Here is a 144,179-nt window from a genome sequence, read left to right as displayed (position 1 = left end):
AATAGAAAACCAGTTGTAGAAGCAATGAATTTTTTTTCTTAACAGAAAATGTATTGTGTTTGTAACAAACCCTGACTCCTCAGCTGAAGGAGACCTAATGCAGGATCAACTGCATGGGGCAGAATGGTTAGGCTCATCACAGATGTATTTTCATTTATAACTATGTCATACAAAGAGCATTGCTGTGGTCCCTTTCATTGATAATTATGTCATATAAAGGCAGGCAAGAACACCCACAGAGCTAGCTGTGCAATGTGCTGAAGCAATATGCTGAAGCAGTTGTTCACTATACTTTGGGGCTTTCTTGCAAGGGTCTTCTTTGTTTATATGTCAAGACTAACAAATAAATAAAGTGTGTGCGGCATTACTCAGGATATACTGATAAATCTATAAAACACCTCAAAGAATGGTGAGGGGGTAATTATCTAAGAAATAAATTGTCAATTTATTTAGCATTTAAAATTCACTTCACACATTTTCCTGAATTTGTTTAGGATTTTGGATCTCAAGTAATGAGGTTAACTGACCAGACAATTCTGAGTTTGTGGCATTGAGGTAAATACCAAGTCTGTCTTTTGATACTGCCTTCACTATGATATGTGGCTCATAATTTTTGAGCCATGATTTGAAATGTTTAAAAGATGCAAGATGTGCGGTTCTTCCTTTTTTGCCCAAACTTATAACCTTGACCTAGACACAACACTTCCTCAATGTCAACAGCTAAGGAAGGATGCTATAACATTGTGAACCCTGAAAGGATGAATAAATATGTGGAAAATGGCCAGAACATATATAAAAATAGGATTCTGACCCACAACCAGGAACAACTTGCCCTAGAAAATCATCTTTAATCTATAACAACCAGCCCAGGAAGCCAGAGAACTGTTAAGTCAGACATGCAGGAAGTCAGACAGCTATCTCTAGTGACAATGCAGGAAGTCAAACAATAACTTTTGTGAAAGTAGCTAAAATTACCAGGATTGGATTAATAAATCACAGCTTCTCTAATTTTTAACTCCACTTTCAACTGAAGACCAATTAGAGAAAGCCAAATGTGCACTACTAATCAATCACATAGGAAAGCCCACTTCTGATTAGCCCACCTAATTCTTCCCCCATGCCACCACCTCCAATGGGAACCACCTGAAGCCTTCCCTTGTTTCCACCATAAAGCTTTCCCACTCCTGGGCCTGCCTTTGAATCTCTGCCTAAACCCAAGTTATAATGGTTAATTACCTTGCTGTAACAAACTCTGAATAAGTAGACTTTGCTTGATTTCTCTTGATTGATCTCTATTTATTTGCACACCCCATAGATTCTCATAGTAGATATTTCCTAGAGTTCTCTTTGTGATTTCCTGATTTTAGAGAACAATGGCCATATCTTTGGAATACATCCACTTGGGAAATATGGGCAAAATTGTATGTTTAGGATTCAGATAGTGACTCAGCATTCAGTCAGGAAAAGAAAAATCAGTCTATATATTTTTAAATGGTGATGTTAAGAAAAGGCATCACTTGTACAGGAAGTTGAATGGAGGAGTGTTAAAAAGCAAAATAGAGGAAATTGTTACTTCAAGCTCAGGGAGCCACCACCACCCCTGGGCTGAATCCAATGAGCCCAAACAGGCTGCCACTTTGATGGAACCATGCCACAGCTAGACAGAAAAAGGGGAGCTGAGCTCTCACAACAATACCAGAACCCAAACCCCACTGGCAACTCCTGTAGGAAGGTTCAAATTTTCCTTCTGAAGGTTCAGTATTTGAGTATGCTGAAATAAATTGGCTAAACATATTAGGAGGAAAACATGGCAAAACATATGAATGAGCATAACAAGCACAGGGGGCATGCGAAATACGAGAACACAAAGAAAGAGCCAGGTGATTGAAGTTTAACCTCCTTCTAGAGTAGAGAAAAATGGAGTGGATAGGCAGTTTAGAGGTATAGGAAATGAGTTTAGGGAAAATGAAAGGGAACAAAAGTTAGCTTATAAATGATTCCCTTTGAATTTGAGTCCAATTGATATATAGTATCTTGTGATAAAGTCGGTTTACACATAAAGGTAGGCTAACATTTCAATCTTTCCTGTGATAGGTAATGAAATCTCAGTTTGGTGGGGCATGGAAGGCAATTATGTTCTCATAGGCAGGTCAGTCTTAAGGCAGATAAAGGAGTATCAGAGTAGAGCCTCTTGTAGTATCTGCTGATCTCCAAAGTTCTTAAATTTAAAACAGTCAGCATACCAGAGTGCCGTATTTTTGGATGTCATTTTCTGAGCTTCAGCATACCTCCAGGTAGTTATTGTTGTGAAGGTCAGAGGCTATTTGAAGCACTCAAGTAAAACTTTTCCTCCTTTCACTTTGCAATATCCTGCCAATGCCTTTCATTGGAAGTGTACACCCAGAAGCCAGCTGGCAAAAAATTGTCTGGCAAATGTAGTTCGCAGGCTTCCAACCCCAGTTGGGAGAGAGGGCAAGTGCAGAGCTGAGGAAACAATAGACACTGTCTGTTACAGATAATACATATGTTTCAGCCTAAACTGGACTATAACTCCAAACCAGAAGAATGTACTAATTTATTAAATGTGCTCTTTAAATACAATAAAGGAGTTAAGCCCATAATATATTCATTTCTATTTTCATAGGAAGAAATGTGCAACAGAGAGCTAAGTTCTACATCTTTGCCTCTGGGGTTACAGTCTTTGGGATGGGCCTGTGAACAGGAACAGCAGACTGAGACAGTACTAATGAAGGAGCTTATTTAAAGTTCTGAGCCCTTGTTATAGATGAAGTGACAAGTGAGTGCTCTACTCAACCTATCATATGAAGGTCTAACCTCCTGCACAGGTTTTGACTCACTTTAAGTCTAGAAAGATATAGTCTCTATAGCTCTCTATAGTACCCATTCACAATGGGTCTACAGGAAGATGCATTCTTCCAAAGCCAATCACATCCAGAATTCTTAGAAATACATTCTAAGAACATAGTGCAGATAAATAATAAACAAACCTTTAAAACTTTTTTCACTTATTTATCTCATTCAACCATCATTTATTGAATATTGACCAATAAATAAAGGTGCCACTTCAAGAACAAGGAATATAATTGAGGGTGGTAAAAGGAGACAAAATTCCCTAACCTCATCTATATATACACACATCTACAAGTCAGAGGAAGACAATAATGTAATTAAAAGGCAGAAAGAACTATGAAAATAGAAGCAACAGGAATGGTGTTGAGGGAAGATGAAGATGAATTATAGAGGCGGGCACTACTATTTCCAGTAGGAAGATGGGAAGAGCCTAATGAAGAAGTAATATTTGAGCAAGGATTTGAAGAAGGTGAATCTGGAAGTCATGTGAACACTAAAAGCCTATCAATCACAGGAAACTGCAAGTCCAAAGACTCTGAGGCAAAATATGTTTGGTATGTTTAGTACAAAGCCCAGTATGGTTGGAAGAAAGAAGTAGAAATGAAATCAGAAAGAGAATGAAAGTCACTTCATACAGGGTCCATAGGCCATTTGTAGAAAGACGACTCTTCTTCAGAATGAGATAGAAAGATGTTGGAGGATTTAGCGTCAAGAGTTACATGCTCTGCCGTGGGTCTTATAGGATCACTAGAGAGGCTGTGTAAATGGGTACAGGGGATATGTGGGCATGCAGATGGTGAGGGTAGATGCAAGGAGACCAGTTAGGGAGCATCGCAATAATCCAGGTATGAGAGGTTCCATAGCGGCCACAGTAGCATTGTCAATAAGCAGTTTGTTCATATAAATAGAAAAAGGAAATTAATCAAGCTAGCCAAAACTAAATCTACAACACTCCACTAGAAAATCCACTCTAAATATATGTTCTTGATGATGTTATATAGCAGTATCATCTGTAGCCCTGTATATTATACCAAAATTCACTTTGTATTCTCTGTATCCTACATGCTTCATTTTGGCTGAAAGTATGCTGCTCTCGGATCATAAATAATAAGACAACTGACTGAACGCATTTCCCATGAAGAACCAGCCTTTTATCTGCTTATGCTTTGGTTTCCAAATGAAGACTGTTTGAACAGAAAAATATTTTGTGAATACTTGTCCCACTGTATTTTTAACACCCAGAGATAAAATAATACATAATGACAACTAATACAAAATTAGCAATGCTTAAAAATGCCATATATTATAAGCACAACAGCATCTCCATTCAACTGAGAAGTAACTGCAGGTATAAGCACAAAACCAAGTATTTATAATTCACTGACCACAGGTAGGGTCCATGTCATTATCATGGAAATTACCTTTGTAGAGCCAGTCTTGTTGGAATCCAACTAGCAGTGATATAAATATGGAAATAAGATGTCATCCTGACAGGAAAAACAAGAAATGAATTCAGAATAGAAGGAAGTAATAAATTGACTAACAAAAGCTTGGCAAGTGGTTTAACTCAATGAAGACTGTAGATTCAAGTTTCCCTGGAAAATCAAGGAATGAAACATTTTACACCAAGGATGGTGGTATGAGTGAGATAGCCACACTCTTTGTTAAATTTTGGGTTGTGTGGTGCAATGACTATAAAAGAAATTTCACCTCATGTCATCAGTTATAGACCTAACACTAAGCAAAATCTCAAGTCAATTACCAACTGCCTGTACTAAGGAGGTAATTTATATTTTAATTCCTTAATAGGCAACACCCAGATGTTTCTATACAGGGCAAGTTCTTTAGAGAAAACTAAGTAAATCATACCATTTACTAATCATATTTTTATGTTAGTTTGAAATCATATGTGTGGGATATTTTAGGTATTGGAAATAGTAATAGAATTTGACATCTTAGGATTTTCTGATGGTTTTATGGTATTGTGGAAAATGCATAATTAAATGATAAATTTAGACTTGTGTTATTAACTTAAAGTCTTCTAAGTTTACAACACAGAGCATTGGTTCCCAAAGCTTAGCATGCATCCTAATTACCTGGAAAGCTTGCTGGGGTCCAGTTCCTTTCTTATCAATGGATCCTGGGTGGAGCTTGATAATTTGCATTTCTACTAAGTTCCCAGGTGAAGAGCCCAGCTGCTGGTGGTTGAAGGCACCACACTTTGAGAACCACTGATTGAAAGGAACTTAAGATTCAGTTCATAAAGTAAATTTATCAGACTTAAGAATTTGAGAAAGTTTGTTTAACCATACACACTTCTTTAAAAGGAAGCCAATCATATTAAATTTACAAATGTAGCTTAAATATTTAAAGGAAGTTAATGAACCAAGTTTGTAAATGGTACATTTTAATCAAGGGTTTTACAAAAACTTTGCCAGTGCTACACATAAAAAAAAGACTGACAAGTCTAAGGGAAAACTCAGGTTTTAAGTGAATAACTTTATGTTTAATATTTAAAACCAAAGTCACTTGCAAATAATCTTCCATGCCCAAAACTCATACTGGAGAACATCAAAAATCTGACGTTGACAGTAGTTGGTCCGTTTCCCAGGGCTTCTAAGACCCTGGAGTGGGAACCATTGGCACAAAGGAGTTGCTGAATGTTCACCCTTTCCTTAAACCATTTGATGTTGCTTCAAATGGTCTTACTCCTCTGCTCAGAGAGTCAGGGACTGCTTTGAAGACAGTGGACCAAAACAAAGAGCCCACATCTTGATCGACTTGGAGTCTGTCTGCACAGGCATGAATCTCCTGCAAATGCTCTGGGAGCTTTTCTCTCAAGCTCCCCTGCTAACTGTCATTGTCTTCACGCACAGTCAGAGGACACCACACAAAAAAGAATGGCATGTCAAGATCAATCTTCCTCCAGAGACACTCCTTGAAATAATGTTGAATAGCTGCACATTTGAAACCTTTACTTCTGAGACCAATTATCTCCCTGCTACAATGTATTCAGCCTTCACCAGCTCAGCTTCTGGACCCAGCTGTTTTCTGGAAGGCCAGATGTATTTTGAATCACAGATGTGATCATTTAAATTAACTAAAGGTTTTATGCTTTTAAAAAGATACACTTATTAGCCTTCAGGGAATACATTCTTTGGTTTATTTTCAATGTTAGAACTTTTGCCCCTCCTTTCTCTTTTAGATCTAAAAGTAACTAATATATCATAAATAAAAACACTATGGAAGCACCTAAAATTACCCTCTCATTTAAGGACAGAAAGTCAGGTAATGTCTTAGATGTCCATGGGATGCTATACTCCAGTGAGAACAGGCTCCTACTGAACTCTGAATGTCAACCAACTGCTTGAGGCCAGATCCTGCCTCTGGAATTCTTAGATTTTAGACATATTAAATTATTTGGGTTACCAAAGCAATCATTTATTTTTTGGGAAATTTAATTTTGGGAATCTAATCTAAAGTAAAATATTATAGAAAGCTATCACAGAAAAAAAAAATCTATGTTCAATTTCCTTAAACTTCAAAATGCTGTAACATGTGCAAGTTAAAGAAATGTTGCACTTTAAAAGTTGTGTTGTTACAGTAGACAGGGACTACAACAGGGAGAAAATTAGTCTTTTCTTTACCCATCACAAGGATCTTGGCTAATGCCTTACAACAAAAGATAGAGTAGCAAGAGAAAAGCATAGTAATTTTCTAGGATACCTTTTTACATAACATGAGGCCTTCAGAAAAGAAGAACCAAAGACCAAGGGAAAACTGAGTATTTTAATGCTTATGTTTGATGGAGACTACTAGGCAGTCATGTAGACCTATGGTTGGGCAAAAGGAGACCTAGCCGAAGGCCAGAGCTCACCAAGGCCTGTTTTTCAGACTATTCTATGCACCTGTGTGTCTTCATTCTTTTCTTCCAGTATAGGGCAAGATCCCTATGATAGGAGGATCTGTGAGGAGAGGCCAGGAGAAGGTCAGAGAGACCTTTCTGCTTTTGCTATTTTCTCAATTTCCTTCAGTTTAAAGTGTTCAGGATAGTATTTTGGGATATCATGTTTTGAGCCCTGACAGCCAGAAATAGCATTTTGTAAAGAAATAGTTCAAATCTTGGCTTTGCCTTGCCTTGGATTATTTTCTCATTAAAAAAAAGAAGAAGAAGGAAAAATACCTACTTAATTTAAATGTGTCTGGCACATAGAAGTTACACACTAAATGTTAGTAAAGATTTACTTTTAGGTGGGCACAGGGACTCAAGCCAGCAATCCTAGCTACTTGGGAGGTGAAGATGGGGAGCATTGCAGTTCCAGGCCAGCAGCCCAGGCAGAAAAGCTTGTGAGCCACCCCGCCCCCATCTTAATAGAAAAAACTGGACATAGTAATGCACACCTGTCATGCAGTTCACAACAGGAAGAGTAACGTAGGAGGATCCTGGCCCAGGCAAGCCTGGACAAAAAAAAAAGTAAAACCGTATCTTCAAAATAATCAGAGAAATGGGGGCTGGAATCATGGCACAAGTGATACAGTGCCTGCCTGGCAAATGCAAACCACTGAGTTCAAACCCTACAACAAGCCAAAAAGGAAAAAAAAATCCTTCCACTTTTATTTGGGGAATATTCTTATTTACTCAGTAGAGTCAAAAGGAACAAATTTAACAAATAGATATTTTAAAATTGTGAATGAAAGAACATTGAACTCTATAAAGAACTACCAATTACTTTAGTTGTGGTATACAATACTTATACCTTTTACATACAACACACATCATACTAATATTTTTTACACTATATCTAAATCATTGTCTCTCTTTAAGATATTCTTTGCTTATTTTCAACAAGACTTTGAAGTAGATTGTATGGTTATTATTTGTCTTTATTATACAGGCAAGAAAGAGACTAGGAACCATGCAGCCAGCTTTCTTATTTGAGAAGCTGTTATAGACTCCTGGCAACCTCATATATTGTAATTGTTGGTCACATAGTTCATCCCTATAAATACCCTTGGTGCACACAGCTTCTCTGGTGTGTATCTGTATCTATAAAATGAGAACAGACACATCTGCCCTCCCTAACTTACAGGCTAATAGGAGAATTAAATAACAGAGTGCTGATGAAAAATTTAAAATATGTAAGTTTAAGGTGTTTGCTGTTAATTCTTTCTAAATTATATGAAAATCACCAATACCCATGGTGAATAACCACGTGCTTCAAATTGTGTCACTTAGTAGATGTCCTAAATTTGAGTTCCATCTCATTTCTCTCCTGTCAGTAAGAAAATGTTCATAGTTATGTAAAACTTCAGGGTTTGGGGGAACATAATATGTCATTTATTTCTCACCTCTTTACTACACCTCTGGTAACATGCTAGATAAGCCATGCTTGAGCTCTGCACTTGAAAGAGGAACTTCTTGCCTCAGCAGCTCGTGACTCCTTTGGTCTGTGCAGTGTCGTTCACTTACCACAGTTCTAACTATTTGAACAAGTTCTAACAGAAGAGAGAATGAAAAGTGGGACTTTTTTTATTCTAAAAGAATTGTAATCAAATACTGGTTAGAAATTTATTTTTTCAATGTTTTTTCCTTCTCAACTTCCTTCTGCTGTGCTTAGATTCCTCATCTGAATGTCTAATTAGAATGCCTCTTCTTTCCTGAGTTTTCGTTGAGCATACTACTCAGCAGGAAAGAACTTTCATTTTTAAATTTTCATGACATCAACATAATCCTCTATCATAAAGCAGAAATAGCGGCAGGGGTGAGGAGACAACAAGCTTTTTGAGGTTAGGTGTGCACTATGGGTAGCAATTTGCACATACCTTGCCTAGAACTTCAGAACTGGCTCTGTAACGAATGAAGTGATGATGAGGGTGAGTTCTGGAAGCACACTCACTCTGTCTGGATACATGGGCAGAAAAAGCTTAAGCCTTATAAGAACAACAACAATCTCACTCGGCTCAGCAGGCAAATTCCCCCCACAGATATCAATTTAGATATAGCAATATGTGGAAATCTAAATATGGAAAATATATATTTCTACCCATCTTTTTTCAGTTCAGTCACTCTAAGCACTGAGCCTGCCTTTTGTTGGCTATGGAGAACAGGAGAACAAAGGTGACAAATGCTGGGACTCCTTAACAGTCAACTATTCCTAGTGTTGTTGCATCTGCAGCCAGTAATGGCTGTGAGGTGGTTCTAAAAACTTATCTTTTTCACCCATATTTGTGCCATAAGCCTACAAATATTAAGGATATCCCCAGATATGTCAAGCTTTGTATTCATAATAGTAATAAAAAGTGTTCTTATGAAGAAAAACTATGTGGTTTAAAAATGATGTAATTCAACTCAAAATATCCTTTTGCAATTGCCATGGTGTTGGGACTCATCAGCTTCTAGCCCTCATTTATTTAAGCCTCAGGTTGCTCATGGTAGGTGGCGTCCAGAATAGAGAAAGTTCCATCTCTTTTCTTTGACCCAGAGAATAAAGGAGGGCTCTGATATTTGGAAAAGCAGCAGGTCTCTCTCAGATTGAGAGGACTTGTGTGAATATTTCCCAAGGAAATCTTGGTTGCTAATAGATACAGCTATAATCACAGGTAAGCCTGCTTTAATCAGAAGTCATCTAGGCATCATTACTCAGCTATCCCCAAATTCCCCAAGCACTACCTCCCCAAATTCTTTCCTAAGACTTTCCAGAGGCACTTATCTACCCAGGTATTTAGAGTTTCCTGCAGACATATGAACTGAGTTCTGTGGTGAGTAAAAATTCTGAGTTATAGAACTATTTCCTTTTTCTCAGCAGTCAGTTGAAACCTGTCATAGTGCAAAAATAAATGTTGATATTGTGCACTGAATAAAGATGAGAAGACTGTTTGCAATGTGGGATGCTTGATTGTTCTGGTTACTTCCCGTCCATCCTACTCTTCAAGAAGGGAGTGTGTGAAGGAGGGAAGAATGGACCTAAGGATCAACCTTAGGTCCTAACACTGTTTTACTTATTCATTATGCAATTTTACTTAGATGTCATTAGGTAAATATTATTGTCATAAAACTTGTATTTTTATTCTTTTTAAGTTAGTTTTGTAATTTCAAGAAACACTAAAAAACTATTAAAAATGTGGGTTGAAGGGCTAGCACGTTATCTTTAATTAAAAAAAAAAACTGTCTACACAATGTCAAGTAACCGAATGTGAAGATAATTGGTGATTGGTGACCGCAGAGGATAAAACTTCAAAGTTATGTCCTTTATTCTATGGACATCAAGAAACTCGACTTAAATGCAATTAAATTTTTAGGAAATACCACTTTTAATATGATTTTTTCTTATCTCTTCATAATCTAACTCCTAAAGTTAAAAACCTCCCCCCATGCTCTCAGAAAAGACTTGATAAACATGTCTATTTTGGGAAGAAGTAAGCTCACAGAAGTAAAACAGGTAGCAAACAAAAATGGCAGATGGAAGTGATAATTATGCCTCATATCAAAACCAAAGCCGTGGGATGAAGGCAGAGATCATGCTAGAGTTTGGATCTTGAATGTCCTCCAAACGTTCAGGTGTTAAAGGTTTGTCCTCAAAGGTGACACTATTGGGAAGTGTGGAATCTCTAAAAGGTATGCCCTAGTAGGGATTTAAGAGATCTCATCCCTTACAATTTTGTTTTGCTTCTTGGCCATGAAGTCAGTGGTTTCACTCCAACATGCACTGCCTACCATTGCCACCTAGTACCTCAACCAGACACCTAAAAGTAACAGGTTGGTCCATTCATTAACTGGAACCTCCAAATTAATGAAATGAAAACAACCTTTTTCTCTTTATAAGTTATCTCAGGTGTTTTGTTAAAATGATAACACAGACCATCATACATGCTAACATGCCAGATACCAGAGACTAAAGATGGAAAGTCAAGAAAACATCCCAAGGGTGAGAGAAGAAGGCTGGGCATATTTCTAGATTGATGACAAAACTCCTCACTCAAAGGTTTAATGAACTGTTCTGTGGGCACTGGGGAGGTCCAAGAGTTTCCTGACTTCAGCAATGTTTTCACACAGTCCCTGCTTTAATTTTCTTCATTTGTCCAGATCACTGTCACGGATGTGGATAGCTCAATTCAATGACCTTGCCAAAGCCAGGGTAGGACACCAAGGAAAGACAGATATGGAGAGCATGATGAGACAAAGGGGGATGATGAAAGATAAAATCACCCTCTATTCACTTGAGAATAATGATGCTAAATGCCCAAACCAGAAGAATCATCTATTCTTTCCTTCTAACTGCTGGTGGTATCTATTCAGTCCCTAAACCTCAATGCCCCTCACTTACTCAGCTTCTGCTATGAAGTAGGAATAGAACACACAAATAATACTGATAAGGGGTCAGCTGTCATTCACTCTCCATAGCCTTGATCTGGATTACCTACAATGTCATTTGTACACCGAAATATTTTGACAATCACAATTTTGCTCTTCACCATCATGCCCTGCTTTTGACCAGTGTCTGGGTCTTAAGTGATCTCTTCATCTGCCTAAACCTCAACTTCCTCATGTAGTAAGGGAAGAAAATGACCTTAGGTGGTCCACTGCATAAATGCTCCCCATTCTCTTTTTGGGAATTGGTCACAGAGACTATCCATGATTTGGTTTGCTATTGTTGTATTGTTGCTGGGTTTGTTTGTTTATTCATTTGTTTGTTTTCATATTTGGTTATCATTTTATAGAATAATTTGCATATACATTTATGAATTTTACATTTGCATTTCCAATAAATTATAGCAGAATTGCCAGGAGACATTATAATGCTTAGAGAAACCAAGAATCAACCAAAACCCAAACTTCAGGCTGTAGATGTCTTCCCCAGTTAATGTTCATAGCAAAGGTATTCAAATTTTTATATTGTAGACATAACCAGATGAACAATTCTGTTAATATTCTGAAGCTCATTGACAATGCAATTATGGCAGGACAGTATATGCCAGCATAACACCATAGATCTTATCCTTATTAACACCATTAATGTCTCAAGAAAGAGTTTATAAATGTATAACTAATAGTGAACTTATCTTTTTTCAGTTATTTTCAGAAAATGAACACCTATATTGTGGCCAGCAGTTGATATGATCTGAATGACCTAATTTTAATTTTTCTGTCTGGAATCACTGTACTTCATTCTATTCTAAAGATAATAAAGTCTGTAACATCATTAGCTATTCTCTCTTTAAATATTGTTTTTGTTCATTTTGAGATTTATTTAAAGACTTTTTCCTTTTACCTTAAGTATCTCTTGCTCTTCTTGCATTTGTTCCATCCCATTGTTCCCTGTGGGGCCTAAGACCATTACTGCAGACCACAGCTGCAGCCATTATCCACCCACCCAACATCACCTTAGGACAGTGTGGGATCAGGTCATAAACTTATACCTCTAGTTTTATTTAGGATTCTTCATTGTTTCAGTCATATTGAAACTTTTCTTTCTTTCAAGTTCAGCTGTTTAAAAATATATGGGAGAATTGTTTTTTAGCTGTTATTTGTAAAAGTGGGTAGCAAGAGGGAGAATATAATTTTCCAAGTCACTGGAACTGGAAAGTTCCAAGAAGAACTTCTGGAAATACCTGAAGGAGACCTAGGTGAGAATCATAGAGAGAATCATATATATAAAATTTATATATATAAGATCTTGAATATCTATACAGTCACAAAAATGCAGAATATCAAAGATAAGTAGAAAAAAAATTGGTGGCACTAGAGATTGAATTTAGGGCCTCCCACTTGCTATGCAAGCACTCTACTACTTGAGCTACGCACCCAGTCCTTTTGCCTTCAGTTTATTTTTCAGATAGAGTCTCACAGTTTTGCTCAGACTGGGGTTGAACAGCAATTCTCCTACCTCTGCCTCTTAGATAGCTGGGATTAGAGGCATGTGCCACCACACCCAGTTTAAGAAAAAATATTAAAAGCATTTCAATAGGTGGATCATGCAGCACATTAAACCACAGAAAATGGAAGTTATACGCAAATAGGAAAAAGTCATTACTTCTAGAAGAACAATTATACAGGCATCAGATTTATCAACAATAATAGAGGCAAGCTGAATATATCTTTAAAGAGATGAGAAGAGGAACTTAACACACAGAATTTTATATCCAGCTAAATAAACTTTAAGAATGAGACCAAAATAGAGTTGAACAAACACTTAGGACTTCTCAGGTAGAGATTTAGCTCAAAGAAATGTTAAGAGACATTCTTCAAGAAAAATTAACTAAGAAAGATTGATTCTAGAAGTAACATGATTAAGAAGATGGAAAACCTAAGAAAATCTAAACATGAGTAACAAGATCCCAGTATGACTTTCTCTGGGACCTCGTTAATACAACTAAAGGAAATTTAAAAACTGGGATTTTAAATTACTCACATTATAATGGGGCCCCTGGTACTGGAAAATAGCTTGCCCTCAAATGTGCAGCCACAAAACTCCCTACAACCACTCGTTTCTACCTTTATCAATAATCAGTTTTAAAACAGCACTGGAAAGAGGAGGAGAATCTTCCATAGCTTTGTGGCGAATACACTATATCATGAGTGGTTTTCTCCTTTCCATTTTAGAGTGGGGAAAATACTTTTCTCAGATACCTGAGCTCTGCATTCCTGGAGATAAAGTCCTATATTCTTAAGCTCCTTTTCTTTCCTGAGTCTATAGTTTTCATCACTTGGTAAACTCAGCATCTTTTTACAATATACTTGTTAAAAATTCTCAGCTTTAAAAATTTTTTGAAAGAAATTAGAACTAACAATATACATATGTTAATTTTTCCTTGAAAAATTGTATTTCCTTGCTGTGTATACGGAAAACACCAAGAAGAAATGACATTTTAGTAGTAATGGACCCAGATATTACTCAAGAGTCAAAATTCTATTATCTATTCAAAGAACCTGGGCTCCCTGAAAAAATATCGTATTTCCTTGAAAAGGAAATATACAAAATGAGTCTGAGATATCTTTTAGAATAGAAAATAAGGAGCCATCAAAACCTAATGGTACTGCAGGGCCACAGGGAGAAGGGGTCTGGTTCACTTGCCAAAAACTGGGAATGAGCAAAGGAAAAATGAATGTATTGATATAAATAAAATACAGCTTTGAAACCCCTGCACTTAGAGTAGTATTTAAAATCTATGACATTTTAATGATACTAAAATTTAAACTACATTGGTCATCATAGGTTGATAGAGCACCAATTAAAGAAATCAAAGATTTGCTTTCCATACAAACTGTAACTATACTAAAAATATTTGGTATATTACAATCGTTCATCTTTAAAATGCACAAAGTATTTTACACTTTGAAATCCATAGTGAAATAAATAATGTCAGCAACAATGGTCATCAATGTTAAAACTATAAGGTAAAAAGTTGATTGGTAATTTGATAATGGATGGATGAAATGAAATAACCTGAGTCCACTTATTCATCTCAGCATCACTGAAAATGGAGCACCCATATCTGATGTGCCATGTTGTAATACAATAAGAAAAATACAGCATCACTTATGAAGCATTCTAGATGTTTGTTGTTGTTGTTTTTTGTGGGAGTTGAATTCAAGGCCTTACACTTGCTAGACAAGCACTCTACCATTTCAGCCATTCCCCCAGTCCTTTGTTCTTTTTGTGTTATTTTCAGATAGTCTCGCACTTTTTACCTGGACCAGCCTCAGATCATGATCCTTCTACCTCTGCCTCCTGCATACCTGGAATTTCAAGCATGCACCACATGCCCAGCCAGCAAAAGAAGAATGATGGAGGAAGTGAATTCAACTATGATATATTGTAAGCACTTTCATAAACGTCACAATGTACCCCCAGTACAACAATAATATGGTAATTAAAAAATTTTAAAATAAACCAAAAAACAAATGTAAATAGAATGATTGTAGATTTTACTACCAATTTAGAGGAAATACAGAGAATAGAAAATTCACCTGTTGGAAGAAAACACTCACTAGAACCTAGAATGAAGTCTCTCTACGTGAAAAATGAACTAGTTTCTATACCAAATCAAAGGAATGCAATGGCAGTGATCAGTAATAGAGTAACTGAGCAAGGAAAACCAAATGCAAGAAGTGAATTTCGCTTGGATCTTAATTCAACTAACACTAAAACAATTGGAGATTTTTCCTATCTCTATCTATGGGCTAGGAATTCTTACCCATACCTCACAGAAATTATAACAGACTTCATCATATATACATGGGAGGACTTTTTTAAAATTTCTCTCTGGACATTTTTTAAATCTTCATTCTCATACATTTTAATCATTTGTGGCTATCCAACATCTCTGAATATCTTCCTTCATTTTATTAATTTCACACACTTAAAGTCCCTCCTTCCTGAAGAGAAAATTTCATATCTTCAGATCCCGAAATAGTGAAGATTCCAGCAGCTAGACAAACATGTCTTGAATTTGGAAATGAGAACTTGGATGGAGGCACTGTGAGAGGGAGGCATTCTAGCACCATGATGGCAGAGGCAATAGATAGAGCGGTGTCAGTGCTGGACCTGGGGGCACCAAGCCTTGGGGGCCACAATGCTGGTCTGCAATAGGTCAGGCCTTATACCTGGCTGGATGACTTCAGATTCGGGCTTTCTGAACCTCCTAGAAATTCTTTTCTGTCCAAAGTGGACGGGGTGGTGATATTAATTGCAACCCAGACCTGGAAATGGCAGCCACCTGGAACATCTTTGTTATCCCTTGGGCTCATGGGTGAAAGAGTCTAGATTTCTGTGCAATAAGTGGGTACATTATTTAACAAATCAAAGGAATGAACATGTATATAATTATGGGTGAGGTTTTCACAGGATAAGAACTTATGCAGATGTCTCAGTTCTAGTTCCCCAACTATCTGCAGGCCCAGGTCTCAGTCTCCTATCCTGATAAGGATATTATATTCCCAACCCCCAGCTCCTGCTCCAGGGTTTTGTTGGATTTGATTCTTTGCTACAAAGGTGAGCGAATTATGGACAACTGCTTATTTTTGTAAAGTTTTATTTTCAATATAGCCACACTCATTATTTATATATTGTCTATATGTATATATAATATGTCTTATGTATTGCCTATACACAAGTAATGAGTGTGGCTATGTTGAAATAAAACTTTGGGGCTATTGTCACAGAATTAAGTAATTACAAAATCCAAAGCCTGAAGTATTTACTATCTGTCCCTCCACAGAAAATGTTTCACAAATCCTTCTCCACTAGGTTGTCAGAATGGCATTTCTGGCACCTGGAGATTTTTTCTTCTTGTTTCAAGTTTAACAGAGAAGTAGAAACATGAAGAGACACAAAAAGAGAAACAAAAAGAAAGAAAGAAGATATTTTAATTTGCGTTTCATTTCTTTCAAGGTGGCAGCTCTCTGCCCACCACAGTGTTGAATGTTCCTTCTACAATATGCAAAAACCTGAAATGCAATATAGAGAATTGTTTTGTCATAGAAAAGAAGGAAGGACACAGGAAAAATGAGAGCTATAATGCCATTTATAATTTATTAATGTTTACATATAAATACCTTATTTTATTAGTACATAAAATTGTTTTATTTCCCCCTTCTCCTTATGTTGTGTCCCCACCCCCTGAACAGTAGGACTGTATTCCAAGACTCCCAGAGGATGCTGGAAACCATGACTATCCCTGCTTGTATGTTTACTATGTGCATGTATGATAAAGTTTAACATGTAAGTTAGGAACAATAAGAGGTAAACTGCAACAAGATTAACAGCACACAATAAAACAGAACAATTATAACAATAAAATATTATAACAATTATAAGGTAATAAAGATTATGTAAATGTAGGCCCTATCTTTCAAAAAGTCTTACTGTACTATACTCACCCTTCTTCTATGATAATTTGAGACAATATAATGCCTACATTATTAGATGAAGTGAGGTGAATGACATAAGAGCTATGGCATAGGTATTATGATATAACATTTGGATACTAAGTAAGGGTTGGTTGATCACAGCAGTGTGTTATCAAAATAGTTCATCTGACGAGCAAGACAGCTCCTAGGTGATTAAAAGGTGGATAGCTTATATAGTATAGATACTCTGGACAAAGGAATGATGCATCTCTCAGGCAAGACAGAGTTGGACAGAATGAGATTCCATTCCTCAGAATGGCAGTCAATTTAAAATTTATTAACTGTCAATTTATGGAATTTCCATTTAATGTTTTTTAGATCAAATTTGATTGAGGGTAACTGACTCCATTGAAAGCGATACCATGAATAAAGAGAGGGTACTATATATCTTCAAGCTATTTTGCCCATTCTTTGCAAAAATATTTCTCTCTGACTCATAAATATCCATTAATTAGGAATCAAAAAATAACTGTCCAGGCCTCCTTATGGAAAAATGTTCACTTATTTGTCAATGTACCAATCAACAAGGGAGCAACATGGCATAAAGTTTCTACAGAACAGAGAGAGGTGAGTGGGGAATCCAAGTCACAGCTCTTCTACTTAATCACATAACTTGGAAAAGTAATGTGAATTCTCCAGCCTTAGTTTTATACCTGTAAAGAGGGATTAATTATAGTAATTATTTCTTAACTTTGTTGCAAAAGTCAAATTGATCCATGTAATGCACTTAGCTTAGTTTGTTGCATTAACAATAACTCATTAAATACCAGGTATTGTTATTATAATGATCATAACTATTATCAGTAACTGTGATAATGGAAAACCAAATACTGTATGATGGATATAAATTTCATCCCACAATGCTGGGTGGTAATGATAATGATGATGATGATGGTAATTATTATGAACTAGGAAGAGAAGAAAGAGGAAAAAAGACAAGAGGGAAGAAGGAGAGGAAGAAATTACTCTGTTTCCTTATAAAACTTCATATGTTAAAAACCTTCCCACCAGGATAGCAGTGAGCTCTATCTTACTCTTTATTGCGATTTCTCTTCCCCACACCTCAAGATTGTTTGCACTTCTTGTGGTACATACACAGTCCAGAATATCTGTGGAAGAGCCATTTTCTCTTATTTCATACTCCATAAAGCCCAAGGTCCTTGAAGAAGAGTGGCCCCATTACTCCATACAATTTCCCCTCATCTTCCCAGGACACAAACATAGTGTTCACTTACCACCACCATGACTGCCATCCCTACCTTCACCACCACTACCAACCTCTTACTCTGTGCTTCTCAGGGAACCTGACACAGAAGCTAGATAAATGGGTGCTGGTTTCAGCTACTCCTGGGGACCAATAAACTTATTTCTTCTTCCCACTACATAAATATCTCCAATCTCCCTGAAACCCATTTCTCACCATCCCACCCCAAATGACCTTTTAGAAACCTTAACCAAGGCTTCATTCCAAAGGAGGTAGTGAGAAGAAAAAAATGCTAGAAGAGGCATTTATTTTTTTTTCTCATTATCCAGTTACATTAGAGATTAAGTGAACAAGTAATGAGACCATAATAAGTGAGGAAAACTGGGCTAGATAGGGGAGGAAAATGAGAATGGAGTATACAACATGGGACAAGAAACCAGTAAAGTAACTCTGGTAGAGATGAGAGACAGCTTTGGCAAGTCTACCCCACAAGAACACTTTATAACCAATGATATTTTTCCTCCCTGGGCAAATGTTGAATAAGAAATGAGGCACGAAAGTCCCCAATACAATTATCCCCCATCTCTAAGTTCTGTTTTCATTTTACTTCTTAAGCTCTAATCAGTTTATTTTCTCACATCTATTTATGGCATCCCTAGAAACTCATGCACTGCCTCTAGCTACAAAGAGATTTTAACCTAAAAGGCTGGAGTAAACAGACAATGCATCCGGTGTGGTAAATGATGCCATGGGTAAGATGTCTAGCACTATTCCAAGGGTGGGCACCAATCGGCAGCTTGCTTAGTATGGCTATGTTGCCCAAGCTCCTCACCAACTCTCCCCTCTTCTCTTGCTATAGTGTCACTCATCACCACCACACATCATATCCACACTTCCCACCTGTAAAGATTGTGCTCTAAAGTCTGGCATCACTGGGAAGCACATAATCTTGTGTTCAAACATAGATCCCCTGGTCCACTTAGTAGCACAGAAGTGGCAGTGCTAATTAGGAGTAATGCAAAGTACTGATACACTTTGGGTTCATCTATGCAACTTAAAGGTTAATAATAATGATGCTAGTTGTAAGTGACAGCAAGAATTTTGAGGCGAGCTATGCATGTGTATGCTGGCCTGTAATTTCTGTTTTCCACTTTTTGTCAACCTCCCTAAAGCACAGTTCAGCCTAAGCTGTTAGTATTTGAAAGAATCAAAAATGATGTCAAAGTAAGTAGGAAAAAATGAGAACATGGGTTCTGACGAACAGTTAGATTGGTTGATTGAAAAGTTAATTCAGTGATACAAGCTTTCATTCAATCTCTAGAATGTGTACTGAATATTTCTTTGACCTTTTATATTTCCCTTGGTGGTATATATTCAAGCCTCAGGCACCCAATCAAATCTCCCCACCTTTTACCTCTTATTCCTACTCCATAAAAGGGAAAGCAAATATCTTACTCAGTGTGAAGAAACTGCCTACATGCTAATGAGCTGCAACCACCCTCAAGTTTAGCTTGCTTCCTTTTTTCTCAGCTTGTAAAATTTGTTTCTATTTTCAAACTCAGCATCCTTGAATTGTTTGCATTAAGCCTTGCCTGAGCAGAAAACAGATCTTTGGGAGATCTGAGCAAAGAAAGGGAAAAGAGCAATGAATTGAGAAAGATGTTGGATTGTTGCTTAAAGACTGAGCTGATTATCTCATTACCCCAGTTTCCGGCCCATTGGCCTGTAGAATGAGCGCTCCTGAGTCATTCTGGGTTCTGGTGCACTGGCTGGGCTCCATGCTCCACCCCTTCAGCTGTTGAGTTCACTTCTAGCCCTGAGACAGTCTTTCATCTATTAAGATAGATTCTCAGGTAGGAAGCATTTTAAATTGTATAGAATGCTACACTGTTTGCATTTATTTATCAAATAACAACTGATTCATCAGTAAAGTCAGGAAAAGTTCTTTGGTCCTGGAAGACAAAACATCTTTTACCAATCAATCTTCATCTACTGTACTGTAACTATGGATTATTTACCCAGATCTCCTTTCCCTGGCAACCTGAATCTAAGGTGTCTATAGCTAACAAATGAGATAATGTATAAGGGGATTTTTAGTTATCATGGATCATTAGTGTTTAAGTGGTTAAACCTGTCATTTCTACACTAGCCATCTTTGCTGGGTCATGAAGATTTTGGAATCCATTCTTTGTTAGGAGGGAAATAATCTGTTTATATTTTCCAACTACACACACACACACACACACACACACACACACACACACACACAAATCTCAAATGGAAAATGATAATGAGAAAACTAAATCGGAAAGATTAACTGCTGTTTGATTAAGGCAAAAAAAAAAGACAGTAAAGGGAGTAATTTTTAATATAAGGAATTAAAACTTTATACAAAATTAGAGTATGTTCTTACTTTGATATCTTACTAATATACCTTCATCTGTTGCTATGAATTTCTCCTGTCAGTCAGTCTTAATAAGGAGGGTAAAAAGGTACATTAAAAACTGCCTTGGGGCTGAGACCACTGCCTGGATCACAAAAAGCCCCTACAAGAACATAGGCTCACTGTTTACTGCTAAGCAAGTGTGACCGTGCTGCCCTCTAATGGCTGTCACCTCACAGGTTTTAAGTTGTCAACCCCAAGATACTGCCCCACCCTTGTCAGGGCATCATCAGATGTGAAATTTGGAGGACAGACTCTAAAGCAAAATCACATAATCTTTTCCAAAAGAATCACCACCATTTAATCAGCACTAGAATTGTAACCTTTCTACATTTGTATTTAGCTTAAAAAATTCTGGGGCTCTCAGAAGCCAGTACAGCACAGTCTTTCATTAATAGATTATTAAGCAAGAAGGAGTCTGCTTTAGATTGTAATAGGATATATTCTCATTCAGAACAAAGAAGGCCTTTCTCTGGAAGCAAGCCAGACCTGGAATATGCAGCAGTGGCCTTTAAGGATCCTGATGATCTAGCACATTCATATGTACTTGTGTCTGTTCATCTGTGTGTCTAATATAGTATGTGTGCTAATACACACATGTGCATGTTTTTCTCTTTTAAAACTGTAGCATCATTAACCTGTGTATCTTCATATGCTTTGATTATTTTCCTTATGTCAGATTGCTCGATGACATTTACATAGTAAATGTCACTGTGTCACAAGTTAAAACCAAAATCTTAATCCAAGATTGACAGTGTGAGCTTCTGGATTTCCTACTTTCACACCTAAGTTTTAATTGACTCCAAAGTGCTAAAGGAAAAGTGGAGAGCACATTATGGCTGGATATGTTTGGCACACTTCTCAGCCCAGGGACCTGACCTTCGATTACCCCTGAAGTTTGACAAAGAAAAGAATCAGCTTATAATTACAGAGGAGTGAAAATAGGAAGGCTCCTTCCACATAGGTCAAGGAAGACCTGCATCTAAACTAGTTGATCAAGTCACATAAATATTAATAACATTGTTTAAAGTGGCATGTGATTCTACTGGCCACGCCTCAGTCAGAACTGCTTCTATAGCCCAGCTGCTAGTTGTGTCTCTGATGTCCATTTATAAATAATTGAAGTGTTTAGTGGGAAATCACCACCCTGTATATGAAAGAGATTATTGTGCAAGTGCCCATCAGATGGGGAATCCCAAATTACTGTTAGATTGAAGACAATAGGGCAGATGATGTTACGACTGTGTGTGTGTTCACCTTCTTGTGCTCCTTGCCTGTACATCAGCAGCCTTCTATAGGAGAAGAGTGCTGCCTCAATTGTTCCTTCATCTTCTCCATGTGAGTGATCTAGGTCAAAGCACTGGCTGTAAACCCAAAGCTCTTGAAGTTTCTTCTAGCTGAGATTAGAGTAAAGGAAGAAGAAAATTGAGAAAGGGAAAAATCAAAGTCTCAGAATGTGATAGCCTGGCTATTAGAGAACCACAGAACTGTGTTGAGAATGGTTAATGAAAAAAAATCAACTCACAACATAATAAGTATTCTGAGGAACACTACTCTAAGAGATCCAAAGAGTTTAAAGATGCATTAGATAGCAACAGAGAGAAAAAAGTATTATAACACCATCGTTTCAGAAATAATGACTTTTGGGGGTAGGGGAAAATCCACTTGGCAAATGTCTTTACCTTTGCTAAACAGCAAGTTTGTGTTTAATAATTTTATGCTAGGGTGTAAGGACTACCAGTGTGTATATAGTTACAAATACCACATCCAGATAGAGAGTTTTCAGCTTACAAATTCCAAAATATCCTTATTCTTATCTCCTCAGAACAGATTACATTAATTCTGAAGGAAAGTTCAAGTCTGATTTTATAACAAATAGCTCCTTACAAACATTTTTTTAAAGATCCCAATGATGAAACTAATTTGAGGAGGATGATATGAGAGCTTTAAAAAATAAGCATTATATTTCAGTCTCCTCAACTTTCCTAAAATACTCATTTTGCAAAGTAAGAAAATAATGCTTCAAAATCACATATTTTTACCAACAATTATTTATTGAGAATCTTTCTTGTTTAAAGTATTGTTACCAGACACTGTTGGGTGGGTGGTTCAAAGATTTATAAAGCTGGGTCTCTGCCCTCAAAGAACTTGTACCACACAGAAATGTTCCAGTGGAATAAATCCATGTTCCTACATTGATTTTTGGATCATACCTAATTCAAAAGATCTCTAGACAACTCTCCCCAACAGAGTCTACTCAATTCCTATTGAATCATAAATATGGGAAATGCAATAGAGTTCTTTATATATAAAATATTGCTATGAAGAAAGAAACCTCTAACGATAAAGGCTGAACTCACAACTGCAATAACTTTACACTGAGATTCTATTTGATCAACTTGGAAGAACTATCTGTAGTTTCTCAGAACAGCAAGAAATTCTGAGAAGGATGAGATAGAGTTCAATTGTTCTGTTTAACCTCCAGAGCCTGAGCTGTCAAAGGAGAAGCTTCTAACTGTACTGGGACCTAAGATAAGGGAAAATGAGAAGAAAAGCCAAAGCATATTTCTGGTATATTCAAAAGGCTTTATTACCTGGAACTACTAAAATAGGCTGATGCTGAGACAGCTGCTGTAATTGAAGAAAATGCCATTTGCTTCACCGGCTCACTACTTACTCTCAGCTGCACTCTGTTACTGAGCTAAATATTGGTTCTACCCAGTCACCCATCAGCATGCTCAGCCAGACTATTCAGCTGATGCATTTCTAGGTTTCTACATGTCCTGTGTCCCATAGACAACCATGGGAGCGGCATACGTGGTCTCATTTTCTTCAAATTCAGCTTCCCTTGTGAATATGAGTTGCATCTTTGGTGACATAATGTGGGAGGTGAGTGTGTTATAGCCTCACAGGCAGCTGTTCTGTACTTAGATAAATGTTTTATCCGTCAAGGGTATTGGCAGGAGAGAAGACTTGTTAAATGATGGGCTGAAAAGGCAAGACAATAGAGAAAGTACTTTTCTATCTGTTGCTTCCTTTATTTCCATAATTAATCTTGGAGCGTTGCCTCATAATCCTCTATTTAGTGTTTTCTATCCATTGTCTTTTTTTATTTCATCCCTTATTCTCCAAACTTTGCACCAATATCCAATATGGGTTTTATATCTACATCTGTAGCTGCTATAGAAGCCATAACCTATCATAGTTAAGAGAGTTTTAAAGTAATGTCTACCTGTTTGGTGCATAGAAGTCAAACAATCAGTCAAATCCCTCCTTCTCTTATCCACTGGCTCAAAGTGTGGCTTCTCTCAGAACATGGAGCCAGATTTGAGAATAGAAACCTTGGATATAGCCAGTATCATCTCTGCTCATGAACTCTGGTGTGTCAAGTGAGGAAAGTGCCCTATAGCACAAAGGTATGAAGCAAATTTGACAGCAAAATATTATCTTGCTGATTTAATTAATCTGCCAGTTCCTCTATTTCATCTTTATAGGCAGCTGCATGGTTGGTTGAAGAGAGAGTTCCCATATACAGAATGATCATTTTGACTTTTGGGAGCTCAACAATCAAATGTCATTGAACCACCCTCATGTGCTATTATGGTTTGGACCTGAACACCCTGAACGCAACCTATCTCATCTGAAATGTCTTCCAAAAGCTCTTAAGTTGAAGCTTTGATCCACAATATAGCAATACTCAGAGACTGGGCATTGGGAAGTGATTGAATCATGAGGGTTCTAACTTCATTAATGGATTAACCCACTGATGGGTTCATAGGGATTGCGAGGTGGAGGGCACTTTAGGCATAGTCAGAAGTTGGACACAGGGGCCATGCCCTTGAAGGGTATATTTTATCCCCAGCAATTTCCTCTCTCAATCACTATTTTCTGGCCACCAAGAAGTGAACTATTTTCCTTTAACACATACTTCTGCTATTATGTACTGTCTGGTCTCAGGTCCTAAAACAACCAGGCCAAATAACCATGAATTGAAACCTCTGACACCATAAGCCAAAATAAATCTTTTCTCACTTACCTGGATTTCCTCAGGTATTTTGTTACAGATGACTGAAACAGTAGCTTCATTTTAAAGTATTCACTGTGAAGCACTCAGGGGCCCAAGTGAACACCTCAAACAAAACTCAGAAATGGGTGATAGCCATATGCATCTGATTAGGTACCAGGGTCCCCTCATCTGACAGTCATTTCTATTACATATCTAACTCTCCACTATCCTATGAGATCTTTGAGGACAGGAAATCTGTCACCTCCACTTTTAGAGATCTGGGCCCTAGCATAGTACCTGGAACCATAGAAGCTTCCCTCTGAGTGTTTGCTGAATGGAAATGGCACTACACTTCCTATATGAGGAAAACCATAGTTATAATCATCAACATAAATTTAAAATACTCACTTCTTGACTCTTAACAGCTGAACAACAATTTAATATTTAAAGTATGATTGGTCTAACAAGGAAAGTGTTCATGTGTGAATATAGATACGCAAGTAAAATTAATGAAAGGACCAGTTTTACTTCTAGAAAGGGGCTTTTAACCCCCAAGTAAAAGATTAATCCCCACATGAAAATGATGAGATCTTTTTTTTTAATTTTTATTTTATTCATATGTGCATAAAATGTTTGGGTCATTTCTTCCCTTCTCGCCACGCCCTCCCTTACCCCAAACCCCCCAGTCCCTCCCTCTCCCCCGCCACCCCCTTGCTACCAGGCAGAAACTATTCTGCCCTTATCTCTAATTTTATGGAAGAGAAAGTATAAGCAATAATAGGAAGGAACAAGGGGTTTTGCTAGTTGAGATAAGGATAGCTATACAGGGAGTTGACTCGCATTGCTTTCCTGTGCATGTGTGTTACCTTCTAAATTAATTCTTCTTGAACTTACCTTTTCTCTAGTTCCTGGTCCCCTTCTCCTATTGGCCTCAGTTGCTTTAAAGTATCTGCTTTAGTTTCTCTGTGTTGAGAGCAACGAATGCTAGCTAATTTTTTAGGTGTCTTACCTATCCTCACCCCTCCCTTGTGTGCTCTCGCTTTATCATGTGCTCAAAGTCCAATCCCCTTGTTGTGTTTGCCCTTGATCAAATGTCCACAAATGAGGGAGAACATATTATTTTTGGTCTTTTGGGACAGGCTAACCTCACTCAGAATGATGTTCTCCAATTCCATCCATTTACCAGCGAATGATAACATTTCGTTCTTCTTCACAACTGCATAAAATTCCATTGTGTATAGATACCACATTTTCTTAATCCATTCGTCAGTGGTGGGGCATCTTGGCTGTTTCCATAACTTGGCTATTGTGAATAGTGCCACAATAAACATGGGTGTGCAGGTGCCTCTGGAGTAACCTGTGTCACAGTCTTTTGGGTATATCCCCAAGAGTGGTATAGCTGGATCAAATGGTAGATCGATGTCCAGCATTTTAAGTAGCCTCCAAATTTTTTTCCAGAGTGATTGTACTAGTCTACATTCCCACCAACAGTGTCAGAGGGTTCCTTTTTCCCTGCATCCTCGCCAACACCTGTTGTTGGTGGTGTTGCTAATGATGGCTATTCTAACAGGGGTGAGGTGAAATCTTAGTGTGGTTTTAATTTGCATTTCCTTTATTGCTAGAGATGGTGAGCATTTTTTCATGTGTTTTCTGGCCATTTAAATTTCTTCTTTTGAGAAAGTTCTGTTAAGTTCACTTGCCCATTTCTTTATTGGTTCATTAGTTTGGGGAGAATTTAGTTTTTTAAGTTCCCTATATATTCTGGTTATCAGTCCTTTGTCTGATGTATAGCTGGCAAATATTTTCTCCCACTCTGTGGGTGGTCTCTTCAGTTTAGAGACCATTTCTTTTGTTGAACAGAAGCTTTTTAGTTTTATGAAGTCCCATTTATCTATGCTATCTCTTAGTTGTGTGCTGCTGGGGTTCCACTGAGAAAGTTCTTGCCTATACCTATTAATTCCAGAGTATTTCCTACTCTTTCCTGTACCAACTTTAGAGTTTGGGGTCTGATATTAAGATCCTTAATCCATTTTGAGTTAATATTGGTATAGGGTGATATACATGGATCTAGTTTCAGGTTTTTGCAGACTGCTAACCAGTTTTCCCAGCAGTTTTTGTTGAAGAGGCTGTCTTTTCTCCATTGTATATTTTTAATGTCTTTGTCAAAGATAAGTTGGTTATAGTTGTGTGGCTTCATATCTGGGTCCTCTATTCTGTTCCACTGGTCTTCATGTCTGTTTATGTGCCAGTACCATGGTGTTTTTATTGTTATTGCTTTGTAATATAGTTTGAAGTTGGGTATCGTGATACCTCCAGCATTGTTCTTTTGACTGAATATTGCCTTGGCTATTCATGGCCTCTTGTGTTTCCATATAAATTTAATGGTAGATTCAATCTCTTTAATGAATGTCATTGGAATTTTGATAGGAATTTCATTAAACATGTAGATTACTTTTGGGAGTATAGATATTTTACTATGTTGATTCTACCAATCCATGAGCATGGGAGATCTCTCCACTTTCTATAGACCTCCTCAGTCTCTTTCTTCAGAAGTTTATAGTTTTCCTTGTAGAGGTCATCACATCCTTTGTTAAGTTTACACCTAGGTATTTGATTTTTTTTTTGAGGCTATTGTAAATGGAATTGTTTCCATATATTCTTTCTCAGTTTGTTCATTGTTAGTGTATAGAAATGCTAATGATTTTGCTATGTTGATTTTATATCCTGCTACCTTGCTACAGCTATTGATGGTGTCTAGGAGCTTTTGAGTAGAGTTTTTTGGGTCTTTAAGGTATAGGATCATATCGTCTGCAAATAGGGATATTTTGACAGTTTCTTTACCTATTTGTATTCCTTTTATTCCTTCTCCTTGCCTAATTGCTCTAGCTAGGAATTCTAGTACTATGTTGAATAGAAGTGGAGATAGTGGGCATCCTTGTCTTGTTCCTGATTTTAGAGGGAATGGTTTCAGTTTTTCTCCGTTAAGTATAATGCTGGCTGTTGGTTTGTCATATGTAGCTTTTATAATGTTGAGGTACTTTCCTTATATTCCTAGTTTTCTTAGAGCTCTTATCATGAAATGGTGTTGGATCAATATCAAAGGCTTTTTCTGCATCTATTGAGATGATCAAATGGTTTTTGTCTTTGCTTCTGTTAATGTGGTTTATTACATTTATTGATTTGTGTATGTTGAACCACCCCTACTTTCCTGGGATGATGCCTACTTGGTTGTGGTGAATGATCTTTTTGATGTGTTGTTGAATTTGGTTTGCCATTATTTTATTGAGGATTTTTGCATCGATGTTCATTAAGGAAATTGGCCTATAGTTCTCCTTTTTGGAGGTGTCTTTGTCTGGTTTTGGGATAAGTGTAATACTGGCTTCATAAAATGTGTTAGGCACTTTTCCTTCATTTCTATTTCATGGAACAGTTTAAGGAGGGTTGGTATCAGTTCTTCTTTAAAGGTCTGATAGAATTTAGCAGAGAATCCATCTGGTCCTGGACTTTTCTTTTTTGGGAGACTCTTGATTGCTGCTTCAATTTCATTTTGTGTTACACATCTATTCAGGTGATTAATGTCCTCTTGGTTCAGTTTTGGATGATCATATGTATCTAGAAATCTGTTCATTTCTTTAAGATTTTTTAATTTATTTGAAATATATAGGTTCTCAAAGTAGTCTCTGATGATTTCCTGGACTTCTGTGGTGTTTGTTGTCATCTCCCCTTTTGCATTCCTGATTCTACTAATTTGGGTTTTTTCTCTCTTCATTTTAGTCAGGTTTGCCAGGGGGTCTGTCAATCTTGTTTATTTTTTCAAAGAACCACCTTTTTGTTTCATTAATTCTTTGTATGGTTTTTTGGGTTTCTATTTCATTGATTTGAGCTGTTATTTTTATTATTTCTCTCCTATTTATTTTGGGATTTGCTTGTTCTTGTTTTTCTAGGAGTTTGAGATGTATCATTAGGTCATTGATTTGGGATCTTTCAGTCTTTTTAATATATGCACTCATGGCTATGAGGCAGTAGGGCTGCCTTTGCTGTGTCCCATAGGTTCCAGAAGGTTGTGTTTTCATTTCATTGATTACCAGGAACTTTTTAATTTCCTTTTATTTCATCACTGACCCCATTGTTCATTAAGCAATGAGTTATTCAGTTTCCAGCTGTTTGCATGTTTTTTTCTTTACTTTTGTAAAGACAAAAGTAGTTCAATTGTTGTTTCATCAAAGGTAGGGAGACAAAAAAAAGAGTCTGGAGACAGTTCTGTGAATGGCTATCTGAGGTTGAGGCTCACCTGCCTGCTGCTGTCAGCCTGCTGTTGCTGGAGGCTTTATTTATGCAGCTCTCAGGAGTAAGCTTAACACTCACCTAGCCCCTCATGCTTTATTTAGTTAGAGTTCTCCTGGGGCCAACTGCCACTGCTACAAGCTTTCCCCTTTCCAAGCACACTGGGGGAGGTGACAGTGCACCAGCTTTCTTGGGCCTGCGTGTTTGTTTACAGCTCACGTGGGAAGTAGGCCTTCCCCCCCTCTTCTGTGGAGTTTTCCTCCCACCGCTGCTTTTACAAGCTTTCCTGTTCCTGGTTTTTGGTCAGGTGCTGCGGCTCTTGCCTTCTCCAGCCAGCTTGTTTATTTACAGTTCCGTGAGGGATTCCCCCCCTTCAGTGCTCAGGGTGCCCCACCTCTTTGCTCTGTGTCTTTTTTGTTGTTATTGCTTATTACTCAGGTTTTTTTTTCTTTTTTTCCTGGGTGGGGTTCGGTCTGTCCAGGGAGTACCACGTACCGCTTAGCTCACCTTGTGGTCCATGTCTTCCCAAGCTGTCTGGGTGCTGGTGTCTGGTGGCAGCACGGGAGCCCTCCTGGTTTCTCCATTTAACATGAAGTGGAGATGCTATGCATAGGCTGTGGGGTGTGGAGGAATCAAAGTTTTGTCTCTTTTCGGTGGTTTTTCCTGTAAGGTGTACCTCCAGCGTCTCTCCAAGATTTTACTTTAGGAAGCACGCTTTCTGCTTCCTCCCTCTAGTCACTATCTTGGAATCCCTGATGAGATTTTAAGTGTAATGCTATTTGACATTTATGCCAGTGTTAGAAATTTTAAAAACACAGTAAATTCCAGGAAAAGACATTTTACCATTTTTTTCTTAATTCAAAAGGAAGCCTGGCATGGTGATACATGTGTGTAATACCAGCACTCAGGAGACTGAGGGAGGAATGGCAGCTCCAGCTAAGCCAGGACTACATTGTGAAACCCTGTTGAAAGAGAGAGAGAGAGGAAGGAAGGGAGGAAGGAGGGAAGGAAGGAATGAAAGAAGGAAGGAAGGGAAGAAGGGAGGGAGGGAGAAGAGGAGGGGGAAGGGAGGAAGGGAGGAAAAAAAACAGAAAGAAAGAAGAGGAAAGAAAGAAAGAAGAGAAAAGAAAGGAAGAAAAAAGAAAGAAAGAAAGAAAAAGAGAAAGGAAGATGTGACATTTTGGGGAAATATCACTTGGTGAAAAAAAAAGGAAATTTTAAGTTAATTCAATCAGTTTCACAGTGTGTAGCCACAACATACCTTAGTTTTGAAATCCATGTTATTTTTCGCATTACACAATGACAGTGAGCCATGCCTTTAGGAAGAAGTGAGATTTTTCTAGCTATATGTAAACTCAACTTTAGGACTCTATTAAATAGTGAAAATGTGAGGCCTTTAAAAATAGGTTGGATGCATGTGTTTGTTATGCATACAGAGAGCCAGGCATCACATGACCTTTCTAAAACCCTTCAGTGATAAAATTCATAGAAAAAAAGAATTCCTTAAAATTAAATAAGCTATTACCCTTGAAAATATTTGCAGACATCAACACACTAAAAACCTTTATCATAATTATTAACATATTACTTGTGTTTAAAATTTGTGGGAGATGCTCCTATTTTAGAACTTCAAGTTGGTCAGCTAATTCTAAATAGCAACTGTGCAAAAATGAACTAATTACTTAATTTTTTCTTTGCCTCCATTTCCTCATCTATAAATAAAAAGGAATAATATATTTTATTACAAGGTATTGGCATAATAACACTATGAGCATGCTAGGGGTCTTAAATGAGATTATCAACATAGCAGAAACACTAAATGCATCATTAGATATAAAAGTGCTGTTTACTTGCCTTCTGCCATTGAAATATAATGATATACTTAATTTCAAAACTTTTAAGAGCAAGAGACAATGCCTACACCTATTAAAGAAAATATAGAGAATCTCATGTAGCATGTAGCACCAATGAACAATAAGCCTATAAGAAATTTATGGTATCCCTTTGTGCCTTCTCCATATTTATGTCAACTTAGACCTACCACAAGCCAAGCATGGTGGTGCTGTTATGTGCAGGTGTCAAGGGTCCTTGCCTTCACAGGCCAGAGAACTGGCTCGTGAGGCAGTTGAGTGATTTGTGAGCCAAGGTCAGTACATGAAGTAGGATTTATAGAGAGAAAGGAAAGGCTACAGCTAGAGCAGTGCAGCAGAGCCCAGAAGCTGGTAGCTCGCTGCTCAGGTGAAGGCTGGGACTTTTATGGACATTTTAACTCTGGGTTTGGGTAAGGGTTAGGTGGGCTCTTTTCATTGGCTGAGGATTCACAGGCTTTCTTCTGTGAACTGGTTTGTTTTGCCCCTTATTAGAGGAGGGAAAACAACCTTGAGATCTGCTTCAAGCCCTATAGCAGATCTATCAGAACTTTTCAGGATGCAAGAATGCAGATTTACAACTCCTCAGGATGCAGGAATCATAGGGCTCTCTAAGGAGGGATGGGATACTCACTCATCTGCCTTAGGTCTCCAAGCTCAAGTGTATGCCTGTAATCCCAGCACTGGGGAGGCTGAGACAGGAGGATCAGGAGTTCAAGGCCAGCTTGAACTACATAGCAAGAAAAAAAAAGAAGAGAAAGAAAGAAAGAAAATCTACCAAACACTGGTAGCATTAAAGACTGTGTCAATCACAGAGATGCAAAAGCAGTAAAAACATGTAAGAAACAGACAGCTGAATGATCAGGTGAATGCAAAGGGAAGGAGATTTTATATATATATTTGCATATGTAATGTCTAAATGTGTTTCCTGGTAGCTAAGTAAACTCTACTAATTTATGCAGAATGACCATGAACCAAAACTTTTTTGTCGATTTATACAATTCAATAAACAAACAATTTGGTTCAAATTTTCTCCCTAAAGAGATGACGTAAACATCTCCATTCAATAATCCTAATAATGAAAAGCTAAAAGGTAATAGCAAATGTTTTGGCTTCAGCACTGCTACCAGAGTCAGAACTCAGCAACAAATTGCAGATTGTGGTTTAGAAAAGAACAGTGTTAGCCCACCAAATCAATGAGAAAGAATTGTATTGGCTTAGTTCAGTTAAACTCATTCAATTTACATTTGCATCAAATCAGATAAACGGTAATATTTGGGTATAGTATTGACCAATCTAATATTGATATTGCTAAGCATTATTGACAAGTAACTAGTTTGTATCTTGACCCATAACTAAAGAAGGAATATAAAATTTAATTCAGCAAGCATTTATGTAGTGCTTACTATGTGTACAAGGCACACACAGTGTGCTAGCCATTTAATGAAGTTTTCTGTTTTTGTTTTCCACTATTTCTTTACTGACAAAACTTTTAAAACACTTGTAGTTTGTAATAACTTCAAATCTATTAGGTTCTCATTTGAGATTTGGGGTTCAAACCTCATTCCATTTGGTCCACATTCAGAAGCAATGGAATTTTAAAACAGTTTCAATCATGCAACAGAAACAGATTCTGAAGTCCAGATGATTTAAGAGTGATAATTTTTTTTAGTTATATAAAGAGACATTTCCAGACTTCTAATTGGTCCAAATTTATCTGCTAACGAGTCACTATGATCCATTTTTGACCCCTCTCTGACATCAGCAACTAATGCTGTGATTCAGCATCATTGATCTTGATTCTAAACCATTAGAAGAACCAGTTTTGCCTTTCACTACAATTGCACCATTTTCATCCTAATCACTCCAGTGCCTATAGATACACACTGCATAACCAAGAAAGAGTTGCTGAAAGCTAGATGTGGCAAATGACAAGAATTGTCTAATAGTCTATTATTTGCTAGTTTCACATATTTAGAGTGAAAATAAAAGTAAAATTGGGCTCTAGTTTTAAAGCCCAATTTCCTATTTCTTTTCTTTTTGCCCAAAAGATCCTTTACAGATCTTTTACTGCAATGTAGTTTGTTTCCTTGTATTTGCACTAAAGATAAGAGAATCAAAGAGTTCCAGATCAGTCCCAATGGTGATGATAAATACATCAAAACTAAGCCTTGTTCTAAAGGGATAAAAACCCATGTAAGAAAGAAATTACATTAAGGAAATTATGTTTGAACATAATTTAATACATAATTTTAATACATGGGAATGAGACCCATGTATTAAAACAACTCTAATACACTAATATTTGCCATAATCTTGACCTAAATTTTCATGTCAGCACTGACCTCGTGAAAAAAGGAATCCCTAATTCAGTGGGCATTAAGATTGATCCAATCAGTACCTAAATTAAGAAATCTCCAATTATTTTTGTCATTTAATACAAGTACATGTCTTGTTTAGCTTTGTACTGAAATTGCAAATCTGAAAAATGACGGTTTTTTAGCACATAATCAATGTTAGTGTTCATGAAAGCCCATCCCTCCTTCTGAGCTTCCAGCCCTTACAGTAAAAAAAGAGTCAAAAGAAATGGACTCTAAATCTCTCTATCTCTTTAAATCTATTAAGAAATACAATGCTATATTAGATCATCCTTAGTATATTTTTATTTACTGTAGTGTTAAAGATAAAGGTAGTCATCATTTAAAAGCAATAAAGGGAGATTTTATTTAATATCTATTGTAATTGGAGAGAAAACCAGTATAATCTGAGCTCAACTCCATCAAAACAGAAGTGGGAAGCTTTTTAAATCCTGCAGTATGCTAATGAAAAGGCATTAAAAAGAATTTGGGGATGGCCCCAAGGCTAGGCATTCTGGGTTTGCTAACTTGTGCTTATCCTGAGGAGAAAGGTACCCAAGACCAGAGGTAGTGGTACAATTTTGGAGAAAGGTGTTCTCTCTTACCCTCCCCAAGGAATAGGGAGACAGGAGTGAAAATAATCTCCCTGGGTGTTTGCATTTCTAAGAGATGACTCCCAGGTCTTTGAGCAGATGATTTTGAATTGTAGAAAATTTTCATCTTAAAAGGCAAAGAAAGAATTGATAATTGTTAGCTTTTTCAGGTGATGATTTTAAAAGTGAGGTGGGGTGGAGTCATTTTAGCGGTATGGCCTAAAACCCTTGCAGAGTTTGGTCAGAGAGCCTTTGTCTGTAGGAGTTGACCAGGCTAAGATATCCTTAACCATCTGGTATCTAAGAAGACACTCAAACTCAGATAAGAGTACTTTCTATTATGCCATGGAATCAAAACCTTAGAAGAGACAGGAAAATTCTACTTAAGTAGCAGTTTGCTTCTATCATATATGTGGACTTTCAAAAAAAGGAAAAAGAAAAACATGTTGATCTAAAATGTTGTAGGCAATGGTTCCATCTACCTTATTACAACACTGTCATAAGTCATTTAAATACCTATAGCTGCATTTCTCTTAACTGCCTAACCGTTGGATATGCAAGTTGTTATAACACTATTTGCCTCTCAAGAAAAATGAGCCAAGTATGATACTCTGGAGAGTCATAGTAAAAAGTGACAAGCCCATTTGATTTGTATAGATAATTGTAATTCTTTAGAAACTTACCACCATTTCTAAAATAAGGAGTTTCAAACTGAAAGACCTTTGAGAGGGCATCCCTTTATAAAGGCTTATTTGGCTTTCATGAAAATTTAAAGTATGAGTTTTTGTAAATGCAAATAAAAATATTAAAGGTGCTCGATATATTCAAAGAGCAGATTGATATTTTTCATGCAATAATGTTAATGTGCTCTACCCTCTACAGCAGTACCATAATTAAAGCTGTTGGCATTTCCATTTTAAACCTAGTCATAAAACATCCCTCTGAGCAATAATGTGCCATTCCAGGACTCAAACCAGTAGTTTTCACTGTTTAGGAACAATATTTGAGAAAGTTTTAGCAGGGGGTCAAGTTCTAAAAAGGTAAAACATTTAGCAGAATATTTTTCTTTATTTCGCCCTAGATGCTGATTTGCTTTCTGAAAACTCATTTCAATCTAATGTGTGATGTTTATAAATAGTACAGATACAAAGCATGGAAACTGCATTCAAGCTTACTGTTGAGTTCAAGCCACAGATGAGATAGAAAATGTTATTTCTTATATACTTGCATATTTAGTTTTGTTGGGCCTTAAGTAATTTGGAAGGGCAATTAAGAAAAAGACAAAATTAAAATACAAAATTAGAATAAATATTCAACAAAGCTACAAAGTTCAAAAGGCTGAAAAATACTACAGTATAAAATCCAGAAAGTTAGGGTCTAGCATAGTGTGCTAACACTAATAACCCCAGATACTTGGGAGACATAAGTAGAGGATCATAGTCCTAGGCCAGCCCATGCAAAAAACAGGAGACCATATCTGAAAAATAACCTAAATTAAAGAAGGCTGAAGGTGTGGCTCAAGAGGTAGAACTTCTTGCCTAGCGAGCACAAAATCCTGTGTTCAAATGACAGTACTACCAAAAAGAATCCAGTAGAATAAATGATATGAAACTAGCTGCTTCAATGCTACACTTTTTTTCTCAATTTTTTCACTGTGTAGTTTGATCACCCATTAATATAACAAAGAATTTGTATTATTATTTATTATTGGGAGTATTTAGTCAGTCTTTGCTATCAGGTTGGCAACCTTTTTCAATAAAACGCTAAATAGGGAAAATTATAGGCTTTGAAAGCCATGGACTCTTTGTCACAACTCTTTACCTCTGTCATCACAGCATAAAAGTGGCAACAGACAATGCATGAGTGATGTGGCTATGCTCTAATAAATTTTATCTATGGACCTTGAATTTTGAATTTGACATAATTTTCACACCTCATGTAAGATTATTGTTTGTTTTTCCCCAATTATCAAAAACACGACGATCATTCTACGTTTATGGACCATACAAAAAACATGGACTATATAGTTTGCCAAACTTTATTGTACCTTGGTTGACAGACATTTGTTTTTTTTCTTATTGGCAGTTTTCAATAGTTACTTTCAACTTCACCAATTATTGTTAATATTGTTGATATATACTTCATAATAGTTATCAGATTTGAAAAGAAATCCTTTGCATTTGAGCATGTGAGGTTTTCTTTTCCTGCTGAGACTAATTTGTGTTTTTCAAATTGATGATACTTAAGTATTGAGTTTGTCATTAGTAACCACAGTGTAAACGTATAATGAATTTTATTATATTTTCTATGTTATTTGTATTCTGCCTTAAATAACTAAGAAATTTTAATATTATCCCAATGTGCTCAAATTGTTCACTCACACAGTTCAAGTTAAAAATTTATTTCAGTATTTCTATTAGAAATTTATCATACTTCCTCTCAATTATTGCTTTTCCTGTGCTCTGGATAATTTTTGGTTATAATTACATAATCAGTATTAGCATAATGTCTATTGATTTCATGACTCACTTTGTTCACATTTTGGATGTATGTGTTTTTTATTCTGAGAATTCTCTCAGTTATTTAATAAACTTTAAAGACAAAAGAACTAATTCATTATCGACCTCTAACTTGAGCCTACTTTCTCATTCGTTTGATTGAAACATTTCAGAATATCTTTTAAAATCACCTGACACCTTTGTGTCAAGATGCCAGATCAGTTGGCACAATGAACTGCAGGTGGGTCCCAGAAAGTCATACCACCCCAGGACAGAGAAGTGACTGAAAACAACACTAATATGCCCCACCAAACCCAACTAATATGCTCTCAATGAGGCCTTAGTCAGATTCCAAAAATGCCACACCTCCAGCACTTACTTTACTTTTTAATTGGCATACATTGATAGTATGAGGGGATTTCATTAGTATAATTCCATAGATGAGTACAATGTACTTTAAACAAGTTCATCCCCCCCATCCCCGATATTGCCTAACCCTCTTTCTCTCCCCTCTTTCTCAAACAGTGTTTGGTGGTTTCTTTATGCTGTGTAACAAACACACACACACACACACACACACACACACACACATATACACATATAATATATATAAATAAAATGTACTTCGATCTTCTTCAGTATCCTTTTCTTTCTTCCTCTCCCTTTCTACTAATCCACCCCCAGATAGTTCCTTTTGTATTCATGTCCTATTATTGTTATCATCATCATCTATATCATTGTAGGTCTAGATTTCATAAATGAGTGAAAACGTGCAATATTTGGTTTTTTGAGCTTGGTTCATCTCTCTCAACATTATGATCCCCAGTTAAAAAGTTGTTTGGGGTTTTTTCCAAGGCAGAAAGTAATCATTCAATTATTTTGTAAAAGAAAGATTATCTTCTGGGATTTTGGATATAATTCAAGTGATTAGGATATTTCATTTGACAAAGCATAGTAGAAAAATTTATATCAAAATGGCATCATAATTACAGATTTTAATCTAGTTATGTGATTGAACACACTAATTTATTCCAAAAATTATAATACATATGCAGCAACTAGATGAACTAAAAGGCTAAAGTTGTGGAGGAAAACAAAAAAACCAGAAGTCTCTTGTATAGTGAAAGAATATTGAAAACATCAATTTTGAGTTTACAAAAGCAAAATCTGTTCTGATATAAGATAATCACAGTCAACTGATCGCCTTCTCCACTGATGGTGGAGACATTGCTTTCGAGAGCTGCAAGTGAAGGCGAAATTACAGGATGAGCATTTCAGGTCTGGACCTCTTCATAGTTTAGAAAGCAGCTACTGAGTTCCTGAAGATTTCCATAAAATTCCCTTTGTGTAAATAGAGTCATTTGAAGGTTAATGAATCTGTAGCTCAGACCTCTCTCTTGTCTTTCTTTCTGTGTTTCTTTTAGCCTTGGGTCCCCATAATATTGTTTCTAGTCCTAAACCCACAAGCTTTTGAATTTCTATTGTTTTCCTAGAATAAACCTAATAGCTTTTTTCAGTATTGTAATTATCCATGTAAAGGATAATTAGCTCCAAGAAATTCCCATTTTTTTAAAAAACTTAGATACTATAGCAACAATACAGGTACACTGAAGTGTATTTTCTATCCTATTAAGCTAAATAGTATATTAAATTTTAAAATGCATGCCCACAGGTCTGCTTCGCTTTGAAAAATATTAAATACCAGATATTATATAAAATTTGAACAAAATTGATAATTTAGAATAATAGAAATATTACTTGTATTATCCAAAAAGTATTTTACTATAGTCTTCAAGTATTGTTTCTTTTAAATGATAAGTTTTGTTTCTTTTGAATTATAAACTATCCTATGGCATGGGAAAATATAGTTTACTTATAAACTTCAATAAATATACAATGTAATAATGAAACCATCTTTTTCTTCTTTGTCTTACCTTATTAGAGCATCCTTACCAAGGCATATTTTGTCCCATGTTGCAGTAATGTTAGTATTAGGAACATGACTTAATTGAGAGAAAAAATAATGAAATTTCATAATTATATCTCTTGTTACACTTATCATAATTATGTTGAGTTTATTTTATGTGTAATTCTATTGTCTAGAATAACAGACAATTTATAGACACTATAGAGCTCTAGGGAATATGTTTGGCGAAAGTGCTTAATTAGGCACTGGTGTGAATTTTGAAATCTTTATGGTTCATAGAGTACTCTCTTGCTGACACAAAACTTCAACAGTTTGATGAACATAAAATTTTATTTTCCCCAAAATTTAAGACAATATTATAGGATCACAATATGGTGAGAAACCAAAATTTTTAATTTTATTTTGTAATAACTGTTATCTTGTTTAAGAAGCCAAAATTATCTAATAACGAGGAAAAATAAAATTTACACTAAAAATGTACCACTCACAAAAAGTGATAGATTAAAAACAACTTTGAATCTAAGTCCTCACTGTAGTTGGGAATAAGCTCGGGGCGTAAACATCATGCTTCAGGAAGTCTAAAGCAATTCTCCGTTGTTCCACTGGTGTTGTCAACATTGGCACCTGTGCTGCAAGAAACTTTTCTGCCAGAGAATGTGCTAAAATTTAGATTCATTAGGTAGATCCTCAAAGTCATCAAATAAGATTTATGCAAACTGATTGTTCTTTTCAGTTTTCCATACTTATTCTTCCAAAAATGAAGATATTAATGGAAATCACTGACAGCATCATATTTCTCAAGTTTCTAACTTATAGGATGATAAATCCTAAAATATCATTAATTTACAATATTGACCCACTGATATATGTATGTTAGGACCCGGAATCCTATTCCCCCGAGAGACAGAGAGCCAGGCGTGAATGCAATCAACAAAGCAGAGTTTATTGGACTGGCTAGCCAGGGTCGAGCTCCCACACGGACACGCAGGACCGGTTAGGAAAGCAAGACCCTGAGCCTCTTAGGGGGAAATCTTATATAGACTGCAGTGGCGTGCATATTTTTGTTATCAACATTAGACAAGCAGGCAGAGCACATCCTGCACGTACTTCACATCTTGCTCGTACCTCACATCTTGCTCGTATCTCACATCTTGCATTCCTCACATTCTATATGCCCTAACTGAGCCCTGCCGCATTGCTTATCTTATCTACATGGGATGTTTGGTACTGGTTTCTCCAACAAGGGGGTTGGGGCCCGCTGAGACCTCATATTCCTTTCATTCCCCCCTTTCTTATGGCCTAAATTGAGGAATCATCCTCAAGAGGATGAAGAGCCTGATATTGTTGGTGGAGGACCAGAAGTTGGATAGTATTAATTCGACTTTTGACAAAAGTCATAAGTCGGTTTAGAATCCAGGGTCCTATGGTAACAAGCAGTAGGATGATTATTATTGGCCCTGCCAGTGCAGATAAAAGGGTAGCCAACCATGGGGACTGGTTAAACCAAGACTCGAACCAGCTTTCCCCTGCCTCTTTTTCTCGTTTTCTTTGTTCCAGGCTCTTTCGGAGTTTAGACATGGAGTCACGAACAACTCCGGTATGGTCAGCGTAAAAACAACATTCTTCCCCTAGAGCAACGCATAGTCCCCCTTTTTGGAGGAACAACAAGTCCAGACCTCGTCGGTTTTGAAGTACTACCTCAGACAGAGAAGTGAGGGATTTTTCTAGGTGGCTAATGGAGGTTTCTATTCTCTCTATATCTTCGTCTATGGCTGCGCGCAGCGAAGACATCCCTTTATGTTGAGTAGCCAGGGAGGCTATGCCGGTCCCTGCCCCAGCCACCCCTAGGCTAAGTAGGGTAGCAATGGTTAGTGTAGAAATAGGCTCTCTCTTCTTTCTCTCACCTGTTCCTATATTCCAGTATGAATATAGACTTTCCTCCGAATGATAGAGGATGCGGGGCAGCACAACCACTATAACACAGAATTCTTTAGAGCTGTTAAACACCTTAGTTGATAGGCATGGGGTGAGTCCAGACCGCGAGCATAGCCACCACCCATTGTCCTTGGGAATTACCCATTTAATAGCATTTCCCCAGGTAGAACTGGCGTTAATAACAGTACATAAGTCCCGTCTGTTCTTTGGCACTTTTCCTAAGCAGGTTCCTTGGCCGTTTACCTGCTGTATGGTCAGACCTCTCTTACGGTCTCCCCAGGAACATTGAGTAGGGTTTTCCTCAGATGAGGTATCGTGAGTGGTGTTTAGCCCTATTGCCTCATAGAATGGGGGCCTCACATCATAACATAACCAACAGGAGTTAGTCATGTTAGGGTTGGTGTGGTTTAACGTCAGGAAGGCAGCACCCACTAGCTCCCAGAGGGGGTCTTTAGATGCGGTCATGAGACTGGGCCTCACCAGGGGAGGGCTGGTTTCTGATGGTCTTGGAGTTGTAACATTAGCCCGAGCTATGGTAGAGGGAAGGTGGTGAGTTGTGGAAGGTTGGGGAGATGGCTTTACATTGGGCGGCCTAAGTACCTTATTGGGGCCTACTGCTGTGGACGGTGGCCCTATGGGCTCAATTTTTAATCTGACCACTATGGTCGAGCCAGCATGTCCACCATATTTATAAAATACAAGTCCCCATACCTTACCTTGTATCCACCCAGGGGTGTCCTTCTTGCCAGTTTCAGTGAAAGTGACCTTGATTCTATCTAGATCCGTGGGCTGGCATTTATGGGTGGGTATTGGAATTCTGTGCCCCCTTAATATCCCATTTACAAAGGCAAATTTGACTAGGTCTGATTTTGATATCCCCCATTTCCATTCACTATCATTGGATGTGACACATGCCCATGACCTACAGAAGGAGTATTGTATCCCCCCACATTCCTGGTTCTTTTTGTGGCCGGGGCAGGCATAAAACCCATAACGTCGGGCTGACTCCGGGGCAGTAGACTTGTAGGCAGGATTGATGTCTCTGAAGCAGAACTGAAGCTCCGGCCACCAAGTTCCTATGGGGGCAGTGCGAGTAGTCTCGTTGAGGGTGGTATGAGTCTCCCCATCGGTGAGTATCCAGGTTTGCTTATAGGGCTGGTGAGGGTTGGTTTCTGCGAGGCTCCCGCTCTGGGCATTGAGCAAGATCAGAGCGATCAGCCACCCCATCCGTGGCTGCTCCTGAAGGTTCTGCATGTTCCCGGGGCCACAAAAGCTTTAGCTTTAATGGGTTGTCTGGGTGCCGCCGTACAGTCCACTCCTTGACCCCTTCTTGTTTTTGATGATTGGCTCGACGCACGTGGGAGTGGTGGATCCAAGGTCCGATGCCATCAACCTTGAGGGCGGTAGGGGTAGTAAACAGTACAACATAAGGTCCTTTCCATCTAGGCTCTAGGGTTTTGGACTGATGCCTTTTAACCCATACCATGTCACCCGGGACTATGCCATGTTCCGGAGCCGGGTCCCTCTTAACAGCGTGGTATGCTTGAATTAAGGGCCAAATCCGTTGTTGCACTTTAGCTAAAGCCTGCAACATGGTCAGGTAATTTGGGGCCAGATCACCTAGTTCTGGGCTTAAGGTCCTCTGAATGATGGGGGGTGGAGCCCCATACAGGATCTCAAAGGGAGTTAGCCCATGGACATAGGGGGAGTTCCGGACTCGGAAGATGGCCAAGGGAAGGAGCGTCACCCAATCACCGCCAGTCTCCAGGGCCAATTTGGCTAAAGTCTCCTTTAGTGTCCTATTCATCCTTTCTACTTGCCCTGAGCTCTGGGGGTTATATTCACAATGTAGCTTCCAGTTGGCCCCCATAGTCTGGGCTAGTCCCTGCAGGACCTTACTAACAAAAGCCGGACCGTTATCTGACCCAATTGCCTCGGGCACCCCATATCTGGGTATGATTTCCTCTAGCAAAGCCTTTGCCACTACCTGACTCGTCTCCTTCTTTGTAGGAAAAGCCTCCACCCAGCCTGAAAAGGTATCTATGAATACCAGCAAATATTTGTACCCAAACTTTCCCGGTTTTACCTCAGTAAAATCCACTTCCCAACTTCTTCCCGGAGCCCTCCCCCGTTCCCGAGTACCTGTATGGTGCCCCTCCCTTCGTCCTGGTTTCATGATTGTGCAGCTGGCACAATCTTCCACAATTTGGCGGACTGCTATGGTCTGGTTCGGAAATCGGAGCTGCGCAGATGTCAACAAGTCTAGTAATTTTCTCCGCCCCAAATGGGTGGACTTATGTAAGTTAGCCAACAGGAATCGTCCGAGTTTTTCAGGCAGAATTAACTTGCCTTCCAAGTCGCTTTTCCATCCGTCTTCCCCTTCTCTAAAGGGGGAGTGGGCTCTCATCCAAGTGAAATCCTCTGTGGAGTATTCTGGTCGGGGGGGTAGCGGAGGGAGCTCTGGGACCGGCACGTCTATCGCCGCAACCGTGGAAGGTTGCCCTGTCTCCATGGGAGGACTCACCATTGCTACTCTCTTTGCTTCTTGATCTGCTCTGTTGTTACCGACAGCTTCCGGCGTCTTGGCAGACTGGTGGCCTGGGACATACATCACTGCCACTGCCTTCGGTTTTTCCACTGCCATTAATAGACGCTGGACTTCGGCTAGGTTCTTTAGATGTTTTCCTTCTGCTGTGCGGAATCCTCTTTCGCGATAGATGGCCCCGTGGACATGGATGGTACCGAAAGCATAGCGGCTATCGGTGTAGATATTGACTCGCTTTCCTTTTGCCCTCTCCAGGGCCTCTGCCAAGGCAATTAATTCCGCTTTTTGGGCTGATGTTCCGGGTGGGAGGGCGCTGCTCCATACCGTATTTCCTTCTTGGTCGACTACAGCTGCCCCTGCCCTTCGGGCTCCATCTTGGAAAAAACTGCTTCCATCCGTGTACCAGTTTAATTTGCAGCCGGACAGGGGGGTATCCTTTAGGTCAGCCCGTACCTGTGTAACTTCGGAGAGGAATTCTTTGCAGTTATGGACAGGTGTCTGCAGTTCCGGGTTAGGCAACAAGGTGGCAGGGTTCAGGATTACGGGATCTGTGAATGTGATCCGAGGGGAATCCAACAAGAGCCCCTGGTAATGGGTGAGCCTGGCATTCGTCATCCATTTCCCAGGGGGTTGTTTAAGGATTCCCTCCACCGGGTGAGGGGCCGTTACCCAGAGGGCCTGTCCAAAGGTTAGTTTATCGGCTTCTCTCACCAGCACGGCAATGGCCGCTATGATGCGGAGGCAGGGGGGCCATCCTGCCGCTACTGCGTCTAATTTCTTGGAAAAGTATGCCACTGGTCTCTTCCAGGGACCTAGCTGTTGGGTCAAGACTCCTTTGGCTACCCCCTTTTTCTCATCTACAAACAGAGTGAATGGTCTTGTAGGATCTGGCAAGGCTAAGGCAGGGGCCTGCAAAAGAGCGTCTTTTAGCTGATCAAAGGCCTGTTGTTCTCTCTCTCCCCAACTCCAATCTGGAGCTTCTTTGGTGGCCTCATATAGGGGTCTGGCTATTTCCGCAAATCCTGGAATCCAGAGTCTACAGAACCCCATGGAGCCCAGGAATTCTCTCACCCCCCTAGTGGATGTCGGGGATGGGATAGCCAGAATAGTCTGTTTCATGGCATCAGTCAGCCACCTTGCCCCATCTGCAATCCGATAACCCAAATATGTCACTGACCTTTTACAGATGTGAGTTTTCTTGGCACTTGCCCGATACCCCAGCTCACCTAATTCCGTTAGCAGGTGTTCAGTAGCCTTGATGCACTCCTCTTGGGTTTCTGCCGCTAACAGTAAGTCATCAACATACTGTAATAGAGTGACTCGTGGGTGGCTCCGACGAAAAGGTTCCAGGTCCTGGCTCAGGGCCTCATTAAACAGGGTGGGAGAGTTTTTAAATCCTTGCGGCAGTCTGGTCCAAGTGAGCTGTCCGGATTGGTCCCCATCTTCTTGCCATTCGAAAGCAAATAGAGGCTGACTAATTTTTGACAATGGAATGCTGAAGAAAGCATCTTTCAAATCAAGGGTTGTATACCATACTTGTGAGGGGGGTAGGTGGCTGAGCAAGGTATAGGGATTCGGAACGGTGGGATGAATGTCCTCCGTCCGCTCGTTTACCTTTCGTAGGTCTTGCACAGGCCTATAGTCCCCGCTTCCCGGCTTTCGGACGGGGAGCAGAGGAGTATTCCAGGCAGACTGACAAGGTCGCAGTACTCCTTCCTTTATTAGCCTGTGGATATGAGGGGCTATGCCTCTTCGGGCCTCCTCAGGCATAGGATACTGTTTCACCCGAATGGGGAGAGCAGAAGCCTTCAATTGTATAACTACGGGCGGGAGGTGTTTGGCGAGGCCGGTTCCCGCAGTCTCCGCCCAGGCCGTGGGAAATCTTTTTACCCAATGAGTCATGTCCCCTCCTTGTTCCTGTTGACTCTCAAACAGACGATGCTCGTCAGCCAATGATAGGGACAAGACATGAATCGGGCTCCCTTCTCGATCAGTCACAATTATTCCATCTGGTTCAAAATGGATATGGGCCCCTATTTTGGTGAGTAGGTCCCGTCCGAGCAGGGAAGCGGGGCTCTCAGGGACGACCAAGAAGGAGTGTGTGACCTGGTGTTTTCCTAAGTTCACCTTTCTTTTGGTAGTCCATGTACATAACTGCGTACCGGTGGCCCCCTGAACAACACTTGTTCGTGCCTTGTTCAAAGGTCCATGTGCCTTGTTTAAAACCGAATATTGGGCGCCGGTATCCACCATGAACCCCATCGGCTTCCCCTCCACATGCATTGTTACCCAGGACTCGGGGAGGGGGTCTGAGCCCCGTCTCCTTCAGTCCTCTTCTCCGGCTAGAAGGACTCTGGCCTGCTCTACTGCTCGTTCCCTTTCCCTGTTTTCCCCCGGTCTCCTTCCAAACCCTCTTCTTCCCTTTAACTTAGGACATTCTCTCTTCCAATGCCCCGTTTCCTTACAGTAAAAACAGTGTTCCTTATCCGGGGTCCTGGCGTGGCCCCCTCCTCTGGGTTGGTCCCGGACACCCGCTAGGAAAATACGAGCCATTTCTCTCTGTTGCTTTCGGTTTTCCTTAGCCTGGAACTCCCGGTCCTCCTTTCTCAATTTCTCCTGGGCTTCCCTGTCTTCCTTTCTCTGTCTTTCCTCCCTTTCTTCTGGAGTTTCCCTAGCGGTAAAGACCTTTTCTGCTACCTGTAGCATTTCCCTTATAGTCATCTCCCCTAAGTTTTCCTGTTTATTGAGTTTTCTCCTAATGTCTGGGGCTGCCTGATTAATGAATGAGAGTACCACAGCAGACCGGTGGAGGTCCGCCTCAGGGTCAATCGGGGTGTACTGACGGTATGCCTCATGGAGGCGCTCTAAGAAACCGGCTGGGCTTTCGTTTTCCCCTTGAATGACTGCTTTTACTTTTGCAAAATTGGTGGGCCTTCTAGCGGCCGCTCGGAGACCGGCCATAAGAGTCTGGCGGTAGATCCGAAGACGCTCCCTACCTTCTGCGGTCCCGAAATTCCAATCAGGGCGGCGTAGGGGAAAAGCCTCGTCTATGGCCGGTTGGAGAGTTGTGGGTCTCCCATTATCCCCCAAGACGTTCTTCCTCGCTTCGTTGAGGATGCGCTCTCGTTCCTCCGTCGTAAAAAGAGTATTGAGCAGCTGATGACAGTCATCCCAAGTGGGGCGGTGTGTATGCATGATGGACTCCAGGAGATCTATGAGACACTTGGGGTCTTCAGAAAAGGGCGGGTTCTGCGTCCTCCAGTTATATAGATCACTGGAGGAGAAGGGCCAGTACTGAAACTGTTGCCCTCCTCCCGGTCCCCCTTGGCCCACCATCCGGACTGGAAGTGTAGGGACAGTTTCCTCCCCCTGTGTTGATGAGGGGGGCCCGTCTTCCCCCTCCCTTTCCCGGATCCCTCGGGGGCGAAGTCTTCGACCCATTCCTCCTCCTGCTGCCAGTCCTGTTGAGGAGGATGAGGAAATTTCCTCCTCCGGGGCACTGGCTTGGCCAGGGGGAGTCACGTATGGAGGCGGCCGATCTTCCTCTGCCCCTGCGAGGGATGGGTAAAGGGGGGAACTCTCTGGTAAGACCGGAGATGGTGAAGGAGATGCCCTAATTTGAGGACCGGTCAAGGTGGGAAGAGGAAGTTTTTCCTCCTCCTTTATGACCAAGGCGGGCGTGACTGGGGTTTTAGCCCCGGGGGCCGAACTGGAGGGGTGGGTCAGAAAAACTGTTAACCAAGGGGGAGGGTTCCTCACCAGATCCTCCCAAACCAAAATGTAAGGAACTTGGTCTGGATGGCCTCGATTGTCTGGCTGAAAAATGACTGCTTTAACCTTAGTGATCAGGTCTAGGGAGAGGGAACCTTGAATGGGCCACCCGACTCCAAAGGTGGGCCACTCTGCAGAACAAAAGGTGTTGAACTTACCTTTCTTGATGACCAGACCCGCATTTAAGGCCCTTTCTTTAACTTCTGGAAAGTGAGAAAGGATCAGAGACTTTGGGGTTGTTTGTCCCTGTCCCATTGTGGAAGGAGACTCAAACACCAAGAGAGATAGAACAAAAAGGGTAAAGGCAACAATAATTCCACACACACACAACACTCTCCAGCACTCGCTCGGACCGGTCCTTCTCTCACACTGGTGCGCACCCCATTCAACCTCCTCACCGTCCAACTGGGATATCAGGCCGAAAGGCGTCCACTTGACAGGTGGTCGGTCGACTAGCTCAATTAGTTCTTCACCTGGCGCCAGGGTTCCTAAAATGCTCGAGCCCAAATGAGAGGAAAGCCTCTCCCAATAGGACCCTGTGGTCCTCCTTGCAAGATTCCCAGAATGAATCTCCCTGGGGATTGGCCGAATCCCCGCCGCGGCCCAAATGGAACACTCAAGTTCCTCCAAATGAGGGTCTGGGATCCCCTCCCAACGCCTAGGACTTGGGATCGCCCCTGCTTTCTCGCAGGCAGGTTCTGTCTCTCGAGAAAATGAAATCTCGGTGGGACCTCCAAATGTTAGGACCCGGAATCCTATTCCCCCGAGAGACAGAGAGCCAGGCGTGAATGCAATCAACAAAGCAGAGTTTATTGGACTGGCTAGCCAGGGTCGAGCTCCCACACGGACACGCAGGACCGGTTAGGAAAGCAAGACCCTGAGCCTCTTAGGGGGAAATCTTATATAGACTGCAGTGGCGTGCATATTTTTGTTATCAACATTAGACAAGCAGGCAGAGCACATCCTGCACGTACTTCACATCTTGCTCGTACCTCACATCTTGCTCGTATCTCACATCTTGCATTCCTCACATTCTATATGCCCTAACTGAGCCCTGCCGCATTGCTTATCTTATCTACATGGGATGTTTGGTACTGGTTTCTCCAACAAGGGGGTTGGGGCCCGCTGAGACCTCATATTCCTTTCAATGTAGACTCTGTGGTTCAACTCTGTAACAATTTAGGTATATCTTTACATTCTGCAATTCAGTGATTTCATGTTTTCAGGAAGTAAGGTTTATTCCCTAGTTTTAGCATGCAACAAGGGCAATGACACCTATGGTCATTGTAGGGAAATGTAAGCCCCAAAAGTGACCATGTGGAGAGGAGTATCTGGCCAAGAGATTCTTTATTGCCGGGTGGGAGAGGGAGAGAGCAGAGAGAGCCAAGAGAGGGAGGGAGAGAGGGGCAGGGGCTTAAATACCCCTCAGTGGGACTCAGCATGATCTGATTGGTTAGGATCTTATGGTTCATGCTGATTGGAGGTTGGGGCAGAAGGAGGATTCAAGCTAGACTTGAGGCAGGACTGTGACCCTGGGAGGCAGGACTGTGACCCAGGAAAACAGAAGCTTAAGGGTGCAGTAAGAGCTGAAACCTATCAGCGCTATTATTGCCAATATTCCTCCCTTTTTTGCTTGTTAAGGAAGGGGGCATTGTGTTTGCTCTGGCTTCTTCGAGCTGCAAGGGGTGGCGTAGGGGAAGGGAGGGTTAGTTGGCAAACAATGTTGGGGTGCTGAGCCTCATGATGGCATACACCCAGGCTCCGAAGGTGAAAATTTCCTCCTCCCTGAAGTTGATGAAGGTCCCTTGTAGCCACAGGCCATAAAGAGTCTCGAGCCAATCCTCTGACCTCCACATGGTGGGTATCAGCCAACTATCCTCGCGTTTTGGAGAGGTTGGTATCCCTGGAGGTACAACTGTGTCTCTAGGTTGCTCCCATTGATTGGTACTGGCAGGCTTTCAGGAAACGAAACCTCCATTCTCCAGTCACCGAATAAAGCATGAGCTCTCTCAGAGCTGGAATCGCCTCAAGGTCAGAATTGGCAAGGAGTGGCTTGCTTAACTCCACGACAGGGAAAGTTTTTGAGGAAGATAGGAGGAGATAGGTATGGTCTGTTTATGTGGGGAAGGAGGAGGTTTGGAGAGGAATTGGCTGATTTAGAAACTGGTTTACAGGCTGATAGAATCTACACAGGGGAACAGAAAGTACAGAGGGAGGATTTGAAGTCAGAAAGCTGGATTTAGACAGAGGTATGAAAAGGCTTGGACATAATGGAATCTCTCCCCATCGTCCTGATTGCTCACAGTAGTTATATGTCCCGTAAAAGGTTGGGATTTAAAGACCCAAAAAGGGGCCAGTGATTTTGGTTGTCTAAAGGATAAGTGGGCCAGATTTTAGTGCAAAAGCAGATCAAATTTTTGGTTTTATATCTAGGGTCAAACCCAAGGTGTCTAAATTATTAAGGAGGCATCTCAATGGGGAGTCAGACAGCAAAGAAGTTGTAGAGGCACCCATTATGAGGGACCCAGTCCCAGAATGGGAGAGGAGGATATTATGTACTGTGGAGCATCCTTACACAGCACAAATATCGGAGAAAACGCAAAGCGCATGTGACCCAGCCGTCGCTGAGTTCAGGTGGTTTGCAGGCCAGAGGCCGGCGGCTTGGATTACCTAGGCGTAGATTTTGTAGGGTCCCGGACCCTGTAAAATCCAAACCCTGCAGAGAAGGGGATCCCTCTACTGTCTGAGCCGCCCAGAGACAGCCCAAAGCATAGGAAGTGTTCTAAAACCCAGAGACACCGAAGGGAGAGACTGCAAAGGGAGCCCAAGAAGGGTAGGTGGACTCACCAAAGAATGTCCGGTGTTGGATGCAAGCAAGGGCTATCGGGAGGATGAGTTCTGGCCAGTCACGTCCGCAGGGTGGTCGTGGGGCGAGTCAGAATCGGGGTCCTACCAAGGTTAGTGGGGAGCCCCGCCCGAAGTCATGGCACCAAATGTAAGGAAATATAGGCCCCAAAGGTGACCACGTGGAGAGGAGTGATCTGGCCAAGAGATTCTTTATTGCCGGGTGGGAGAGGGAGAGAGCAGAGAGCCAAGAGAGAGAGGGAGAGATGGGCAGGGGCTTAAATAGCCCTCAGTGGGACTCAGCATGATCTGATTGGTTAGGATCTTATGGTTCATGCTGATTGGAGGTTGGGGCAGAAGGAGGATTCAAGCTAGACTTGAGGCTGGACTGTGAGCCTGGAAAACAGGAGCTTAAGGGTGCAGTAAGAACTGAAACCTATCGGCGCCATTATTGCCAACAGTCATTGTTCTTGGTCAACCACATTGGCCAAGAGACTTGTTACAATCAAATATAAATATAGTATGACTGTAAAACATATACTCTTAGAACATACACTCTTATTAAGTTCTTACTGATGGATCTTTGTATGTTTGGAAAGGAAAAAGAATCGGATAAGATTTTTATGCCTCATGAATTTAATTTTGGCTCATATTTTCTATGGCTTTGATGAGCTATTCAAGATTAAATTAATCCCACTGAAAGAAAAACACCCCGTTACTCTTCTTAATTTAATTGCCCAAGTTTATCTTTTTCATCTGAGTAGTCTATCCAAAGTGCTGATAACTAGGGGAGAAGATAGAACAATTTTGAAGGCCTTAGATTGGTAGGGTGTTCTTTCATGTCCTTGACAAAAAGACATTATAAGAAACTCTGTATAAATAAGATCCATGTACCACATTTAGAAGGAAATAAAAGTGTGGACATTTTCTGGGGGGAGCCCTATAGTTCCTTATCCCAAAGTGTACAGCATACTCTAGTATTCATGCCAGATCCTACCTCAGAGTCCCTTCCCCAGTTATGGTTGGATATGAAGTGTCCCTCCAAAAGGTTCATGTTGGAGACTGGTGCCCAGATAATGGCGCTATTTGGGAAAGTGCTGGGAATTTTAGGAGGTGAAATCTAGCTAGAGAAAGTAAATCACTGGGGGCAGGTCCATGGTGATAGTTTGTCCCTGGCCCCTTCCTGGCCCACACTCTGTTCACCATGAAGTGAACAGATGCCTCTCCCACACACTCTTTACACCATATCCTGCCTCATTACAGGCCCAGAAACACAGTTAAGTGACCAAACCCTCTGATACGATAGCCAAAATAAGTCTTTCTTCTCTTAAGTTTATTACTGTCTAGTATTTGGTCAGAACCCTGAGAAAAGTAATGAATACAACCAGCAATGATGGAATCTAATCGTATCAGAGAGCTCCAACCATTCACATGTCAACTGACATTTACCAAATTGGCCAAATAGATATGTATTTGTTTCAATTTGCTTCAATGAGTCTCAAGGGTTCTGGCAGCAACAAATCGTGATCTGAAAGGCTATGGCCTGTTAGAAGTACACCCCAAAACCTTCAGTGATTTATTTTGTTTTCTCCTGTTTTGGGGGACAGGGTCTCATATGTAGTCCATACTGGCCTTGAACTGGTAATACTGCTGCCTCAGCCTCCTGAGTGCTAGGATTACAGACATGTACCACCATACTCAGCTTAATCAGGTTTTTTTAATATGAATTGACTGTTGGTGGTTTTTTTCAGTCTTATATAAGACTTGGATAAAGGCATGTTTTAAAAACTTTGCTCTCTTTCACTGTGTAGTATCATGTATACTAAGTAAAAACTATATGCGTGCTATTCAAATGCAGCTTTAAGACAAGTCCCTCTCATTTTCAATCATACTGTGCCCCCAGCACCTACCAGACAGGAATGCTGAAGCTTCCCTTATTTGGAGGTTGTATTTTTTTTTAATCACTTAGCATAGGAATAAAGAAAAGATTCATGCAAAGTTGCCAATCATTCTGTTCAGCTGCCAAAGCTGATGCAAATGTCCATTCCATTCAGACAAAATTACCAGAATGTTTTCATAGTATCTAAATACCTATGGAGTTAGACTTCCCCAAGATAATGACAGATAACAATTTATTTGTCACTGTCATATACAGCTGAGTTTGAATTGATGATGAAAAGAGAATATGGTGGGCTATATTTTATGTATTTGAAATAAGGTTTTAAATTTCTGATCTCAATTCTACCCTGGAAATGTATGACAAGACAATGACCCTGATCCAGGTGAGTGCAGGAAGGCTGTGAAAAAAACCACCCTGTATTAACATGTCAGATAAAAATATAATTTGCTTTTTTAATTCTCAGGAGCTTAGTAATTTTATTATTAAAAATTTCTCAAATAACTCAGATAACTTGAAATATTTTTAGAAAAGCATTTTGGCTCTCAAGAATCACATTTTAACTTATTTCATCATTAAATAATAAATTCCATAGTGGTTTTGACTAGAAGTTCTTACTAGGACCTATGGATTTTAGTAACCTTGGCTTAGAACTCCAGCCAACTAGGTAACTCCTAATAAGTCTTAACAAATTAAAATATCAATTTACACATTGATAATAACTTCTCTTCTTATATTTCACTCAATGAAAACTCTCAAAAATCTAATTCTTTGGGAAAAATAGAAATTAAAAATATGCATTATCTTTTTTCTCTCACTTAGCAATGGTGTTAAGTTTCAGGTGTTGTGTATAAAAGTCAGTATCATATCATGTGAATTAAATGTGGACACTTAGATAATTTATACATTTAGCACTTCATCACTCTGCCTAGTTCTTTGAGATGGATACTTTACCATGTGGATCTATGTTTATAAGATTAATAAGTTAGCAAAAGTCAAATTTCTAACCTCTCCTCATGACTCTCCACCTCTTCCATACTAAACAGCTCTGATGTATCTAGCTAAAGGTCTATTGGCTTGAAATCAGTCACTTATGCACCCACCCACACAGCTCTGTGTAAAAATGCTGAGCTTGGTGTTCGGTTGTAGATTTAGTGGTTTTAGTCTGATGTAGTCAATACCTTCATGTTCATTTAATCTTTGTATCCTAGATAGCTGACACAGGACTGTGAAGTTTTTCTTGGTTCAGCATCTGATTCCCCCTGGGCCACATCTGGACACTCAGTACATGCTCTGACAGCTGGTGTCATAGGTTGCTGCTGTCACTGCTGATGTCACATTCTACCAAGAGCACTGTGGAAAGTATGGCTATCAATAATCATTCTATGAAGAGAATCAGGCTTGAGTCCTGGGTTTCGGTTTTGTTCTGTTAACATGCATCCCAGGTGGTCCTGGTGCTGGTGATTGGCAACCAGGAATTCAGAGATACTGCTCTGGAGCAGCAGCAGCTTAGGCTTGACTTGATATGCAAGCTTTGCACATTGTTTTCAACACAGTAAGCTTGATATTATTTTTTTTCCTTCTAAAAGGGATTTAGTAACTTGTCCTTTGGGAGATGCTCACAGAGCAGTGTCCTGGAATTTGAAGTTAGCTTCTGAATAGCATCAAAGAAAAAGCTCCCTATGATTCCAGATGCATAAGAAGAAACATAGAGGGTCTTTGCTTAGCAGACAAACAGATATTTTCTTGTTTAATAAAAGGGTGGACTGCTTCACATGACATGAATACACACAAGAAAAATTTTGTGCCAGATCACACACTAGTTGATAAAGAGATTGCCGTGAACAAAACATACAAAATCCCTGCCATGGTGAAGTTTACCACCCAGTGGGGGAGGGGAGGGTGCCTTTGGCCATTTGGGCTGCTACAGCAAAATATCATAAATGAATAAACAATAGGAATTTGTTCCTCACTTCTGGAAAATGGGAAGTCCAAGGTCAATCTCGACTCAGCATGTGGAGAGGGCACACTCCCTAGACAGCCATCTTTCCACTCCAATGTCACAGGACAGAAGGGATGAATGAGCTTCCATGAGCCTCTTCTATAAGGGCATTAATCCTATTGATGACAGAGCTTGCCACAGGACCCACCTCCTAGTACTCACCCTTGCTTTGGGGGTTAGGATTTCAACATATGAATTTGGGGGGTAGGGAGGGCACACAAACATTCAGACCATAACCAGGAGACAGAAAACAGGCATTAAAGTCCCATGGACAAACAAACTTGAGAGAAGGGGAAAGCTGAGTGGACAAGATATGGTCAGGAAAAAAAAAATAGACATAGTCAGGCCTGGCCTTAGGAAAGATGTCGTAGACATCAAAGGAAGTAAGTAACTTGATGTGATTTAAATTCTTAATTTATTTGAAGAGTCAGTGGAATATGCTAACAGCTACATTGGAATAGAAGAGAAAAAGAAAAATTACAGATGGCATCGAAGCTTCTGACCTAAGCAACAGTAAGGACAAAGCCAGGTGTTATGTTTTGAGTTGAACATTATTATGTGAGAAGACTTTTTACTTATGGTACATTTTATTTTTTTATTTTATGCAATTTGATTTTAAATCATGATGACAAAGTTGTATTACTATATGAGCCTGTTATTTTGGATATGTTAATACTATGTTCCATGATTATAGATATGTGTATTCCTGAAGTAAGGTGGAAATTGAAGAATCATTATCATTGGGTCATCATAAAGGCTACCAGGTGCTGCATTCCATTTTAAAGATTAGGTTATATGTAAATTCACATTAATTCTGTGTTGCCATAGGTAACACAGCTCATACATGGTAGAGGGTGGTGTTAAACCAAGTCAATAGGACCTGGGAGCCTTCACACTAAATTCCTAAGTAGCTGGATGACCCCCCCAGCTCCCTTTTGTATCTCCCAGTCTTGCTTTGAACATAGTCCTTAGAATCTAAGGCAGCTCAGAATAAACATAGATGGCAGGACTGGATCACTCCACTTGTGCTCAGGGATTTGAAACACTGCTATGCCAGTCTACGGACAACTCTCTGTACACTCCAAACAGAGCAGAAAGACCTGCCTGTTCCCTCAGTTTGACATTTCAGAAATTCCTGCTGCTCATTTCTGTCTATATATAGACAAGTCCAGCCCTGGGCAGGTGCAGGATGTTGAATAAATCTCAGCTCGTCTCCTCTACACCAACACCCTCCAGCATGTGGTACGTGGGTGGAATTAGGTTAAAAAGAACATCGAGGACAACCTTGGAGGAGAAACGAAATCATCACCAAGAAGGAAATATGCAGTGGGATAAAAGAAGGAGGGTGCAGGATTGCAGGATGATAATGAAGGTGTTGGAGCTCTGATTATATATACAAAGAATCTGCTGCTGACCATCTGTCTATTGCTTTTTGAAAGTTTCTACATAGGCTATTAAATTTCAGGCTCAGAAGAGAAGAAAGGAAAAGGGAAATAATTACTTACTGTCTACATGAGCCAGACACTGGACTAGATGCTTTCTTTGTATTGATTACTATATGGTATGGTCATTACTATGCCAGTTCAAGCTCCATACAGCTTAACTCTGCTGTACACAGTCAGTCTGAAAGCTCCATGAGGACAAAATCTGTCTTTGCCAGGTTCATACCTCATTCCAATTGTCCAACACAACAACTGGTCTTCTGGCAGGTTCATAGACTGTTTAGTGAGTCAGTGACTCTTTGTTTCCAATTCTGGTCCACATCTCTCTCTTCTACCCATCTCCCACTTCTCTCATTCCTTGCCATGAGGAGAGGAAGGTCTTGAATTTCCAGTGTTGCTTCTACTGTGCATATGGCAGTGGCTATAACTGTTAGCTTGGCACAGCAGGACAAGCCAGCAATGACAGTTATTACCAAAGGGGGAGTTAAGACTGGGGAAGGAAGCTACAGTTACCCAGGAAGAGGCAGGTTTTCTTGGGTATCTGTAGCTTGCTCACTCAAAATTTGTTCAGGGAAAGACAGCCTTCCACTTTAAGCAGTTAGTCAACCTGCATAGTTGACTTCCTGAAAGTGTTATCAGCCCCCAGGGGTCCTGCTTTGGCATTCAGCTCTGGATAGATGCCTCCTACACCAGGACTCTAGTACAGCTGGCCAGGCTACTTCCTGTTCTCTGCCACCTGCTTCTCTGAGTCATGGCCTTTAAGTTTCTGAAGTACAGCAGGCCTTCAGACTGTAATTCATTGAATCACTCAATGAATCCTTAGCAGAAACATAAACTGAAAATGAAAAGTGGTAGCATATATACATGACACAAGTTAATGACTTGTAAAAACTCTATGCCTGGACATAATTTTTAAAATGGAGCAAGAATTCTGTATTTTTATTCTATGTTTGCATTTCTATCCAAACAATTAAGGTGAGATGGAATTTATTCACTATGTAGCTCAAGCTGGCCTTGAACTCGAGATCCTCCTGTAACCTGACTCCCTTGATTATAGATATGCCCTACCCTATTTCCTTTCAGACAGGATTTTTAAAAAGTTTTTAACCAGAAAAAAAACAAAGGAAGATTGTCAGTTTACATTAATATGTGAAATTGTTCTTTAATAGTTATTAAAAATAAATTCAAACAAATCTAACAGCAGTTTTAACCAAGTGCTTATTTAGTTAAAATCAGTTCCTGTAATTTTCATTTTCAGAGCAATAATTCAAAGCATTTAGAATTTCCCAAGTATTCAAAAGTAAACAAAAGAACACCTTTTCCTTTTTTTTTCTCTTTGAAACTCCCCTTAAGCAATGGAATCTCTTAGACCTAAGAAATATGTATGATCTAAAAATATTTCATAGTTTTGAAGTAAGACTTCAAATAATTAAGTTAAAAAACATGTCCTTTCAGAGTTGTGAATTATTCCTCTTTGATATATTTGTGATCCGCTCTGATCTTTGTACAAAGTTTCATATTTGCAGGGAGAAAAAATATGTACGGTACCATTTTTCTGCTGATGGTTTTCCTTACACTGGAAGGAGATATCCATCCTTTATATTTTGGAACACATTACCAGTATCTCATTTCCAAAGCTTCTCCTCTCCCCATCTCTTAATGCACCTAGTTTTCACTTATTTATTTTGGTTGTGGGGCAAGGCAAGCATTTCAAATCCCAAATATTTACAAGGAAGTGGTAAAGGGTGGCATGTTTTTGATTTATATTAATTAACGACAGGAAGAGCAAGATGTGCTAGAAAGGAGTGATTGTCTGTACACTTCACTCTGGTTTGGTTTGGTTTGGTTTTTGTCATAGTTTCTGACTTTCTTAGGGCTTAGGGTGAATTCTTTATGACCTCAGAAAGTCATATCCTACCCTGGTCATATGTACTTTGGCTACTTTGTCAACATGCTACCAACTCAGGCATATTCTAAACCAGCAACTAGCTCCTCTTTCTTCTTGTATAACGTGATTCCTGTTTCCCAAGTTGAAATCTTCTACTTCAGTCTTGTACATTTTTTGACACACCCCTCCCCATTAAAGAACAGTGCTTCAGTTTTCTTCTATGCCATATAATAGAAAAGAAAGCAAGTTTTATGTTACATTTATTTTCTATTCCTTTTACAATGATTCTTTTCAGAATGCATTGCATTGTTTGATCAAGACTGGACTTTCTACAATTGTAGAAAATCATGGGAAATCTGCCATGTTCAGAATCCTTTTCAGAGAACTCATTTTATCCATACTCCTCTTTACACTGGGTGTGTTACTCATTACAACTTCCATCAGTTCTTCAGTCACCAGCACAAACAACAGAAAGTGCTACACAGCTAGATTACTCACCCCAAGTTTTTCACTTTGGTAATATACTACACTTGTCATGCCACAAAAATGTAACATTTGATGCCCCCAATAAATGTAACACTAACTGTCCCTGGATATAAAGAGAAGAAAAAAAATAACATGTTCAAAAGCACCTGCATGAAACAGATGCTTTGTGGGAGAAAATGTGAAAATTAGATATGGAGAATCCTTGAGATAAGTTTTCACAACAATTAAATGTGAGATGGTAAAGAAGCATCATTGAATAAAGGACAAACAAGTTTTATTTAATCAGAAAAAGAAGAACCTCTTCTCTGTTAGAAATATAGGCTGTAGTCCCAAGAGGATGATGGTCCACCCTTCATTCAAGAGGGACCCAGGGATGTTACATTTTGGCAGAATGCAGGGATTGACAGCATGCAAGAAACCCTGCAACTACTCTTCTCAACAGATGTAGATTGTTCTCTATTAAACTGGCCAAGGGCATCTCTTTTACTTATTAGGGAATTAAGGAGACTAACAAATCATACATTGTATTCACAGCCAGTTAAAGAGGAAAAAGTTCAACAGCGTGTGTCTGTGTTGGAATAGGAAATGCTGTGGGCTGAATGTTAAAACTCAAATTCTTCTCTAATTTTTCCAGCATTCTTACCAGCCTTGGAGGAAATTGAATCATAAAAGAAGAGTTTCAGAACTTTTGTGTGCTGATGATGTGCATGTACACACACACACAGAAAATTTCATGAATATCTTCCCACATACAATATGTGGCTGCAAGCAACTAAACATGGTATGATAAATATCATTCAATCAGGAAAATGTACAAAATGTCCACCTACATTTTGACTTTTAACATCTGACTTTTAACATCCAGCATAGTGCTGCCTCATGCGGCACATAGGGATATTAACTGGTAAATTCAATGTATTTTAAAGGATCTTTGAAAATTCCAAGGAAAATTGAACCAATTTTCTAATGCTTTATATAAAAGCTACACATAAAATTGCTGAAGAAAAAACAATCGTAGCTGTGCTTCAAGTATCACAAAGAAGACCAAACATTCTATTCAGGAGGAAGAGAATTTTCTTACAGTGGATTATAGCTGAAAAAAGGTTCAGAGATGATTTTTCTAAATTCTTCATTTTACAAACAAGGAAACTGAGGGCAAGATCATTTCTATGACTTATTCTGGTAGCCTTCATTATTAGTGTTCCATGAAGTATTAGATCTGTATTGGAGATTTGTTCTGCTTATGTAAACTGCAAAGGTAAGAAAGAATATTTGCTTTCACATGATATCTACAACTGGGAAGTTAAGTGTCACAGCCACATATGTTGTAGTTCCTATGGTCACATAGGATGGACTCAAGAGGCTTATGGTATCTCCCTCTCTGTACTTTCTCTTTCAAGAAACAGTCTTTTCTCTCCTTTTAATCTCTTTACATCATGGACTGCTATTGTATGCAGAAGCAAGCAAAGAAAGGGCATATCTTCTTTCCCTGTATTTTTAAAAACATATTGGGAATTAACTTAAGAATCATTTCTACTGAATAAAATATCTTATTAAAATCTCACTGCTATTTTTGAGAGGACTTCAATTTGGTATCATATGTTAGCTATGTTTAAAGCAACATGGAGGGAGGGGGAAATGACTCAGGTGTGGTGCTCCAGCTTTGGGACACATGAAGTGAAGTTGCCAGATGGACAAAAGAGGAGACAAAACCAGATAATTATCATTCTGCTTCCCTCCTCCCTTGTTTTTTGTTTTTTAAGAAATAAGTCTCCTAGTTAAAATATAATGTATCAGAGCACTCCTGATATATTTCTAGAGAAGAAGAAAGAATCTAGTTGCTCTAAGTAGAGTAAATTACATTGCTGAGTACTGAACAACCTTACATTTTCAATCAAGAACTATTTGTGATCATCTTTGTGCAATAAAGAGGAATGGAAGAAATTTAGATAGACTATAGATGGGGAAGATTTTGGCCCAATATCAAAAACATTAATTCTAGAAATTATATACTGCTCAACTTGATTCTAATCCTTTATAAAATTTTATATTTGGTCCATTAACAAATAATCTAGAAGCACTGAATGGGAAAACTAACACAGTTCACTGAGAACAAATACTAAAGAAACTTTTCTTGTTTATTCTGAATTATACACTGGAAAAAAAATAGAGTAAACCAAGATGCTGACAATACAGCAGCTAGTTTCTCTTTGAACAATATGGAAAAATTTGGTTGGATTGCAGTGCAATTGGATGGATTTTTTATCAATTGAACAAAATATATTGACAATCCAGAAAGAGGAAGGCTGAACTCCAAATCATGGTTTACAAGATCCTTCATGATCTTCCCCACCCACTTTTTTCCTATTAGACAAGCTTCAGTCTTGCTGATAGCTCTCTATTCATATCCATGCCACACTCATTCCTTCCAGCTTGCATTTACTGTTCCCTCTCTCGGAATGCTATTCTACCATCTCTTTGAATAGTTGGAACCCTTTCAAACTGCAGGCTTTAGTTTAAATGTCACATATTTAGACATTATCACTAAATTAGACAGCCACCTACTCAAACCAGTCATTCCCTATCCTATTCCTCTGTCAATTTCCTACAAGACTGTTTATTTTTCATCACTCCCACTAAAACATCAATTTCAGAGAGGCTAAGGCCTTGCTTGTTTATTCACCAAGTATCCCCAAGGCCTAGCACAATGTCTGGCATGTTGTAAGTGTCCATGAATATTTGAATGAATTTATGAATGAATTAATTGACAAAATTCTAAGTTGTGACACAGTATTCTCCACTTTTCCTTTTAGAATATAATATTTTAATCAATGTGTTATATAGATTTAGAAGACCTATGATTTTGTTTTGTTTTGATTTTTCTCATTATGTTTTACTGGATAAATATACTGCATGATAAAACAGGAATTTAAAAGGTACCTGCAGAGTGAAAAGTCAAACCATCACAACAAAACAAGAAGACATGGAAATTTAGCACTTAGAATCAAAGTTGTTACACGGGATGAGAAGACTTCATTTATCATCAAGATTTGTAAAAAATTACTTTAGGTTTAGTTTGTCCTGATCTTGTATGAGCCAGTAGTACAACATGGACATCAAAAAGCACTGGAATCTTTAAACCAAAAGATTGTCCAGACCAAACTCATATATTTGTTTAGTTCTAGACAATTAATATTTCAGACACTAGAAAAGCTAAAAAGTGGTTAAAAGAAAGAGAATAATATGAGAAACATGGAAAACTCCTCTCAGAATAAAAGAATTAGAAATTTTTACCAAAACCTCAGGAAGAAGAAAGGATTCTGTAACAGTTTGGAATCAAACTGAAACATATTAGATTATTGCATGGAACAATAAAGCCCTTGTTCATGTAGATTTCCACTGGGTGGTAAGCAGTTAGGATACAGAGGAGGAACTTCCCATACTATGCAAGTGTATTTGATTAAGGACGGTTATATATTGTAACTGGGTTTCTAGAGTCCTTCAGTTTCACTACTATAAAGTATTTGCATTCAATACTTGCGTTTTTAATGTACTACATTGTACATAGAGAACTTGATTGAAAGGTGTACATGTTTTGTCAGTTTCTATAAATGATAGTAACTATTTTAGCATATGTTGATGGATAACATAAATGTCAAGAAAAGGTCAGTTACTAACCCAGGAGTTGGATATTTGTCACTAACCTAATAAAATCCATACAAAATGGATGAGATTTGATTTTGTAGCAGTAAACCCAGAGCTCATCTCTAAATTTGTATCATGAAAAAAGTGAATGCATTAGAAGAAAAGCAGATTTGGAAGAAGTTTATGATTTTAAAAACAGGAGCACAACTATGCTCAGTTTAGGAAAACAATGTGGAGGATGCAGCCTCAAAAATAGAGCATCAAGGCAAGGAACTGGAAATGGACCTTGCCTATCAACTTCCATAAAAGACAAGCACTTTGGGGCTCATAGAGTGATATAATCTGAAGAGAGAAACAATTCGCCAAGTTGAATACAGCCTTGGTGAAATATTCCTCAACATTGCCTGGTTATATCCACTTTTGAGGGATTCTGGACATCTTTAACATGAGAAAAATATATTTCCTACTCCAAATACTCTTCATGGTTTACACACTTTAGTACCATTTTGATTAGTATGAATCAGTCTTTCCAAGTCTTCACAACAAAATAAATAGGATACTGAAATCTCAAAACATGATGGTACCTTGTGTAGCTCCTTGATCAAGAGCATACAGAGTTCTTCTGACCACAGTGCTGTTCTATTTCAATGTCACATCATTTTGTATTGACAACTTGTTTAAATATGAGCTATTAACCTGTGGCAGAGTAATCACACAGAGATATTTAATTTCTGGATATGAATAATATCCAGTGAATACAAGGGTCACTAAGGGTGATAAGGGCAGAAAGTAATTCAGACTTTTGCATAGCATATGTGATGATCTGGAAAGGAAATACTCAAAGATTAAAGAAAGGTACGGGGTTTTGCTTCTTGTCATTTGTTTTGTTTTCTTAAAGCACTGGAGATTGAAAACAGGACCTCCCATGCACTGGGCAAGTGCTCTACCACCGAGCTACATCCCCAGCCTGAAAAGCATTTTTTAAATAGCTGGTTATTTTAAAACTTAGATGTAAGTAAAAAAGCCTGGCATTCACAGGGAAGTGACAGAATGGGCAAGAAGGTTAGTACAAGCCTTGGCATTTGGAAGGAGCCCATGCAGTGATCTGCAGATGTGAAGGAAATCTACCTCACTGAGGATCCAGTGGAGAAGCCTGCAGATGAAAGCTCTCAAAAAACGCAGAGACATTGGGGAAAAGGCTGGTAAATGAGGTCCACACATTTAATCAGAAAGGTGACAATGAAGCAGTCTTCATCTGTGCACACTGATGGAAATGCAAAAGCTCCTGTTTGCCTTTTACCGCCAAAAGAATGAAAAGAGAAACTGTTCCTAGTATGGTTTGGGTTATTCGTGAAATGCATCAATCATACCATAGAACATTCAAAATCAACTGCTGCATCTTTCTTACTCCTGTGAGGGTCCTTTTCTGCCTCTGTCCAGATATTAAATGATCCAGAATAGCAGCAGTCCACAAGAACAGTGAACTTTTCTTCTTATACTTATATTTTGCTTCACTTGTGTTTGGGAGTGACTTTATGACATCATTGCAGAAGTTTTATAAATGATACATGAAATGAAGTGCCCTTTCCCAGTGCATAAAGAGAATATCATTGTTGACTGCTATGTGATCCTTCTCCTTGTACATTCAGCTCACACAGAGCTGTGAAAAGCCCACACTCAGGGTTCTCAGTCTGTTATCGCCTCCTACCCCATTCACATTCTAAAAGAACACATTCTTTATGTATGTCCCCTTCGTTCCATAGACATTCCCTCCATAATATTAAGCCATACTTTTGGGGAGCAAATTACATTCATATTCACAAGCAGCAGTCTTATAGATTTCATAATCTTTTTTTCTTTTATTTATTTGTCACGTTTTGATAAAAGTTTTTGAAATGTAGATGGGGAAAGAATGAGACAAAGGAGAGAGAGTAGTGCCACTTGGTTTAGTGGTTAGTATATTTGGTCTGCTCATTGAAATTCTTCTTTGCCTGATGACTTCAGGCCAGCATCCAGCTACTTCCCTGGGGTTAATGAAACCTGTAGCCAACCTGCAAGGAAAAGGTTATGCACTTGCTGTCCAGAGATAGAAAAAGAAGGCAAAGAAGATTTGTGATTCATATCAGATACTCCAGTAAGTCAAGAACTGCTTTGCAAATTCCCTCTCACAGCCTTCAGATGGTATAGCATCTGACCAAGGAGGATTGTAACACTTTCCCTGTCCATGAGAAGTGACCAAAAATACAGATTTGTTTGTATTTTTAAACAAATAAGAATATATTATTTATATGTTGTAAAACATTTCAGTACCTGGAAAAACCTAAAAGCATGGTTATTATTGTGAACAAAAGCTATGAACTCTTAATATGTGACATGAGCTGTCTTTAAGCAATTGTATAAAAACCTTAAAAAGAATCAAGAATGCCCCCAAAAGTCTATTCAAATAAAAGCAGGACATGTGAACTTTTCCTTTTAACCATTAACTTACTTTTGGCAAAAACCATTTGTAAAACTCATGGACTCTCATGGTGTAAGGGTGATATTAGCCTCAGAACAAAGCAAGCTACCTGCGCTCACCCAGTGGCTGCCGTGGGAGTGGTAATACCTCTTTCTCCCAGGCTTTGATATGGCCTGGCTGTCCTAAACAGTTGATGGTGAGATTCAGCAAAGAAGTGAAAATGCGTTTGTAATTCCCTCCAAAGAACCACAGCAAACATTAAAACATGAAAGTAATGGAACCTACTGTGTGAAAAATACCAGTTCCCAGAAAGAAGTAACGAGAAAGCAAAGCTAGGAAGCCAATTTACAGAAGCCATATTCACCTGTTTCTGAAAAGGCACCCGCTGAGAAATCACCAGAATATCTTGCCAGCCTGCCAACAAAACTGGGCAACCTTCCTCTGTCTGGGAAGGATGTTAACAGCCTCTTGCCTGGTAATTGTTTCAAAGACAATAAGCAACAGTCACATTGCTCCAGGTCTCTATCTAGGCTGCTTATCTCAAGATTCATGGACTTGATGAATTCTGTTCAGTGACTCCGAGTGGCACAGCTTGACATGTGCTGAGCTGTCATCAACCCACAGAAATAACTACACTTATGCTTTGGAGTCTACCATATCTATGCAAGGAGATCATGTAGCCCAGGTCAGATGTTTGTAGCATGGATTTAACAGAACTTTGATTTGAGATTTTAAAAACTGGAGTCAAGCTCTGGAAAACTGAAGAAATGAGGGTTTTTTTTTTCCTCCTTCCAAAATGAATCATATTGTAAATAGATGGTTATGGCTGTTTGGTTAAACCTAGCACAATGATTGGAATGAAAATATATTCTTCCTGTATTTCATTCCAATTCACTGTAGGCTAAGGAGTCTACTGTTCTCACTTTAGGCATTTTCTTATTGGGTGATATTTTTGTAAGGCATGAGAACTGAGAAGATCCAGAATTCTTCATTAGCATAAAGACTCATTTTGTTCTGAAGGCATTACTCATTTTCCTTAGGTAAATTTGCAGTGGTGTTTTAACATCTGAAACTGCCATCCATGAATTTAAATTTCTGCATCATTAAATGGGCAGCAAGCTCATGCTGGTTGATGAAAATATGAGCTGGAAGGTAACAACACCATATGGGATGATGATCACATAATGAACCAGGAAACCAAGAGTGAAATGAGTGAGGCTGCATAGAAATACAAAACAAGGTTATAACACTCTTCTGAAATTTCCACACATACAAATAGTAAAGAAGACTGCCTTCTAAACTTGCTATTGTCACCTCAGCTCAGTCTTATAACATCCCCCAGTTCTTCATAAGGACATGGGTAGCTCTCAAGAACATCAAAGAAAACTGGAAAGAAATTTGATTCTTTCTTTTTAATAAAACATTAGGCTATACTTTTCACCTGCTCTATTACTTTCCCACCCACCTTATAAAATGTGTGATGATGTGCAACATTACTTTTAAGTTGAAAGCTCTAGACTCTCAGTCACAGTCATGTTTGGGGTTTATATAACAAAATTACTAACAATAACTGGTTTCACTGGACCGTGAATCTTAGGATAGAGATATAGAAAGCAACCAATAATGTTTTCAAGTACTTGGTTTATTTTTAATCAAGATATTTGGAAACTTTTTGCTTTAAGGAACTATTACTCATGATATGACTAAATTACAGCAATAAAAAAGTAGTTACATATATTGCAACATTACACATACTGTACTACTACATACAGCAATTATTAAACATAGGCTAAACAAGTTACAGCGATCTAGATGCTCTCAATGTCTAAATAACTCATAGAGAATTATGTGTTGTAAAAGACTTTAAAGACATTAATCGTTATGGTCACCAGAATGCCATAGATGGTCTGCCAGAGTTAACAGCAATAAGCTACATGGACACTGGATTTGCATGTTAAATATCTAATGTAATCCCTATGAAAAGGTGTGAATTAGGTTTTACTATTCACGTTTCATGTAAAAGTTTAAGAATTTGCCCTAGATCACACAGTTAGGATACACTGAACTAAGCCTGTGAGAATAAGAGTAAAATTTGTGTAGGAAGCCTTCAAATACATAGAGGCACGGCCAAGAACTTTACAGACTCAATCATCAGGAAGGGAAACTGAGGCTAAACGTCACATGACTTGTGGTCAGAAGTGTGGCTCTAGGGTCTTTGAGCTCAGCTAGTGCCCCATCTTTCCCCAGCATCTCTAAGAGATTCCAGATGAATGAAACAAATGCTGAAGCCTAATGTTTCAGGATTCTAGATCAGTGTGGCATAGTATAAGTAGCCACAATGTGACAATATAGTTTTTTTTTTAAAAAGAAAGAAAAGAATGATTTCCCAAGTGTTCTTAAAGTAAAAATAAATAATACTTAGGTCAACTTTCTCTTTTTAAGTCATCTTTGGAAAATAGCAGTCTTGCTTTAAATCACCCAAAAGTGTTTCAGAAATGCAGTATCTTGATCTGCAATTCACCAAGAGAATATTGCAATGCACTATGACACTTCACTGAGACATTAGGAGAAAGTTTAGTCAAAACAAAGGGAGAGAAGAGAATAGTCATAAAATTGGGTTGATATAAAATATCCCACATCTCTGTTTCCAATGATCAGTGCTGTAAGGGTAAAACATAGGACAAGCAGTACATGTGTAGTAATGGAAAGAACTAGGTAACTATTCTAAAGGAGTTTTTCAAATAATAAAATACTAAAGATTTCATGCATCACTTTTAAAGAATTGTAGTCACAGTTTGTATGTTCTGTCAAACATATCAGAAGAATTTTTAATGGACTTGCACATATTCTACAGAAGTATCTTTAGAAATAGTGATTTGTGTACAGAAATGGGAATAAGTATTGAGGCACTTTAGGTAGAAAATTTATAGTTGTATGTGGTTATTAAATATTTATTGAGAGTGACAGATAAACCAAGTGTATTAGACATGTTTCCTTTCTAGTGAGCTGAAATTTCAAATTCAACATGTATACTGGTCGCATAGGATAGTGTACAAAATGTGGCTAGAGGAAAGCAGAATTATAAAAGGCAATGGCTAATGAACTTTTATTACACCAAGAATGTCCATAATGTGATTTGTAAGAGATGTTTTTAAGTAGCACTGTATCATAGAAAATGGATTTAAATAAGATTCCCATTAGTAATCACTGAGGTATGTGAAAAGTATGTGTGTCTTCTCTGCATCCTCACTTACAGAAATTCAGAAAATTCTAAATTGAGTCAATGTGGATGCTTTAGAAAAATTAATAAAGGATTATCGGTTATAATTTATTAATTACCATTTGGGCCTTAGTAATCAAAAATCACAGTATGTTTCTCAAAAAAAGATGAGCTTTCTCAAAAACAAAAGAAAAAAGACAAACAGAAAAAATAGACAAATCAGTGCAATGTCTCAACAATGACATCTGAGAACTACCACATTTAATCTTAACTTTGAATGCATATGATTGTTTACAAGGAGAATGAACTCCTCAACTCAACCATTTTCTCCATTATAAAGTTTGTATTAGAATACAAACATTATCATTTCTACTAGGAATCTGGTAGAAAGCATTTATACACATTGAAACACATAATTATTACTTTAATATGAAGTACTCTAAAGAGAAAACTAGCCAATTTTGATAGAGTAAAATACTTGTAGAAGTAAAATGAATAGTTGTTTTATTCAAGTTATATGCCTGTTTACAACTCTGATACACAAGAGACACTATTACATGTTGAATTGTGCTGCCCCCCCCACCAAGAAAACAGTAATAAATTTCTAATTCCTAATATCTCTGAATGTAACCATATTTGGAAAAAAAATGGTTGCAGATGTAATTAGATAAATTAAGATGGGGTCTTACTGGAATAGAGTAGGCACCTATTGTTTGAATATGAAATGTCCTCTCAACTCATGTTTGAGGTTTTGGTCCTTAATGAAATGTTGAGAGGTGTTGCTTTAAGGAAGTGATTGAATCATGAGGGCTCTGATTTATCAATGTATTCATCCATTGATGGATTCATAATCTATTAGCATTATGGAAGGTGGTAAAAAGTAGGAGTAGGGGTTCAGTTACATGGAGTAGGTTGCTGGAGACATGCCTTTGAAGAATATACTTTTTCCCAGGTCCCCCTCTCTTTGTTTGCTGGACATCATGAGGTGAGCACCCTTCTACCACCATGGTTTTCTGTTTTGCTTTGGGCTAAAGCAATAGAACCAGCCAATCTTGGACAAATACCTCTGAAATTGTGAACCAAAAAAAAATCCTTCCCCTTTTTAAGTTGTTTATATCATGTATTTTGTTACAGTGAGCAAAATCTAACTACTACCGCCCTAAATTCAGTACATCTAGGGCCCTTACCAAAAAAAAAAAAAAAACCTGGCCATGTGAAAATAGAAGCTCCTAGGGAGAATTCTATGCATGTGACAACAAAAGTGAAGCCTGCCTGTAATCCTAGCTACTTGGAACAATGAGGTCTGAAGGATCATGGTCTGAGACCAGCAAATATTTGAGGGCAAATAGTTCATGAGAACTCATCTGCAAAATAACCAGAGCAAAACAGACTGGTGCCTCAAGTAGTAGAGTGCCTGTTTTGCAAATGCAAAGCCCTTACTTCAAACCTTAGTCCCACCAAAAAAAAAAAAAAAGTGAAGGCTGGAATCTTTGCAGCTACCAATCAAAGATTGCCAATAATTGGCAGCAAACCACCAGAAAGTAGCAGAAACAAGAAAGGCGACCCTTGCAGGTCTCAGAAAAAGCATGGCCCTTCCAAAATCTTCACTTTAGACTTCTAGCCTGCAGACATATGAAATTAAAAATATTCATGTTTTAACCCACTAAGTTCTAACACATTGTTTACAGGAACACCAGGAAAGTAATACAGGCACTATAGAAATTCTATTTTTCTCTCTTCTTAGATCTCTTTCCATTTTTTACAGGGACTGTGACAGAAACATGCTACACAGAAGGCATTACAAAAAAAATGAATAACTGCATATAGCCAACCCTGCTACCTTCTATATTTTCTTCTCAGAGCCCCAGTCCAGAGGAGCTTGAGCTCTGAGGAGGCAGAGGAGCCACAGTGACAGAGCAGACCACTCCTCTTTTCCACTGCAGCTGGGGATCAGTGGGGCCATGGATCAACCCTACACTGTCAAGGCAAGGCATGACATTTGAGTCCTGAGTCAGATTGGTCCAGATTTTAATAACTGAATGTGAATTCACTGCTGTTTCAGATCTCAAGGGATGAAAGAATGAGTCAACAGAACATGGTTAAAAGCGATGATTGAATAAAAATAAAACCTTTTCATGTTTGTACCCCACAGAGTGCAGGACCAGTTCACTGAACAGAGGTACAAATACAGAGAGAACTATGAATAATGCAGCTGCCCATGTCGCCAAGAATGTGGAGCAGGGTGCAAGCAGGACACCAGCAAATGCTGCCGGCATTCTGAGCATAATAGGCAGTGTCTGAAGCAAATGAGGTAGGTGTGGTGACTTGACATTCCAGGTGCCGGGGATGGAACCCAGAGCCTTGTACATGCTAGGCAAGTGCTCTACCACTGAGCTTTGTCCCAGCCTGTGACTTGACATTTTAAGAAGCTAATTATGACAGTGGACCACAAGAGGCAGTGGAAGGAAGCATGAACGGAAGAGCTCAAGGTAAAGAGGATGAAACGAAGAACAATGATCTAGTCAGCTTTATTGCTACTCTCAGTTTAACCTCAATGGAGGATGTCAAGGTCAAAGTGGAACAAGGAGAATGAAACCAGAGGTTGTCTTAGAAGGCAGAAGAATTGGTGTGAGATGGGCTTGGGGATGTTAGTTAGTGATAAAGCACTTGCCTAGCATGTCCAACACCTGGGCTCAATCCCCAGGACCACAAAAACAAACAAACAGAAATAATAGTGGAAGCCATTAACGGTTTAAAGTTACCTTTTAAATAATCTGGTTTATATTTTAATTCATCTGTTTTCAATGTTTGGATTTCCTCCTGTTTTGAAGGAAAGTTTCCCCTTAAAAGGCCAAACAGGATGAGGTTCAGGTAAGGATATGGGGTATAAACTAGGAATTCTCTGGTTCACAAAAAGTGGGAGGCAGGAATGGTTTTAAAACTCAAATATGGGTCATCCCCCTTCACTGAAGCAGAGCTGGCAATGTTGCGAAACTCAGACCCTACTTAGTAATAAGGAAGACATGTTCTCTGGGACACCTCATTCCCTACCCCAAAGCCATGCATATCTCTCTCTAGAATCCACTTTGGTAATTGGCAGCAGCAGGAAAATGTAAGCATTTGGGATCCTGCCTAAATGTAATCCTTAAAGAAATAGCTAGTAGTGCTGAGGAACAGAATATAACTGAGAATTTGAGGAGAAGCCGGGGTGCAGCTCATTGGTAGAGTGCACTGAGTTTAGCTCCCATCCTTACTCCACCCAAAGAGGAGGAATACAAGAAGTAAACTGGCAGGACTTCCAATCAATTTGATTTCAAGCATGAAAAGGGGTAGAGAAACTAGGTTCAAGGTTTGAGAAGAAATTTATGGATAAATGAGTGACTACATTAATAGGAACAGAGCAGATGAGAGGAAATTCTGAGATAAGGGAAGAGAGAAGGTGAGTTTCATTTTAAACATTCAGAAACAAGATGGCCCACATTACATTCAAAGTCTTTGGAAATAAGAGGCTCCATAGGGAGCATGGTTTCTCCTTTCTACCCAATCCTACAAAAACATCAGTTGGGGTTCTCTGTGTTCCCTGCCAGAAAAAGGAGCTAAACCCCAGTTTCAGCACACATAGTGGCTGCAAGAAATAAACATCAAGCCCATTTTTCACACTGACTGATCTAACTCCCTAAGGGTCGGCAATGTCTTCATGTGTAAGAGAGCAAAGGCCCAGCATAAGTAAATGCTGAACTAATAGCTAAGGATCGCAGCTGTAGACGCTGTGAAGTTTGTTACAAGCAGTAATGAAAATGTCAGATGCCACATGGATGAGGAACTTGGTGCATAAAAAACACATGTTATTTACAATCTGCCACTGAGTGAACAAAAACCAGCTGAAATCAAGCTAGCAGCAGCCAAGAACACACGGCTGAAGTCATTACAGAGCAATACCAGGATTGGCTCAGGGACAGCAGAGCTGAGACTCTCATTTTGCCAGAAGTCCACATCAAGAGGGAGTAGATACAGGGACGCTGGTAATGAAGAAAAGGAGAATACTTGTTTGGAGCCAGTTAATCTGATGCACTGCAAGGTGAAGAGAAAGAAGGGAGTCACCACCCTCTAAAAGTGCTTGTCTCTGGGCTTAACCCTGAGACAGTTTTATTTGGTCAACTGTGCTTTTTATGCCTTCAATTCATGAGGGAAGTAATTTCTTGAAACAACAGTTCCAAGTGCCCTTGAGGGCAAACCAGCTTCTCTTAGAAAAGAGTGCACCTACTCCACCAGGGACCGAGACAAACTCTCCAGATTTTGAGAGGCAGTGAGGTCAAGGGCCTGGAACCATGTCCCTATTACAGAGGGAAAGCTAGTTTCAGTGATTCTGCACATCAAAATAGAAAGCATTATTCGACCACAGCAGAACAAAGTATGGGCTAACTCTGCAGAAAGCACTTTATAACAAATGTTATATTGGGATAATAAATTTAAATTTTATGTTTTGACCATTTAGCCTCATTTTACTTATCTACCAAGTAAAAATAATAACACCTTTCTTCTAGGGTTTGCTATGATTGAAATGCAGCTATAATTGGAAGGTGTTCCCCAAAGACCCATGTGCTAAAGGCTTGATCATTGGCCTGTGCCACTATTGGGAGGTGGTAGAACCTTAAGAGGTGGAACCTGGTGGAAGGAAATTAAGTCACTGGGCATGTGCCCTGGAAGGGGATATTGGTATTCCATTCCTTTCCTCTTTTTGCTTGCAGGCCACTAAGGTGACCAGACTTCCTCTGACATGCACTCCTATGTCACCATAGGCTCAAAGCAACAGGACTATGTGACTGTGAGCTGAAACCTCTGAAACCATGAGGCAAAATTAACTTTCTTCTTCATAAGTTGATTATCTCAGGTATTTCATCACAATAATAGAAAGCTGACTAACACAAATGTTACAAAACTCAATACCTCCCCATTGCGAGGTATTGAGTGTATAGAATCTTAATTCAATGATAGCATTTAGAGGTAATGGCTATTAATTGAAGCCATAAGAGCGGGGCCCTAACCAAAGGGAACTGTGCCTTTGCAAGAAGAGAAGGGGAGAACTAAGCCAGTTTGCTCAATACTTCTTGTCATGTGGTGTTGTATATACAGGCAAGATGGATCTCACTAGATGCAGCTGTCTGATCACAAACTTCCTCACCTTCACAACCATTAGCCAAATAAACCTTTACTATTTTTAAGCTACTATCTGTGGGATTCAGTTATAGCATCAGAAAATGGACTATGACAGGAATTCTGTAAGAACTGTCTACAAATAAAATTTAACCTGAAGACCAATTTAATAAATTGAATCTAATGTTGAGTGAACCATATTTAAACAGATATAAAACTTTAAGCTCACTTTTCATAAGAAACCATATAGTAGAACAGTTAGGAATGCCCTTGCTAGCATCCTGCTCATGTAACGGACTATAAAACCTGATTAAATTAGTTGGTCCATGCTTCACATTTTTCACCTAAAAATAGATCTGGTAAGAGTACCTTAGTTTTAGGTCAATTTAGGATTAAATTAAGAAGTACGAGTAACATTCTTTCAACAGTGCCAGACACATCAAGTGTTGGGTGAAAATCTGGATTCCTCCACAATGAAGAGGAAGTCAGTTAAATGTGTACAAAAATGTTTGCATGTCTGTAGACAAGAATTATTTGCATTACGAGTGTTGCACAAGTTAACTTCTGTAGACTTAACTAACTCTATAGAATTATAAAGTATCTTGAAGACAAAAGTAAAAACCTTTGAGAACCAGACAGCCATGAAGGGTATGCTCCAAACAATTTTCTCTTGATGACAACTGGCAATCTTTTGGCCCAATTAAATTCTCTCATAACTTTTATGCAATCATTCCCTCCTCCAATGAAGAATAACCCAAAGAAAAATTCTTCTAAGACTAGTCTTTACTTTTGGCCTGATCATTTGCACAGATGCAGCAAAAGGCTTTCTTAAGTTTGGTTTAGAAACCTAGAGCTATAGAGTATTGAACAACCAAAAAATTATCCTCTATTGAGATGTTTTCTTGTGGAATTTCAGATTGGACCTCTAAAAGTCTATATTACTTTATCCTAAAGCTAGGAAAATAAACCCAAATTTTACCTACAGTTCCTATACATATAGGTGACTACATTTCTTCCCAAGATCTCTAACCTTCCAGAAGGTGGCTTTCCTCACCGTTTTTAATGCTGGACCTCTGTAAAGCTCAGGGCCCATCTTCATAAGAGGTCTTCATTGGCTTCTTAAGGCAGTCATAAGTAAAGTCAATTTTATGGCCTTAAAAGTGGCATCCCACATGACTAAATAAGAATCATTCTCAGATATGACATTCCAGGAAAGAACTTAGTTGCATCCTGATTTTTTTTTATTGTTGTGGTGGGTGAGGATACATTGTGGCATTTTAAAAAGTTCTACAATATATCAAATATATCATAATTGAATTCTCCCCCTCATACCTGATTTTGTACATTGTATTCTGGTAAGAAATAGAACAGATTCTTCTCGAGCCTATGCAAAAAACAGGTAAATATATTTGTCTTGAACAAACAGTAAGGAGACTAAATCAAAGTTTCTGACTTTGAAGAGGGAAAAGGTTAGTGAGAATCAGATATCTTTCTCAAATACTTCATTTTTGTTCACAGTAGAAATATCTGTTAAACTATTGTTGATTACAGATAGCTTAAGAATAAAATTAGGAGCTTGTGTCCTGGATGTGTGACTCATCTGCCTAGGAAGCACGAAGCCCTAAGGTCAAACCCCAATACTGCCAAGAAAAAAAAAACATGGGGCCTGCTTGCATGTCTAGAAGAGAGAACATTAACAAAGCATCAATAGTATTCCCAAAGAATATCCATAATAAAAATTCCCTCAGCAGTTCCATTCAGTCTGATGTAATTAAATTGTGTTCTGCTAGATTGCTGGTTAAGAGACTTGGGAAGCTGTATGCTTCTTGGCTAAGAAGAGTCTGGAAATCCTGACTCGGCCCTTTGGTAAGCAATGCTATCAGTCCCCAAGGTGCCATTCTTAGAAGTGTCAGCAGCTTGCAGTTCCTGGCCTCTGTTGATGCTTCACATAACTCTACTCACTCAGGTGAAAATTTGTAAAAACAAAATCTATCTGCAAAGACAGAAATGTGAAATAGGTGTGATTAATTATTACTGATAATTTTCAAATGTGCAAGATCTGATGGGCATTCAGAATAAAGCAATTGACAAAGAAATTTGGTTGTTTCAGCAGCAAGATTATAAAGCCATTCCAAAAAATATTTTTAAGTAATAGCTTTAAAGATAATAATTGTCTATTTTCGAATGTAGATCTGATTTCGAAAAGCATGAACATAATTTTTGGAGGGACAAACTCATGCAATATAATATATATTCTGAAATATTGTTTACATAATTATCAAGAATATCAAGAAATTCAATTACTCTGGAGTACAATCTAAACATCTGTATTTTTGCAAAACTCTATGGGCAAATCTGATATGAATTTCTAATTTAGAAGTATTGATCAGATGATGCTGTATTCAAAATAAAGAAGTTTATTCAAGTAAGCATTGTGAATAATAGCCAAAACTGACTGATAGCACTATACTTTTTTTTTTGCCTCCTATTGCCAGGCAAACAACCACTGGGATTCTGACCAATAGGAACATACTGTAGACAATGGGAGCATTCACAATCTGTAGGGGTTTTCCATGAAAACACACAATTTGTGAAATACTTATATCAATATATTTTATATAATTAAAATTTAACCTTGGGAAAACTGAGCATCTCTTCTGATTTGGCAACTCACTGAACAAACGTTATTTCTAGCATCATTTTATAAAAACTAATTAAAATTTCACAGAGATCTGGGAAATCAGTTTTAGACATAAAAAATATCTAAAAGTTTTATATTTTTAAACATATATTTATAGAATCTGATTTTGTAAGAAAAAAATTTTAACGTTGTCAGAGGAAATTTGGACAAGTAGTTAAGACCTCACTTGGATGCTTAAGAAACAATACCTGATGACTCATTTAATCAGTGACAGAAAAGCATTTAAAAGAAACATGAAGGTGCCACAACTAAAAAGAGCATTAGTCTTTCATGAGAGGAAGCTTTGTTCCTTGCTAGTTTTTATTTTCCTTAAATAATCTCAGTGGAAGACCTCTACAGCTATTTAAGAATACTTTTTTAAAGACAAAAAAAGTACAATCATCACTTTCATACAGACATAAAATGAACATGTGTCAAAATTGTATTTAACTAATTAATTAATGAAGGAAATTTAAAAGGTGTTACAACCAGTTCAAAGGAAAATTCAGAGACCAGACAGATATATAAGCCCATTAGAAATGTTTTGATTAATTTAATAGATCTAACATTGTTATCTTCCACAGTAGATGGCAGAAATCAATTGAACATCCTCCAGACAATATTTTTGCATATTTATAGTCAGGAATTAATTACATTGTTATTAGTTCTATACAAGTTTCCTTTCTACCAAGTTGCAGGATAGCTAATAAAAAGGTTCAAATTCTGTAGAATCAGAGAGTCCAGAAAAATGTGTGTGAAACCACTGAAGACCTCTACTAACCTTCTGATCTATTTTAAAGTCTTGTAATTTCTCTGTATACCCTGACATAACAGATGGCCTACAAAACCCTATTCTATCAGTTGGACAGGGTTGTAAATATTTATGACTACTTGTTAAATATTTTTACTATCACTGCTGCACACAATAGAAAAAAAAAGACAGTTTCTGTCCTTGATGAGCTCTTAATTCAATAGTAAAGACAAACCAGTAAATGGAATTAAGATAAGCACAAGGTACTTATAGGAAGACACACCTCAACCCACTTCTCAAGGTCAGGGAAAGCTCTCTGGAGCAACAGTAGGAATTAGCAATGAGATGGGGAAAGGTGGATGTGTAAGAAAGAAGAAAGGGGCTCCACACAGAAGAAATGGCAGGAGCCATAACCCGAAAACAAATTAGCCCATGGTGATTTCAAGGAACTGCAAGTAGTTCTCTTAGGCTTTTGGGGGAGACATATAGTGCCACCATCCTTGACTTAGCTCAGAAATAAATTCCTGGGGGTCGGAATGGTATCACCTTGCTTTAAAAGATTTTATGAAAAATGTAGAATGAACATACAACGGGCAAAATACAAAAGCAGAGTATTGTAAATAATTCTTAGCCAAACCCAAAAATGGCTTGTAACCATTGTAAATATTGCCTAGGAATTATTTATAATGCCTGCTAGAACATTCTGTGATAACATAAGTACACACAATTGAGAGTTTGTTAAAATTTAATCCCAATTTTAAAGGTAGGCAACAGGGGTCAACATCAAAATAGCAAAGGATTTTTCTTTTTTCAAAATCAGGAGCAACTTATTCAAGCAAAAGTTAGAAAAGACTCAAACTCAGAAAGTTAAAATTATCACTTTCCAGTGTTGGTAAATTCTTAAATTGGTGGATGGTTATCTCTTCTTGTGTTCACTACCATAGTTAATGTGGAACTAGATTTTTATCAGTCATCATAAGAAGGGCTACTGGGAATAAATGCCACTTGATAAATATGTCCCCAGTCTATGCTAACTCCAAAATTACATCTGGAAAAATGAGATTGTAATCAGCTGGCAAATGGCTCCAACAGGGACAAACTCTTCAGAAAAAATGGCAGCTACCACTTATTTATTTATTTTCTGGCTCTTAAAAATCATTACTTTGTTTTAGATAGCAAGTTAGCATGCTTATTTTGCAGACTAAATAAGAATCAGGGAATTAAATTTTCATATGCTGATATTAGAATTGCAAAACCTATGACCATAGAAAGAACCTCCACAAAGATAGAACCTCTAGAGAAACATAGAGCTCCCGCAAGCACTTTTCAATACTGGTATTGACCAACAGTAGTTGCTGTGTAAAAGAGAACTTTGTTATCTGGGAAGTAGACTTCTGGACTATAACCAAGCCTGCCTTTAACATTTGTAGAGCCCTAGACAAGAATGCAAATGAAAGTCCACATGCCATATGTCTTAATATTAAAAGTAATAAGTAAGTCTAATAAGCTGCTACATAAAATTTGACCTACACTACTATCTTGACAAATACACTTTTTAATGTCTAAAAGACCAGGTTCAAATTTAGAATCCCTCAGCTCACAGCCGGGCATCTTGCCTCTCTTCTGTCCATACACTCTTCCTTGGTCTGTCTCACACCACAAGGGGCCTGGCATGCACATGTGTGGTTTCCCCATCTTCCTCTTAGCTGCTGTTGGTGGTATCTTTCTCCATACTATAGATTTAGGGGGAAATCCTACAAAATTCCTGAATGCAATTTTAGGTCTCTTTGACAGGATTCTTGGGACTTGTGCATGGTCTAAAAATGCAGTATTCAAAGGACTGTCTTTGATCTTGTCCTGGTCCTTGAACTGTTTATTATCAGTGTTCATCAAGTCAAGTACAAAAATGAAACTAAGCTTTAATGTCTTTCACAGTAATTTGACATTGCTGCAACCTCCAAGTGCAAAGTTTAGTATTTTACAAAAGTATTGGTTGACCATAAATAGGAAATTTTTAAAATGGAGTGATGGACAGAAAAGCTCTGTCTAGGAAGAGGAAGAAAGGAGGGTCCTGGGCTTCATATCTCTCTCCCACAGACTCACCTTCTGTGGAGAGGAATCCAGCAACAGAAGGTCATGAACTAAGATCCCAAAGCAAGGATTTTTATGTTATTATTATTAATTATTATTATCATCATTATTATTATTAGTGCTAGGGATCAAACCCAAGCCCTTGTACATGCTAGACAAGCACTATATCATTAAGCTATCCCAAGCACTCCCAAAGCACAGACTTCTAGAAAGGGGTTCCTCATATCTAGCCTAAGAGTAGTTCAGACAATTGCAACCTCTTTTCTGCTTTTTCAGTCTTACTTTACAAATCTGCACATATGGGCCTTTGGGCTCTGATGAAGCTGCTAGGACTGTGAGAGCTCTGCCTTACCTTGTGCACTTTGGGGATCCCACATGACAATAAGCAGATGCATCACTAATAAGTAGCTAATGGGAAACTGCTAGCCTGTAGAACTCCTGCTACTAGCATTCTGATTAGCTCCAGCAGGAGAATCAGGTCAAAGCCAATAAAATTCAGCTCCTATTAACTCAGGACTATTTTTATAGCTCATGGAAAGATTTTAGATCTGTATTTTTTTTCTTGCCCCAAACCTCAATTCCTGCTGAAAGATACATTCCCCAGCCACTGATTTTTTCTGTCTGTTGATAAAGGAATTTTAAAAGAAAGGGAATGAATTTCAGACAGTTTGAGATCTGTTTCAAAGAAAATGAATTTTTTTAAAGAATAAAACAAATACAACTCAAAATACTATTTGCATTCATCTTGATATTATTACCTAAAGGTTTTGGTCTGGAATAAATTGTTTCTAAGATGACCTGTATTAAGGAATATGATTTGCCACTGTGATTTTTTTCTCTTTATAATCTATTTACCTGGCTTTCGATATGCACATTCTTCACTCTTTACCCACCTCTTTTTTTTTTTTTGCATTTCCCCAGTATACACACATGCACACCAACACCAATAAACCACGAGTTGATGAGAATGGAAATGGCTCCCTTCTGTTTAAACACTCTGTTTAACAATTAATAAATAATCAGCTTAGCAAATACATATCTTTGATACAGATGACATCAGGCTATACTTTTAAAGAAATAAATACCTAGCTATGATTAAGTTATTTTTATAAAAATATCAACTTTTTATTCAATTCTAATATAGCATTTAGAAATTTCCTATCAAAATGTGGAATTTGATGGTTCAGTTTTTATGCAGACAAGCAGCACAGAAAGCAAAGTGGAAGTAGTATGTTCTTTAGAGAAAATCTCTCTCCCACAGCTCATAAGTATTTTGTGACAGATTGACCCTCTTTACTTGAAGGCCAGGGTTTTGTTAGCAGCAAAGATCACTATTAACTTTACATGAAGGTTAAATTAAAGATTTTAAACAAACAAGAATTTTCAATATCACACTTAAAATTATGTAAATAGTGCTCTGTGGCACAAACACCTTGGTGAAACACAAGTTCCCATAAGTACATATGTGATTTTTAACCCAGGAATAGTCCGTCAACAATAACTGTTTTTGCTCAAACAGTGGCTTGATCTCCGGAGGCATGGATGATTTAGGTCTGTTTTTCCTGAGCCTTTCCTGGTATTAACTTATCTTAGGTAGGCATCTTTTCCTTCTCCTAGACAAGTAATTCTAAACTTCAGTGTGCAAAAGAGTCTTTCTGAATCTTTTGTAAAATTCGCTTTCTCAGGCCACATCTCTAAGCATGTCCATTCCAAAAGCCTCAGATCTTGTTAGGAATCTGCTTTCTTACAAATCTTTCACGTGAAGTGATTCCAAGGAAATTATTCTATGGATCTGCCATATTGAAACACCATGTTAGAACCATGAGTACTCTCAAGTACTGAATGGCTCAACTAGTGCTTACTGGCAATTGAATTCATTTTATTTTGATGCCCAAGGTATCATAAAGGAAAAAAATTTTAAATTTCATAGTGATTCACAAACTAGTAAGTATAGTCAATCTCTGGTATCTACAGGGGATTAATTTTAGGATTCACTCCTCCATACCAAAATACAAAAGACGCTCACTCCTTATATAAAATTGCACAGTATTTGCACATAGCCTCCATACATCCTCTATACACACTAAATTATCTCTAGATTACTGATTATACGTAACATAACATCCTCATACTATGAAAATAGTTGTTATACTGTATTGTTCAGAGAATAACGACAAGAAAATATCTACATATGTTCAGTAACAATGCAATTTAAAAAATTATCCATCCACGTTTGTCTGAGTCCATGGATATAGGACCCACAGATAGGGAGGGCAGATTGCATTATGAAAATTGACTGAATGAAATCAACTAAAAAAGTTGTTAAAATACGTACAGACTTATGGTCTCATATCAGAAACTTTTTGTTAAAGTTACCAAATCTTAAAAATAAAACAACTACATGTCATTTCAATTCTGTTGTTTAACAGATTCACCTAAGGAACTCTTAATTAATAAAGGAAAGTACTGTTTAATATTTAAGTAGAACCCAGATGTTGTGAAGTTACATAAAAACCTGAATCAATTTATAGGAGAAATAATCCCAAAAGTTAGAATGTTGCCCTCTAAATCATTAATCAAATTTGTATCTATCAGCAAATTTACTTCAGTTTCCTTTTATCTGTCTACATTAAATCTCTGTTTCTCAATTCTCCTTCAAGCCTACCTTAATAGCTGACTGGTTCTTCCACTAAGTAATGGGTTGAATAAAAGCATTGATGTGTGATCATTTTATAATTTTATGAAAGGCACATCCTAATTTTTTGAGAGTTGTGTTTTGACAGTTTTGGAGGATCTATTGTGATACTTACCTGCCAAAGCCAATTAAATTGTATTGGCCAAGAGGTACAGTTTCTTGCATTGGTTAACCTAGGTCCAACTTTCGTGGCTCCCTGAGTGAATTTCGATAGCAGCAGACTCTTCTGTGTTTCTCTGTTTTCTTTCCTGCCTGATTTCTGTTTTATTTCTGCTTGTTGGCCATATCCAGTTCTGATTCTAATTTGTGCAGAGTGGAGATATTTTTCTTGCCCTGTTGGGGCAGCAGGAGGGATCTGGTTTCATGATTGTACTATACGGCTATCAGTTTCAGATGATAGACATCTGACCTCCGACAGGAGAGACCAAAGAAATTTCTTTATCTGTTTGTCTCTTCACCCACTCAAATCAGTTAAGAAATATTTCAGACACACTAAAATGAAACACTCTTTTAGACAGAAATTATTGAGTTTTTGTGTTTACTTTAACTCAGATTATGTAAGTGTGTGTCTATAATTGAGAAAAGTCTTAGCTTTTCTTTATGGAAATTAAAAAAATTTCCTACCTAATGATCATGTCTCTCAAAAAAAGAAGCTGTTTTTGCATCCAATGGTGGAGATTAATAAGTGCTTACATAAGTAGATCATTCCTAAAATTCCTCCAGAAACTAAAGAAACTGAAAATTACACATGATAGCCTTTTAAAACAAAACAAATAAACTGCTAGCCCAGAAGCATGTTTATATAAGAATCCAAGTTCATGTAATCAAAATGAACCATTGGACAAATAAGACTGGTTTGATCATTTTGGTTAAGAAAATAGCTATATATCTCTCCTGTGATTATATCAAAGTTCAATGCTCTATAGGAATGGTTTTTTTTTCAAAGATTTGACTATTTTTCATGAATTTTCAAAAGTTCTTATTGTGTTTTACTGTTTAAATAAGCTAGCTACTGAGATTATTTTCAAGAGTGTGAATAAAATAAACTTGTACCAACTAAAATTAATTAAATTTATGACAAGCTTTTTGATATAGACAGTAATTATGTCCTGTAGAGTTTCAGCTTAAACATAATTTCCAAGATGCTTAATTAAATCAAAAAATTTTGGGCTGAATTTTTTTTTGAGACTGAGTCTCACTATGTAACCCAAAATTGTGATCCTCCTGCCTTGGCCTCCCAAGTGCTGGGATTATAGCCATATGCTACAATGCCTAGCACTGGCCTAATTTTAAACAGAGTAATCTTCAGACACATGGGTTATTTTTAAGTAAAATATTACAGATGTTCCTCAACTCACAATGGGGTTATATCTCAATAAACCTATCATAGGTTGAAAACAACATAACTTAAAAATGCAGACTGTACTTAACCTATTGAACATCATACTTAACAACACAGCACGCAAGGAAAGATCAGTTGTTTACCTTCAGGCTTGCCTTATTTATCTTTGCCCTCAGGAGAAACAGTAGCCAGATTCGCATAAATGTTTCTGCAACAGAGAATTTTATACTGCATTTTTATATTATTCTTTACTATAATAAATTAATTTCAACATTTAGTCTTATTATCAAGCAATTTTCTGCCCTACCCTAATGCTCACCTGAAGACCACTATAAACTATAGGCTTGAATTTGTATTTTCAGCAAAAGAATAGTCTCAACCATTCACAAAAGGCTAATCCCACCAATTTTAAGGCAAAGACTCAATGATCACTTAACATGAATTTCTCCAGTCCCATCCATTTACCTGCAAACAACATAATTTCATTCTTTTTTATGACTGAATAAAACTCTATTGTGCATATATATACTTCATGTTAAGTGAAGAAAGCCAGGCTCAAAAACTCAAAGGTCGCATTTTTCAAATTAAATGTATATATACAAACATATATGATCATATATATATATATATATATATATATATATATATATATGTAGTGAGAAAGAGAAAGAGGACAAAATTTTATTAGTAAGCCTAAGGGGGCTATAGGATGTGGGAGAGATAAAGAAAATGTCATAGAATGAAAAATATTGAAACAACCCATTTATATTTAATATAATGCATTCTATATTAAGTTGCTGAATATTAGGGGAGTATGGTGATAGAGAATGAGTTAATAACAAGGGGGGAGGTAGTTAATTTGATTAAAGCATGATATATATAGACCTGACATACCAAGGTAAAACCCCCTAGGACTATTAGTATACAGTTAATTTTTTAAAAATGGAAGGGAAAATAAATATTTTCCTGGGGTAGATCCCAGAGGGAGGGTGGTGGGCACAAAGAAAGGGGAAATGAGAGTATATATGGCAGATGTATTTTGTATCCATATATGGAAATAGATGAATTAAATCTGTTGAAATTGTTCTAGGAAAGGAGGGAGGGGGAAAGAAGAACAAAGGATAGGGTAAATCCAATAAAGATATATTTTAAGCACATATGTAACTATCACAATGTATCCCCAGTACAACTATTACATGCTAATAAAATCATTAAAAAAGATTCAATGGTCAGACTTTGGAGTTCAAAGATATCACTTAGATAACAAACTTCCTGAAGATGGAATTGGGGTTTACAAAACTTTTCACTTGAGAAGCAGACAATTTCATTAAAGTAAAAAAAATTAATTTGTCAAACTAAATGAACCACGAAATAAATTTAACTATAGTTATTTACTTTGTAATACATTTAGTATTTTTTTAAATGTTCTATTATCTAACTGGTGAATGAGAAACCTCTTCTTCTGTTTTTAAAAATTTCTCTCTCTCAATTTAGATGTCATGGTTTATCTTGATTGTCCACCTGATTGAATTGAGACACAGTGAGATTAGGAAAGCTCACCTCTATATGTGTCTGTGAGAGTGTTTCCAGTGAAAACTAAAGAGGGAGGACCTGCTCTGACTGTGGGTGGTAACATATAAAAGGCTGGGTGCCCAGATAGAATAATAAAGGGAAGAAGGAAGAAGCCTGCTGTGGTAGACATTCTCTCTCTGCTTACTGGCCACCAAGAGGTGAAAAACTTTACTCCACCAAACTAGTTCCCACCTCCATGATGTTCTGCCTCACCACAGGCCCACAGCAATAGAGAAAATAACCATGGACTGAAACCCAGAATCTGTGAGCCAAAATAAATCTTTTCCCTTTTAAGTTGTTTTCTCTGGTATTTGTCATAGTGATAAAAAGTCTGACACTTTCAGCTTCTGCTGATTAAAATGAAAACTTTGGTAAATGAAAATCTATGTTAACCTCTCAGATTCCAAATACCTTTACAATTTCCTTACTTTAAATAAATGAATATTTGGTTATTTATGCATTTTCTTTTCTGGTAGTACTGTGATTGAACTCATGTCTTTGTGCTTGCTAGGCAGGCACTCTACACTCTGCTTGAGCCATGCCTCCAGACCTTTTTCCTCTTTTCTTTTTTTTGGTTAAATGAGTTATGCTAAATTTATGCAATAGAATTAGATGTGATACTTTATAAAAAATGTGCATGTACACCATAATGTGATACATACTTAATGACATAGAAGACATTTGCCAAGATACAATTATTAGTCTTAAAAATCAAAGATACAACTAGAGTATACAGCTGAACCCACCAGCATTTTATTGTTGACAATGTAGATTCATCAAAATATTCTCAGGTCCTTTGTCTATTTCTCAATTGAACTTTTTGGCTTTTTGCTACTCAATTGTTTGAGTTCCTTATATATCTTGGATATGAACCCCTCATCAATCCTTAGCAATATATGATTTATAAATATTTTTCCATCCTGTAGGTGTCCCAGCATTGTTGATTTTCCCCTTGCCTGTACAGAAGTCTTAGTTCAATGTAATCCCATTTGTATATTACTGCTTTTGTTGCATGCATTTTGTAGGCTATCCAAATAGTCTTTGCTTAGATTGGTATCACAGAGCTTTTCCTTTATGTTTTTTTCTAAATTTTCACAGTTTCAGGCTTACATTGAAGTCTTTAACTCATTTTGAGTAGATTTTTGTTTGTTTTGTTTTTGGCAGCACTGAGTTTGAACTCAGGGCCTCATGCTTTCTAGGGAAGCACTCTACCACTTAAGCTACTCCATTAACACCCTTGAGTAGATTTTTGTATAAGGGATGACCTAATGATCTAATTTTGTTCTTCTGCATATGGATACCCAGTTAGGAATAAATCCACATATTTATAACCAACTGATTTTTTTGACAAGATTGTCAGGAACATATATTCAGGAAAGGAAAAACTCTTTAATAAATAGTGCTGGGATATCTGGTTATTATTAACACTGGGTCTTGCTTTATTCCTGGGCCAGCCTGGACCATGATCCTATTTGAGCTTCTCTACATAGCAGTATGACAGGTGCTTGACACTGAGCCCAGTTATTTGTTCTCATGAATCACAACCCTCCCAATCTCTGCCTTCCAAATATCTAGCAGTATGATCTACTGTGCCCAGCATATTTTCAATGGACTTCTGTTCTTCTTACTAGAGTATAGTTAAAAATTAATTGTGCAAACACAGCCATATATGGTATATACAATTTTTGGATAATTTTTATTTGATGTGGTATAGCAAACTTACCATTAAAGGATAAAGATGATATATGAGATGAGGGACCAATGCCTAGAAGGCCTGTTATTGAGAAGGTCCCAAACACACATGAGTAAGGACAGTCATTTCTTGGTAGTCAGCCCCTATAAAATACTGGGAGTATCTTTGACATAGAATTTCACCTGATTTATAGGTACTGAGGGCAAAATTTCATGGAAGGAGTTTCTTGGCATTGATTTCCTAGACTCAGTATAAAAGAGCAAATAATAGTAACTTTAAAAATTCTAAGCTAAGGCTGAGGCAGGAGGATGGGAGTTCGATGTCACCCTAGGCTACAGGGCACGATGCTAACTAAAAACAAGAAAAATCTAGCTCAAGCAGCTGAGTGCCCCAGTACCACAAAAGAGTAAATATGCACATATATACATGTCAAAATTTCCTTTAGAAAATTTCAGATAGAAGTTAATTTTTTATCCCTAATTTGCAAAATACTGTATGATTGAAGAGTCTTCTATATATTCATTTATACTTCATGTTGCACCTATGTAAATAATCAACTGAAATCAAATGAGGCTATTCTGTTTTTTGCTATTATCAAGAATAGATTTTGTTTTTTTTGTTTTTTTTTTTCCATTTTTCTTTTATTATTCATATGTGCATACAAGGCTTGGTTCATTTCTCCCCCCTGCCCCCAGCCCCTCCCTTACCACCCACTCCGACCCCTCCCTTTCCCCCCCTCAATACCCAGCAGAAACTATTTTGCCCTTATTTCTAATTTTGTTGTAGAGAGAGTATAAGCAATAATAAGAAGGAACAAGGGTTTTTGCTGGTTGAGATAAGGATAGCTATACAGGGCATTGACTCACATTGATTTCCTGTGCGTGGGAGTTACCTTATAGGTTAATTCTTTTTGATCTAACCTTTTCTCTAGTACCTGTTCCCCTTTTCCTATTGGCCTCAGTTGCTTTAAGGTATCTGCTTTAGTTTCTCTGCGTTAAGGGCAACAAATGCTAGCTAGTTTTTTAGGTGTCTTACCTATCCTCACCCCTCCCTTGTGTGCTCTCACTTTTATCATGTGCTCATAGTCCAATCCCCTTGTTGTGTTTGCCCTTGATCTAATGTCCACATATGAGGGAGAACATACGATTTTTGGTTTTTTGAGCCAGGCTAACCTCACTCAGAATGATGTTCTCCAATTCCATCCATTTACCAGCGAATGATAACATTTCGTTCTTCTTCATGGCTGCATAAAATTCCATTGTGTATAGATACCACATTTTCTTAATCCATTCGTCAGTGCTGGGGCATCTTGGCTGTTTCCATAACTTGGCTATTGTAAATAGTGCCGCAATAAACATGGATGTGCAGGTGCCTCTGGAGTAACCTGTGTCACAGTCTTTTGGGTATATCCCCAAGAGTGGTATTGCTGGATCAAATGGTAGATCGATGTCCAGCTTTTTAAGTAGCCTCCAGATTTTTTTCCAGAGTGGTTGTACTAGTCTACATTCCCACCAACAGTGTAAGAGGGTTCCTTTTTCCCCCGCATCCTCGCCAACACCTCTTGGTGGTGTTGCTGATGATGGCTATTCTAACAGGGGTGAGGTGGAATCTTAACGTGATTTTAATTTGCATTTCCTTTAGTGCTAGAGATGGTGAGCATTTTTTCATGTGTTTTCTGGCCATTTGAATTTCTTCTTTTGAGAAAGTTCTGTTTAGTTCACATGCCCATTTCTTTACTGGTTCATTAGTTTTGGGAGAATTTAGTTTTTTAAGTTCCCTGTATATTCTGGTTATCAGTCCTTTGTCTGATGTATAGTTGGCAAATATTTTCTCCTCTGTGGGTGTTCTCTTGAGTTTAGAGACCATTTCTTTTGATGAACAGAAGCTTTTTAGTTTTATGAGGTCCCATTTATCTATGCTATCTCTTAGTTGCTGTGCTGCTGGGGTTTCATTGAGAAAGTTCTTACCTATACCTACTAACTCCAGAGTATTTCCTACTCTTTCTTCTATCAACTTAAGAGTTTGGGGTCTGATATTAAGATCCTTGATCCATTTTGAGTTAATCTTGGCATAGGGTGATATACATGGATCTAGTTTCAGTTTTTTGCAGACTGCTAACCAGTTTTCCCGGCAGTTTTTGTTGAAGAGGCTGCTATTTCTCCATCATATATTTTTAGCTGCTTTGTCAAAGATAAGTTGGTTATAGTTGTGTGGCTTCATATCTGGATCCTCTATTCTGTTCCACTGGTCTTCATGTCTGTTTTTGTGCCAGTACCATGCTGTTTTTATTGTTATTGCTTTGTAATATAGTTTGAAGTCAGGTATTGTGATACCTCCTGCATTGTTCTTTTGACTGAGTATTGCCTTGGCTATTCGTGGCCTCTTGTGTTTCCATATAAATTTAACAGTAGATTTTTCAATCTCTTTAATGAATGTCATTGGAATTTTGATGGGAATTGCATTAAACATGTAGATTACTTTTGGGAGTATCGACATTTTTACTATGTTGATTCTACCAATCCATGAGCATGGGAGATCTCTCCACTTTCTATAGTCTTCCTCAATCTCTTTCTTCAGAAGTGTATAGTTTTCCTTGTAGAGGTCTTTCACATCTTTTGTTAGGTTTACACCTAGGTATTTGATTTTGTTTGAGGCTATTGTAAATGGAATTGTTTTCATACATTCTTTTTCAGTTTGCTCATTGTTAGTGTATAGAAATGCTAATGATTTTTCTATGTTGATTTTATATCCTGCTACCTTGCTATAGCTACTAATGATATCTAAAAGCTTCTGAGTAGAGTTTTTTGGGTCTTTAAGGTATAGGATCCTGTCGTCTTCAGTCTTTTTAATATATGCACACATGGCTATAAACTTTCCTCTCTGGACTGCCTTAGCTGTGTCCCATAGGTTCCGGTAGGTTGTGTTTTCATTTTCATTGACTTCCAGGAACTTTTTAATTTCCTCTTTTATTGCATCAATGATCCAATCTTCATTAAGTAATGAGTTATTTAGTTTCCAGCTGTTTGCATGTTTTTTGTCTTTACTTTTGTTGTTGAGTTCTACTTTTACTGCATTGTGGTCAGATAGTATGCACGGTATTATTTCTATTTTCTTATATTTGCTGAGACTTGCTTTGTGCCCTAGGATATGATCTATTTTGGAGAAGGTTCCATGGGCTGCTGAGAAGAATGTATATTGTGTAGAAGTTGGATGAAATGTTCTGTAGACATCTACTAGGTCCACTTGATCTATTGCATATTTTAGATCTTGGATTTCTTTATTGAGTTTTTGTTTGGATGACCTATCTATTGATGATAATGAAGTGTTAAAGTCTCCCACAACCCATGTGTTGGCATTTATATATGCTTTTAGGTCTTTCAGGGTATGTTTGATGAAATTGGGTGCGTTGACATTGGGTGTGTACAGATTGATGATTATTATTTCCTTTTGGTCTATTTCCCCTTTTATTAGTATGGAATGTCCTTCTTTATCTCGTTTGATCAATGTAGGTTTGAAGTCTACTTTGTCAGAGATAAGTATTGCTACTCCTGCTTGTTTTCGGGGGCCATGGCTTGGTAAATCTTCCAGCCTTTCATCCTAAGCATATGCTTATTTCTGTTGGTGAGATGAGTCTCCTGTAAGCAACAAATTGTTGGATCTTCTTTTTTAATCCATTTTGTCAAACGGTGTCTTTTGATGGGTGAATTAAGTCCATTAACATTAAGCGTTAGTACTGATAGGTATGTGGTGATTCCTGCCATTTAGTTGTCTTAGTTTTTTGAAGGTTTGATTGTGTGTACCTAACTTGATGTTACTCTCTACTGTCTTGCTTTTTCTTATCCTGTGGTTTGGTGCTGCCTGCCTTTTCATGGTTAAGTTGGGTGTCACTTTCTGTGTGCAGGATCCCTTGCAGAATCTTTTGTAATGGTGGCTTTGTGGTCACATATTGTTTTAGTTTCTGCTTATCGTGGAAGACTTTTATTGCTCCATCTATTTTGAATGATAGCTTTGCTGGGTAGAGTATCCTGGGGTTGAAGTTATTTTCATTCAGTGCCCGGAAGATCTCACCCCACGCTCTTCTTGATTTTAATGTTTCTGTTGAGAAGTCTGCTGTGATTTTGATGGGTTTACCTTTGTATGTTACTTGTTTTTTCTCTCTTACAGCCCTCAATATTCTTTCCTTAGTTTCTGAACTTGTTGTTTTAATGATGATATGTCGTGGAGTAGTTCTATTTTGATCTGGTCTGTTTGGTGTCCTGGAGGCCTCTTGCATTTGTATGGGAATATCTTTCTCTAGATTTGGGAAATTTTCCGTTATTATTTTGTTGAATATATTACGCATTCCCTTCGCTTGCACCTCTTCTCCTTCTTTGATGCCCATGATTCTCAAGTTTGGTCTTTTGATGGAGTCAGTGAGTTCTTGCATTTTCTTTTCACAGGTCTTGAGTTGTTTAATTAATAGTTCTTCAGTTTTTCCTTTAATTATCATTTCATCTTCAAGTTCTGAGATTCTGTCTTCTGTTTGTTCTATTCTGCTGGATTGGCCTTCCGTTTTGTTTTGCAGTTCTGATTCGTTCTTTTTTCTGAGGTTTTCCATATCCTGGCAGTTTTCTTCTTTATTGTTGCTATTTTTGTCCTGAGTTCATTTATCCATTTATTCATTGTGTTCTGTCTTTTACTTTGGTGTTTATACAGTGCTTCTATGGTTTCCTTTATTTCTTCTTTTGCTTTTTCAAATTCTCTATTTTTATTGTCTTGGAATTTCTTGAGTGTCTCCTGTACATTTTGGTTGACCCTATCCAGTATCATCTCTATAAAATTCTCATTGAGTACTTGTAGTATGTCTTCTTTTAAATTATTCTTGTGGGCTTCATTGGGTCCTTTGGCATAGTTTATCTTCATTTTGTTGGAGTCTGGATCTGATTTTCTGTTCTCTTCATTCCCCTCTGGTTCCTGTACTAATTTTTTGCTGTGAGGAAACTGGTTTCCCTGTTTTTTCTGTCTTCCCGTCATTGTCCTTGATGTTGTAACTGTCCCTGTACTGTGTGTAATTAAGTATTTTCTATCTTGTAATAATAACAATGGTATTATTTAGAATGGAAGAGTGAGCTGAGATGGAAAGCAAGAAGTTAAAGAAAAGGAGAAAACAAATACACAGACAAGAGGGAGAAAGCAGAACAAGGTATCAGACAAGAGAGTTTCAAAGGTATAAACAGGGAGTGTTAGTGTACTAATCGACAGTAAGCTGAACAGACATTAGAGAGACAGAGAGAGGGTTGAAAATCAAAGATAAAAAAATAAAAAATAAGTAAATGAAAGTAATATCTATATATAAAAATGAATTAAAATAAAATGGAAAATAGAAAATTAAAAAAAAAACAAAAAAACCAAAAACTTCCAAGTTTATATGCAATGCAGTTTCAGTCTTAATAATTTGGGTGTCCGTCTCAATCTCCAGTCCTGGAGTTGGTGCCTCAGATGTTGTTCTGTAGTTGTCTCATCAAAGGGGATGCATAAAGTAGAACAAAACTACACACACACACAGAAAAAAAAAAAAAAAAAGAGCCCCACCAAGTGTCCCCAGTTCAAATGCAATACAGTTTCAGTAAGTTTTTCGGCTTGCAGGTGTAATTCGGTTGTTCTCTCATCAAAGGTAGGGAGAAAAAGAAAAAAAAAAGCGTCTGGAGACAGTTCTGAGAGTGGTATCTGCAGCTGTGGCTTGCCTGCCTGCTGCTGTCAGCCTGCTGTAGCTGGAGGCGTTATTTATGCAGATCTCTGGGGTGAGTTTAGCACTCACCTGGTCCCACAGGCTTTGTTTGCTCAGAGTTCTCTTGTGTGGGAGCCTCTGCTACAGGCTTTCCCCTTTCCAAGCACTGGGAAAAGTGACACTGCCCCCACGTTGTCAGGCCTGCGTGTTTATCTACAGTTCATGTGGGAGGTGGGTCTTCCTCCTTCTCCTCTGAAGTTTTCCTCCCACTGCCACTTTTAGAAGCTTTCCTGCTCCTGCTTACTGGGCGGTGCTGCTGCTCCTGCCGGCCGCCATGTTCATGCTCATGCCGCCCCGCTCCAGCCAGAGCCTCTCCGGCTGCCCGGCTGGTTTATTTACAGTCCCGGGAAGGATTCCCTTCCCCCAATCTTCAGTGCTCAGGGCGCCCCACCCTCTTTCCAGCGTGTCTTAACTGTTCTTATTGCTTATTACTCAGTTTCCCTTTCTTCCCCGGGTGGAGGTCAGTCTGTCCAGGGGGCTATGCTGCTCTGGCCCAGGCTTGTCTGTGGGGCTACCACGGTACCGAGAAGCTCACCTGGTCCGCGTCTTCTCAAGTCGTATGGGCGCCGGCCACTGGCGGCCCTGGGGGCCCTCCTCGTTTCTCTGTTTAACGTGAAGTGGAGATTCTCTGCACTGGCTGGAGATGTGGAGGGGTCAAAGTTATGCCTTTTCTCGGTGATTATGCCTGCAAAGTGTGTCTCCAGCATCTCTCCAAGATTTCACTATAGGAGGGTCGCTTTCTGCTTCCTACCTCTAGCCGCCATCTTGGAATCTCAAGAATAGATTTTGAAGACTGTTAATGGTACTGGTGGGGGTAAGGGATCAGATGTGAAAATTATTCACACTTAGAATGAAATTAAAGGATAATTGCATGTCTTTTCAGTGTCATTGTTTAAATGTCTAAATGTTCTGTAAATGTTTAGGAGAATGCACCTATATTGGATTTTATCATTCATATTTTTAATTAGAGCTCAAAGAGTCTAAAGTTACATAATCATTTGTAGATTCTGGTTGGATAGAAAAGATAACTCAGTTTTCTTACTTTGTAAGCCATTAATCATTTTTTAAAAATCTGTTCATACAGATTTATTTTAGCATTTCTTTGACTGCCTGACTGTACAAATTTTTATTTTATAAATTCTACTTTGAACCAATCTTGCCATCTTTCTGGTTTCCTCATCAATTAATGAACTGAATAAAATCTTTGATATGTGTTCATCCTATATTTGTATGAAAGTCGTATTTTTTACTTTGAGAGTTTTGCTTTGATACTTGGGACCAGATGTGTTTTGAAATTCCAAATTTATCAGATTCTAGAAAGTGCAGAGATATATATTTTATATTTATAGCACTCTATACATAAACATCTTAATATTTCTTCAGTGAAAAATATAAATATTTACACTTGGCGAAATGAAATGATTATAAATGACCTTATATATAAATATATATATAAGTTCCAGGTTTGATTTTAAGACATTATTTCTAAACATGTTCAAAATAGGTCAAAATGTTACCAAATTAGTTACAAAAAAATTGTCAGTTTTCAGCACTTGAATTTTGGTAGGCAATTAAGAGATTGTGAACCTACAATTGCTGCTATCACCTCCAACTATATTTATTCAATTTTAGGGGAGGCATGTTAAACATAACAAGAAAAAGAGGAAGTATGAACCCTCAAAAACCATTAGTAATTTAATATCTCAGAATGTAATTCAGCATGAGCCATTTCTCTGAGGATATCAATAGAGCTGTGAAATGTAGCTAACATTCTCTGATCCAAATTTAGAGAAACTTCATGTTTAAGAGCTGTGGCATTCAAATAAAAAACAAGAAACAAAAACTGAAGAAGCACAAGAGATATGAATGAAACTGTTTCTTCAGTTTTGTTTGCTGTTTTTAATGTGATTGCTAGGGCTCTGAAAAGATTGGAAAACTTTCTAAGACAAAGATTGTGAGTCACTGTGAAGTTAAAACTAGGTAACCTTTCCTATAGTAATAATTCACAACAAATGTAAACCTCTTCATCACATACCAAATCTTTTGTAGTTTTTAGTAAGTGAAGTACTTAAAAGCAACATATTTATAAATAAATAATTAATTTTTAAGTAGCAATATTGAAAAGTATCATTTCACCTTTCAAAGTATGCAAAACATCCCTTTCAAGGAATAAGGATATTGGGTATACAATTAAAGACTATTATTAACATAAGATAACTTTAGAAAAACAGGAACAGAAGTCAGGCATGCTGGCACAGCCTGTGTTCAGGAAGGTGAGGCAAAAGACTTATGAGTTTGAGGCCAGCTACATAGATCCTGTCTCTAAAAAGAAAAGAAAAGAAAGACAAGGAATGAAAAAGAGGGAAACAGGAGAAGATGGCAGAAAAAGCTTTCCCCATCAAACCCTGTGAATAACAGTCTAGATAACGTACAGAAGAGAAAAGAGAAAAGAGCACTGAGAACCACAAATGATGGCTGGTATAGCTGAAAAATACAGCGAAACAGGAAGGCAACAGTGTAAATTAAAAAATAGTCTGCACCTCCTGGCCTGGCTCCCCCAGGGAGGAAAGGAAGTCAAAGCCTCCACCCCAAGGTAAGACAGGCTTCCACAATAGACTGGCAGACCTAGCTGTAGGACCAAAACCACATCTCCTGCAAATCTTAAGCCCACTGCAGGAATTTGATGGAACAGTGACTTCCAGTACAACAGGCCAGCATCAGACAAGACAAACTTTTAATCACCATACCTCAGAAAGATGTGGCAAAGCACCATTTTGAGAGAGGACCTTCTGGCAGAGACTGAATACCTGCAGTCAGAGGTCAGGGGAAAGATGTCTTGAAAATAAGGAGCAATTGCTGCTTAGAGTGTCTTGAGTCACCTGGCTGCAGAGTATGAGAGGGAACAACCACAAAAGGCTCATGGAGAGGGAGAGGCTTTGAGTTGTGGCAAACTAAGAATTTAACAGGAGCTTGTGAAGGGAAAGTTTCAGTGTTGGCAGGCCCACCTTACCAACCTATGGAAAATTTCAAAAACAAAGTACCTAGCCTTTGCTAATAGAGAGCTCAGGTTATAAAAGCTGCTTAAAGGCACCCAGCAGACAAGACTAAGCAACCTAAGAAATTTGAAAAATTACAGCCCAGGGAGTTATGGGACTCCTAGCCACAGTATCCATGTGGGAAAACCATCACCAGAAGCAGATGTAGAGAAGAAGTTTTGACAAGGGCAATCTGAAAAGCAGCAAAAGGACCACAGGTTGGAGGCCCCATGCTATGCAGTGACAGCAGCTCCATTAACTAAGGCCCTACTCATGGAAGGAGTAACCCTGCCTACTCAGATCTCTCCACATTTCAACAGGAAGTCTTATCCCCCTATCTATGGCAAAATGCTTTTTTAAGAAAGTTACCTTAGAATGTGTCAACCACACAGTCTGAGCTGCCCTCCTCCCCCAGAGCCCTGCTTTCACTCTAAGGTAGAGATACAAGTCCACCTCCTGAAGCTTGTTCCCATAACAACCTCACCAAGACAAACTAACTTGGACAAAAGAAAGAGAATATCAATACTTCTCTACAATGAGAAATTTAAACTATTTTGTTGTTGTTTTCTTTTTTCTCTTCATCTAATTTGTTTTTGTTTGACTGTTTCTTTCCTTTTTCTTTTTCTTTAAATTTGGTTGCTAATTGTATGAATCTTTCATTCTTTAATTTTTATTTTTTTCTTCTTGTCTTCCAAATCATTCTCTATTTCTGTTATAATTATATAACCATCTCTCATTTATCTTCTATACCTGCCTTCTCTTCTTTCTAATTTACTCAGTTTCAAATCTCAATACATTGCAACCAGTGTTAAGTTCCCAGATCATTCCTCTAAGAACTGGTTATTTTTCCCAAACAATCTTGGTGGGGAGACAGATAAGGGTTCCAATTGTTTCTTACTTAATCACATATTTGGTTTATTGCTAAATTGTTCACTTTGTTATTGCAATAGGTTGTCCACATACATGAGAAAGTATAAAAGAAACTTAGTCCAACAAATGCACAAACCACAGCATAGAAATTCAAATATGAGCACCTAAAAGGCAGTGTCTCCCCTCCAACACAAGTGAATTCAAAGATAATGAATTGGTTGAAATGTATGATAGAGAATTCAAAGCCTCTTGTCAAAAATGATCAATGACCTCAAAGAAGACTAAATAGATAAATAAGAAATCAGTCAAAGACCTAGACAAGAAAGTCAGCAACATGGAAAAGAAATTCAGCAAGGAAATGGAAATTATGGGAAAAAAGTAGAAGTGTTAGAAATGAAAACTTCAATAAAATCAAATATAAATCATAGTGGATAGTATTATCAGCAGACAAGATCAAGCAAAACAAAGAGTATCAGAGATGGAGGACAAGATTTAGGAAATATTGCACACAGATAATCACAAAGAAAAAAATGAATACCTATGATTATAGCATATAAGAACTTTGGGTTACAATCAAAAGATCAAACCTAAGAATTCATGGGTTGGAAGAAGTAGCTAAAATACAAACTAAAGGCATAGGATACCTATCCAATGAAAGTATAGCAGAAAATTTCTTAGCTCTATGTAATGATACAGACTCCTATGCACAGGAGGTATCTCAAACTTCAAGTAGACATGACCAAAAAACAATAACCCTATGTCATATTATAATTAAAATGCCAAAACTAAAGAACAAAGAAAGGATAGTGACAGCTGCAAGAGAAAAATGGCAGTTTACAAACATGGGTAAACACATAAGAATCACCTCAGACCTCTCAGCACAAACCCTAAAAGCTAGGACAGCATGGTGCAATGTAATTCAAGCTATGAAAGAGAAGAACTGTCAACCAAGAATACCATATCCAGCACAGCTGCCCTTTAGTCTCGATGGAGATATAAGACCTTCCAGGATAAGGATATGCTAAAGTGATTCATGTCCACCAAGCCTGCATTACAGAATATACTCAAGAGAATTTTTCACACAGAAGAAGTAGAAAAACAATCACAAAAACAAGAAGTCAAGAAATAAAAAAAACTCAAAAGGAGGATTGATGAACACATGAGAGCTAGGAAAGATCAACTCAGTAAACCAGCAAAACCCAAAGATGAACAAAACCAAAAGTGAAGAACAATCAACATGACACTAGATCTGGATAAAAAGCAATAGAAACATAAGAATCAGTAAATGCCTCCAATCATAACTCTAAATGTAACAGGACATAATGAGCCAATCAAAAGACACAGATTTTATGATTGAATCAAGAAGTAAGATTCAGCAACCTGTTGCCTACAAACAACACATCTCATAACCAAAGATGCACACAAACTCAAAGTGAAAGGTTTGGAAAAGGCAAACCAAGGATGTAGAAATTAAAAGCAAGCAGGAGTAGTTATTTTCGTATCAGGCAAAGCAGATGTTAAGCAAAATTCAGTTTTGCTTTTTTAAAAAATCTCTTTCAAAATGAGATTTTTTAAAAAAAAGGTCACTATATACAATCCAACCAGAAGATATAGCAATTCTAAATATCTATGCAGCAAACATGGGTGTCCCCAAGTTCATAAAACAAACACCCTGAGCATAAATAAGCAGATAGGTCCAGATGCAATAATAGTGGGAGATTTCAACACCCCGGTCTCATCAATAGACAGAACATCCAGACAAAAAAATTAACAAAGATGTCCTAGAACTAAATAATACCATGAACAAAATGGACTTAACAGACATATATAGAATCTTCCATCTTACAGCAGCAGATTACACATTTTTCTCAGCAGTCCATGGAACTTTCTCCAAGATAGATCAGATCAAAGGTCATAAAGCAAATCTCAACAGATACAGAAAAACCTAAGTAATCCTTGTATTCTAACAGACCATAGTAGAATAAAATTAGAAATCAAGGCAAGGAAAACCATTCAAACTCATGGAGATTGAATAGTACACTTTTAAATGATCAATGGGTCATTGAAGAAATTAGAGTAGAAGTTAAGAAAGTCCTAGATTTAAATGAAATGAGAACTTACAAGAACCTATGGGACACAGCAAAGGCACTCTGAAGAAGGAAGTTTGTCACCATGATTGCTCACATCAGAAAATTAGAGAAGTCTGAACTAAACAATCTGATCATGTACCTCAAACCCTTATGAAAACAAGAACAAGCCAATGAAAAAGTAGTAGAAAGAAAGAATTTATAAAGATTAGGTTAGAAGTTAATAAATTAGTGACCAAAAGAGTGATACAACAAATCAGTGAAACAAAGAATTGTTTCTTTGAAAAATAAACAAGATAAACAAACCTTTAGTAAAATTAACAGAAATAAGAAAGAAGACCCAAATTAATAAAATCAGAGATGAAAAAGTGATGTTACAACAGACATCAATGAAACTCAGAAGATCACAAGAGAATGTTTTGACAACCTGTACTCCAACAAAAGGGAAAATCAAGAAAAACTAGATAAATTTCTTGACACATATGACCAACCAAAATTGAACCAAGAAGACATAAACAACTTAAACAGCTCTGTAAAAAGTAATGAGATTGAGACAGTTATGAAAAAACACCCAAGAAAGAAAAGCCCTGGTCCAGATGGATTCTCTGCTAAATTCTATCAGATTTTTATAGAATTAACACCATGGTCCTCAAACTATTTCAAAAAATACAGAGGGAAAGAATACTATCAATCTTGTTCTACCAGGTCAGTATTATCCTAATACCAAAAGCAGGTAAAGATGCATCAAAAAAAAGAAAGCTGTAGGTCAATATCCCTGATGAACATAGATGCAAAAAAACCTCAATAACATACTTGCAAACTGTATCCAACAGCACATTAAAAGATCATACACCATATCAAGTAGGTTTCACTCCACGGACATAGGAATGTTACAACATATGAAAATCAATACATGTAATACAACCCATAAATAGAATCAAGGACAAAAACTACACCATCATCTCAATAGATGCAGAAAAAGCCTTCAACAAAATTCAACATCTTTTTATGATAAAAGTTCTGAAGAAACTAGGAGTTGAAGGAAACATTTAGTATTAGAAAGGCTATCTATGACAAACCTATAACCAACATCATACTAAACAGGAAAACACTAAAACCATTTCCTCTACAATCAGGAATGAGATAAGGGTGTCCACTCTCCCCACTTTTATTCAATATAGTACTGAAATTCCTAACCAGAGTGAAAAGACAGAAGAAAAAAATAAAAGAGATTCAAATAAAAATGAAAAAAATCAAATTATCCCTGTTTGCAGCTATTAAAATCTTATACACAAAAGACACTAAAAATACTCTACCAAAAAAAAAAAACTTGGATCTCATCAAAAATCAAAATCAATACACAAAAATCAGTTGCCTTTCTATAAATCAAAAATGAACAGTCTGAGAAAGAAATCAGGAAAATAAAAGCATTCACAATAACATCAAAAAATTAAAGTACCTATGAAAAAATGTAATGAAGGAAGTGAAAGACCTATGGAATGAAAACTAAAAATCACTGAAGAATGAAATCAAAGAGGATATTAAGGAGATAGAAGGACATCCCATGCTTCTGGATCAACAGAATCAATATTGAAAAAATGGCTACACTACCAAAAGCAGTCTACATGTTCAATGCAATCCCCATCAAAATTCCAAAGGCATTCTTCACAGAGATTGAAAAATCAATCCAAACGTTCATATGAAACATGAAAGACCTTGAATGGTCAAAGCATTCCTGAGGAAAAAAGAGCAGTGCTGGAGGTATCACAATACTTGACTTCAAACTATGCTACAGAGTCACAGTAATAAAAACAACCTGGCACTGGTACAAAAACAGACATGAAGACCAGTGGAACAGAATAGAAGTTCCAGACTCAAACCTCTGCAGCTACAGTCAGTTTGATTTTTGACAAAGGAGCCCAAAACATGTATTGGAGAAAAGATAACCTTTTCAACAAATGATGCTGAGAAAACTTGATATCCACCTGTAGAAGACTGAAACTAGATCCCAGTCTCTCACCTTGTTCTAGTATCAATTCAAAGTGGGTTAAAAAAAATCTTAATATAAATTGGGAGCTGATAGCTCATGCCTGCAGAGGAGGCAGAGATCAGGAGAATCGAGGTTTAAAGCTAGTCCGGGCAAATAGTTTGCAAGACCCTATCTCGAGAACACCCATCACAAAAATAGGGCTGGTGGAGTGGCTCAGGGTGTTGGCTCTGAGTTCAAGTCCCAGTACCATAAAAAAACAAAAATAAATTTTAATGTAATATCTGAAATGGTGAAATTAACCCAGAAAAAATTAAGGAGCACACTGGACCACATAGGCATAGGTAATAACTTTATGACTAGAACTCCAATAGCACAGCAATGAACAGAAAGTGCTGACAAATGGGACTGCGTGAAACTAAAAATCTGCACAGCAAAGGAAACAGTCACCAAACTGAAGAGACAGCCTACAGAATGGGAGAAATCTTTGCCAGCTATACATCTGACAGTGGATTAATAAATAAAATATAGAGGGAGCTCAAAAAATTAACATCTCAAAAAAATCAATAACCTAATGAATAAATCTGCAAATAAAATGAACAGACAATTCTCAAAAGAAGAGACAACTGATGCATAGATGGTCTAAGATGTGGTATAAATAAATATATACACACATGTATATAATGGAGTACTATTTGGCTATGAAGAAGAAAATTAATTTGTTTTCAAGTAAAGAGATGGAACTGGAGATCATGTTAAGTGAACTAAGCCAGGCTCAGAGAATAAAGGTCACATGTTTTCCTTCATATGTGGAAGCTCTACTTACAGAGTAAATGTATACATAAATCTACATATTGTCATATATATGACAAAGAGAAACAACAGGATTACAATAATGGGTCTGTCTGAGGATTCTAAAGAGAGGAAGGAGAAGAAAAGAGTAGGACAGAATGAAAAATACTGAAATACATTGCATCTGTGTATGAAGACAGTATAGCGAAATGCACTGAAAGCTACTGAATAATAAACAGGGTGATAGAGAAAGAACAAGTAATAGAGATTAATCTTGTAAAAATGTGATATATACATGTGTGGAATGCCAAGACAAAATCCCTTGAACAGCAATATACACTTCAACAAATGAAAGACAGAAAAATAAAACATCCTGTCGAGGAGTGATACCAGTGGGGGGGATGGGTGGTAAATGGAGAGTGTGAGGAGGGTGAATATGGTTGATGTACTTTGTATATGTGTATGAAAATGGAACAAGGACACCTTTTGAAGTTGTGCTATCAAGCGGGGAAAGGGAAAGAGGGAGAATGATGGAAGGGTGGAAGGGGTGAATCTAAGATATATTGTAAGCACATATGTAAATGTCACAATGAAACACCCCTGTACAACTAACATGTGCTAATAAAATGTGAAGAAAGGAAACAATATGAATAGAAATGAAAATTCTTTTGTATATAAGACCTTAATTTTCTAAATACTTTTATGCACTATTTTGAACCTTCGCAATTTTGATTTGAATTTCAAAACACTAATTAAAGTCCTAACTTACTCCCTAGCAAATCATTCTCAAGTTTTTGTTATTCTTTTTTTTTTTTTGGAAAGGAGTAAGAGTAAGGCAGAGGTTTTTGGTTTTTTTAATGATATTTTCTCTCTCACCACACCCCCAGTTGACCAGAGAACAAAATGAAATAGAACAAAGAAGAAAAACAAAAAGAAGGGAGCCCTGGACAAGTAGGAAAGCTGGGTCATCAGAAGAAAAGGGAACCATATGGATGTGCAGTCTGGTGGATCAGGTGGATCCTTAGACTCCATGCAAATTTTACAAAGCTAAATTTCCTATATCATATGAAATGAGACCAAAAGACTGTTCGTTTGGTCCCAGGTACTGAGAGTTGTGCCCAGAGTGGAGGCCTGTCTTTTCCATCTAGTAATGATGCCACCCCACTCATATTTGTCATATTCTGAGTGACCTGCTTTGATGCATGGACCTTAGCACACACAGAAAATTCCCTGCATTACTCTCTCGGCTCTGATCACCTCTGCCACCATCCTAGGGATCTGCAAAGATGGACTAGCATCTCTCCCATATGTCATCCATCCATTTATCCATCTAAATACACATGCTATCACAAAAATTCTTCTGCTGTATCATTTTCACACATTAACAATCCACATTTAAAAGGAATACTGTCATAGTGCTCAAACGGGATATGATTCAATAGGTAAAAGCAGACCTTTGCTATTGAATGTTGTTTGTAAAAGCCATCTTTCCTCAAACTTATCCCATCAGAAATCCTAACAGGCTACCTCAGTTTTAACAACAGTGAGGAGTATTTATAGAATGCTTAGTACGTGATTTCTTGTTTGAAAACTGCTACATGAAGAAGTTTTTAACTGTGGTAAAAAACTATAAATAAGCATTAATCTTTTGTACCTATTAGTTTAAAAGTTAGCTATTTTGTATGTGTTGCTATTTGCCTTTCCTCTAGAATGCAATAAGGAATGTGTGGTTTTAGAATACACTTGAGGTTTAATGCATGTACATGTTTAGTACATTTAAAAATATATTATAATACATTCTCATCAGTCTCTTCAAATTGAGGATTTGCATACAATGCTCTCCCTGGCCTCCCTAACCCTCAATTTTTCCATACACTGTGCATTAAATAGTCTTCTACAGAATGTTTTATATGTAATTAACACACAACTAATGCTTAATACATGGTAGTCCCTCATCCTGTTTTCCATTAATTAAAAGGCATAGCATTTAATTGTTTATTAATTCATGTGTGTTATTTACTCCAGCTGAATTGTAAGTATAACCCCAATTGAGCAATAGATAATTAAATAGGCTGGGGAAGAGAAGGAAAAAAGAGTGAAGTAATGGTTCAAAATAACATGAAAAATCAGTGGACTCCATTATTGAAGAAGGCATTCAAGGCCCACTAACTGGAAACTGCTCTCCAAATATCAAAGAACAAAATGAGTTCCACAACCATCCCTACTAAGACCAGGACATGGTGTCATCATTGTCATGTAGAAATATAGTCCTAGGGAGTATCCAGGATAGAAGAGTTCAGATTCTTCAGGTCCAGAGCTTCTTAAATCTATGCATCATCTGAAAGGAATAGCAATCACTAGAACTAACAAATGCCAGTTTCACAGTTGAATTTAAGAATCTTTAGGCCAAAGAAGCTTGAGAAATCTATGCAGTCAGTACAAAGAGTCTGATGTCGGCAAGCTGCTATTTCAATGCAAATGTTGTGAATAAAGAGCAGATAGTCCTGAAGAGGGTAGTAGCCTCTTCCACAAGGCAATAAACAAAAGTCTGGACAGGACCTAGTCAGAGATACTGGCCTTGGCTCTTTGTGACCAATTGAGCCATTTTAAAGATTAGAAGTTAGCATCAGAACCCTTTTGTTTATATTACAAGAGCAATCACTACATTTCTGGCAAGTACAAATGCAACACGTTTATAGAAGATATTAGCATGGCTTTGTAGCCACTCCAACCTGACCTCAGCTCCACCATACAAACCTTACCACACCTCCAGTCATTTCTGGAAATCACCAAGAATATGGTACACATATGCAAAATGATATTTACTCACATTATTCCTTTTCTCCTGACTTATTAACAAAGTGCCTTCCTGTGGTCCAGGATGCCTGCCCTCCCTGTAGAAAATGTTGCCTTGACAGCACACTGTTCTTGACCAGAGGTTACCTCAATCTTCAGAGGTCAAAGCTGACTTTGGTCTATGGCAAAGTGATGGGTGCACCTCCCATACAATTAGAGCTGCTGCCTATACTTCTGCAGCCCCTCCACCCATTGCCTCATATTTAGATGGCTAAGTACTCAGTTTTCTACTGGGTGTGGGTCGTGGATGGCTTGCAAAAATGGCACCGTCTCTTCACCTTTCACTTCCTTTATGCATGACGTTTTCATTAATTTGTGGAGTCGGTTTCCCTGCTTCCTCAATTTGGGCTCTTCTTACAATTTGCTTTGGCAAATAGAAACACCTCCCAATGTTAATAATATCAGACCCAATAATGATGATAGCTGATGAGAAATTGCATTTGTTTTCTGCTAGTCATTCTGCAAAAGGCTTTCTTTGCATGTATTAATCAATTTTAACATGCATTACATATCAAAATTGTCTAAAATGCAAATATTTTCTTTGACATCCACATCTTAGACAAGGGCATCAAGGAATGCCATTAAAGTTCTCATTTTTTAAAATATGCATTGTTATTTTGTTGTTCCTATCTGCCATATCTGTGAAATGGTTACTTTTTAAGTACATGCATTAAATATAATTATTAATTTCATTTTTGTGGTTTTGGGCCATCACTTCAGCTAACTTGTCTGTTTTCCAAAATATTTTAAATACTATTTCGAACATCATGTTGAGTGATATTGAGAACAAAAGGTTTACTATCAATTACCTTTGTCTAGTTAGTCTATAAAACAATTACTTTAATATTGTCTGACAAACTTTAAACTTGACCAGCTGGACCATCACCTAGTCTTAACTTTTGAGTTCAAAGACCTTATCTGTAAAAACGGGAAAGTCTTACAGTGCTTAGAATCATATTTAAGTGAAAATGTATTTTTTAAATGCTTATCAGAGTGTGCATCAGAACGTAGATACTCAATAGGTGCACATTTTCTTTTCCCTCATTCAGTTGATGGTGATATTTGGTTGGAGTGCTGTCTTTACACCTACTTTCTCATGTTATTTTTTCCTTCAGTCACTGGGCTGTTGCTTAAATTAGTTGAAACCTATCAGCAAGAATGCAAACTGATTATAATATATCAATTTGGATGGTAATGTTTCATTCAAAACATAAAAGGCTTATAGCCCTATATCTAAAAGGATTCATGTGCTACTTGTGATTAAGCAACAATCCCCAGTTTATCTGGGCACTTGGATTAAGGGCCACACCCAGATGACTCCACAGATCTAGCTGGACAATGGTTATCTGGGAAGATAACCTGATGCTCAGCTCACACCCTGGGTATGAGACCCATTCATGGAAATGCTGCTCCTCTAAGGCAATCTGCCCAAATTACTCCACCCTCTGTATTTCTGCTCTGTCAGCATTTACCTTGCCTACAGCTGTGAAAACGGTGCCTCTTCATTCTCTGTGCAGTGAATGAATATTCACTTTCTTCCCTACTAGATTCTTGGAGATTGGGCAGTGGTTTTCACGGTTACTTTTGGTTTTCCCATCCCTCCTGAAGCTCGATGCTCTCTGTGTAAGGCCCCTAAGTTTACAGCAATGGTTCTCACATTGGATGAAGCCCAGGGAAAACTGTGGATTTGAACTACTCTCAGATGTGGCCTGGGAATTGTAATGTTGACAACGTGCAACAAACATTGAGTATCATGGATGTACAGGCCAAAGAACTCGTTCCTAATTCCACCTTTGGAATTACAGAGTAGATACTCATTCAGGCTAATGGACCCAGGCTCCTTCTATGAGTCCTCCTCTTTTGTTACTAGTCATCACTCTGACCCTTTAACACACCTACAAGTGTTACCAGAGAAAGGAAATGGTGTGTGTGTTGGGGGAGGAGGTGGTCCCTCTGCCTCTATTTCCAAGCAAATCACAGGAATTTGATATCAATAATAAAAAAGTATTTTGAAGAGTTTTAAAAAGGAAGAAAATTAGCAAAACAGGATAAAATAGGGAGAAACAAAAAAGGGAAGGAGCAACTTCCTGTACCTCACACACAGGAGATAGGAGTGAAAAAAACTCAAAATGGTGGCTCTTGTCTGGAAGTCTTTATACTTTTTGTTCTAGTAAACTCCATCTTGAATTCCCATGTGGTCATATTACTTACTGACCCCGTAGTCATTTTGGTAAGTTTTCTAGTTTGTATTTTTTTACTGTACTTAATGGATTTAAAGTAGTCCTATTAAGATTAAAATGGAGCTTATCATTACTCCAAACATGGTCAAAGATAGTCTAGGCCTACCTGAAACATGGGGACAATATGTGTAACTTTTTGAACTTCTATTTGCCAGACATGCCCTATTCAAGGGGTTTGCAGCTTCTTAACATCTAAAAGGAGATGGCAGATAACTTTATTCCATGTCTTCTATTCTTCCAACTTAACATCTAAAAGGAGAAGGGAAGGAGAGCACTGGAGCGCTTGCTGCTCTGCTTTTTCAGCTTTACTTCCTGGTTCTATTTCAATTCCTGACTCTTTTAATACGTGTTATTATTTTTAATTTCTCTGTCACCTCATCTGTCGATCCTGGCTCAATGTCAGCAATGTAAGAGAAAAAAATAATACCTTTTTCTTATCCCTGTCTTGGTTTATGGCTAATAGCCCTATACGAAAAGATAGTTAAAGAGAAAAAAGCACAAAAAAAATTAATTGAACCTAAGCTTTACAAGGTGCAGGAGACTTCAGAAATGAAGATCCAAGAACCAGGGGAAACTGCATATTTTTATGCTTAAATTTGATGAAGAATGGCTAATGGTAAAACAAGATATATATGATTGAACTAAAAGGGATACAACCTAGTAGGGAACCCAGCAAGGCCTGTTTGCTCATATTCTTCTTGGCCTTCCAATATAGGACAGGATCCCTCTGGAATGAGGATCTTATCACCTACTTTCAGACAAGATGGGTCACAGAATCTCTTTATGACATTCTTCAATGAAATATTTGGTTAAATAATATAGTTCATAGAGAGAGTTCATAGAGAGAAATCCAATCAGTCCAGCTAGTTACTTGTGTTCTGTTATGCATGGCAAAATATAAAACAGTTTTCTTTATATATATTTATATATATTCTAGATATGAACCCCTTGTCAGATCTATAATTGGAAATAATTTTTCCATTCTATAGGCTGCCCTTCACATGAAAAAGCTTTTTAGCATAAAAAATGTTCAACCTCACTACTCATCAGGGAAATGCAAATCAAAACCAGAATAAGTTGTCACCTCATTCCAGTAAGAAAGAGTATTCTCAAAAGACTGAAATCTCAAGTGCTCTTGAGGATGTGGAGAAAAGATCCTATATATACTATTGGTGGCAATGTAAATTAGTGTACCATTATGGAAGACAGCATAGAAGTTCCTCAAAAATTAAAACTGGGGCTTCCATGAAATCTGCATGTCATGGTGTCTACACCCCCATGTCCACTGCATCATTACTCACAATAGCTAAGAAAAGGAAACAACTGTCCACCAACTAATAAATGGATAAAGAAAATATAGTATATCCTCACAATGGAATAATCTTCAGCCTAAAAAAGATGAAACTTGTCATTTGTGACAACATAGATGGCACTTATGTTCAGCAAACAAGTCAGGCACAGAAAGACAAGTATACACAATCTCATGTATATGACAAATGTAAAAAAGTTAATTTCATAAAAGTTGGGGGTAGAACGATAGTCAGCAAAGGCTGGGGAGAGTAGGGAAGAGTGAGTTGGGGGAAATTAATCAATGAGTACTATATTGCAATTAGGTAGGAATAAGAAGTTCTGGATATATTACTAAACAGTAGGGTGACTGCAGATAACAATACATATCAAAAAGCTAAAGAAAAGATTTTGAAGGTTTTCACCCTAAAGAAATTGCAGCCTTTATCCCTAATAAATGTTTGAGAAGATAAATAAGTTTACCATGATTTAAACAATATGCAATGAATACATACATAGAAACATCACTTGTTAACCCATAAGTATGTGCAATTTTTATATTTTTATGTATCAGTTACAAAATAAATTTTAATTAAAAAACATTTATATATACATGGCTATTGGTAACAGAGAAGAAAGAAGTTCCTTAAGGTAAATAGTCAGAGCAAAGGGACTTATATGTATTGTATCCAAAATATCATCCATTATATTAAAACAAAACTTTTTTTTGAAAAAGTAAGTAAATAAATATCAGTGATTGACAGTTCTTCATTCACATTCTTAAAGATACTTCGTGTGTAAATTTTTCAAATACTATCTTGGAAATAAAATGAAATGTTATATTTGGTTTTTCAAAGAGAAATGATTTAGTAAACAGTATTATCTTGAAAGCCACTAGTTCTTTTTAATGCTTATCATGCTTTCTTTGTATTCAGTTTAAATGTCACACATCAGGATCTATAGGTGGGCTATTGTGAGTGACCTTTATATTATGTTGAAAAAGCACCAGGAATTTTTTTCTTGTATTTTCAAAGAAATGGGGAAAAGACTTAAAACCCCACTCTTTGACTGCTAGAAACACCTGCAATGTTCCCCATTATGTGACATTATAATTATAGTCAATAAATATTGATGGAAAATTCAGCAAACAGAATTCTGTGGATCCCTTGAGCTAACATCCAAAGGCATAGCAGTAGAAAGGGACAAACTCTTCTTAATAGGTTTTGGATGTGACACTGCAGAAAATGGTAACCATAACCCAGGGTTCCCAAGAGTAGCTTTATTTATGCCAGAATATATCCTAAAATGGATTTTGCATTATACATATGTATATTACAAACATGTATGCATATAAAGATCTAACCTATATTTTAAGAAAATGATAATTAAATGCCAGTGAGTCAAACAGGGTGCTTATGTTTGGATTACTTGCTCAATAGGGTTAGCACTTAAATAGCTTTGAAGCTGACAAACAGCCATTAAAATGCATCGGGGAGTTCTTTGGGGTTTCTTGCAACCATTGTTTTAATCTGGCTGTCTAAAGACTCAACAAAATGGCAGAGATGGAATTTACATATTGAGGGCTATTTTTGTAGTGGGAAGAATGAAACCTTTCTTTAAAATAAATAATTGAAAAGGATAGTCTTGAGAGAGTGGCATGTGGGAAAAAGTAAATCTTCCATCCCTCTCCCCATCATCCTTGAGATTTCCATTGCCTTCCTCTTCTTTCCCTCCAAGGTTTCAATGCAAATTTTTTAGTTCCCAAGCATTTGCCTTATATGTGACTCACAACATCTCAAGCCCCTCTCAAAGGATTCGTTGGATACTGAGCCAATTGTCTAGAAGATTCATTATTCTGGACTTTCTGGAGTTAACATCCAAATCCTCTCCTGTAGCAGTACAAGGCTAGAGGGACAGAGGGAGCAAATTACATAAAAATTCCCAAGGCATTGTCTACAGGAAAGAGGGCAATAATTAAGAGATAATGTGAAAGCAGAGAGAACTTTCTCACAGGGTAATGGTCTCCTGCTGCTAAAAGAATGCCAAGGCAAAGCCCTCACCATTTATGGAAAATAAATGTCATGGTGAGGGAGGTTAAGACATTTATTTTCAAATCAGAAAAGCCAGTCTCCTGGTAAAGTCCTGTTATCTCTAGTAATCAAAGCTGATTAAATCATTTAATCCAAAATTCGTTCATGCAGAAAAGGTATGTTCATTATGTCATAAGCAGCCTGAAGAGTTAAGGAACTTGGATAAAAAAATTAATTAATTAATGTGTGTATGCATACATGTAAGATAATGGTCATGTTTTCAGCTAGTTAAGAAAGGTACAAGCAAAGCATGATTTTTAATCAATTCCTCACTGGTCTGTTCCCTAGTGATTCCAACGGCATAGTACCAATGTGTGTTCTACAGTAGCTTTCTAAGAGCTCTGTTCTTTCCTTTGTTAAGTTAGAAAAAAATGGCTCCTGAGGTTGAAACAAGGTTCAAGGGTCTGGATCCTGGTAAAGGGGAAGCAGTGTTTATAGTAGAATATTTTATTGCAAAGGAGGCCTTTCAATACTGTCAAGTCACACTCATAGGACAATTTCAATACTATAGGTCACAGGATAAACGTCAAAGGAATTACAAGGTTGTTTCAAATGCCTGTATATGTGACCTGACTGTGACATAGTTGATTGCTTTGGCCAGCCATAGAAGGGCACATCAATCTATTTCTTTCTTAAAAAATCAAATATTAATAGAGGTAAATTTTTTTCCAATGAATAATACAACAGTTTTATTCAGTCATGTCAGAGAATCACACTAACTATCATTAGTTGTGCATTTGGGTGACATTTCATAATTGGAGTTATCATAAACATATTTGAAAAATTACAAAAAGACAAACTGTAAATGCTTACTATGTGCAGAGGTTACATTGGATGTCTTTGAACACTCAAATAGAAATAAGGTACCTTTGAGATACTTAAAGAAAGAAGGACAATTATACCTATTGCTTAAGAAAAAACACAAAGCAGTGTGGACATTCAACAGAAACAAACAGTATGCAAACCCAGGGGCCCAACAAATTCCAATTAATAAGATAATGAATCACTTCATAGAAAGGTTTGTGATCACCAGGTATGTGACCAAATCAGGGCAGAAACTTTTCTGTATTCAAAATCTTTGGCTTCCATAATACTCAGAAACACAGAGAAAATCCTTTCTATGGCCCAAAAATCCTCCACTAAACTCTCTGAACAGGTTTCCATCTACCCTTCTCTCACTCATCCCAGACATCCAGACCTTTGTGCTTCTACAACTTGCCAGGCACCGTCGCCTCAGGGCTTGACATGAGCTGTTCCCTCTGCTTGAAATGCTCTTTCCCCAGATATCCTCAAAACTTCTTCCTTTACTCATTTTTTAGATCCTAACACAAATGTTCTTAGCAAGGCCATTTCTCACCTCTCCACCCAAACACTTCTTACTCCCCTTCAAAGCTGTTTTCTTCTCTGTAACACTTATTAATTCTAAACTACTATACATTCTTATTTTTTGTTTCTCCCAATTAGATTCAAGCCCCATAAGGGAAAAATTTTATATGCTTTCTTTAACTGGAACGGTGTGTGGTTCATAATAGGTGTTCTTATAGAATGGAAGAAGAATGAATGGGTGAATAAGTGGTAAATGAATAGAAATATTGCTTAATCCTATCACCTTCATTGTTCTCATGTTTCAAAAAAGGGATTTTACTGTAGAAGCTTTAACTCTAACCAACAATACAATACTGACATTCATAAAATTTCTCCTTGGAACATTATATGACATCTTTAAACAATACAGTTTTCCCATAGTATTCAATCAGATCAGAACAGTAACTATTACATATAGACAAATCATTCAGTGCTTCTATCTGAAAAATAAAGGTATTTAAGTAATGATATTCACAATTTGAATAATAACATCAATCATTTGATCAGTGCATATAAGACATAAGGTATATTAAATCAACATTTAAACAAATATCTATGGAAGCCCTAATGTTAATGGCACTGGTGCAGTCTGGGATCAGAAGACTCCCATATTCTTTGTGTCCTGTGGAAAAAATCCATTGCAGGACACGTGGGCATAAATGGAATTTCTTAAAAGTTAGGGAAGGGAAATATAAAGGGGAGCATGGTGTGGTACAGGTGGGATCTAGAGGCCGGCTGAGAGAGCATGCTTTTCTTTCTCAGATACTATTAAAACCTACAATAACCTATGGGAAAGGAGGAAGCAGGTGAATTCCATCTAATAATCAATGAGTGAAGAGGGGCATGGGTGGTCCCTGGCCAGGTGAGGGGTGGTCTGGGCCATACCTGGGCAGCCTACCTATGAGTCCTGAACTTTCCCTTCTTCTAGCCTGCCTCATTAACATATGCTAAGTGCTGGACAGGGATAGCGAACAAAAAACAAATTATTTTGCTTGGCTTTTATATTACTCCATAATCTGGTCCACCCTTTTATTCAGTCAGCAAATGTGTGTTGACCACCTACTATGTGTCAGGCATGGCACTAAGACTAATCTTAGTAAGATTAGTCTTCTCGCTACCTTTAATTCCCCTCAGCTGCTCATGCTCTTCTTGCTGGTGACTCCCTTTCTATTCCCTTGTTTGAACATCACTGCTGCTGGGGGTGGCGCAGCCTCATACAACCCATTTCCTCACTTTAACTACCTGGTCCTGATTTCGTGTCAGCCCTGCACACTCTGTATCACACATTGTCTTGGTAGTCTCCCTCTGAACTTGACTTTATAAAACAACTTTTTAAAATAAGTACATAAAACACACGAAACACTGGTTTAGACCCAAAATTGAAAATGAATACCAAATCAACAGTGAAGTAATCAACTTAAGTTTAACACAGAAGTTTGCATTGTTTTCCTTATATTACAATGTTATAGGGTGTAGTAGATCCCAACAAAGTGGGAATTTTCATCTTGAATGTTCGCTGTCCACCAATTTAGACAAAATCCTGCAACTATTATAAACCATATCAAATGTCTATAAAATGCTTTAATTTCCTGTATGTAACTGCAAAATGATGAACTGCATATAACAAGAGTAGAATCTACCGCCACCTATTAACTGACTCGTAGTAAAAAGGAGCTTTTGGTTGGAGCTTGGCATCTTTTCTCCATGATTACTTTGGAGAACTTATGAAACTCAATCTTGATTTTTTTTTTTTTTAGCTCTTGTTAGTGCTTCAAATGGATTTCCTTTCTGCAAATAGTGTTATTAGACTAATTGGAAGATAGATTGATTTTAAAGCAGTTATCACTTTTCTTTTTCCAAGGCAAAGTTTCAATATAGTGTCTAGGCTTGACTGAATTCCTAGGCTGAAGCAATCCTCCTGCCTCAACCTCCTGAGTAACTGAACTGCAGGTGATCACTACTACACCTGGTCATACTTTTTAAGTTTATATTTTTCTTTGAACAGAAGAAATTCTAAGTTCCCTGAAGCCTAGTCACAGTTTCATAAACATTTATTTAACTAAGTCAAGATTGGCAGCTTAAGAGAAGACTTCACTTTCTAAAGCCAGAGCAGGAAATCCTAAGCCAAATGTACTTCACATACTCATTTGGGGAAGATGCAGAGAACATATGAGAATGTGCCCTAACACTTAAAATTACTCAAAACAGTTTATTCCTTCATTTCCTCTCCACACTGACCATGATCTTTTCCCTTACATTTTTCATAAAGGAACCTTAATTATCACCTAAGAAATTTTGACATATGGATGACTTTTGTATTTAGAGTATGTTAGGCACTCAGAAATATTTTCAAATGATAAATTCGTAAAAAATATTTTTTATTGTTGTGCTGAGTAGGAGTACATTGTGGCATTTACAAAGGTTCTTATATCAAATATATCATACTTGAATTCACTCCCTCCACCATTCTCCTTTTTCCCCTCTCCCTCCGTTCCTGGAATAGTTTCAACAAGTATCATTTTCCCATTTACATACATGTGTACACAGTATTTGCACCATTTTCACCCTGCACACTTTCTCTATCTCTTCCTCCCTCCCACTGGTATCAACCACCGCCCCCCCTCACCCCGGCAGGACTTGTTCTGCCCTCCTGTTCTCCAATTTTGTAAAAGAAAAAAAAATGAAATTTTTGTTTATTTCAGATAGCTACACAGGGAGTTTCCTTGTGGCACCTCCATATATATGTATTATAGCCCAATTTGGTTCATTTACTCTATTTTTCTTCTTTCTACTTTAGTCCCTTTCTTATGGTTGTTTCAACTGCTTTAAAAATTCTATATTGAGGGGTGAGGATAGGTAAGACACCTAAAAAACTAGCTAGCATTTGTTGCCCTTAACGCAGAGAAACTAAAGCAGATACCTTAAAGCAACTGAGGCCAATAGGAAAAGGAGACCAGGAACTAGAGAAAAGGCTAGATTAAAAAGAACTAACCTAGAAGGTAACACCCACGCACAGGAAATCAATGTGAGTCAATGCCCTGTATAGCTATCCTTATCTCAACCAGCAAAACCCCTTGTTCCTTCCTATTATTGCTTATACTCTCTCTACAACAAAATTAGAGATAAGGGCAAAATAGTTTCTGCTGGGTATTGAGGGGGGGAGCGGGAGGGGGTGGAGTGGGTGGTAAGGGAGGGGGTGGGGGCAGGGGGGAGAAACAAACCAAGCCTTGTATGCACATATGAATAATAAAAGAAAAATGAAAAAAAAAAATTCTATATTCATTCTTATATAGAGAGTACATCAATTCATCTTAATTTTCCTTCTTTTACCCTCCCCCTCTTGTATGTGACCTCCACTTAGTGTGACCTGTTTTTCCATAATATTGCTGTATTTGTATAAGGTCTATATTTCACATATCACAGAAAACATATGGCTTTTAACCTTCTGAGCCTGGCTAACTTCACTTAAGATGATGTTCTCCAGTTCCCTCCATTTACTTGTAAATGACAAAATTTCATTCTTCTTTGTAGATGAATAAAATTCCATTGTATATGAATACCACATTTCTTAATCCATTCATCAGTAGTGGAGCAACTTGGCTGGATAAAAAACAAATTTTTTTTTGGTGGTACTGGGGCTTGAACTCAGGATCTTCACCTTGAGCCACTCCACCAGAACCCCCTCCCTCAACCCTTTTTCAAACTATCAGCCCAGGCTAACTTCCAACTGGGATCCTCCTGATCTCTGCCTCTTGAGTAGCTAGGATTACAGGTGTGACCCATTGGCACCCAGCAAAAAAAAAAAATTTTAATAGAAACCTTTACTTATCTTTCTCAGAAGGAACATGATATAAAATACATTTTTACTTCATTCATCTGAACACTCTTTACCAACTGAATATGACAATACAAACATCTTGATCCAACAATCTGAGACTCCATGCTTGGTCTTTGTGGTCTCCACATTCATGTCAAATTCATGTCAAATTCAAATGCTCTTTTCCTCAAATTTTTTTATTTACTCACCCAACAAGTAATTATGGAGTGCTTACCATGTCTCAATCATGTCTCAGCCATTGCTGTACAGCAGTGAGCAACACAGACAAAACTTCTAGTTTACATAATAATTGGGGCAGAGACAAACCAATAAATAAAACTCATAATCACCTATCTGATAATGAAGAGAATAGGCTGTGGAAGGGTTGGGGCAAAGAAGATTAGCATTAGGAAAATGAGGGGTGCCTGGAGTTCTCAGCTTCTTGTGGTGCCTGGTGTAAACAGAGATGAAAGACATGATGAATAAATCACAGCATCGAGACAAATAGCGGCGTGAGGCTATTCATGTTTGGGAAAGGGAGGGTATAACCTAAGTGTAGTTGCTCACAGCATTGAAGGGATCCCATGGAAACAGTGGAGGGGTCAGGAAGGTGGTGATCTTATTTAGAGCCAGAGAGTTCTAGGGCTCCTCCCAACCTCCTTTATTCATTGACAGAATCTTTGGGAAATTCCCCAGTGGATTCTTATCCAGGTCAATGTTACCTAGATGTTTTAAGACGACAGAAAATATCTTCTTTAAAAACACATATACATGTGTCATTTCACATTAAGTATAAATATTAAAAATTTTTTTGCATATTTGATAGTTTGTGTCCTCCCAAGGAAATTAAGTAATATCTGTAACTATCTTTACTCCTTTTTTTCCCACTTTCACTTCCAAGTGGGAAATAAAAAAAATAATAATAATAATTATAGTGGTTTCTGGCATACAAAGATTAAATTGTATGTTTCTAATTATAGCTACCTATTCAAATTGAAAAAAAAAAATGTGTAGCTTTCAAAACATAATCAACACCACAAAATTGTCCCTGAGGCTTGGTGAGCAGTGGCAGGAGTGGAGCTGACTGAGAACATCAACAAAGAAAGTGTCCTTAATAATGTCATTATTGGTTGCTACACACTTCAGCTGGGGACTTTTCTACATGAATGCATCCATAGACCCTGGGGAAGGCGTATTTGGAGGAAGCTCAGCATTGGACATTGACTAAGTGTTTATTTCTGGCTATAAATAAGAACAACCACGTGTCCTGAGGAAAGTAATGAAGGCTGCTTAGCACAGAAAAAGGTAAAAAGAGACATAAGGCTGTACTTACAAAGTGCTCCTGAGTAGCTTTTCCTAAGTGTGAACACAGCAGCAGGTTGTGTCTGTACAGTTTTATTATGTACCATTGTGTATGTTGTTAAGTTGCATGTGGGACTGAATGAAGAACTCCTTTCTCTATGCAGCAAGCCATGCATGCTGGTGAGGGTTGCTACCCACCCAAAGAGACATAATTCCCTTACTTATACTTACATGTATTTCACAACAACCTCTACTTTCCCTTCTATTTTCAAACTTCTCCTTTCTGTTGTAAAGAAGGAATGCATTAAACCCATTTTAAAGAATTTGCAGGAAAAAATTTTTAAAGGTGGGGAGGCACAAAGGGAGATAAGAAAAAGGGAGTAACTATGATGTATATATATCACAATGAAACCTCTCACTATGTACAATTAATACGCACTAATGCAAAATAATTTTTAAAATAAAGTATATAAGCATTTAAAATGTAACATTCTTATTAGTCTCTTTTTTCCATTGTTGTTTTAGTTATTTATTTATTCACATGTGCATACATTGAGCCATTTCTCACCCTACTTTCCACCCCTCCCTCTCCCCCACCCCCTTCCCCCCTCCCCCCAACCCCCACCCTCACCCCCTGTTTCCAGGCAGAATATGTTCTGCCCCTATCTCTAATTTTGTTGAAGAGAAAACATAAACAATAGTAAGAAAAAAAAAGCATTTTTGCTACTTGAGATAAGGATAGCTATACAGAGAGATTCCTAGCATTGCTTCTGTGTACAAATATGTTACAACCCAAGTTGATTAATCTCAAACTGACTTTTTCACAAGTTCCTGATCACCTTTTCATATTGACCTCTGTAGCTTTAAGGTTTCTGTATTAGCTCTTCTGCAGTGAGGACATCAAACATTTTCATGTTTTGGGTTTCCCACCTATCTGCATATCTCCCATATTTGCTCTCCCCAAGTCCAACAACATTGCTGTATTTGCCCTAGATCTAAAGTAAGCATATGAGGGAGAACATACAATTTTGGTCTTCTGAGTCTGGCTAAAGTCACTCAGAATGATGTTCTCCAGTTCTATCCATTTACTTACAAATGATAAGATTTCATTCTTCTTCATGGCTGAGTAAAATTCCACTGTGCATAAATACCACATTTTCTTGATCCATTCATTAGTAGTGGGGTGTCTTGGCTCTTTCCATAACTTGGCTATTGTGAATAGTTCTGCAATAAACATGGGTGTGCAGGTGCCTCTGGAGTAACCTATGTCATATTCCTTTGGGTATATCCTGAGAGGTGGAATTTCTGGATCATATGGCAGATCTATGTTTAGATTTTTAAGAAGTCTCCAAATTTTCATCCAGAGTGGTTGCACTATCTTGCACTCCCACCAGCAGTGTACAAGAGTTCCTTTGTCCCCACATCCTCACCAACACCTGTTATTGTTAGTGGTGTTTTTGATGATGGCTATTCTAACAGGGGTGAGGTGGAATCTTAGTGTGGTTTTGATTGGCATTTCCTTTATGGCTAGAGATGGTGAGCATTTTTTCATGTGTTTTTTGGCCATTTGAATTTCTTCTTTTGAGAAAGTTCTGTTTATTTCAGTTGCCCATTTCTTTATTGGTTCATTGATTTTGGGAGAGTTTAGTTTTTTAAGTTCCCTGTATATTCTGGTTACCAGTCTTTTTTTGTCTGATATATAGCTGGCAAATATTTTCTCCCACTCTTTGTGTGTTCTCTTCACTTAAGAGGCCATTTCTTTTGTTGTGCAGAAGCTTTTTAGTTTTATGAAGTCTCATTTGTTCATCCATTCTCTTAGTTGCTGAGCTGCTGGGGTTCTATTGAGGAAGTCTTTGCCTATACCTATTAGTTCCAGAGTGTTTCCTGCTCCTTCCCGTAGTAACTTCAGAGTTTCTGGTCTGATATTTAGGTCCTTGATCCATTTTGAGTTGATACTAGTACATGGTGATAGACATAGATCTAGTTTCAGTTTTTTGCAGACAGATAACCACTCTTCCCAACATTTGTTGAAGAGGCTGTCTTTTCTCCATTGTGTATTTTTAGCACTTTTGTCAAAAAAAAAAGGTGGGTATAGTTGTGTGGATTCGTATCCAGATCCTCAATTTTGTTCCAGTGGTCTTCATGTCTGTTTTTGTGCCAGTACCATGCTGTTTTTATTGCTATTGCTTTGTAATATAGTTTGAAGTTGGGTATTGTGATACCTCCAGCATTGCTCTTTTTGCTGAGTATTGCCTTGGCTATTCACGGTCTCTTGTGTTTCCAAATGAATTTTAAGATGGATTTTTCAATCTCTGTGATGAATGTCTTTGGAATTTTGATGGGAATTTCATTAAACATGTAGATTGCTTTTGGTAGTATAGCCAATTTTACTATGTTGATTCTACCAATCCATGAGCACGGGAGATCTCTCCACCTTCTGTAGTCTTCCTCAATCTCTGTCTTCAGGTGTTTGTAGTTCTCCTGTATCATTCACATCCTTTGTTAAGTTTACTCCTAGGCTATTGTAAATGGAATTATCTCCATATATTCTTCTCAGTTTGTTCATTATTGGTATACAGAAAAGCTAATGATTTCTGTAAGTTGATTTTGTATCCTGCCACCTTGCTGAAGCTGTTTATGGTGTCTAGGAGTTTTGTGGTTTTTTTTTTCATTTTTCTTTTATTATTCATATGTGCATACAAGGCTTGGTTCATTTCTCCCCCCTGCCCCCACCCCCTCCCTTACCACCCACTCCGCCCCTTCCCTCTCCCCCCCCCAATACCCAGCAGAAACTATTTTGCAATCTAGGAGTTTTTGAGTAGAATTTTTTGGGTCTTTAAGGTATATAGTATCATATCGTCTGCAAATAGGGATATTTCTTTACCTATTTGTATTCCTTTTATTTCTTCTTGCCTAATTTCTCTGGCTAGGAATTTCAGGACTATGTTGAATATGACTGGGGATAGTGGGCACCCTTGTCTTGTTCCTGATTTTAGGGGAAATGGTTTCAGTTTCTCACCATTAAGTATGATGCTAGCTGTAGGTATGTCGTATATAGCTTTTACAATATTGAGGTACTGTCCTTCTATTCCTAGTTTTCTTAGAGCTTTTATCATGAAGTGGTGTTGGAGCTTGTTGAAGGCTTTTTCTGCATCTATTGGGATGATCAGATGGTTTTTGTCTTTGCTTCTGTTAATGTGGTTTATTACATTTATTGATTTTCGTATGTTGAACCACCCCTGCATCCCTGGGATGAAGCCTACTTGGTTGTGGTGAATAATCTTTCTGATGTGTTGTTGAATTTGGTTTGCCATTATTTTATTGAGGATTTTTGCATCGATGTTCATTAAGGAGATTGGCCTATAGTTCTCCTTTTTGGAGGTGTCTTTGTATGGTTTTGGAATGAAGGTAATACTGGCTTCATAAAATGAGTTAGGCAGTTTTCCTTCCCTTTCTATTTCATGAAACAGTTTAAGGAGGGTTGGTATTGGGTCTTCTTTAAAGGTCTGATAGAATTCAGCAGAGAATCCATCAGGTCCTGGACTTTTCTTTTTGGGGAGACTCTTGATTGCTGCTTTGATTTCATTTTGGTTATAGATCTATTCAGGTGATTAATGTCCTCTTGGTTCAATTTTGGATAGTCATAAGTATCTAGAAATCTGACCATTTCTTGAAGATTTTCAAATTTATTAGAATCTAGGTTCTCAAAGCAGTCTCTGATGATTTCCTGGATTTCCATGGTATTGTTGACATGGTTTTTTTTTGCATTTCTGATTTTTCTGACTTGGGTTTTTTTCTCTCCTCATTTTAGTCAGGTTTGCCAGGGGTCTGTTGATCTTGTTTACTTTTTCAAAGAGCCAACTTTTTGTTTCATTGATTCTTTGTTTGGTTTTTTTGTTGTTGTTGCTTTTGTTTCATTGATTTTGGCCCCTATTTTTATTATTTCTTTCCTTCTGCTTGTTTTGGGATTTGCTTGTTCTTATTTTTCTAAGAGTTTGAGATGTAGCATTAGGTCATTGATTTGAGATCTTTCTGACCTTTTAATATATGCACTCATGGCTATAAACTTTCCTCTCATGACTGCCTTTGCTGTGTCCCATAGGTTCTGGTAGGTCATGTTTTCATTTTCATTAACTTCCAGGAAACTTTTAATTTCCTCTTTTATCTCATCAATGACCCACTGATCATTGAGCAATGTGTTGTTCAGCTTCCAATTGTTTGCATGCTTTTTACTGTTGTTTTTGTTGTTGAGTTCTACTTTTAATGCATTATGATCAAGATAGAATGCATGGGATTATTTCTATTTTCTTATATTTGCTGAGGCTTGCTTTGTGCCCTAAGATATGATCAGTTTTGGAGAAAGTTCCATAGGCTGCTGAGAAGAATGTATATTGTGCAGAAATTGGATGAAATATTCTGTGGACATCAACTAGGTCCATTTGATCTTTGATGTGATTTAGATCTAGGATTTCTTCATTGATTTTTTTGTTTGGATGACCTATTTATTGGTGATAGGGGGGTGTTAAAGTCTCCCACTACCATTGTGTCTGAGTTTATATATGCTTTCAGATCCTTCAGAGTATGTTTGATGAAATTAGGTGCATTGACGTTGGGTACATATAGGTTGATAATTGTTATTTCCTTTTGGTGTATTTCCCCTTTTATTAGTATGGAATGTCTTTCTTTATCATTGATCAATGTAGGTTTGAAGTCTACTTTGTCTGAGATAAGTATGTTACTCCTGCCTTTTTCTGGGGACCATTGGCTTGGTAAATCTTCTTCCAGCCTTTCACCCTAATCCAGTGTTTGTTTCTGTAGATGAGATGGTTCTCCTGTAAGCAAAAGTTTTGGATCTTCTTTTTTAATCCAGTTTGCCAAACAGTGTCTTTTGATGGGGGAATTAAGTCCGTTAACATTCAGTGTTAGTGATGATTCCTAACATTTAATTGTCTTTGTTTTTTAAGGGTTTGACTGTGTGCAGCTGAATCAATGTTACTCTCAACTTTCTTGCCTTTTCTTCTCTTGTGGTTTGGTACTGCCTGTCCTTTCATGGTTTTATTTGCTTTCATGTTCTGTGTCCAGAATTCCTTGAAAAATCTTTTGTAGTGGTGGCTTGTGGTCATATATTGTTTAAGTTTCTGCTTATCATGGAAGACTTTTATTGCTCCATCTATTTTGAATGATCGCTTTGCTGGGTAAAGTATCCTAGGGTTGAAGTTATTTTCATTCGGTGCCCAGAACACCTCACTCCATGCTCCTCTTGCTTTTAAGGTTTCCATTGAGAAATCTGCTGTGATTGTGGTGGGTTTACCTTTGTATGTTTTTTGTTTTTTCTCTCTTACAGACTTCAATATTCTTTCTCTATTCTCTGTGCTTGTTGTTTTAATGATAATATGTTGTGCAGTAATTCTATTTCAGTCAAGTCTGTTTGGTGTCCTGGAGGCTCCCTGTACCTGTACCTTAGTAGTTCTGGTGTTACTCCTTCAGCATGCAGTCCTGGTGTTGGTATTTAAGCAGTAGCTATGTCATAGTCTCACCAGGTGTTTGGGTCAGGATATGAGCTTTGTGGACCGCTATCTGCCCTATTTCTGGCAGCAGCTCATCTCCCACCTACTGTCAGGCCCTCTGCCTTTCTCGGCTTTGTTTACTGAAAGTTCACAAGAAAATCAGCTCTGTTCCCCTTCCCCCTTCTCCAGTGCACTCAAGGCACCCCACCCTCTCTGCTGCATGTCCTTTTCAGTTTCTTGTTTATTATCCAATTTTTTTTTTGAAGGGTGTGGGTCAGACTGTCCAGGAGATTATGCTGGCTTATTTCAGCAGTAGCTATGGGAATACTGCATGCTGCTTATTTGCTCACTTGTTAGTCCGTGTCTTCCAAGCAGATTTGGAGCTGGTGTCTCGTGGTGCAGGACTCCTCCTGTTTTCTCAGTGTAACGTGGCATGGAGAAGCTTTGTACAGGCTGGGGGCTTGTGGTGTTGGAGTTTTGCTTCTTCTTGGAGGTTTTTTTCTGCCAAGTGTGGCTCCAGCATCTCAGCAAGATTTTTGATTTATGGCACTCATGCTGTCTGCTTCCTCTCTCTAGTCACCGTCTTGGATCCTCCCTTATTAGTCTCTTAAACCACTGTGCCTACTTTAATTCTTCATACTGTGCCTGCAACACCTCTCCACCCATCCCTCTTGTACATTCCACAATTTGCATTCGTTCACGGTTGAAACACCATGACAGACAACAGTCATTCTCTAGTCACTAAATCCACCCACTTCACATTCCTGATCACCAATACTTCTTCTGAATCTCTCCTACTTTGCTCTACTTATCTTCAGCTTTCTATTTTCTTTCTTTCCTCCTTAAATTGCTTCTTCTCTGACTTTATCTCTGTTCTCGCTCCCTGTCTCTGGGCTCTAGATGCAAGTATCCTAAAGTTCTCTAGTAGCCCTCTTCTCCACTCTCTGTCTTCTAGGAGAGTGAATTTGCTCTCATGACTTCAACTACTAAAAAGCAGACGTCTTCTATATAGCTATCTAGCCACCTGACTTCTCTCATGAGTTCCATCCCAAACATTTAATTGCATTTCAGTCCAACTGCAAACTGGACTGATGCTCCTTGCAACTGAGTCTGGTGTGAGCAGGCCAAAGGTATGTGAATGTGCTAGTGCTTCTAGTGGAATAAGCCAAAGCACCCACACTCACTCCCTTTCTGAATACTCTACAGAAAAAAAAACAGTTGTCATGGAGGAAAGAGAGACAAAGGGCAGAGGGAAGAGAGACAGAGGCCAGAAGGAAGAAAGTGGAAACTAAGGAGCTTAGGTGGTATGCTTTAACTTCTGCTCAGCCCTCAGAATATGTGTTCTGTTATGGTTTAGACTTTAAGTGCTCCCCACCTCCAAACCCATGTTTGGAAGGTTTGTTCTGCAGCCATGGCACTACTGGGAGGTGGTAGAAGTTTTCATAGTGGAGCCTAGAAGAAGGAAATTAGTTCATTGTGGGAATGCCCTTATAGGGGACATAGGGACTCTGTCTCCTACCTCTTTGTTTTTTAATTCTTGACTTCCACAAGGTCAGCAGCTTTGTTCTACTATGCACTCCCCACTATTGAGTACTGCCATACCGCAGGCTCAAAAGCAGCAGAACAAACTGATCATGGACAGAAATCTCTGAAACCAAGAACCAAAATAAATGTTTCCTCTTTTAAAATTATCTAAGGTATTTTGTCACAATAGCTGCTGGTTTCTTCCCATTTTTTAAAGTTACTCAATTTTTTTTTCTATTTTATATACTCCCTCCCTCCCACTCAACACCTCCTCCCCTCCACTGGACAACCACAACAGAGCTTTCACCCATCCCTCACTCCATCACTTCCAATTCTGTGACCCATTCTCAGAGAACTAATCTAGTTCCAAACAGGTCCTGGTTATATTATTTTTTTTAAGAGATAAATTCTGGAAAATCTCAAGACAAATAATTAAAACCACAATAGTTGATAATAATGTAATGAAGTTAATAAATTTGTCTGGAAGGCAATTTCATAAAGTAAGATCAAGCTCTGTTTCTGTGTACCAATACCAGCAGGGGAAGAATTATAAATATTCTTCTTTTCATTAAATACCATACTTTTTTTGGTTATAAACAAAGGCCATTTATTAACATTATATGTAGTTTATGTTCAAATGTGTTTGTAAATATTCATTTGTGATCTAGGAAAAATTGGAACACCTCCCATCAGTGGGCAGAAGGCTTAGTTTGTAAAGGGAGTGAAAAATAAACTAAATAAAGAAAGGGTCTCAGTAATCAAGAGAGCATGTTATTCTGCAGAGGTATCCAGGCAAGATTGGATGTAAGAAAAGAAAGTACCAGGAGGTGGGTATATGTTTGTGTCAGTGTGTTTGTTTGTCTGTGTCTCCAACAGATCAATTAAGCTGTGTTTCCTCAAAGTGACCAACTTTGAGTTAGAAAAGACCAAACTCAGAGGGCTAACCTCAGAATTCCAGAACTTAGGAAATCAATGCTAAGAGTATTACCCTTAATTGATGATGCTGGACTCTAAACAGACTTTTCACCATTTAACTTGGCCCTGGCATGGTGACTAACAAGTAATGATTGTAGAGTATCCTTAAGAACATGGGTGTCGGTCTATAAATTCAAGAGACTTCTTTTACATTCTCTGAGAGTGAGAGATGCTTGTAGACCACAACCCCATTAAATAGACTATGTAAAAATGTATCCTTAGACTCGTGTTAAATGACTTCTTGATAATCAGTAGTGTTCACAAGCTACTTCCACATCTCCACATACCCTAACCCCCAAAAGAACAAAAAGATGCCCTCAAAGTGAACAGTGGTTAGTTAGAACAAAAGCCTCCTACTGCTGACAGAGTGCCAGGGCAGGGATCTGCAAAGTTGTTTGTATTTTCCCCTGAGAAGTTTTAATGACATCAGAGTTCTAAAACTCTGTCTAGTTGTTAACACCCAACTTCCTTACGCTAACTGGTGCCTATTTTATCCACCATCTCCTACTCCCAACCACATTGTACCATTACCTCCTTAAAGGCAGCTACTGTCTTATTTACCTTAGTAACTGACGTGCATAATAATATGAAAACAAATCAATGAATCTATGACCAAATATACCCCATAGCACCAAAAATGAGATTAAAATATTAGAACATAGAATTGGACACAAGTTATTATGTTTGTATTAAAACTTTCTGTATAGACATTCTTGAAAAACTCTAGTTTTAGATTTATATCTAATTAAACCTGGTTGGCCTCTATCTACACTTTAGCTTTATGTCTGTCTAATTTCCTCCTTGCTTTTCAGGCTCCTTTAGACATCTTCCAATTTCTCTAACACTCCATGATTTTGCTGGTTATTTATTTTTTGTTTGTTGTTGTTTGAGTTTTTATTTTTTTACTACACATGTGGTGCTTACTCTGCCCCCAAATTTATCTTGTTTGCCTTCTTATTTTTTCAAATCTCAACTCAAACACGATCTTCTTGGAGAATCCATTTTTGACATCTTTGTTTGGGCACACCTTTTGCATACACGGAGGTATATGTAACCATCATCATATTAACTATGCTGTCTTTTATGCAGGTGTTCCTGACTAGAGCATGAGCTCCTTAGAGGTTCCAAGTTATCTTATTCCCTCTCTTGGTATACAAGCACCAGGTACACTGCCAAGAATATTGTAGATTTTCTGTAAGTATTTGTTGAATGAATGGAGTCTATGTGACATCTAAAACCTATACAAACACCACTACTTTTGTATCTTTGGGAAGATCATTCATTTAACAAAAAGTATATTGAGCTTTTACTTTTCCCAGGCTCTGCTGGGAGTATTCAACTCTTATCAATTCTATAAACAGATCTGTTATTTTCTCTCACAAGTCTTTCCACCTCCAGAATTCATTTTATCATCCAAGAGATGTTACTTAATAAATTCAGACTAAAATATCATCTCTAAACATTTAATGTCCTTCCTGAGCAAATACACTACTTACATATTCTACATCATCTAAATCTAGTTTCATAAGTAAATACAGTACTTTATCTAGTAGATATGTTCCTCAAAAGTATACCTAAAAATAAAATCATATTTTCCAGTAGAATGGCATTGTCAGTTCAAAAATTATGTTTTCATTTTTATTGAACTTTGATTGGCAGTAGTTTTACATTTTTGTTGCTGTGTCATCTCTCAATTAATTAATTAAACATAAAGTCAGCATAAAAGTATTGGAGGAACATCTACTTAAATAAGTCTTCTAATGATTCATTCTTTCTTTTAATGAATGACACATTATTTAACCTTTGTATAATAATTATTTGCTAATCAGCCTACACACATCTGGTATGTAATGTGCCCCTTCTTTAAGGGTACTCAATTATTGTTTCATTTTTGCAACGATGACATTCAAATTGTTTTCCTTTTTTAAAGTTTTTTTCACTCTTACATGGCCAATATTGGAGTTGGCACTAACAGATTTTTCAAGAGCAAGGATGAAATGATGTGTGTGAGAAAAACATGTGATAGGGAAGTTTGACAAAGTGTTTCTACTAACCAGAGGCTGGAATTAGAAGCTGGTTATATGAGACACAGTTAAGAAGACATGACATTAAATATGCAGTGACATGCTGAAACTCTGTTCAAATAATAGATCATCATGAGCAAAGGCATAGGTGGTTATGGATTGCTATTTTACTATGCAAATTAAAATTAAAATATTTGAAGCTTTCCTAATCCAAATCAGAATAATACAGTCATGACTAGAAGAGGCAGGTGAGTGAGTGGGGATTTGTGTAGCTCCAATGTGAACTCCACCCATGTAACAATGGCAGAAAGAACCATAAAAAAGCAAGATGGTCCATTAGAGCAACACTTGGTATTTCAAAATCCAATAATCAAAGGCATTTTATTCCCTACATGAGGGCATATTCATTCATTCACCTTGAAATTCTATCAGCTTCTTGGAAAAACAAAAATCATGACACACATTTGTAGCTACACCAAGATGATATAACTAAGTCATTTCTTTCAATGATAAATGGTGGAAAAGAAAAGGCAAATTTTATTTGGGGGAGAAAAAAGCAATTCATCTCAAAATATAGGTAAGAACAGGTCACTTTTATGGACCATCTAGAAAAAAACTCCTATAAAGAAATGGAGCCCATTAATTAAAAAGAAAGCTTTGCTTCCTACTGGGTACTGATTTATTATCAGCACAGAGTGAGAAGTGGGGCTTGGATTCCTAGCACTACTTCCCGTGTCTCACCAGGAGATTCTGCATCTGCCATCCAGGTACTGGCTTGGGCTGCACTTGTTTTATTTATAAGATCCAATGAGATTGTAGCCAAGTTTATATGACTTCAGGAAGAAGGGTCTCTTAATCCCGTGGCACACAACACTTGGATGTGTCTTCTTCAGCAGATAAGATCAGCTCAAAATTTGGTGTTTTCTTTTTTTTGTGTGTCTACATCCTAGAAGCCAGAGTAAGGCAAGGAGCTTACTCATAATACTTCTATAATTTATTTGAATTTATACAAGAGTTAGTAACCAGAGTCTATTACATTATTGTAGGATAATATCACTAGCTGATAATGGGAACAGTGAGTTGGTATGAATTTTTGTTGGCCCTCAATCAACCATTCCGCCAGTGTGAGTGATCAGTGTCACTAAGATAAATGACTTCTCTGATGCCTCATCCCTCCACTTGGCTGAATTATGACATTTAGAAAGCCTGAAAGTAGCTACATGGTTGATAGTTTGTGCTAATGTTCAATGCTTCCATTGCTGAAATACTTGGAGACCTCTACTTTCTAATCAGCACCAACTGTACCAGGCCTGGGAATAAGCTGATTAAGTCTAGAGGAAAAAAAGAAGCTATAATCATTCTCAGGAAGCTGGTGTGACTAGCAAGTAACTAAACAGGTAACACTGACCCTTCTAAGCAACAAATGCTATTTAAGCAGTACTTCTATCTGGGCTATTCCACTCTGTTAACCACAACATGGCCTTGAAAAGATGAAAATCAGGTACTGTCTGAGCAGTACCTGAATCCATTACATGGCCAGGAGAACATAGTAGATAGTAATTGTAAGCCTGGTTCTCTAAAATATCCAAATGAACATATTGATGGAAAAACTTCCTGCTTTGGATTCATGTATAAGAAAACAACCCTAAGTTCTAGACTGAATATTGTGCCTCCCCCTATAAAATTCACGTGTTAAAATGAATCCCCAATGTGATTATATTTGGAAGTGAGGTCTTTGGGAGGTAATTATGTTGTAAGGGTGGAGCCCTCATGAATGGGATTAGTGCCTTCATAAGAGATCAGAGAGGTAGGCCTCTCCTTCTGCGATATGAGTATACAACAGAAGTTAGAAGTCTGCATCTTGGAAGAGGATTCCACCAGAACCCAACCATCCTGGCACCCTGTTCTGAGACTCTCAGTTTCACCTAGTCTATGATAGTTTGTTACTGCAGCTCCAATGGGCCAAGGTTCCTTGTATGCACCTGTCCATTTGCTTTTGAGACACCATAGGTCTACACATAGGAGAACTGCAGCTGCTAACCTTTTCCAAGAGTAGAGTAAGACTTGTGATCTGGCTCTGAAACCTCTTCCAAAGTAGTTCAAAAAGCCAGGAGAATCAGAAGCCTCCATAAGCCACAAAATGTGTAAAGAGATTATTTACTCAAACTGAATACAGACCAGATTCAAAGGATCTAGTGAAAGTAAGCAAAGTTATATCAGATTCAGGTCCCACCTATATATACATGTGGAGAGAGGGAGCTATTGTCAGAAATGTGCCCTTATTTTCATCTTTACAATAAACCTGTAGGACAGTTCTTATTATCTACAGAAAAAGGAGGGGAGAAGAGTCATCTTACCCTATGAGTAAGGTGGAAGGTGTATAGCTAAGAGGCTGACCCAGAGCTATCTGCCTCCCAAGATTGATGTTTTCCATTAAGAGCTGTTGTTTCTCTCTCAAAGGCAAATTGTAAAAGAAGACTGACAGAATAATGGGAGCAAAGTTAATGGAAACATTAATTACTCTTCCCTTTGTTGCTCACACACATTCTCCACTCCACCTTTGTGACGAAGGTACGTTTTTACCCAGTCAGTACCCAAAAAAAACATTAAGGCCTCAAAAGGGGGAAATAATCTGAATTCATGAAGGAGTCACTGAAAAATTTGACACTCTGATTCCACTGCTAACTCTCTCTTTACCTCAGTTTTCCAATTAGTAAAAATGTACATTATCTCTTCTCCTATTTCAGTGCCAAAGAAGGAGCCAAGAAAGGAACTCATCATTCTTGATTTTCTTGTCCAAATGTTTTTTAACAAAACCATATTGTATTTATAAGCCCAAATAAAAGCTAAGATGGGGTAATCCTCAAAAGAGGAAGGAGAATGTGGGAAAGGCAGCCCATGCTCTCTTTCTCAAAAAAAAGGAACAATGATACCAATTCATTTGTAGGTAAAAGCCTAAAAGTCTGAGAATTATGTCTTTGATTGTTTAACTCTGCTTCCCACTTGAACTTGTCTACCCCTGACAATTTAGCACAGACAGCTCAAGAAAACACTAACCTAGAATGGAGAGCAAGGGCAGAACTGTGAAACCCATACAACTCAAGCCCTCCATTACACCATTTCCACTTAATAGAAAAAATTAATTAGCTTTGAATTTGCCTATTCTTTGGTCAAGAGTGATATGAGGCTATTCCTAATTTGCCCTCCTGCACCAGTCTGGAAGCATTTTACCCCAGAGGAACTGAGCACAGATTATGTCCACAGAAATGTCATTCTAGCAAGTTTCCTCAGTTGATCTAACTAAGCAGTGACTACAACAATCTAGAATTTTATTTTTTTAATTTTATTTTATTTTTACGATTACTTACATGTGTATGCATTATTTGGGCCACCTCCCTCTTCTCCCCACCACAATCTAGAATTTTAAAAATACAACAGTATAGAGACTTCTTATAGGCAGTATGTAATTTTTTAAAACATCTAATTTGTTCATCTATAAAATGGAAATATTAATATTGATATTATAAAATCATTGTAAGCATCAAATAAAATGATAGATAAGCATATAATATATATATGGATGTATGTTTGTGCCTATGTGTATATATAAATATGCATATATATTTATGTAAAATCCCCAGCATGAAAATTAGTGCCTCTCTGGAATTGTCCATTCCAGAGGCATCCAGAGATTCTGCCCTTTGGGAAATTAACATTTGAACTACTCTCACTTTAACAGTTTTCATAGCAGGTGGAGCTTGAGGCAACCATAAAAATTCCGTTTTTAATAACTCTCTACTTTTAGTGTCTGTCATTCCTGTTCATAGGACTTGTCACTTTTCTGCTCTCCAAACCCTGCTATCAAATCCATTCTCATATATTTCCTTGATGTATACTTGATGATGGAATTAGGAAATTTAAAAGCAGAGATGAATATAAGAATATAATCAAGGTTATCCCTCCTCTGGGCATTTAATTCCCAGTGCAGATCCACAGACTGACATTCTTGTGAACAGAATTTTGGTACTGGCCATTGAAATGTTGAAAAGCTCATATTTTTTATGTGGAGCACATAAGGGAAGAGTGGCGGGGTAATGGTGAGGGGCTTTGAGGTTTCTATCGTCACTCATAATCATTTCCTTAAAGTTATGGTTCATTGACCTTATGCTATAACTAAGAAATTTGCTTCAGTAAAGCCCATCAACTCTTTAACAACAGTAGATACACAGAGATCCTAAAAGACTACTTACCTATGTATGTAGATGTGCTAAATGAATTAGCATATGGTAGGTGGTCCCTGCTATTTGTTAAGAAAACTGAATGAATACATGTCTTAAAAATTATTAAACTGAGAGAGAAAGATTAAAAAGAAAACAATTCTCTACCCATGGAGGATGAGAAATAATTTTCTTAGACCAAATGAGATTTACTGAGTCAAAATATATAAAATCAATTAGACAGAAACAGCTTTCCACAAAAATCAAAATCATCCCCCAAAAGATGTAATGAATGTTTCCATATTTGAGTCATTTCAAACTATACTAAGCAATCTAAAATATGTAATTATAAAGCCCAGTAAAAATAAAAATCTATGTTCTGAGGAAATATTCTGTGCTCCTGATTTGAATCCAAGATGGACCAGCATTCAGAGCAGTTTTCAGTCTCCTTAAACCTCAGTCTCCATATCTGATAGCACTTACCTGTCTCCAAGACCATCAGGAAGCTAATGAGCCCGTCTGCAAAACACATAAAGACCTTTACATGAAAAGTATACAGTAGGCTAAGAAATTCACCCTGGCATTTATTTCAAGTGGAAAGTTCCTTCAATTATTATAGGAAAAAATTCCACAAATGACTCACCAGGTTTTGCCCTTTGTAAATTTTAATATCAAAAGATCTTTTAGCTTTTAAATATAAATCTAATTATAGATAAAGCTTGTAGAAAATTCAGATGTAGATATAAGGTCAATGACTCTGGTAATGGCCAAACTTGGACACAGGCATATATTGTCCAGAATATCTATATAAGGGGGGATTACCTGCTTATGCTCTGCAATGGTTTCAGGCAGACACCAGGGCTTACATGACAGCATAAATAGTCACCAGTCTCCTCCAGAGTCCATGAATGATATTTCAAGAAGCACTCACTCAGATATTCCAAAGCAGATGAACTTGATTAACTCTGTCATTTGTATTCTAAATCTATTTGACTGATGGGAACCAATCTTGTCTTTAAAAGAATATTATTATGAGAAGACTTAGTCTTCTCTAAGTCTTCTTTGACTTCACATTGGAAAAAAAATATACTGTCATTCTATTCTCTCCTTCTGAGCCTATTTTTCTGAAAAGAAAAGTCATAAATCTTCCCAGCATATGTACAGGGAAAATATAGCTTCGTTACATTCAACATTAAGGACAAGAGGGTTTCTAATTAACCTTTTTCTATTTATATTGTATGAGAGGATACAAAAAATATTCTTGAAGTTTTTTTCAAAGGATATGATTTTCTACAAAAAAGCATGATTGAATAAAATTTTATTAATGGTAAAAGGTAGTAATATAATGGAAAAAAAAAGCTAAAATGAAGGTCCTGAATCACAAGAGTTGGATTCTATTTCTGTCACAGCTCAATCATGTGATTTTGGTCAAGTTACAATATTACTCAGCATATTTGAACTCTCCCACTTAGCAGGATTGTTAAGAAGATTAAATAAGATAATGCATTTGAAAGCAGTAGAAAAGTGTAACATAAAAATTTTAAATAAAACATTACAGATATCATTGATACTGCTAAAAACGAAATCACCTATTAAATAATTATGATTCTGTCTTAATATATGAGAAAATTTTATTCAATTCTCTCTTTAAAAGGGGGGCACTTGAACTACATTCGTCCTCATTGTATCTTACTTTCGTGTGGTTCAATATTTTGCTTTTGTCTTATTTTTACCCTCAAATTTGGCATTATTGTTCTACTTAGCCAATGTTCATCTACGTTAATTTACAGTTTGCTAAGCGATTTGATGGAGATTCCATTTTTTTCCTCAGATCTTCCCTAGGAAATCATTTTGCTTTTGATTCATGTTCATCACCTAGAGCAGTGATTATCCTACAGCAGTAGCACTGGATGCCCAGAACAGAGTGATCACTACAACTTGCTGACACCAACACAGAGTTCGTTCCTTAAGTCTGGGGTGGCACCCTCGGTGTTTCATTTCTTATGTATTCCCAGGTGATGTTCAGGAAACTAAACTATGAGAATCACTAAAATACCCTTGAATGAGAATGCTGGTCATAAACTCAGTTTTTAACTTGTCTAAAAATGACTTGCTATGTCCTTGAGGAATAGTTAAGATGGATACACAAATTTAGGTTGATCAAGTTTGGATTGGTTTTCTTTGCTTTTTCTCCCTGTCAGAAGAAAGTATTATTCCATATCCACTGGTATTGTTGAAAAGTCTAATAACCATTTGTTTCTTTGTGGGTAAATTTCTCTCTCTTCTTTGACAGATTTAAAGATCTTTTCTTTGATAATTTGTAATTTTCTCTCTCTCTCTCTCAGCTTCATCTCTCTCCATCTCTCTCCCTGTCTCTCTCCCCACCTCCACTACCCTTCCCTTCTTCCCCTCTATCCCTCTCCTCCTGTTTTTCCCTCCCCTCCCCTCTCCTCTCCTCTCCTTTCTTGGGTATTCTTTCTTTATCCTGTGATTTCACGTCACAAGTCAAAAGAATTCTCTGCCATTGTCTTTTCATATATTGCTTTGCCTCTATTCCTTCTCTTCTTATTTAGGAGATATTTTCTATTTCTTTGTCTCTTTGGGCAACTTTCTAAATCTGTCTCCTAACTGCTTGCTACCCAAAGTGTGGGCATCACCTGAGGGCTTAGGATTCAGAACTGAATGTGCATTTAACAAGCTTCTGAGGTGATTCCAGATACGTTCAAGGTTGAGGAGAACAGCATTAATTCCTAATTCTCTCTTCAAGTGTGTCAGGTCTGCCATTTAACTCATTAATATTAATACTGCAAGAAAGTGTTAACCGATATACTATTGGTTCTTTTTTCAAACTTTCTTCATCCTATTTATATCTCCTTTCCCTTTTTCCATATTTTTTCTCCATTTTTACTTTTTATACAATTTAAAAATCTATGTTAGCAGTGTAATTCTAGTGTCTGACATTCTTGGGAGTCATAATGGCTCATTTGCTTATACTTTCAGTGACTTTGTGAATGAGTACTTAACTGATGTCGATTTGTGGGATTGGACACACAAGCTTGTTCACCTGTGTGAATTCAGTTCTGCCAAGTACACCCTGCACCCCATTCCAAATGAGATCCACTTGAGATTATTTTCTTGTCTTGAGAGTTTAATAAATACCCAAAGAAGTTAATCTCTGAACTTGTGTGAGGAGCTTTTACTTGATTGAAATTCTTTGGGATGGACAAGTATCTCTGTCATCTCACTTTGTCTGGAGGCAATTTTTTTTTAACCAGCCCCTCATCCTTAGGGGACCTAGCTTTATGCAGTTGTCTCATTTCTAACTTCCCAACATGCAAATCCCCCAAATCTCATCAGCTGGACTTAGCAGGTGGCAATGCCAATACACTATCTGCCCCCATCTACAGGGTATGTTTTGAAACTGAGACTCTTGGTAGAACCCTGAAGCTGCAGAAAGTATTGAAACTTCTATAAACTGCATTTTTACTTGTACATATATACCTATGCTGAAGTTAATTTATAAATTAGCCATTGTTAGTAATAATAACCAATAATAAAATAGAATAATTATAAGAGCATATTGTAATAAAAGAGACTTCACCATACTTCTTAGGTTGGGATTTTTTTTTCTGAAATTTTCCATTTAGTACTTTCAGACATTGGTGTACCACAGGTAACCACTGAAAGTGAAACCAGGGAGCATGTGGAACTACACTATCTTTAAGTTCCTCATGCTGACAGACATGGTGTTCAGGGCATCTGTAGCTTTCATTGTCATTGTAGGCTTTAACTCATTCAATTTTTGCCCTAGGATTTATCTTTCTTTTTCTGAACTCAGCTTCACTGGAAAAAAAAAAAAAAAAAGAAGAAGGGAGAAGTGGAGAAAGAGCCAATGAAAAATAGGGGAAAAAGAAAAAGACAATGAAGGAGATTGATAAGGTAAAAGACTGGGGAAGAAGAAGGTGAGGAATATAGAAGGAGAAAGAATAGGAGAAGGGAGTATTCATCCAGCATCATTTATGTTGCAGCAGCTAGGTGTTCTAATGTTTATATGTAGCCATATAATTCCTACAGGATCTAGAGTTTACTTCTGTTATTAGACCACATGCTTTTCTACTTTTGAATATTTGTTCATGTATGCTGGGAGCTGACTTCCCCTATTTAATACCCTCCACTACTGTTTTACCTGATTTATAGATTCTTTCAGACAGATATATAAGAAAAGACCAGAACAGCAGTAGCTTTATGAACAATTATATTTCATTAGTTCTCAGGACAGGATTATTGTCTGGAAATAAACCATCTGGTTGACCAATGATGTGAGGTCACATGGACTTGCCCAAGCCACTGAACATCTAGAGAAGTTCTATCTGCTGACACCAGTGTCCCAAGCAAGAAAGACACAAATAAGTGAACACTTACTCATCCTGCTTGTTCTTGGCCCCTCCAGCAGGTTTCCTTTCTAGCTTGTACATCACAATATTTTCACCATTGTATTCCTGGTTTGGGAGAAAATAAAGATATGGCCCAGAGAGCATGGGCCACTATGACTGACTTACACCAAGCACGCATAGTCTTACCTTCCCTGCCATGTGGTTATTTCCTCATACTCATACTTCTTAGGCATTAGAAGTGGGAATTGCTTACAAAGGCACATTGTTGCTGGCATGGTGGCTCAGGCCTATAATCCCAGCTATGCAGGAGGAGGAGATGGAAGAATCTCATTTCAAGGCCATCCCAGACAAAATAATTATTGAGACCCTATCTCAATAAACAAAATGGATATGGTGGTATATGCCTATTATACCAGCTATGTGGGAGGCATAAGTAAGAGGATCACAATCAGAGGCAAAAAAGTGTAAAACCCCACCTGAAGATTAAACTAAAGCAAAAAAGGGATGGGGGCATGGCTGAAGTGGTAGAGTGCATGCCTAGCAAGTACAAGGTCCTGAGTTCAAATCCCAGCACTGCCAAAGGAAAAAAAAGAAGAAAAAGCGAAAGAAGGATGCATTGTCAAGCAGAAGACATGTCTTCTTCACCCAGGAAGCCCATTTCAGTCCTAGGTAAAATGTTACTATCTCAAAATATGCAAAGTGTGATTGGTTCAGGGGATTTTATTCTCACCCAGTGTAACCTCCCACTTTAAGTATTTGTGCAATGTCTATCTTCCCTGCTGTATTGTAACTCTCTGAGAGTAAATGTCATGACTACTTTTTTAATACTTAATTCATATAATACTTAATCAACAAACTGTATTTGTTGAAAAAAAAGTAACATCAAATGAAGAAAACAAAATAGTTTAGAATAAAATCAATGTTTCTATTTCCAAACCATCTTGAGAATTAGATGGTCTACTATACACGTCCATCTGGAGATGTTACTATAGTTCTAAGATAAAACTCATATAGTAGAGTACCAATTCATGATGAGGTTAGCTTTTAAATTACAAGCCACAATCAAACAAAGGCAAAAGCACCATCTCTCAAGGAAGACTGACATGGCTCTGAGGGCGTACAAGGAAATTGTTCACATAGCATAGTATCATAAGCATTTATTGAATACATGAAGTTATAGGTTAGGATGTGGTCAGGTCCACAGGGCAAACCAAAGAAAAATAACTGCATTGTCCCAAAGGAAGTATTCTAAATTCTTCATGCCTTCTAATTATGCCTGTCTAGAAATAGCTACCATTGGATCTAAAATACTCATTTAAATCTTAATTATGTATTTACTAAGTCCCACATTGTAACATGGATATTCCTTGTTTTTCATTTGGACACAAGCAATACATTCCCCATTAAACAATTAGAGATGCAAACCACTGTAGTTAAACTGCTTCTAGGCAAATAAATACCTAAAGACAACCTGTCAATTTTGGAGATGTGTATTTAACTGTGAATGTTGCCTTCTATTACTGGAAACCACTTAAGGGTTCTCTAAAGTGGTCACTTAAGGAGAGGGTACTTCCTCTTAGAGATAGTCTGCAAATTCCTAACTTCTCAAGGTTGTCTTGAAAGACTTGGACCAGACATCTAGTATTTTGCTGTATATGGTGTAGGGCATAAGAGATGGGTAATTTATTTTTGACCTGACCTTGGAAGTAGAAACATCAGGAAGAGTAGGTAGCATTTATTCAAAATGACTAATATAATCTAGTTTTCTTTCTATCATAGATTCATGAGATTTTTTTTTATTTAATCGATTTATGTGCCAGCATTGTTTCAGGTTTTGGGCCTAAAGAGATTAAAGAAAGACTTGAGGATCATCATTCTCTAGTGAGAAAGAAAGACAACTTAATAGATTATAACAGAGTATAAGGGACATACGCAGAGATGTGCACATAAGAACGGGATAGCAGAAAGAAGCAAGTATAGCATGCAAGTAGGATAAAAGAAAGAATTTTGTTACCTTCCAGTTCTTCAAAATGTTCCTTCTATGGAAAGCCTGTCCTGAGTCATGGCTAAGAGATGAGTGAGGACCATTTTTGGCTTGCCAGGTAAAGATGCTGAGGTTGCACAGGGCTCAAGTATATGACATTTAGGGAAGCCATTCCCATCTTGGCTGTATCCTGACAGGTGTGGGAGATGAGCCCGACTGTACTCAGGTGTGTCTCAAGTCACTTGTTTCCTGAGCTTTCACTTGAGAAGACTAATTCCTCTCATTAGGTAAGACTCAGAACCTAGTATTGTCATTATTAGTAGTTGTAGCAGTGGTACTGGGCATTGAACCCAGGGCCTGCCTGTGCTAAGCGGTCTACCAATTGGGCCACACCTCTAGTCCTTTTGTTTTTGTTTTATTTTTGAAACAGGGTCTCAATAACTTTGTTCTGCCTGAAAGCTGGGGAAGAGGGGTGTGGTGGGTATGGCTGGGGCATGGGAGGTGGCTCAAACAATGTGTACACATGTGAATAAATGTAAAGATGATAAAATAAAAAATAACTTTGTCTGGGTGGCCTCAAACTTGTGATTCTCATGTCTCCATATCCTAAGCAGCTGGGATTACAAACATCCACTACTATGCCCAACTCTAATATGGCTCTTCACCTGGGGCAAGCTTGCCCCTTCTCTCCCTAGATCTCCATGCAGTGCCTCTCTATCACTACTGGCTTCTAGAGGATCTTGGGAATGTCTGGCAGACAGGTGCACAGGTACATGTGGGTCCAGCTAATACCACTGCCTGCTAGGTCTCAGGCATCTTTCCCCCTCCCCCCCCCCGGAGTATAATTATACAAGTTATGCTAACATTTTTTTAACCATATAGATCAGGTGACATAATTCTCAGGAAAGGCAACCGTCATCCCCTTTCACTTTCACAAAAACGAAACAAGTCAAATCACATCAATGTTTGTCCTTGTCCTTTTGTTATGAACATTGAAAAACACTGGAGATCTGTTGACAGAGAATTCCAGCTCCTCTCCACGGTGCACTTGTGCTGTTCCTGTGCAAAACTCCTTTGATCTGCAGATGCAGCTGCTCTTACCAGAGCCCGGCAGTGTGAGGAATTCCTGGTCAGCCCAAATGTTCCCTCTTGGGAAGCCCCGTGATTCCCGCTTACAGCCCACCAGCTTCTGTGGCTTCATAGCTGCCCACAGCTCTGTTGAAAACTGGACTGCCCTGGGCCTTCCCAGCACTCACTCACTCACCTCCCATCTGGCTGCTGCTGGGCTGAAGTTCACTAAAATACAAAAAACCCCAGCAACTCTCACTCTTCCTTGCTTTTTATCCCTCTAAAGGTGAGTTAAACTAACACGGGTAAAAATGTGAATTTTGTTTTACAAGCAACTTTCTGGAATATTTGATTTCTGTCTCCCCAGTAACTTCCTGTAACTCAGTAAAATTCTTAAAACAACAACAAAGGAACCAAAGGGTTCAATTTTTATTAATCCCCTAAAAGCACATAATAAAAGGTCAGGAACAGATGACCTTTGCCACCTGAAGCGAGAATAATTTTAACGGTTCAGATGATTCCCTCATGCCAGATCCTGGCTGGATCCTGAAGGATTAGAAATCCCAAAGCCATAAAAACAGTGCAGCATTGGGAAATGAGAGAAAGAATAATATTATCTGCAACCTGGATTTGGAAGACCTTAAACCACCTTGCTTCTCTGGTTTCAAGATGGCTATTGCTACAGGAGCCTGCCTGCAAGAGCAAAACTATTTGAAAAATTATCCCTTTAAGGTACAATTGATTTAGCCATAAATAAATCCTAGAAGGAACATTCTGCTCTTTGCCAGGATGGCCAGCGTGCCTGACGGACATGTTCTTTCACACAGCGATATTTGATAGGACCCAGCATCGGCTGGAAAAATGCAATTTGCTCAGTGAAGCATTTCCATCCCTTCCCCTGATTACTTGCTGCTCTCTTTACAAATGCACCAACCCCTCGCCACTCAGCATCCATCAGGAGTTATCTTATGCCCATAGCAAATATTTATCAGATTGGTGATAGTTTTTATTATTTAAAAAACATATCAAATAGCCGTGTCAGTTCAATTATAGAAATTATGTCTTTCTCCCAGGAAATTCCTAATTAAGTAATTAGAAGGATGACAAGGCTCACTGGGACTTTGCTAAATAGCAAAGAAGTATCACTCTTTTATTCAGTGAACCTTTTCCCCTGATATTCCTACTATGATACAAAGTTGAGCTGAATCACCAAGGTTTCAGCTGAAAGGTCATTTGTGCTCATTGGCATTATTACTTCTGGTGAGTTCGGTTTTCATCAAGAGCATTAAAATGAACAGCCCCCAGGTTTTCTATAAACACTAAGAAGCAGTAAGAAGAAGTGTCTTTTGGCCTGACCTCTGAGTGGACCAGGGACAGAGCAAATTTCTTTTTCTGCCAGTCTGCCTCTGTTCCTGTTCTTCCGGTCACCGCTGCTTTCTTTCCTTAGATTCAAGTTCTTTTTAAAGTATGCATCCTATAGGGAAGTGAAAGGCTATTCTTAAGTCCACATAAGTGGAGTGTATTTGGTTCCTTGAAATAGACAACAGGAGCAAAAGATTATCATTTCGTTACAGTCAAATTCAATCTTGTCTATACATCTAAGTGCATGATAAACATAATTCTTTATTGCTTAAACAAACAAACAAAAAAAACCCCAGAATCATGACAAAGCCCTTGAAAATGTGAATTAATAATTATCTATGAGGGGCATTGTGAATAGAACAGAGATCTAAAGGTACACGCTCACTAAATGTACCCCATGCAATCATCAGAAATCAAACACACAGAGTAAACAATTTCCATTGCTATCTTCTGCTAGGGAAGAGAATGAGTTTGGGTTTGTGATGTGAAAGAGACTGATCTAAATTCAAAGATGTAAACTCTACTACCGATTTCCTCCACTTCTATAATAGCCTCTCCCACTATTCAAAGAAAGGAAAAGAAAAGAAATGGAAGAGGGAGGACCAAGGAGGGGAGAAAAAGGGAGAAGAAAAAGGAAAGGGGGTGTGTACTCATTTGCTGGGCTGCTAAAGAAAGAAATACAACTGTGACTCGCAGCACGGCATGGCACGGAATGGCACAGCTATATTATCTCCCATAAAAGGTAGATGTGTGAAACCAAGGTGGTGGCAGGGCAGGTTCTTTTTGAGGGCTGTGAGGGAAGGATTGCTCCAGATCCAGATCTCTCTCTCTCTCTCTCTCTCTCTCTCTCTCTCTCAATCCTTATCTTCCATCTATGGACTTCTTTCTTTTGAAACTCCACCTCCAGATCTTACTCCCTTTGTTTTCATAAGGAGACCAGTCCTATTGGATTAGGGCTCACCCCAATGACTTTATCTTAACTGATTACATCTGTTGTGACCTATCTCCAGATATAGTCATTTTGAGATCCTGGAGGTTAGAAGTTCAGTATATGAATGAGGGGAGAACTATTCAACCCATAACACTTGGATTGGTAAAAATCCTTAAGTTCCCACTCAGCTCCAAATTATGTGAGTTTTTCTCTTATTAATTTAGAAAGTCCAACTAAAATTTTTTTTGAAGCTAAAAACCATGGGTAGGTTTGACCAAATTCTATTAATTACTCATAATCATGAAATTACCCAGTAAATGCCTCTACTCTTTCCTGTTCTTTTATTTATTTATTTATTTAAAATTTTTTTATTAGGATATATTTGCTGTACAGGGGCAATTGATTCATGTGACAATTCCAAAAAGCCTTACATTGTACATTGGTTAGATCATTCCTACCATCTCTCCCCTTCTACCCCCTCCTGCCTCTCTTAAACCATTTGCTTTAAGTCCATCAACCATATTAACTCAATTTAATCTTGTTCTCCCCTGCCGTTCTCTTTTAAAGAGTCTACCAGATTCACTGTCTGGCACTACCACTTTTGGGTGGCTCTGGAGCACTTGTAACAAGTGGCTGCAACCACAGCCTTTCTCTGCTACCTAATGTCCAAGGTGACAGTCCACCCCAGCTGCTCTGAAAGACCCAGGACTTCTTTGTATTTTATTTATTCTTTACAAGTGTTGAATCCTTTCCCTAGATGTTTTTATTGTGTGAGCATTTAGAAAAAAAAAAAAAACTAGAAGTTCTGAAACAGGATTGCAAAGATGATTCAGCATTGTATGATAGTGACATTCAGCTTTATATTTGGAACTACTTGTCTCAATCAAAGCTTGATGCAGTAGATGCTTTTGCGATATTCATACATCACATCAAGCATTTGCAAAGTACCCTCCGTATGCATCTAGCTGGGTATTCTCCATTGTTAATATGGTCAGAGAGGGAAGTTTTCCCTTCTGGCAAATGTACTGGATAGTTGGGGTAAGAATTAACTTAGAACTAACCTTTGGTCCACTTCACATGAGCCAAAAATGCATCTGTGCTAGAACATTGAAACATCTTATTTCAAGAGAGATTTTTGGTAATTATTAAAAGGATTTATTGGCCAGAGGCAGTGGCTCACATCTGTAATCCTAGCTACTCAGGAGGCAAAGATCAGGAAGATCAAAGTTCAATGCCAGCCTAGGCAAAAACTTTCACAGACCCCCATCTCAAGCAATGAATATGTATGATGACATATGCCTATCATCCCAGCTACATGACGAAGCACAAATAAGAAGAAAATCATCCAAGCTGGTCTAGGCACAAAGCAACCCCTATCTCAAAAGATCACCAAACCAAAAAGGGCTGAAGGTATGGTTCAAATGTTAGAGTGTCTGCCTAGCAAGTATTAGATCCTAAGTTCAAACCCCAGTATTACATAAAACAGCAACAACAACAACAAAAAGATTTATCTTTAAATGGTAGTGTACCTAAATTGGTCAACAAGAAAAATAAGGTTTCCTTGTATAGGCTGAGCCAAAGATTCAAAAATCATCAAGCTATATTGATTTTGTTCAGTCTAGAGCAAAAAGCTAAGGAAGCAATACATGTAGCCTGCAGGCATTTTGAATGCTCACTTTTCCTTAACTTGGGAAATAGCTTTTACTCCATCAGATAGGAAAGTTACATTGACCCAGTAAGAACTGGATATTCATTTTACTTTTAGATGAGAAATGAAGCACCAAGACATTTCATTACAGTGCTGAGTCCTAGACTCATTCCTAACCTGAACTCTCCGATTGCTTTCTCCTTAAGCACAACGCCTAATGGATAGACATTGCTCTTTCTGTAGAAAACACCTCAGGTCCTCAGTGACACCTGGCCTAAGGGTGGCCATTACTGAGGGACACTTTTGAGGTCCTTGAGAAAGAAACTATTTACCCTCATGACAAATGAATCAGTAACTTTTAAATCTATGGGTATTGCTATTAGGGTTGGAGTACACAACAGATTGCTAAATAATTCCTTTAGTGCTGAAAAAAGCTAAAAAACAGAGAGGCTTGTATCATGCTCTGCTGTTGCATAAGGAGCTGTAACTATGAATACCACATAGAGGACCTTCTTTAAAAGAATAAATAAGTATTCACACATTGCATAGTGCTAAGACATTTGAGTGCTGAAGATGTGTGGGCCAAATGTAGAAAGAAAATGAGCTATATATCATTACAAAAACAGTCATTTATGAAATCATTTGAATGAAGGTAAATTTATTTTTTTATTACCAATTGAAGTCTCCAGAGAAATGATCTTTCAGTTATTCTTAAAATGCCAAAAAAAAAGTAAAAAAAACCTACCTGATTGTCACCTCCATTTACGAAATAATTTGGTTTTGAAATGATTATATTATTTCATAATTTAATAATTATGGAAGCTTTGAATCTGTTATTTAAAAGACTTTAGCAATCTTATTCTGTCATTTTATATGTAATTCAATGGATTAATTTACATTTTAATTTAAGTATAACATAAATATACAAAAGTGTTTAACAAAATGAATTATGAGCTTTTTGAGCTTTTTTTATTGTTGTACTAGAGGTACATTGTGACATTTACAAAAGTTCTTACAATACATCATAGTTGAATTCACCCCTCCCTTATTCTCTTTATCCTTGTTCCCCCCAATCCTGGAATAGTTTCAACAGGTCTCATTTTTCCATTTTCATACATGAGTACTTAGTATTTCCACCATATTCACCATCCTACTCCCTTTCTTTATCAAATCTCCTTTTTTGAGATTTGAAAGTAATATGTTTTAAATAGAGATAAATTAGTGAAAAATTATAGTCAAGCATCTTATTGTTTAAAAACTTATTTTTTAAGAAACAGAAACAGAAGTCGGGATAATGGTTATCTTGACAAAGAAGAAAAAAGCAGTTGACAAAAAGGAAGGTAATGATGTTAGTAAAAGAGATTCTCTTTGCATGTTTTAAAAACTTTTTGCAATCAATGAATTTTTATTAAGCCCATATTAAATGGGACAGAGCTATGAAATATCCCTTTTCTATCTGTGTACAATTCACAGCAGCCATCCAGGATCATGGTCTTGCTGTTTGTCCTCACCTGAGTACGCCCTGTGTTTTACTTGTTTTCTAAAATTATGCAACACTCAATAGTATGGTAGTAGGCTTGTTCAAAAGTTTGAGACTTCTTAGAAAGTGGTAGATGGCACAGTGATAAGTCACAGCTAACAGACACTTTGCTTCATTTTAAAGATAACTGTCATAGACTCATTGTTTTCAGTGGAGGTACTGATCTGGTTTGTCGTCTCACTGGCTTCATCCATAAAGCAGGAGGTGGTCATATTGACATAAGCAGAGAATTCAAAAGTGTGTGTGACCCCTTGTACACATCCGTGGTCATCTCTGAGTTTGCAGTCTGCTGTGGGTCAGTGGTTGTAACTCCGTCTGTGGTTACCTCTAGAGCATGGTTAAGTCCACTTCAGAGGTGATCCCCACATCTGCTGTTAATTCTGGCTCACCAGTTGACTCTCACTCACTGGTTGAGTCTAGAGGAGCTGGGGGTAGTGTTAAGAAAGCCACAGTCAGGGCACAAAAGGCAGAGAGGATCAGGATTTTGAGGACCATGTTGCCCACTGGGAGTGGAGGGCAGGAGGCAGTAGGTTGGCAGTTGGAAGGCAGGAACCACGTTTTTAAATATTATACAAATGGATTGTCTGGATTCTTTTGCTCAATATTATAGCCATCTGATTTATTTATATTGCTGCATTTAGCAATAGTTTATTCTGATTTTAGATAGTCTTGTCTTATAGAATGTATTTACCTATTATTTATTTATTCTACAGTTGATAAACATTAGATTCTTCTCTTCATGACTATTAAAAAGAATTGTGGAAAAGAAAAATGTGAATTATTGGGCATATAGTTTTATACATATATATTTCTGTTGCATATATCTGGATTAGAAGTGTTTATTGTGGAGAATACATACACACAGTTTTAGTAGAAAATACCAGTACTCCAAAATTGATGTATTACACCTCTACTTGGTTTAGTTCTTTATTAGACTTAAGGAACGCAGATAAAGCCATATTTAGAGGCAAATATACAGTTATGGTATATCAGAGTAAAAGATAAGTAGAAAATTAATTTTCTAAGTATTCATTTCAAAAAATAAGAAAATTAAGCTACATGTTAATCCCAAAGAAAATGAATGAAGGCAATAAGCAGGAAAATGTTGTCAAAGAAAAAAAGAAAATGCAACACAAGGAGTCAACAAAGTATGAAGTTCATAAGATCAATGGAGGAAACAGAGAGGCCCCAGTAAAAAGAAGAAAAAGAAAGTCCTTACTACAGATCCTATGTTCATTAAAAAGATAATAATACTGTAAATAACTGTATACCAATACATTAAAATCATCAATATAATGTGAAAGATTTAAGAAAAAACACAACTTAGTAGAGGCAATGAAAGAAAATATGAATAGTCTAATATCTACTCTCTATGACTAATACTCAGAATTTTATAAATAGCATGTCAACACTACTTTCTCTACTTCTACTTGTTAACGAAGCTTTATAAGAGAATATAATGTGACTCTCCCTTCCTTCCTTCCTTCCTTCTTCTTTCTTTCTTTCTGCTTTTCTTTCTTTCTGTCCTTCTTTCTCTTCTTTTCTGTTTTGTTTCCAGTTATTAGCAGTGTCTGAGCTAATAGCCTTCAATTAAATTCTCTTTATATCAAAATGAATTAAATTAAACATGCTCAAAGGTGCTCAAATGTTATGGAAAGTATTTAAGAATTTCTGCCACGATAGAAATTATATACTATCCAGGACTTTCTAAAACTAACTTTATTAGTAAATATTATATTTCTCCAAAATATAATAAAGACAAGTCCCTAAAATAGAAATTCTACAGCATTATTCATGTAGAAGAGAGTAGGTAATTGTTCTAATGGCTTTTACAATTTCTTTTGGACCTAAATTTTCCATCTTTCACCAGAAAATTTTGGATTTCTAAGCTGATGCCTTTAAAATACAGGTTTTTCTATTACATTTCACTGAGATTTACCTAAGATCTACTAGGCACTAGTCAAAAACTCTATTGAATTTCACTGTACCCAGAATCTTTCATAAATTGGGATGTGAGTACCCTGAGAATCAACCAGTAGCCTTAAATACCTCTATGATACTTTTTTACTCTCCTTCTGTTTGGTTTTTGAAGGGACTTATTTCTATGTGTAAATCAATTACATTTGTTTTAGTCCAGGTGGAATAAGAGAGAAGATTAACTAAGAATAATAAAAACTTTTCAAATGTAAGCCTTAACCATTCAAATTCATAGGCCAACTTTTTTGTACTATCTTTTGACCCATGAAAACAATCACATCTACAAACAAAGAAGTATTTTATCATATTTAGGAAATACATGTAATTCTTGATGTTGTGATCAGAAGTGGGAAATGTTAGAATGCTCAATGTATTATAATTTCGGGAGGGGTGATGTCAAAAATGCAAATACAATTTGTAATGTTGTATTAATTGGCAAATGGTTTTAATATGGTAAGCACCTATAAATTTATAGTTTTTTAAATTCATATACAATTATAATGAAAACACACATATGTTAACTTATTAATTACTGATGCGATGTATAAAAATCACAGTGGCAAAATGCTCATGCGTACTTTCTTTAGAAAAATTAGCAATTGGATGCTCTTAAAGGGACACAGTCAGTGCCGATCTCTTTGGCCCTGAACAAAAATTCAGTATTAGTTTCCAAATGATCACATTATTTTTCTCAAGAAAAATCTCTAGGAATTGCTATGTTGGTTTTAATATTGCGAGTGGCTGCAACTTTTCTCTCCGATAGTCATTATTCTATTTCATGATGCTCTTAACGTAATCTTGGCAGTAGAAAAGTCTTCCAGGTGCACCTGCAGAGCACAGATGGCGTTCAGCTCCTCTGCTCAGGGTAGGTCTCAGCTCTCAGCATGTTACTTTCCCTTTCCTGGGAGCAGAGTACCAGGTGTTTCCCCGGCTTTGTGTACATTCCATACATTCCTCAAGCCCTTTTCCTTCCAAACTTCCACAAAACTATTCCTTATTCATTTTGTATTGATAACATTTATTATTTTTTACAATAATTAGGTGACCCTGAGAAAAGTCGCTTAGGAGTAATGACCTAAAGGGTGTGATGTTGCTCAAAGGACAGCACTAACTGGAATGGCAATGGACAAATTACCCTGTAGCTGAGAAGATTATAGAAAACTTTTCAAAGGGAAAATACCAATGAATTTACTGTTCCCTGTTAATCTTCTTCTCAGTAGTATTAAGGTGAGTTCATATCAAGTAATAACATCTTCTACTCAGCAAATTGTAAAAAGATATGAATTTGTTCATTCCAAAAAATAGAGATATACATTGTGAGCAAGTGAAAAAGAACCTCACCTTAATAAAGATAGGAAAATTAAAATTATGTATAAGTATTCAATCCATAAAAATAATCACACTCAACTTTGCTATATACTCACACACTGCTAGTAGTACTTTTAATTTGACATAATTATTT

At 37.7% G+C, this 144,179-nt stretch overlaps 1 protein-coding gene across 1 annotated transcript; it reads right to left on the bottom strand.

Annotated features, from left to right (window-relative positions):
- Positions 1 to 38,479: 38,479 nt before the first annotated feature.
- LOC141422675 (uncharacterized) lies at positions 38,480 to 135,392 on the bottom strand. The gene is made up of 6 exons (XM_074072115.1): positions 135,293 to 135,392; positions 128,297 to 128,332; positions 125,954 to 126,074; positions 43,667 to 43,914; positions 41,516 to 42,901; positions 38,480 to 38,604 (listed from the first exon to the last, which is right to left on the bottom strand). Exons 1-6 carry the CDS (start codon positions 135,390 to 135,392, stop codon positions 38,480 to 38,482), a joined length of 2,016 nt encoding a protein of 671 aa, XP_073928216.1.
- Between the last annotated feature and the right edge of the window lie 8,787 nt (positions 135,393 to 144,179).

This window comes from Castor canadensis, chromosome 4 (genome assembly GCF_047511655.1).
Source record: "Castor canadensis chromosome 4, mCasCan1.hap1v2, whole genome shotgun sequence".
NCBI lineage: Eukaryota > Metazoa > Chordata > Mammalia > Rodentia > Castoridae > Castor > Castor canadensis.
Note: the sequence above shows the minus strand (reverse complement) of the source record. Positions and strands in the feature narration are given on the sequence as shown.

Excerpts from the sequence above, each read along its gene's own strand:
- LOC141422675 (XM_074072115.1), bottom strand. The coding sequence starts at position 135,392 with ATGAAGCCACAGAAGCTGGTGGGCTGTAAGCGGGAATCACGGGGCTTC. Across the intron at positions 126,075-128,296 it reads CCTGATGGTCTTGGAGACAG|TCTTCTTTTACAATTTGCCT; the intron begins GTAAGTGCTATC and ends TTATTCTGTCAG. Across the intron at positions 42,902-43,666 it reads ACACCTGCTAACGGAATTAG|TTACACAGGTACGGGCTGAC; the intron begins GTGAGCTGGGGT and ends TCCTCTCCGAAG.